Source organism: Haliotis asinina, chromosome 1 (genome assembly GCF_037392515.1).
Source record: "Haliotis asinina isolate JCU_RB_2024 chromosome 1, JCU_Hal_asi_v2, whole genome shotgun sequence".
NCBI classification, from domain to species: Eukaryota; Metazoa; Mollusca; class Gastropoda; order Lepetellida; family Haliotidae; genus Haliotis; species Haliotis asinina.
Window position 1 is genome coordinate 29,335,668 of NC_090280.1, and position 121,514 is coordinate 29,457,181.

The 121,514-nt window shown below is 39.2% G+C and overlaps 6 protein-coding genes and 1 pseudogene across 6 annotated transcripts in view; 5 read left to right on the forward strand and 2 right to left on the reverse strand.

Moving 5' to 3' along the window:
* The window catches only part of LOC137278256 (beta-porphyranase A-like), a 13,527-nt gene extending 10,820 nt beyond the window's left edge, over positions 1 to 2,707 (reverse strand). The window contains exons 1-2 of the mRNA XM_067810483.1: positions 2,474 to 2,707; positions 1,619 to 1,763 (exon numbers count right to left, since the gene is read on the reverse strand). Of these exons, the coding sequence (XP_067666584.1) occupies positions 1,619 to 1,763; positions 2,474 to 2,707 (379 nt within the window). The remainder of the gene's footprint in view (positions 1 to 1,618; positions 1,764 to 2,473) is intronic.
* A 25,967-nt stretch (positions 2,708 to 28,674) lies between these two features.
* On the forward strand, positions 28,675 to 34,446 carry LOC137278261 (beta-porphyranase A-like). The gene is made up of 3 exons (XM_067810498.1): positions 28,675 to 29,301; positions 30,438 to 30,582; positions 32,895 to 34,446. The coding sequence occupies exons 1-3, from the start codon at positions 29,068 to 29,070 to the stop codon at positions 34,349 to 34,351; spliced, it is 1,836 nt and encodes a 611-aa protein (XP_067666599.1). The 5' UTR covers positions 28,675 to 29,067; the 3' UTR covers positions 34,352 to 34,446.
* A 6,946-nt stretch (positions 34,447 to 41,392) lies between these two features.
* LOC137278266 (beta-porphyranase A-like) lies at positions 41,393 to 48,590 on the forward strand. The gene is made up of 3 exons (XM_067810510.1): positions 41,393 to 41,662; positions 42,772 to 42,916; positions 47,114 to 48,590. Exons 1-3 carry the CDS (start codon positions 41,435 to 41,437, stop codon positions 48,568 to 48,570), a joined length of 1,830 nt encoding a protein of 609 aa, XP_067666611.1. The 5' UTR covers positions 41,393 to 41,434; the 3' UTR covers positions 48,571 to 48,590.
* Positions 48,591 to 53,995: 5,405 nt separating this feature from the next.
* On the forward strand, positions 53,996 to 57,742 carry LOC137278275 (beta-porphyranase A-like; annotated as a pseudogene).
* An 11,584-nt stretch (positions 57,743 to 69,326) lies between these two features.
* On the forward strand, positions 69,327 to 70,025 carry LOC137271675 (uncharacterized). Its single transcript, XM_067804103.1, has one exon. The coding sequence runs from the start codon at positions 69,327 to 69,329 to the stop codon at positions 70,023 to 70,025; it is 699 nt and encodes a 232-aa protein (XP_067660204.1).
* Positions 70,026 to 75,805: 5,780 nt separating this feature from the next.
* On the forward strand, positions 75,806 to 77,257 carry LOC137271686 (beta-porphyranase A-like). The gene has a single exon (XM_067804113.1). The coding sequence runs from the start codon at positions 75,806 to 75,808 to the stop codon at positions 77,255 to 77,257; it is 1,452 nt and encodes a 483-aa protein (XP_067660214.1).
* A 19,053-nt stretch (positions 77,258 to 96,310) lies between these two features.
* On the reverse strand, positions 96,311 to 103,092 carry LOC137278284 (beta-porphyranase A-like). Its single transcript, XM_067810530.1, has 3 exons — positions 102,768 to 103,092; positions 101,909 to 102,053; positions 96,311 to 97,876 (listed from the first exon to the last, which is right to left on the reverse strand). The coding sequence occupies exons 1-3, from the start codon at positions 102,999 to 103,001 to the stop codon at positions 96,420 to 96,422; spliced, it is 1,836 nt and encodes a 611-aa protein (XP_067666631.1). The 5' UTR covers positions 103,002 to 103,092; the 3' UTR covers positions 96,311 to 96,419.
* Between the last annotated feature and the right edge of the window lie 18,422 nt (positions 103,093 to 121,514).

The window sequence follows — 121,514 nt, forward strand, 5'->3', positions numbered from 1 at the left end:
CAAGGAGAAGAAGAGAGAAGTCGTGAAGCAGCTGTTTTCCAGCTCAGTGCCAGCAGCAGCAATGGATATGAATGGCTTTATTCTGAGCCAAAGAGGTGGATCAAGAGATGGCATTGTGTGTTATACAAATCCACATAAAAGGATTGAAGACGCAGTTATATGCGGGGTTAGATTATTGATATGCGTATTTCTTAAATGACTAAATTTTCTTATTTTTTCTTTTTTTTCAGGTCAACTTGGGGCCTAAATAATAGCCAAGCTGGAGCAGAAAGAAGACAAGAAGGAGATATGTTGCCCAGCTCAGTGCCACTAGCAGCGATGAATGGCTTTATTCTGAGCCCAAGAGGTGGATCAAGAGACGGCATTTTTATGCAAGGTTAGATTTGGTAAAGTTTACTTTAGTAGTATACTGTAAAGATGATTTTAATGTGGAAGAAGTGGTTCATCTGCCTCAATGTCAGTGGGAGAAGTTCTTAAAGATCCAAGTCTTAGACATTGCTGATGGATAGAATCTAAAATTTTAAGGTTCTTTTACTTACTCCACTATATACAATGGAGCCATAATCACGTTTGGAGCGAGTGAGAGATCCGTATAACTAGGGTAGTTCGATCCCTTCCCCATGTTGAATTAGAGATATATAAAGTCAAATCGTGGGGGGCAAAAATAAGACCCAGAAACTTTCAACTTTGATAGTGCCACTTAGAAATATTTCAGGGACTTTATGTGGTTTGTATTTACGGCAGAAATGTATACAATTAGTTTCGGACTTTATGCTTCAATTTAAAAGCATTTTCTAAACACCATTTATATATTTTGTTTAGACACATCTGAATTTGCCGTTCACTACTGTGCACATTTTACCGCGACACGAAATGTTAAAATCATCCACAAAAAAGTGATCTATCAATTGAATTATTTATAATCTTGGATAAATTTTTGATCTTGACACTAAATAAAGTAACTTACGAAAATTACTGCCTTGTGGGACACTCTGATCCTGACTGTAATGATGGCACAGGGTAGAACCCACGCGGCCTTCAAATTGTCTGCGAAGTCGAGTAAATCTTTTCAAATGCCTTATTTCAACGTCGTGTCGTATGATTTTTCAAGATCAAAAAGGATAAACACAACGTGTTTTGTATTAATGAGAGCGTTCTAAATAAGCTATTCCAAACGCACTAGATGATTGACAGTACTTCTATTTTTATGGAAACCACATGTGTAACTGCGATAGGGTTATTTGTTTCCAAGTACAAAACAAGTCAATTATTTAGCATGCCTTCCATGGTTTTCAAACACAGCTAGTCAACGAAATTCGGTTGAAATTTCGACGGAATCGTACGGTCACGTCCAGGTTTTCTTACTGGTAATACCACAGCGTCACACCATGAGGAATTTCCGTGACATCCGAATATCTCACAAATATGTAAAAGTGTCTCTAAACATGATTCTGGTAAGTGCTTTAAAAGTTGATATTCTATATTAGCAGCTCCAGTAGCAAATCGAACTAATGTTGTGGAACTGTTATTCCTTATTTGTCTTTGATTTATATATCTCTGAAAAATGTTTAGTCCCCTGTTTAGACATTTCCTCAACCAGTTTAATGACTTTAGATACCTCTTATGTTCCAGACCATGTTGTCAACGGCACTCCCGTAGCCATTTAGTTGTCGCATATACGTCGCCCAAGTCTTCGACTGAAGTGCATGGTCCTGGAGATAGGTGGGGTCTGGGTACCCAGGGTGACTTCGACTTTCTGGCCACTGAAAATAAAATGATACATTACAGTATGGCTGTGTTAGGTCTTCCATGAATAACCTCGATAAGTGACTTCCATATTGTAATGAAGCCCATTTCGTGCGTTCCCCGTTATGATCTTGCAGGAATATTGCTAAAGGTTACATAAAACTCCACTCACTCCATCTTGGGGTAGAATGGATATACATTGTCCAAGGTGAGGTGAAATAGGGTTAAACGTGAGACTTAAGATTCTTTCGCTCATATGACGACGTGCATGCGCGTGTATGTGTGACTGCTTTGTACTCAAGCAGACCTAAGCTGGTTTCAAAGTGCTAGCTCACTTAGATGTCAAACCTCAGTTAATCATGAATACTCCTCTCAGTCACATTATACTGAGCCAACCCATTAATTCCAAGCGCCAGGCAGGGACCAACAAGTACAATATGTCAATGTTGTTTGGTATGACGCAGCCGGGGATCGAACCGTCTACCATGTGCTCTCCAGGCACTCTACCCACTACACCACAGAGGCGGTCAGTCCAAATGTATCACAAAATAGTTATAGGATTATATTCACCCAAACATATTTGACAATGTCAGTTAGAATAGTATGCTTCAGGCTGTTGAGAATAGAAATGGTAAGCCCTACAGTATCACATGAATAGCTCCTTGTCCACGGATATCATTCAATAATTAAACCATTCACCAGCATTTCTATTGCAGACCATACTTACATTAGGAAAGAGGTTGGCTCTCTGGTCTCTGTTCAGCCAACGACCAGCAGCTGTCCCGATAGATTTACATTTTGGTATTAGGTTTTCTTGCGTCAGTCCATTAAGTTTGCTCCATCTTTTAAATTCATAGTGGACATGCCCGCCCTGGGAGAGCCACTCGTTGTAGATTGTGACGGTTGTGTAAGAGAACACCGATCCCCACAGCAACAAAGTGCACAGAACCGGTAGGAACATTCTGCTTGAGTGCAATGCCAATTTCGTTCTCTAACACGAGAACGTTAAGTTTAGGCGAGCAATGTGCATGTGAAAATGACATGTGCAGAGTGTGGGAAAAACATTTAAGACAACAGACGACAGAAGAATTGACAACGAACGGTGCCTCAGATCCAGCAATATTCCAGCTATATGGTGCCGATCTGTATATAATCGAGTGTCGACCAGACAATCCATTGATCAACAAAATGAGCATCGATATACACAAATGGGAACCGATGATATGTGTTAAGTTAGTGTGACTTCCCGATCCCGTTAGTCGCCTCCTCCGACAATCATAGTCGCCATTTGTGGCAAGCATGGGTTGTTAAGACTTATCCTACCCATGACATTCACGGGTCATATCCTGCACCTTTAATTGGAAGGACAAAATATGTAATGGCTAAAGCATTCCGTTTTGCGTCAGACACTGGAACACCTGTTCGATATCGACTTTGTCCTAAGTGTCTTTCTAAAACTATATCACTCTTTTATTATGTTTCTAAAAGTGATAACAACATAGAATACCTTCTATGTTCGCGAAAAGGGTTAGACAATATGTAGGATCTAGGTAACCACATGGCGACTGTGCCTTTGGTGCGTCTGAAAAAATACATTGACATTAACTTACATGTCGTTTCATTCTGTCGAACAGCCCTTCATACAAACTACTTTAATGTCGCTGTTAATTCGACTGCATTGTATGAACATGTGCAAGAATATGTTCCAAGACCTTTTAGTAATGTCGTTCAACATATGCATGTTCAAGTTGAATGCTTCAACATCATTCCTCTGATATGGGTGAGTGAGTGAATTACGGTTTACTGTCACATCATCAGTGTTTCACACATATCGTGACAGAACGGGTCATAAGTAAATATTTTACATTGTGATGCTACAATATCTGTCAACAAAGTACAGAGATTTAGAACTGGATGGAACGCAAAAAGATATATTCATTAGGACATTACAACATAAAACTGACAGAGTGAATTAATATTTATTTAATATTGTGATGAAAAGGATGATACATTTTGAAGAGTGTTACAGTCAATAAAGTGCCGAGACAAATGTCATAAGAATCCCCTTTGAACCAGCAAAATATGACACAGATAACTCTAAGATATTTAATAACATACTGAGCAAACAATGAGTCAAGAAAGAAACGTCCTTCTTTCTTCAGTGCACTATAAAAGAACAAGAGATGGTAAGATGGTTAAGATGTTATTATTTCATTGCTGAGATCTGTGTGATGTACTCCATACACTGACAGTGCCACAATCAGTTCCATTAGGTTATACCGCCGTTCCAAAACACGGGTATACAAAATGTTAAGTCACAAGAATAAAAATTCGAAATTTCTCAGTTCAATATTGTGTATGGCCGCCCCGCGCATTCACCACTGCCAAACACCGTCTCCTCATCGACTACCTGATGCTTGTGAACACGTGGTTGGAGATTCTGTGCCATTGCTCTTGCAAGGCAGCTCCAAGTTCCTGCAAATTCTGAGGTTGGTTCTTCAGACCGCGAAGCCTTCTCCCAAGTGCATCCCAAACGTGCTCTATTAGTTTAAGGTCAGGAGGCCTCGATGGCCAGTCCATGATATTGGTTCCAGCGAAATTTCGTATCATGCTGGAACTGTAGTAAGTGAGTGAGTTAATATGTATCTTCACATCGCCAATGTTGCAGCCATATCGTGACGAGAGCAAGAAATAATGAGAAGTCGTTATAGAATGAATGAATATAAGAAACTACAACCCTGTTGACGAAGAACAGTAAAACCACTAGTATATATCACAGATGTCCATTTAAGACCAGTAATTAAATCTAAAACAATTTAACTATATAGATTGCCAACAACTGAAGTTAGATCACCATACTAGGGACCATGGGGACTTACAGTACCTTTGCTACCTGCATGGACCCTAGTTGGATTTACATCATCCCCTCAACCGTTAGCAATTTAGACACATCTACCAAAAAAATAAAAAATACACATATTCTACGATTAAAAGCGGTGGAAAGTTTAAATTTACTGTGAATGTTTTTGGACTTACGTACCCTCTCAGGGGGACATTAATTTTACAGTACTTTAATTGAGGATACAGTCACTAACAACAGTTACTAATTCAAACTTCCGATAATAAAATGCTTGTCTATCTAAAAATTCCGTCAACAAATCTAATTCTTTTAAAAATGAAATAATTAAATGAGGACTATTGTCGTTAAAAAGATCCTTCAAAGTTCGTGAGTTAAAATACTTATCCCTTGTGATGGAATATTCAACAGTCAAGCGTATCCTGCTTGACTGTCATTCTTTCAACACAAGGGGTACAAAACGGAGGATCTTCACCTTTCAATAAATATTCATGAGTATATCTTGTATGGCCAATGCGACATCGTCGTATAATGGCCTCTTCAAATCTGGACTGACACCCCAAGTAAGTATAACCAATATAAGGTTTTATTTCATGTTATTTATTTATACCCACTTGAGTGTCCCACTTCTTCTGCGTCAGATCTTATTGTAGGTTTATAATCTGAGTATGAAATATGGTGTGGTGTCACAGATTTGCTGAGAGCTGCCTTGACAGCAAGATCAGCCACTGTGTTCCAAGAAATGCCTACGTGGCTGGGTAACCAACAAAAGGCGATGTCGTATTGGCTAGTAGCAAGATCAATAATAAGAGTTCAATAATTTCAGTTAAAAGTGGATGTTTACAACACAAATTTTTAATAGCTTGAAGGCAAGAAAGAGAGTCGGAATAGATTATATACTCTTTATGTTTAGGGTGTCACTGAATATATTTAAGTGCCGTTAATATGGCGTTTGCTTCTGCAGTGAAAATATAACTGCTGTCTGTTAATCGAGAAGATATTATTCTGGATCCAATGACAGTGGATTGTATTCTTGTGTATATTGTGATTCATTGGTTTCTGATTTTTTAAATGATGTCAATGTTAGGTCGACTTGTGGCGTAACCAGTTGCCAAGGAGGATAAGAAAGAAGACGGGAAGGAGATATAATTTATAGTGCAATGCCAGCAGAAGAAATGAATGGCTTAATTCTGTGCCCAAGAGGCGGCACAAGAGAAGGAAACATTCAAAGTCAGTTTAATCTCTCTCGTCTTTTTTAATCGTAGAATACGTCCGTTTTAAGTTTATGGCTCTTTGTCTCTAGTCACCAGTCACATAACGGATGGTGTAAATCCAACTGGCGACCCTGTAGGTCCCCACGGTCCCTAGCATGGTGATCTGCCTTCAGTTGCTGGTGATTGCCTCTACATTTTATCTAATTTTCATTGGGACTTCCTAGTTTTCATTCTCTGTGTGATAATCTAGTTATATACTGTCCTTTGTCGACATGTTTTTTTATATAATTTAAGTGCGTGTATTGTTAATTCATAACATTTTTAGTCACAATATGGCTGAAATATTGTCGATGTCACTATATGTCAAAAAGTCCAAAAGGAAACTTCACATGTGATTTTGAAAAATAATGATTAAATTTCTGTGATGATAAATCTGTATATCCGAAATGTGATCCCCACCATTCGAATCTAGAAAAAACGTACTGTGTACGACTTGCGAGGTTGTCTACAACAGACTGGCACCACTTTCGATCGCCCAAGGTCGGGTCGTCCACGTGTGACGTCACGAGCAGAAGGCCGTCAAATCGTCCTACGATTTCTACCGGCTGCACGAAACAGGGCTGAGATGTTTAGAGTGAGTGAGTGAGTGAGTTAAAATTTAAAGTCACTTTGGCAATATTTCGTGACTAAAACAATATATAGATTAACAATAATGAATGATTGATTATATAACCGTGTCAACAAAGGACAGTAAAATGACTAGTTTTTATCGATGAATCCAGATTTACCCTCAGATTCGCGAACGGCAGGCATAGAGTCTAGAGATGACGCCGTGCCCAATGTTGTATACAGGAAGTCGACAGATTCGGGGACGGAAGCTGCATAGTGTGGTGTGCTTTCTGTGAGAACCAGCGTTCCCGACTTCTGGTCACCCGTTAAAACCTCACAGCTGCTGCTTACCGCGATCAGGTGCTCACCCGTGAACTCGTTCGTTTCATGGCGGCTCATGGCCCAGGTCTACAGTGCCAGCATGATAATGCTCGACTGCATACCACGATGCTGACACGAAATTTCCTTCACAACGCTGGAATCAGCGTCATGCACCGGCCATCGAGGTCTCCTGACGTTAGTCTAACAGAGCGTGTTTGGGATGCACTTGGGAGAAGGCTTCGTGGTCTGAGGAACCAACCTCAGCATTTGCAGGAACTTGGAGCTGCCTTGCAAGAGCAATGGCACAGAATCTCCAACCACGTGTTCACAAGCATCAGGTAGTCGATGAGGAGACGGTGTTTGGCAGTGGTGAATGCGCGGGGCGGCCATACAAAATATTGAACTCAGAAATTTCGAATTTTTGTATTCTTGTGACCTAACATTTGGTATACCCGTGTTTTGGAACGGCGGTATAAGCTAATGGAACTGGTTGTGGCACTGTATCGAGTACATCACACAGATCTCAGCAATGACATAATAACATGTTGACCATCTTATCATCTCGTGTTCTTTTTATATTGCCCTGAAGAAAGAATCAAAGTTTCTCTTTTGATTCAGTATATCATCAAAGTGACTTTAAATGTTAACTCACTAAGGGAATATATGGCTTTGATTATGACTGGATACGAAACATTGCTAAGTAGACTCTTTGTAGATCCAAGACGGGCACAATTTCTCTACTTATTATCAGACATTTTATCGTAGTCTTAATAATACAAACAGAAAAAACCAAAACAATAAAACCGATAATATAATAATTACATACAATTCCACCTTAAAACAAGGTCTAAAATAAAGCTTTGCGTGAACAGTCGTTTCAAAAAGCGGCACTCCAATCTCTTAAGGGTTTCAATAAATAGTTCTACACTACATTCTTGCCATTCCTTACACCGAGATAACGGTAAACATATACTTTGCCATAACCTACCTTATGTTTATCTCAACTAAGTACTAAATGCTTGACAAATTCCCATACGGTCTCATAGCAAATGTTTTTCACCAACGTTTAACAGAATTCACAAGTATCTAAGTCTTCACATCACAGACAATGAACCCTTTTTACTTTCCCAATCGGGAGGTGAATACTCATGTATTTTTTCTCTGACCATAAGGCTATATTTGCTAGAAATATGTAATGGGCAGGGCATATACTGACCTGATCATCTAATGTTAATCACAATAGGGCGAGTGTGCAGATCAAGGTACTGTCTTTGGTAAGTGTGTGTTTTCTCACGCACAGCAACCCTACCTTGTGGATATATAAGATGTTTCGGTTACAGTTACTGCATCCTCAGTTATCCAGCATTTCACATCTCGTCCATGTGAGTAATAAATATTCAGGACTATTCCAGCTTCACGTCTTCATTACTGATGTTATATTAGGGTCCTGTCACACCTTCACGATGTAGGCACAGTAGACCAATGCATGAAAACTTGGGGGCGTTCGGTGGCGTTATGAGCAATAAGTACAGCGGTTAAGTAGATAAAATGTGCATTTAGTGATAAACGCATGAACCTTTGCACATTTGTAGACTGATGTATAGTGAACATTTTAGGATATGGAGGCACTCAAATATTGTATTGCGTATGTGCAGTAGATAGTTGTTTATAATAATGGCTAAATTTCAGTATAATCTCCAATGGCTGAGGGGATGGTGTGAATCCATCTGGGGTCCATGCAGGTAGCAAAGGTACTGTAAACCCCCATGGTCCCTAGTATGGTGATCTACCTTCTGTTGTTGGAGATCTACTGCCCGTATTTTATATTGTATTGTCCAAATACTGGTATTTGTTTTAACTCTCCACACTAGGTTTAATTATAGCAGTGATATTCTAGTTGTTTTACTGTCCTTTGACGACAGGTTTTTATGATGTATACACATTTCATTTCAGTATCAAAATGTTCTCGTCATGATATGGCTGAAATGACCTTGTTTATTAATGACCCCCTCACATCACCGTTTACACTCATGTAATAATGAGGCTTGTCTGTATGACTATTTTGACCATTCGGGTACGCCATACATTCATTAATAATTTAAAGAATTCTACCATTTCTCTCAATAATAGATTTCCAACAGAAGTTGTGGAAGGTAGACGACATATCCAACCAATCAAGAACATGTTAAATTTGGAACGTCCTTATGACCAAAGGCCTCATGACCCAGGGCCATGTTATTCTACAAACAGAGATAGCCGAGTGATTTCATGTAAGTCACCTGAACTTCACATGGGCGTACTACATACTGTTTCTATTCTTTGTATATGTTTTTCCCACGCAGAAAGTAATGATTTCTTTACCTAGGCTTAAACGCCATCTCTATGTCAAAGGCACCCGTGGCGAGCCACCTCCTCGTGGTGGGTGCTGGGTAACGCGAAGAGCTCGCCGACACCCCCGTTGTGGACCCGGGGGGATATTTGGTCCACCAACCCGTTCGCCGTGGGTTGCGGCCCTGTGTCGGTGGAGGACGGGAGTCTGGGGGTTGAGGGCACTGGGAGCCTGTAACCGTGTTTCCTTTGCTCAACACACCCCTTCGACCCTTACTTCACCTAGACGGGTGGTTGAATGGGCCCGGTTCAACCAATCGGCTGGTCATGCTAAGCCCTGTACGTGTAAATTTGGCTGCACAAATTTGAGACATTTTTTACAAATTTTGTTCTAGCTTCATGATGATAGAATTTTATTTTGATTGTGATTTTGATATCCAACTTTGTAACTTGCCTAGAGTCCTATGTCCAGAAGGCAGTGGCTCATGGGCCAGTCTGGTGGAATTATTGATCTTTTTTAATTTTTCTGCTGGAGTATATCATCTGAGTATCCTTGGTGCTGCAAGTCGGAGATCCGCTTGTGTTTAGCATTGTCCTTGTGATACTCCGTGGTGGGTGGGGAGCTCAGATGATGAACGACTATACGCTTACAATGGACTACGAAACACCCTCTAAGAAAACAAAACGTCCCCATGACACTGATGACGAACAACGACCCTCCACATTAGTTGATTACTTGCCACGTTTCCTGATTATTGAGACTTTGGATAAGACTCCCTTGAAACTAAATCCTTTCGCGATTTCAAAAGGACTTTCTGGCATAGCAGGAGAAGTGAAGAATGTTCAGAGGTTGCGTTCAGGATCCCTGTTAATCGAATGTAACAGGAAACAGCAAGCAATGAACCTGCTATCAACAGATATGTTTGTTGGTGTTCCCGTTAAGATCTCTGCTCGTAGAACTTTGAATACTAGCAAAGGGATTGTAAGAGACAGAGATCGCCTCTTTGCTGACATGACAGAGATTGACATTGCTTCTGAGATGAAGGACCAAGGAGTGTTACTTGTCAGGAGATTTACAACCCGCAAGAATAATGAAACAGTTCCAACAAACACTTATCTCTTCTCGTTTTCAGCGCCAAACCTTCCTAAATCAATCAAGGCAGGTTACTGTAATGTGAACGTTGATGTGTACATCCCTAGTCCTCTGCGGTGCTTTAAATGTCAAAAGTACGGACATGGAGTGAATAATTGTACATTGTCTGTTACTTGTGCTCACTGTGCTGAGAATACACATGTAACAGAAGATTGTGACAGTAGTTATAAAAAATGCACCAACTGCCACGGAAGTCACTCATCTTTTTCTAAAGACTGTCCTGTTTGGAAAAAACAGATGGAAATAAATCGGGTTAAATATACCAGGAATGTCAGCTTTGCTGAAGCAAAAAAGCTTGTTCAGTCTAGAGAACACAGTGAAACCTATGCTTCTATCGCCAGTTCATCAACCGAAACAACTCATAAGGAAAGTCCTTCAGTTACAACTAAAAATACCTCCTCGCGCTCATGCCAAACAGACTTGACATGGGTAGACTCTGACACTCCTACACGATTGTCTCCTGATCAGTTCACTCAGACAGCAAAATCACTTTCACAGCTGAACCCCATGCAGGAACAATATTCTCTTCCACAAACTTGTTCTCAACCTGACAGAAATGAGAACCGACCTGGAAAGTCCAAAATCAAATCACGGATAGACACTTCAAAAACAAATCAGGCATCTAAAGGGTCAGATAAGATAAAAATATCTAACAAATTTGGATCACTAGAGGATATGGATGTTTCTGATAGCATCCATCAAAGGGCACATAGTTTATCGCCCTCAAAGAAAGTGCGGGGCAGATCCCCAATCAACCCTCCTAAAAGATAGTTCATTCTAAAAAACTAGTACAGTGGAATTGTACAGGCTTACGGTCCAATTTTAATGAGTTACAGCTTTTAGTCCAAGATTTTGCACCATCGGCTTTCTGTCTGCAGGAAACTTATTTGAAGCATTTTGATGCATATCATTATTTTTCACCTCTGGGTGACAGAGCCACTGGGGGATCTTCAATCCTTGTTAAACAGGATGTTATACATAGTCCTGTATCACTCGCAACTAACCTCCAAGCCGTTGCAGTTAGACTTACTCTTCATGTTACCTTTACACTGTGCTCTTTATATATTCCGCCTTCTTCAACACTCCAACTGTCAGATCTGCAAGCTCTCTATGACCAACTTCCTAAACCTTGTATTATAATGGGTGATCTCAATGGCCATAACCCGATATGGGGTGGCTCAAACACTAATTCAAAGGGTCAAATACTGGAAGATTTTATATCCAATAATGATTTGTGTATTTACAATGATGATTCTAGCACTTACCTGCACCCTGCAACTGGCACTTACTCTTCTCTAGACTTGTCTCTTTCAGATTCTAGGCTACTTAATGAATTTGAATGGTCGGTCCACAATGACCTCTGTGGAAGTGACCATTTTCCAACTATCTTATCAGAAATCAATCCGTCTGACTCTCCATCATATTCGAGATGGAATTTTTCCAAAGCAGACTGGTCTTTATTTCTTGCTTTATGCACATCTAACATACGGCCCTAAGTTTTTAGTGACATAGCTGATCCCATTCAGTGTTTTTCTGACGTTTTAAATGAAATTGCTGATGAGTGTATACCCAAGTCCTCTACGAATCCACATGTACGGAAACCATGGTTTAATACAGATTGTAGACAAGCCAGGAAAGCGAGGAAAAAAGCAGAAAAATATTTCCGCCATCACCCAACTGTCCACAACTTAAATAAATTTAAAATACTCAACGCGAAAGCACGTCGTACCTTCAAACAAAACAAACGACAATCCTGGAGAAATTATGTCTCCAAAATTAATTCACGTACGCCAATGCCCAAAGTATGGAACATGGTTCAAAGAATTAAAGGTAAAGGTTCAAAAGCTGCTGTTCACCATCTTAAAGATGGGGATAATTTAATTACTGACACATCTGAAATTGCAAATAAAATTGGCGAAACTCTTGCCGAAAATTCATCATCGGCGAATTATGTCCCTGAGTTTCAGAGATATCAGAAACAACAGGAAAAGACTAAACTTAATTTCGATTCAAATAACGGGGAAGATTACAATGAAGTGTTTTCTTTAGATGAGCTCCATACGGCTCTTGACCAAGCTCACGACACTGCAACAGGTGATGATAATATACATTACCAGCTACTGAAACACTTACCTGAATCATGTTTGATGACACTTTTGGATATATTTGACCAAATATGGACGTCTGGCAAATTTCCTTCTTCATGGCGAAATGCCATTGTAGTTCCAATACCAAAACCTGGTAAGGATCATACAGATCCGTCGAATTATAGACCAATATCGTTAACTAGCTGTGTCTGCAAAACCATGGAGCGTATGGTGAATAATAGATTAGTTTGGTATCTTGAAACCAATAACCTGATCACAAATATTCAGTGTGGTTTCAGGAAAAATCATAGTACCATTGATCATTTGGTACGTTTAGAATCCTTCGTTAAAAATGCTATAGTCTATAAACAACATGCTGTATCAATTTTCTTTGATCCTGAAAAGGCTTACGATACCACCTGGAAACATGGCATTTTGAAGGATCTACATGGTTTTGGTTTGAGAGGCCGTTTGCCTCTTTTTATATCACAATTTTTAAAAGACAGGCAATTTCAAGTCCGTGTGGGTTCAACCCTGTCTGATCATTATACACAGGATCAGGGTGTTCCCCAGGGCAGTATTTTGTCGGTGACCTTATTTAGCATTAAGATCAATAGTTTATCCAAGGTTTTAAACGATTCAATTGATGGATCACTTTTTGTGGACGATTTTAATATTTCCTGTCGTGGTAAAAATATGCATACTATTGAACGGCAACTGCAGTTATGTTTAAATAAAATAAATAAATGGTGTCTTGAAAATGGTTTTAAGTTCTCAAAGTCGAAAACTAACTGTCTACACTTTTGTAGGAAATATAAATCGCATAAAGACCCCGAACTATATTTAAATAGCACTCCCATTAAAGTTGTAAAGGAGGCCAAGTTTCTGGGCCTAGTTTTCGACTCCCATTTAACTTTTTTGCCGCATATTAAATCCCCCAAAGCCAAATGGCAGAAAGCACTCGATCTGTTGAAAGTTGTTTCCAACTCAAAGTGGGGAGGGGATCAAGCTACCCTCCTACACCTATATCGATCACTGATCCGTTCAAAACTCGATTATGGCTCCATCGTATATGGTGGAGCCTGTAAAAGCAACCTTAAACTATTAGATGCTGTCCACCACCAAGGTCTAAGACTTTGTCTTGGGTCTTTCAGAACTTCACCTATTGACAGTCTTTACGTTGAGGCTGATGAACCATCTCTTATACAACGTCGTATAAAATTATCCTTACAATACATTACTAAATTATATTCCAATGAATCTAACCCTGCATATAACTGTGTGTTTAATCCACTTTATGGGGATTTGTATGACAAGAAGTCTTCTCTGGTTCCACCTCTAGGGCACAGAATTAAACCCTTTCTTTCTTCGGCCGGCATTGAGCTGAAAAACATAGCTCCCTCTCGTCTTCTTTCTTCTCCTCCCTGGCAGTTGGTTAGGCCTCAAGTTGACCTAACATTAACTTCATTTAAAAAAGCAGAAACTAATGAATTACAGTATAAACAAGAATATAACCAATTAAAAACTAAATATAGCAATTACAAACCCTTATTTACAGACGGGTCCAAGGATGGTGGCGCAGTAGCTAGTGCCACTGTCATTGGATCCCGAACAATATCTTCTAGATTGCCAGACAACAGTTCTATTTTCACAGCTGAAGCAAACGCCATACTAACGGCTCTCAAATATATTCAAAGACACCCTAAACGTAAACAATATATAATCTATTCAGACTCTCTTTCTTGCCTTCAGGCTATTAAAAATATTTCTTGCAAACATCCACTTTTAATAGAAATTATTGAATTGCATAATGATCTTGCTACTGGCCAATACGACATCGTATTTTGTTGGTTACCCAGCCACGTGGGCATTTCTGGGAATACACTGGCTGACCTTGCTGCTAAGGCAGCACTCAAACAATCTGTGACACCACTTCTTATTCCCTACACTGACTATAAAGCTAACATTAGGTCTTACATCCGTGATCTGATGCAGAAGAAGTGGGACACTCAAGTAGGTATCAACAAACTACATGAAATAAAACCCTACATTGGTTACACTCACTTGGGTTGTCAGTCCAGATTTGAAGAGGTCATCATGCGACGATGTCGTATTGGCCACACTCGATATACACTTGAATATTTGTTTAAAGGTGAAGATCCTCCGTTTTGTATCCCTTGTGATGAAAGAATCACAGTCAAGCATGTCCTGCTTGACTGTGTGGAATATTCCATCACAAGGGATCAGTATTTTAAATCAAGAACTATGAAGGATCTTTTTAGTAATGTCAGTGCTCATTTAATCATTGCGTTTTTAAAAGAATTAGACTTGTTACATGACTTGTAAATAGATTAATATTTTATGATTGGAAGTTGAATTAGCAACTAAGATTGTTAGTGGCTGTATCCTCGAAGGGGGTTGAAGTACCGTAAAATTATTGTCCTCGAACGGTTTAAGTCAGATTTGATCTTCCACTTATTTAATCGTAGAATATGTGTCATTTTAATTTGAGGCTAATCTTGCATACAGTCACCAACAACTGAGGGGATGATGTAAATCCAGCCAGGGATCATGCAGGTAGCAGAGGTACTGTAAGTCCCCATGGTCCCTGGTATGGTGATCTACCCTCTGTTGTTGGCGATCTATGGCCTGTTTTTATAGTGTACTGTCCAAATATTGATACTATCATTTTTTAAGTTTCCACGCTAGTTTTAATACTAACTGTGATAGTCTAGTGGTTTTACTGTCCTTCGTCGACAGGGTCTTCATAATATACATATATATTCTTTTTGTCACGTATGTTCTCGTCACGATATGGCTGCAATATTGCCGATGTGACGTTAAATGTTAACTCACTCACTCACTCACTCCATGTCAAAGAGTATATGTCGCCAGGAATTAGCTCACAAATTATCTGTCGAGTCGGTAATTTACTGGACAAAATAAGTTAGGGATATTGATATTTTTATGACTGACATTTTATCGGTGTGTCAGTGAATGGATAGATTGTCATTCATAATTTCAAAATTTACATGTATCCCTGACTATTTTGTCCAGTATGCAACATGCAGATTGTATTAAGAAATGAGAAATATTTTCCCTTTTTTCCGTGCCATTTAAACAAATTAGTTAGTATTTTCCGACAATTTCAGCCATTTGTCAGCATCTAGACCTGGGACCATGATCAATCCTAGATGGCTATACGTGTGAGTGTTGTTTCACACTCGCGGTTTCATTGCAAAAGGACATCCAAAATGCGCTTCACACATTGTACCCACGTGGAAATCGAACGAGGTCTTCAGCGTGACCAGTGAACGTTTTATCCTCTTGGCTACGCTCCCGGACCTGACCTAAGTATAGCGCAGTGACCAACTTATCTCGCATTCATCATACATCAATGATGAAACGGCCCAATCTGTTGATTCGCCTCAGTTAGAGTATAATTTGCAAGCAACTTGGTCAGCTCACTATTATTAAATGTTTTATAACATCAAAGCAGAAATATTGCTGAGGTGTCGTTCACTCATAACGCACTTTGACACAGGTGTCGTTCTTCATTGACTGTAATAGTTGTGGGCAGAAGTATCACAACACACATGGTGATTTAATAAAGTATATTCCTTCAGTGACAGGTAGCTATCTACGTATACTGGAATTTCAGTCATAAGATCATCCATTTCCTGAGGGGAAGTGTTTTGCCCTATATTTTACCGACAATGAGGCCAACAGAAGACACATGACCACCCTCGCCTTGAAAGGTCATGTTGACCTTGTTTGTTGCAAGGATCTGTGATTCAGGGACCATGAACACCAATTCGTTCCATTTTGTTTTTTCCGTTGGTCTTCATAGAATCAAAGAGCATGTAACTTGATGACAACATCTGGCCATTGAACACAACTGTCTTGGGTTTTGCATCAGCATTCAAGTCTCTGCTAACTCCCACCCTGAGATGCGCAGAACTGTAGCCAGTGCTTGGAAGACGGGTGGTTGTCTCAGCATGCCCATAGCTGATAGGGATGTCAATGTCTTTGCCATAATATGTGCGTTGGTTGCACGTGGGCATTCTGTCAAAGTTGTAGTTGGTTTTGAACGTGTAGAAGCATGTTGATGATCCATGCAGACCCACGGAGCCACGATCCTTGAAATGGTACTTGGGATGAGTTGCTGGATTACCATTGTCTAAAAGAACGCATGTTTCTTCACCCGTGGAAGGACTGATCCAGCTGTTTAAGAAGTCAAGTTGTACGTTTTACCATTTTATATCATAGTTGAAGAAGAACTACCACGCCTTTAGTGACAGGGTTTGCAAGGGCCAGGGGTGCAGCTACTCTTTCTTGAAACACGAGGAAACTTGTCCTAAACGAAGTTTGTCCAAAACGTGAAATATTTCGTCATGTTAAGAGTTATTGGTAAATAAGGAATTTCTTAGGGTGGGCATATGACCACGGATGTTGAACATTTCCGTGAAGAAAAACTAGAACTATGTCGATAAACTCCCTCGAGTTCAGGAAAGTAAACATGAAACCGTTGGGTTGATAAATGGTCTCAAAGTCAATCATTTCATCTTCAAAACTGAGGGAACGTCGTAGCACATTTCCTCTACCAAATTCACTGACACCTAACGGAACATTTTTGCCTTTCTTGAGATGAGAGTAGTACTCCACTGTTTGGGAACTAACCTTGATGATGCGACTTATTCATCCAGTCGGCCAGTTGAGTCCTGAAAAGAAGAGCAAGAGAGAAAAGGGAAAGTCAAACATTAATATAACATTTTATGGCTGCCTTTACAGGCTTCATGTGAACCATATGCAATGGAGAAGCCATAATCACGTTTGGAGCGAATACATTATCTCTACAAGTAGGGTGCTTTGATCCTGTCCCCATTTTGAATTAGAAACAACTTTTAACAAGTCGAGTGCCTTCAGGCATATAGCCTTAAGAGATTTAATATGCGGCAAAAAGTCAAGTGGGAGTCAGAAAGAAGAACCAGAAACTTGGTCTCTTTTAGGTGTTTGATAGGTGTGTGATTTAAGAACAGTTCAGGGTCTTCATGTGGTTTATATTTACCGCTAAAATATATTCAGTTAGCTTTAGACTTTAAAATCTAAGACCATTTTCTAAACACCATTTATTTATTTTCTGTAGGCAGAGCTGTATTTGCCGTTCAATAGTATGCGTATTTTACCGCAACAACAAATGTTACAACGACGAAAGGTAATCCATCAACTGAATCATTTAAAACCTTTAATAAACAGTTGATCGTGATGATAAATAAAGTAACAGACAAAATACTGCCTCGTGGGACACCCTGATCCTGATTGTAATGATCACACACGGCACAACCCTCGCGGACTTCAAATGGTCTGTCATTTTAAAAGTTGGCTACATATTGCCATGTAAATCTTTTGTTATTCGTATGTCATCATCGTGTCATATGCTTTATCAAGGTCAAAACAGACAGACAATCAGAGCATTTTAACAAATGGTTCCAAACGCCTAAGATGATCGACAGTACTTCAGTGTTCAAGGAAACCACATTGTATATCGCCTATAAGGTTATTTGTTTCCAAGTACGAAACAAGTTGATTTCGTATCATGCCTTCCATGACTTTGTAACTAGTCAGTGAAATCGGTTGATGGTTTGACGGATCCGTGTGATCACGCTCAGGTTCAGGTAGTGATACTTACTACTGTACCGTCACGCCATGAGAAAGGAAATTTCTCTGACGTCCAAATATTGTCAAAAATGTGTAAGAGCGTCTCTAAACATGATACGCGTAATCGCTTAAAGACTTGATAATGGATGTTATCATCCCCTGTAGGAAATCGAACTAATGACATAGCTTTGGATGTTATCATCCCCTGTAGGAAGTCGAACTAAATACATAGCTTCTTGTGCAACTGCTGTTCCTTATATGGTTTTGGTTCAGTCATCTCTGAATTTTTTTAGGTCCCTGTGTAGATATTTCTTCCACCAATTTAATGACTTTAGACACCTCTTATGTTCCAGACCATGTTGTCGATGGCACTCCTGTAGCCATTTAGTTGTATCATGTATGATGCCCAAGTCTTTGAATGAAGTGCATGGTCCTGGAGATGGGTGGGGTCTGGGTACCCAGGGTGACTTGGACTTTCTGGCCACTGAAAATCAAATAATACATTACTGAAAGAGTATGTCAGTTCTTCCGTTAACGTTAACGTCCATAAGTGACTCCCATATTGTGATGAAGCTAATTTCTGGTGTTGCTCGTTGTGATATTGCTGGAATATTGCTAACAGTTGCGTAAAGCCCCACTCACTCCATATTGGGAAATGAATATACATATTCCAAGGTGAGGTGAAATGGGGTTAAAAGTCACACGTGAGAATATCTCGCTCATATGACGACGTGCACGTGTGTGTGGCTGCTTTATACTGGCTCAGTCCTAATCTGTTTTTATACTGCTAGCTCACTGAGATGTCATACCACAATACCCCACTTAGTCACATTATACTCCGAGCCAACCACTGATGGTCAGCACCAGGCAGGGACCAACTAGTATCATATTTTACTGTGCTTTGGGCGGTCTGTTCATGTCATGAAACAGTTATAAGATTATATTTAGCCAAACGTATTTGGCAATGTCAGCTAAAATGATATGCTTCAGGTTGTTGAGAATTGAAATGGTAAGCCCTGCAATATATTACATACAATGCATGGCTCTGACATTCTTCAGTGATCACATAACTGCTGCATTTCATACATACATTAGGGAAAAGTATGTCTCTCTCGTCTCTGTCCAGCCAACGTCTCTGCACCATCTTGCAAATTCATAGTGGACATGCCCACCCTGGGAAAGCCACTCGTTGTAGATTATGACAAAGAACGCCGATCTCCACAGCAACAAAGTGCACAGAACCACTAAGAACATTCTGCTCGAGTACAATTCCACATTCATTCTCTAACACGAGCTTTAAACCTTACGTTTAGGGCAGAAATGTACTTGTTGAAATGGCCTGTACAGAGTCTGGGAAAAAAACATGTGACTAAGAGACGACAGAAAAACTGATAACGAACGGTGTCTCAGACCCAACAAATATCCTCCCTCTGCTCTCGTCATAATCTATTTTCATCTTGTGGATATAACATGGGGTAAAGTTGACATGAACCATTGAAGCTCTATACTCAAGGTGCATGAGAAAATGACTTGTGCAGAGTCTTGTTATAACGTGTGAGATAAAAGAAGACAGAATAATTGATAACGAAAGGTGTATCAGACCAAACAAATAACCCTTCTCTGCTCTCGTCTTATTCATATGTAATCTATTTTCTGCTTGAGTATATCACGTGGTTTAATAAAGTTGACAGGAACCTCGGAAACTCTACACGGTAAGGGGACGGGGGGTAACAAAGTGGTAAATCAGTTAAAATAGATCGTTCGCACGAAATTTAAATGAGCATGGAACTATTGACTTTCACGTGCACAATCCGGTTTTTGTGATAATGGAGTATGGCTTTCAGTTACTTATAATGTTGTCGTGCGGCAAAGGGTGCTCGTGTTTCAGAAGAAAGGAAATGTTGTGTAAAAACACGTTAGTGTATTATTAAACAATGTTCTCGTTCTGTGACGGCGTGTCACTATGAAAATAATCTGAAATCAGGTAGGCCTCATGTGTTAACATCAACGTGTACACCCACGGGGTTTAGGGCAGACAAATCCTGAAAGCTAATAGGTTATTGTGTGCACATTTCGGCGGTTTTGAGCGTTATCTTCATGTGAAGATCCGAGAATTTGTCTAGAGCTCATGTTTGTCGTAAGAGGTGTGTATCGAGGCTCACTGACTTGACCGACACTTGCCATCGTATCCCAGTTGTGTACATCGATGCTTATGATGTTGATCACTGGGTTGTCTGGCCCTGACTCGTTTATTTACAGACTGCCGCCATACAGATGGAACGCTGCTGAGTGTGGCATTAAACAACGACAACCATTATCTCCTTGTATGTTGGACCTCTTGATTGACTGTTGTTAGGGGCCGCACTGGGCAATGACTAAATACCTACCACCAAAGAACGAGCAAAACAGTAAGCATCAGATATACGAGTGAGTTTTGTTGTACACCGCACTCAGCGACATTCCAGATATAAATGTTTGTTTGTTTATCGCCACAATCTGCAATAGTACAGCTATTAGGCCATCCCAATTAAAGTTACAGTTTGTCTATGTATGATATATGTACGGAAAAGCATTGAAAATGCAGCACCAGTATTGTGTATCTTTTTATCCAGACTTAAGGCATATGAAAAGGTATCGGCGAATGATGTAGACATGATGTTCTAGACAAAGCATTGTGAAGAACGACTCGCCAAACACACAAAACTAAACTCACTCACTCACTGACAGATGAGATACAAAGAGTGACAGCGGAGTAACGGTAACGTTCCTTGGGCATGCTTCAGTTTATAGTACCAAGTAAAGTTTTTGGGCAGCGGTTTCAACCGCGATTCAACCATCTTTAGACTAGGAAAATTCTGTAAACTTTGCATTTGCAACAAATACCCACACCTCTGTATTGACGTAGACATGACAAACTAATTGCACTGATGGCTACAGCAATTCTTTTAGTAAGAGTTCCGCCAATTACCCCCGCTTGACATGTAGTCTATATTACGATTATTTCTAGGGGTTAGGGTTTAGATTTAGCATTATGTTTAGGGAAGGGTAGGCTTTCTACAAAAAAATACACATCGGTTCTTAGGCATAGAATGGTAAAACACGGGTTTACCGGCGGAAATCTTTCCATATCTTTAAGAATCTGTTCATAAAGAATATTTTTGCGATTATAAGCTCGACAAAAGTTTGCTTTTTACATGTTATCTTAAAAGATAAACAGTTTATACAAACATAATGTGTCATCTGGTGCTCCGCCCGGTGTCTATGTGTCCTACCTGACCCCATTGCGGTACTTTTCCATGCTTCAAAACGGAGTCTGAGGATCTTAACCGGCGTATCTATCACGTGGCGTGTTGCATGTGTAGTCCGTGAAAATCATGCATAAGAGCAAATGTTATCGATTGACACAATGACGTGCGACAGTGACGGTTAGACATAGGGTATCTTGGAGAACAACTGATAATGGCAGTGTTCCTAAACTTCTACAGTTTGGCGAACCTGTGGATATGGAGACAATTCAAGTTATGGTGTTAAAAAGTATGAATGACTTGTTTCCTTTTATCGTAAGTGGCAAAACCACCGTCTACTGTTATCAATTTCTGCATACCTGACACTTTCAGGTCACTGTCTGACTATATATACGAGGGTTGGCTGAAAAGTTCTAAGCCTCACTGTGAAAAAAAGTTACAAAGTCCACGTTTGTAATTTATTTTTCTACATAGTCCCCTTCCAAGTTCACACACTTTTGCCAGCGATGCTGCAAGGCCCGAATCCCGGTCAGGAAGAAATCTTCTTCAGCTACCCTAAAAAAATCAGTCACAGCGGAAATGACGTCATCATTACTTGCAAAATGGCGACCGGCGAGTTCCTTTTTCATTTTGGGGAACAGGTGGAAGTCAGAAGGAGCCAAATCAGGTGAATAAGGAGGATGGTCAATGAGTTCAAAGCCACAATCGCGGATTGTTGACATGGCCACCACCGATTTGTGAATAGGCGCATTGTCTTGGTGGAAGAGGACACCTTTAGCGATCATCCCTCGTCGTTTGGCTTTGATTGCTTCTCGCAACTGGTTCAGTAGATCAGCATAGTATCTGCCGTTGATAGTTTGACCTTTTTCAAGATAATCAATGAGCAGAATACCCCTGGAATCCCAAAAGACTGATGCCATCACCTTGCCAGCTGAAGGAACAGACTTGGCTTTCTTCGGAGCTGGTGAATCAGGATGCTTCCACTGTTTTGACTGTAGTTTTGTTTCTGGTTGAAAGTGGTGTATCCAGGTCTCATCCATGGTTACAAATCGTGCCACAAAATCATCGGGATCTGCTTCAAAACGACGCAAATTGTCAAGGGACGTCTGGAACCTGACACGTTTCTGTTCTGCTGTCAAGAGCTTTGGCACCCATCTTGCAGAAACTTTAGTCATTCCTAATTCGTTGGTGATAATATGCGCAACCCTCTCGTGAGAGATGCCCACTACACTAGCAATATGTCGTGTAGTCAATCGTCGATCATCCATCAACATATCGAGCACTTGCGTGATGTTTTCTGGAGTGGTTGCCGTTGAAGGCCTTCCTGAGCGTGGGTCATCATCAAGGCTTTGTCTGCCACGCTTAAATTCTGCAGCCCACTTCTTTACTGTGGAAAATGAAGGAGCATCATCCCCTAGAGTGGAGACCATGTCCGCATGTATCTGTGTTGGGGACATCCCTTTCTTTTGCAAGTACTTGATGACTGCCCTGTATTCAGTTTTGTCCATTTCTGATGATTTATTTCAGAGGGTAGATTTACCAAAAGAGCTCTATTTGAGAAACTATTAGTACGTTTGTAGTTCTTGTGTCTATGATTCACTAAATGATTGTCCTCATTGGTGGCAAACACCTGTCTCTACCTGGTGGGGAAAAACCACTCAGGCTTGACTGTGGCTCTCTCATCACAAGGGATATAAAACGGAGGATCTTCACTTTGTAACAGGTATTAACGCATATGACCAATGCGACGTCGTTGTATAATGACCTCCTAAAATCTGGAGTGCTAACCACCTAGTAGGTGTAACCAATACAAGGTTTTATTTCATGTAATTTATTAATACCTGCTTCAGCGTCCCACCTCTTCTGCATCAGATATGGATGTGGGTTCTAATGTTAGATATGCAATCAGTATGGGATAAGAAGTGGCTCCACAGATTTGCTGAGTGCTGCCTTAGCATAAATGCCAACATGACTGGGGAACCAACAAAAGACGATGTTGCATTGGCCAGTCGCAAGTTCATTACACAATTCAACAATTATTTCGCGTAAAAGTGGATGTTTACAATAAGGATTTTTAACAGCCTGAAGTCACGAAAGAGAATTGGAAAAGATGTTTGGTTTATGTTTAGTGTGTCTTTGAATATATATAACACCTGTTACTAAGACGTTTGCATCTGTTGTAAAACCAGATCTGCTATCTGGTATTCTAGAGCACGCTGTGCTGAATCCAGTGACAGTGGCACATGTCCCCAGACCACCATCCTTAGACCCATCAGTAAATAAGAATTTTGTATGTATTATCTTTTAGTTTTAATTGATTTTATTCTTGTTAATGCTGCAGTTCCTCAGTATCTAAGGTCTTATGTCAACTTCAGGCCTCACCAGCTGCCGAGGAGGGGATAAAAAACGACAGGAAAGAGATATACTTGACAGCTCAATGCAGGCAGCAGAGAGGAATGGATTAGTTAGTATAGAGGTTTGTTATATACTGCAAGGATAATGGTTAAAGGATGACTCATCAGCTTCAACAGACGGGAGAGGTTCCAGAGGAGCCAAACCAAAGGAACCTATACAAAGTCGCAGAGCTTGATGATGACGAGTGTGTATTTTCTGTATATTTTTGTTATTAATTCAGTAATAATTATTACTGGGTCAGAACATTTAGTGTTTTGAATATTAAATATGATGGGTCACATTTCGTTTTAATAGCTGGTCAACACTTTTATCATTCTGGTTTTCCGGAATTTATCTGCTCCTACTTTTCGATGTGATTACTTCCGAGAGACCTATTCTAGGGCATTCTACAGTGTTGACGATGTTCGTTTGTGCCCGAACTTTCGGGAAATGACTTAGTAAATATATATAAAGGCTGGTTGCCGTGCAGAGGGTGACACTCACACTCATTCACATCACTGCCAACGCTTGAAAGCCCGTCAACGCCTGACCTACATTATCTGCTGTCGCACCGATCACTGTGTTGACATTCTGCCATAGTTGATTCTCTCTCACACCAAGACTTTAGTGAGTTTGCCGTACTGTCTTTTGTGACCCATTGACTTAGATTTTGTCTCTCTTGAATTGTACCTGAAATCAGCATTGTTATATTGACGTGTGAATTTGTATACCTTGCTCTCGTCCAATCAAGAGCATACTCTGCCGTTGTTACCTCCTCTAAACAAACAGTCGCGTGTCAGACAGCAATTTGCTGGGTCATAGACCAACAGACATTATATTCCACTAACAAGGAATCCACATCACCTACGTCTGCATCACAGACTGATGTACCATTAACCTGTCAGTTACCTGAAGTCGAAGCAGAACCAGACTCGCAATCCGAGTGACAGTCTCAACGTTCATCTCGAAAGGATAAGAAACATTCGCGAAAGAAAGAATCAAATGTCCTCAAACATCTGAGAGTGCCTTTGTCAAATCCTGTACCGGTTCATAATTCATATGAATCTTTGGATATGGATGTGTACCATCGCTGTCACTACTGCGTAAAGGACCCCAACCTCATGCTAGATCACCAAATGAACCTCCATGAGTTATACACCAAACATTCTTCAATGGAACTGTAGAGGATTTCGCAACAATTGTAATGACCTTCAGCTATTAATACAAGATCTAAAGCCATCAGCCTTTTGCTTCCAGGATACAGATAGTTTTGACTTAAAATATTATAATTCATAACATCACTTTTCTCCTCCAGGTGATAAAGCTACAGGAGGATCTTCTGTTATGGTGAGACAGGGCGTCACTCACAGTCCTGTTCCTCTCAATACCCCCCTCCAAGCTGTGGCTGTACCCCTGTACTCTTTATATATTCAACCTTCGTTTTATCTCCGACAGGTTGATCTTCAAGCATTATATGACCAGCTACCGACGCCTTGAGTCATCACGGGAGATTTCAATGGCCATAACCCACTTTGGGGTGGTACTAATCTCAATGCAAAGGGTAAAATCTTAGAGGAGTTTTTCTCAAACAATGATTTATACATTTTTAATGATGGTTCTCACACTTATCTTCATCCAGGAACTGGCACATACTCTTGTCTGGACTTGTCAGTTGTGGATTCCAATTTACTGAGTGAATTTGAGTGGTCAGTTCAGGATGACGTGCGCAGAAGTGACTCACTTCCCTAATGTACTAACATCTGTGTCTCCAACTGATGTCCCTCCATCATCCACATGGAATTTCACTATGGCTAACTGGCCTTCATATGCAACTCTATGTAGTAATAAACTCACACCTGATGTTTCACGAACACCGATGTCAAAGGTAAATTTCCTGCATCTTGGCGTGATGCCATAGTTGTTCCGATACCCAAATCTGGCCGTGATCATACTGATCCATCTAGTTACAGACCTATTTCTCTGATTAGCTGCGTTTGCAAAACCATGTAACGCATGGTCAATAACAGATGAACATGGTACTTTAATTTAATCACAGATATTCAATGTGGTTATCGTAAACATCGAAGTACTATTGGCCATTTGGTTGGACTGGAATCATTTGTAAAGAATGCTATTGTCAACAAACAATATGCAGTGTCAATCTTTTTTGATTTAGAAAAGGCTGATGACACTACATGAACGCATGGCATTTTAAAAGATTTACATAATTTTGGATTGCGAGGCCGCCTGCCTCAATTTATATCAGAATTTTTAACCGACAGGCAATTTCAAGTCCGAGTGAGTTCTACACTGTCTGATTATTATACTCAGGATCAGGGTGTCCCACAAGGCAGTATCCTGTCTGTCACTTTATTTAGCATTAAAATCAACAGTTTAGCAAAGGTTAAAATGATTCAATTGACGGGTCCCTTTTCGTGGATGATTTTAACATTTGTTGTCGTGGGAAACATATGCTTACAATTACAACTTTGTTTAAACAAGATTACTAAATGGTGTTTGGAAAATGGATTTAAATTTTCAAAATCAAAAACAAATTCTATCCATTTTTGCCGACAGTATAAACCTCACGCAGATCCGCAATTATAACACACCTATTGAAGTTGTAAAAGAAACGAGGGTTAGGGTTAATTTTTTATCACCATTTGACCTTTCGACCTCATATCAAATACCAAAGAAATATATGCCTGAAGGCCTTGATTTGCTGAGGGTTGTTTCCAATACGAAGTGGGAGGGGATCAGAAAACCTTCCTCCACCTGTACCGAACGTTTATATTATCCAAACTTGATTATGGCTCCATTGTATATGGTGGAGCCTGTAAAAGCAACCTAAAATTATTAGATTCTGTCCACCACCAAGGCTTAAGACTTTGTCTTGGGTCCTTTCGAACTTCCCCTATTGGCAGTATCTCACAAAACTATATTCTCATGCGTCTAACCCTACATTTAACTGTGTTTTCAATCCTCTTTATGAGGATCTCTACAATAAAAAATCTTCTCTTGTACCGCCTCTTGGGATGAGAATTAGACCATTCATTTCCGCCGCTGGCATTGAGCTGGAAAATATATCTCCTTCCCGTTTGCTTTCCGCTCCTCCTTGGCAGCTGGTGAGACCACGAGTTGACCTAACCCTAACAGTTTAAGAAGTCGGAAACTAATTAATTACAATATAGACAAAAATATACTTAACTAAAAAGTAACTATAATACATACAGACCTTTATTTACAGATGGATCCAAGGATGGTGACACAGTTGCTTGTGCCACTGTCATTGGATCCAGAACAATATCTTGTCGATTACCCAATAACACCTCTATTTCCACAGCAGAAGCTAACGCCATATTAACATCTCTTAAATATATCAATAAGCATCGTAAATATAAACCATTCATAATCTTTTCAGATTCTCTTTCATGCCTTCAGGCCATTAAAATAATTTCTTGTAAACATCCTCTTTTAATAGAGATTATCGAATTGTATAATTATCTTCCCACTGGCCAATGTGACATCGTCCTTTGTTGGTTACCCAGCCATGTTGGGATTTCTGGGAATTCAACGGCTGATCTTGCTGCCAAGGCAGCACTCAACAAATCTGTGACACCACTTCTTATTCCATACTCTGATTACAGAGCTAGCATTAGATCTTACATCCGTGATCTGATGCAGACGAAGTGGGACGCTCAAGTGGGTATCAACAAACGACATGAAATAATACCGTATATTGGTTACACCTGGGTTGTCAACTTGGACTGACACCTTGGGTTGTCATTATACGACGTTGTCGCAAGGGCCATACATGTTATACTCACACATATCTGTTAAAATGTGAAGATCCTCCGTTTTGAGTCCCTTATGATGAGAGAGTCACAGTCAAACATCTTCTGCTTGACTCTGTTGAATTCTCCATCATAAGGGATAAATATTTCCATGTTAAAACTGTTAAGGATCTTTTTAATACTCTTAATTATCATTTAATTCTTGGATTTTTAAAAGAAACTGATTTCATTAATGAAATTTGATAAATATGTTCTGTAAGTAGATGTGTTCTAATGACTGGTAGTTTTGATTAGTAACTTTGATTGTTTTTGGCTGTAACTTCAAAGTACCGTAAAATTATTGTCCCCGTGAAAGGGTATGTAAGACCCAAACCTTTCAAAGAAAAATTAATATATACCAAATTTGTAACTATAGCATTTGTGTTATTTTAATTTTCGGCTAGTTTTTCCTACAGTCGCCAGTAGCTGAGGTGATGGTGGAAATCCAGCTAGGGTCCATGCAGGTAGCAAAGGCACTGTAAGTCCCCATGGTCCCTGGTAAGGTGGTCTATCCTCAGCTGATGGAGACCAATAGTCCAATTTTACATTGTTTTGTCCAAACTGATTTTTCTCCTTTAAAGATATCTGCTAGATAGTTTTAACTCAGTCTGTGATAATCTAGTGTTTTACTGTCTTTCGTCGACAGGATTTTCTATATCATATGTCTATCGTATAAATTTAGAACTAGTTTTAGTCACGATACAGTTGAAATATTGCCGATATGACTTTAAATCTTAACTCACTCACTCACGTAAACCAAAAACACCAATGTGAGCAAGAAAACAGTTTGGTGATGGCGTGTTATTGGCCAGGCTGAAAACGTAATACAATCATGCGTATTCATATATTGTCAATACCACTTCAAAATACTTTCTGGAAGTTCAAATTGAAATTTTAGTTAGTTTGTGGGCACAACCGTTTTTGCCAGCTATGATTCGTACTATTTCGCCAAATAATGTACAAAAAACAAGAGAGAGTGTCAGTGTGCATGCATACTGTTCTATATTCTTTTGGTTTTACAACTGGTTTGCATACAAATACATGTATATGTATTTATGGTGAATTTGTGAATTTGCAACTGTTTTAGCCACGATATGGTTGAAATATTGCCGATGTGGCCCAACGTTTTAACACGCTCGCTCACTCATTTATCGTGTGGAGGCTCAGGGCATCCTGTCACCTTATACCACGTTATATACTCAAGCAGAAAATAGATTACATACATATACATATGCCAACGAGAGCGAGAGTGCGCAGGTGAAGGGGTGGGTTGGTCTGATACACCTCTGGTTATCAATTATTCTATCGTCGGTTATCTCACACGTTTTTTACTAAACAGCACTAGCCATTTTAACATGCACATTCCTGTATAGAGGTTCAAAGGGCCCTGCCAACTAAAAACCACGATCCATCCTGAAGCTGAAATGGATTAAGACAACGAGAGCAGAGGGAGGCTATTTGTTGGGTCTGAGGCACCGTTCGTTATCAGTTCTTCAGTCGTCTGTTAACTCACACGTTTTTACCAGACGCTGCACAAGTCGTTTTCACAAGCACATTTCTGCTCTAAACTTAAAGTCTAAAGCTCGTGTTAGAGAACGAAAGCGGGATTGCACTACAGCAGAATGTTCCTAGTGGTTCTGTGCACTTTGTTGCTGTGGGGATCGGCGTTTTCTGACACAACCGTCACAATCTACAACGAGTGGCTCTCCCAGGGTGGGCATGTTCACAATGAATTTGCAAGATGGAGCAAAATTAATGGGCTGACACAAGAAAACCTAATACCCAAATGTAAATCTATCGGGACAGCTGCTGGGCGTTGGCTGAAGAGAGACGAGAGTGACAACCTCTTTCCTAATGTATGTATGACATGCAAAAGATATGCTGGTAAATGATTTCATATTTTGATTATTGAATGATGTGTCTGGACAAAGAGCCATTCATGTAATATTGCAGCCAGCGCCGGTTGTTATTGTATAGGGCCGGCAGTTCCAAATATCAGCTAGCCCAAATGACTTTCAGTAAATGATCTACCCGTGAAGGTCCCGGGGTAGAATAGGCCTTCAGCAACCCATGCTTGCCATAAAAGGTGACTAACGGGATCGGGTGATCAGGCTCGCTGACTTGGTTGACACATGTCATTGGTTCCCAATTGCGCAGATCAATGCTCATGTTGTTGATCACTTGATTGTCTGGTCCAGACCCGATTATTTACAAACAGCCGCCATATAGCTGGAATATTGCTGAGTGCGGCGTAAAATTAAACTCACTCACTCATTCAGTAAATTATCTGTCTTTTTCAGCTGGAATATTTCCCCTATTTCTTTTCTTTATTAACGTACTACAGCGCAAGTTAGGACTATAAACAGTCCAGAATTTGTACACCAATTTATTCAACTGGATCTATAAATAATAATCAGTACTGTTTGATACATATAGTCACTTGCACATTGCAATACTGAGCTCCATCAAGTTCTTGCAAACGCCATGCAGTGTGCTCTGTCATAAAACGTGCTCTCACAAAAGGAAATCTAGAAATGCAGAAAACGAGATTCGGTCGCTAGAAATCTTTGACGGTCTCGTACGAACTTAATATTATATCCGTCACGTAGTTCGTTACAAAAAATACGCTTAATAAGCGCAAAAAACACAGTTGTAATCAGTGAGCCAGAGGAATTGTGACTTACTGTGCGACCTCTTCAAACAGGGTCAGTGGAAGTAGAATTTAATGTAACCAGAGATGTTTACATTGCCTCTTCACACGAGGACAGTCGCCTCGACCTGATGAGACTAAATTTTCGGTTTGCGTATATTTATTTCAACCCAGCATGGGGTGAGTGGGTGAGGTTAACGCAGCATTTATAATATTCTAGCAATATTCCAGCCTATCACGGCGGGAACAACAGAAATTAGCTTCATCACAACAAGTCATTTATCCACGTTGTCAACGGAAAAACTAACACACCCATACTGTAATGTATCATTTCATTTTCAGTGGCCAGAAAGTCCAAGTCAACCTGGATACCCAGACCCCACCTATCTCCAGGACCATGCACTTCAGTCGAAGACATGGGCATCGTATATGCAACAACTAAATGGCTATGGGAGTGCCATCGACAACATGGTCTGGAACATAAGAGGTGTCTAAAGTCATTAAATTTTCAGAGATAACTGAACCAAAACCAAATAAGGAACAGCAAGCTACAAATATCCCCCCTAATCTTGTACTACACCAACATACTGTCCCCCTGAGATGGTATGTATGTCCCGAAACATTAGAGTAATATTTCATCTTACCTCGATTTCAATCACAGACGACCGCCTCCGTGGTGTGGTGGGTTGAGCGTCCAACCGGAGAGCAGAAGGTCGAGGGTTCGATCCCTGCCGCGTCATACCTAACATGTTAAAGCGTACTTGTTGGTCCATGTCTGGCTCTGGTCATTAATGAATACAACAAGGACTGGTCGGCTCGTAGTCAGTCAGTATAATATGTCTGACGGTGGAACTCATGCTTAACTGTGACATGGTATCTCACTGAGCTGGCACAAGAAAACCAGTCTGGACCTGTGCAAGTAGCCACGCGTACACACACATGCACGTCGTCATATGAGCGAAATATTTATATTTTATGTGCGACGTGAAACCCCTATTTAACCTCACCTCACTTTAACCGCAGAATATGTACGCTTTTGTTTATGGTTAAACGTGTCCCAAAGCGCTAGCATCTAAAGGAATGGTTCCAACAGTACTGTACCTCCCCATGGTTCCAGATATGGTGATCTACCTTCAGTTGCTGGGCTTCTAGCTCTTCTTATATGTCTGCTTTACTATCCTTCGGCGACAGATTGTAACATACACCATAATTAACAAATGGCCTAGTCCAGTCACGATTTGGCTAAGATATTACCGATGTGACTTTATAATTACACACGCTAACTACTTCACCAACAGTCGTAAAAGTGTGTTATCTTTCGTCATGTTGAGAAATGGTTTTATAATGGTTCCGCTGTTGAAATGATTTCCTTTTACAGGTACACAGGATTAGTTTTCACAACTAAGCTTGTCAGGAGTAAAGCCAGGACATGTCTTGCACCTCAGGCCTCTAAATCTATGATGTCCTTAAATGAGGAAAATTAGTAACACAGTTTGAACTGATACATTTAATAGTTGTGATTCAATGGTTGTACCCTATTCTTTGTTATGGCTCTGACATTTGGGGAACATATCATTACAGCCAGTGAGTGAGTGAGTTAATATTTAAAGTCACTTTGGCAATATATCAGCCATATCGTGACTAAAACAATATACAGATTAACAACAATGAGCGTTAGATTATACAATTCTCTCAACGAAGGACATTAAAATAACTAGAATATTACAGATATACATGTAAAACTAGTTATGAAATCTAAAACATTTTAGCTATAAGGGACAACACAATATGAAAATAGACTATAGATCGTCAACAACTGATGGTAGATCACCAACATGGGGACCATGGGGACTTACAGTACGTTACTTACCTGCATGGGCCATATTTGGATTTACACCATCTCTTCAGCCGTTGGTGAATGTAAGAAATGTTGGCCTAAATTAAAATAACAAGAAAACTACGTTTGAAAATCCTGGTAAATTTACATTGTCTATGAACGTTTTGGGATTTACATTCCGTCTCCGGAGGACAATAATTTTACATTACTTCAACCCCCTTTAAGGGTACAGCCACTAAAAGTTCAAGTTCCTAATCTAAATTACCAATTATTAAAATACATATTACATATTACATACACAACATATTACCCAGAATTCAACAATTAAATCCATTTCCTTTAAAAACCAATAATTAAATGAGAACTGATTGTGTTAAAAAGATCCTTAACTGTTTTAACAGTAAAGCATGCATCCCTTGTGATGGGCATGTCATTACAAAATAATAGAGGCTCTGCAAATTTTGTAAGCAGTACCTTAGGGTGAAGCGAAGTAAGTTAACTTGTATGGTTCTTGGCGAGTGTGACAGACTCCCATTACAGGGAAGCAATGACATGTGTCAACCAAGTCAGCAAGCGTGACCACCCGATCCCGTTAGTCGCCTATTCCGACAAGCAAAGTCGCCTGTAATGGCAAGCATTGGTTGCTGAAGGCTTATTCCACCCCGGGATCTTTACGGGTCTAGTTATAGTGCCTAAATAACTACTTGCTCATTACTCTTCTGTAAACCTTTCGCAAAGTCAAATCGTGCTACTGCACACAATGCTGACCTATACTTATAACATGTACAGATCTTAAACTCCAGGACAAATAGCTGCAAAGTTGTTTTTTGCACTCACTAGACGTACAATCTGACTGTAAATATGTGTCAGCCTATCAACTCACAACAATGTACTTAGAACGTAGTTTAAGGCAAGCTGATAATGTTTGACTTTCCTTTTTTTTCTCACGTTCTTTTTTACAGGTCTGAACTGGCCCGACTGGATGGATAAGTCACATCATCAAGGTCAGTTCCCAAACAACGTTGACGCTGCATCAGAATTTGTGTCGCTAATGGTTCAGAGTGCTAATAACTACACAGGAGGACGCCTTCCTTACACATTTGAAGTCATCAATGAACCTGATTGGGTCGAAAAGATTATTGACCAACAAACAAATATAGATTTCCACAAGGTCGTTGCCCAAAAGCTGAAATCACGATTTGGAATGAAAGTTGCCGGACCAACATACACCAGTATGGCCATGCGACAAGCAGATGAAAATAACTTCAGCTATTGGAAAAGAACTGCGAAGTTTATGGACATGACGCTTGATCATTTGGACTTTTTCTCTTTCCATTCCTACAGTTATCTGCGGGTGTCAGGTGGAAACTTTTCACGTTTTGGCATCAACGAAGCTCGTCTGGTCGCTTCTATTGACATGGTGGAGAATTACTCCCATCTCAAGAAAGGCAAAAATGTTCCGTTAGTTGTCAGTGAATTTGGTAGAGGAAATGTTATCGGACTTCCCGACGGTTTCGAAAATGGAACGATTGACTTTGAGACCATTTATCAACCCAACGGTTTCATGTTTACTTTCCTGAACTTGAGGGAGTTTATCGAAATAGTTCTAGTTTTTCTTCACGGAAATGTTCAATATCCGGGTCATCCCACCCTAAGGAATTCCTTATTTACAAAAGATGGTCGTGCTCTTAACATGACGAAATATTTCACGTTTTGGACAAACTTCGTTTATGACCAAATGTTTATTCGTGTTTCAAGTCAATACAATGGACAAGAAAGAGTCGTTGCACCCCTGGCCCTAGCAAACCCTCTCACCAAAGAGGTGGTAGTTCTTCTTCACAACTATGACAGAAAATGGCAAAATGTACTACTGGACTTCTCCAACAGCTGGATCAATCCTTCCACGGGCGAACAAACATGCGTTCTTTTTGAAAATGGTAATCCGGCAATTCATTCTAACTATCATTTCAACATATCGAAAGATCATGGCTCCGTGGGTCTGCCTGGATCATCAACATGCTTCTACACGTTCAAAACCAACTACAACTTTGACAGAATGCCCACGTGCAACCAAAGCACATATTATGGCAAAGACATGGTCATCCCTATCAACAATGGGCATGCTCAGACAACCATCCGTCTTCCAAGTACTGGTTACAGTTCTGCGCATCTTAGGGTGGGAGTTAGCAGAGACTTGAATGCTGACGCACGGCCCAAGGCAGTTGTGTTCAATGGCCAGATGTTGTCATCAAGTTACATGCTCTTTGATTCTATGAAGACCGACGGGAAAACAAAATGGAACGTGTGGGTGTTCATGGTCCCTGAATCACAGGTCCGTGCAACAAACAACGTCAACATGACCTTTGATGGCGACGGTGGTCATGTGTCATCTGTTGGCCTCATTGTCGGCAAAATATAGAAGAAAACTCTCCCTCTCAGAAAATGGCCGTTCTTATGACTGAACTTCCAGTAGGAGGCTACCTGTCAATAAAGGAATAAAGTTTATTAAATGACCATGTGTGTTGGGATTTGGTATGCCTCTGCCCACAGCTATTACAGTCAAAGAAGAACGACACCTGTGTCAAAGTGCGTGATGAGTTAGCTAGTTAAAGTCTAATGTCACCTCTGCAGTATTTCAGCTACGACGTTTCAAAAAGGAAACAATAGTGTGCTTACAAAGATGCTTGCACATTGCACTCTGAGTTAAATCAGCAGATAGGGCTTTTACTTGTTATTGACGTATAATGAACTTGGAAGATGTTGCTCACTGCCCCACACTTGTGTTAAAGGCAGTGGAATGGTCTAGTGGTTAAAGCATTAACTCTTCACGCCAAAGACCCCAGTTCGATCCCCACATTGGTACAATGTATGAAGCTCATTTTGGATGTCCTCCACAGTGATACTGCGAGAAACAGCAGCAACCGTCAAACCATACCCACTCACTAACACTTATGGTAGCAAAACGTTTTGCAATCTATGATTGATCATGCCCCGACAAATGACCTTGGACCTTAACGAATGACCGAGACAGCGTAGTGGATGTTGTGGGCTGTGGCACAGGCACACTGTTTGTGGTATATTTTGGAACACGCCAGCAAATGAATGAATGAATAGTATTTTACGAAGCAATTTTCCAGCAATATCACGGCGGGTCCAGATAGGTCAATATTGGACAAGCTTAAAACAAATCATTCAAGTACCCAGTAATGTTAGCAGTAAAAACAGCAAACGTCAGATTTCAGACAAGTTAACCTGAACAACGTTGTGACGTCAGACAATTATGACGCCACTCTCCAAGTGTACGCTTTTGCGTGATATATATATATATATATATATGTGTGTGTGTGTGTGTGTGTGTGTGTGTGTGTGTGTGTGTGTGTGTGTGTGTGTGTGTGCAATGGGCGTATTGATCTTGCTTCGAATCGTTGTAAAATACTAAGTATTTGTTCAAGCGGGACGATGAAAACGGAAAAAAATCCTCGAGTCATGAGGAACAGACCAACTTGACATCAACATGAAACAGATATGAAAATGACGTCACTTATGATTGTGACTGAGTCTTCTTATTTCAATATCCAGCAATATCACGGTAGGGACACCATAGAAGAGTTTCAGCGTTAAAGCCTAACCACTACCCTCGTTAGTGAAATTTAGACTACTTCACATTGAGCCTCAAGGTCTTGATTAATTGGTTGTCACTTTGACCGCGTCTGTCATAACGTCAGTTAATTCAAGGCAATCTTATTGTTTCTTTATTTGTCCATTGTTGTCTCCTTCTCTGCGCATTGTTGTTTCACAATATGTCTGTTTACATCTGTAGTGTCAGACAGTCTGGTACTCCGAATGTATGGACGTTTTTACAGTTATTCACCTCCCTGGACAGAATTTTCAATAGCCACCACACCACATTGAAATGCAGACAAAGACTTCAGTTTTATCAATTTCTCATGTTTTGTACATTTTATGATACATACCAATATCAATCAAGTGATATTGGTTAAACTGGTACTGGATGCTGACACAGGAAAGAGATCGTCTAGATATATAGCTACGTACTTTGAATCACTTGTAGCTTTACAATACACTTAGTAAAGGGACATTCTCTTGACGTTGAATATCACAAGGGTCCACTTGAGAGGCCCTTCTTCATCTGTCCCCTGAGGGGGTACGTAAATCCCGAAACATTCGAAGTTAAATATAAGTTTATGTGATGTTTAAGCGTAGAATTTGTGTTCTGTTAAAATTCGGCTAAATTGTTTCTCCAACCGCCAGCGGCTGAAGGGATGATGTAAAGTCATCTAGGGATCACGCAGTTAGCAAAAGTACTGAAAGTCCCCATGGTCCCCTGTATGATGATCTACCTTCAATGGTGATTTATAGTCCGTTTCTATATTGCCTCATGGTATATATTTTTAGTTAAATGTTAGTTTTATATGTTTATATGTGATATATCCGTAGAACTACTATTCATCGTAAGCAGTTTTCTAGCTCTTAATAGTATTGATTTTCACTGATAATTAATCAACAAAAACTTCAGTGGCAGGTTTTTACGTTCTCAATATATTGCTTTTGATATTCATATAAATTCGATGTTCTGGTCTCGATATGGCAACAATGGTAACGATGTGACACTAAATATTTACTCGGTCATTAATTTATTTCCGTATCAAAAACAATAAATTGAGAAAAGCTGTCATCGAAGGACTGTAAAATACTAGATTATCACATATATGAACATAAAACTAGTGTATAAAAATGAAAAGTGTATTTGAAGAAGAAAACACAGTATAAAACAACAAGACAATTCAATATGAAACAACTGAAGGCAGAATGTGGGTCCCAGCTAGATCTACACCATCACTTCAGCTGTTAGACACATCTGGAATTTAGACACATCTGGCCGGAAATTAAAAATACACGTGTTCTACGCTTAAAATCAGTGGAAAGTTTAAATTTGCTGTGAATGCTTTAGGACTTGTGCACCTTCTCAGGAGGGCAATACTTTTACAAAACCTTAACCCCTCCCGATGATACAGTATTGGCATGTAATAAAGCTGTTCTTTTGTATGACTATTTTGACCCTTCTGGTATTCCATACATTCAATGTCAGGTAACAGTTTAAGGAATTCTACCATGCTCTCTAACAGAATTCCAACAGGAGTTGTGGAAGGTAGTTGACATATCCAACCAATCAAAAAACACGTAAAATTTGGAACATTTATTTAGACCGAAGGCCATGTCATTCCAAAGAGATAGCTGAGTGGTTTCATGTAAGTCACCTGTTGGAAAGCAGAACTTCACATGGGCTAAATACCTACTGTATCTATCCCTTGTATATGTGTGTTTCCAACGCAGAAAAAAGCAATAATTTCTTTACCTTACCTTAAAAGCCATCCCTGTGTCAAAGCGACTGTGTCGACGGTAACTAGCTCAAAATTGTTTCTTCTGCCCCAACCTCTTTGATCGGTAATGCAACACATCTGCGATGCCACTTCTTATTCCATACACTGATTACATAGTTAGCACAAAAACTTACATCCATGGTCCGATGCAGAGGAAGTGGGACACCCAAGTACGTATTAATAAGGTTTATACAATAAAGCCATTTGTTGGTTACATCTGCTTAGGTTGTCAATCCAGATTTGAAGAGGTCATGATGCGACGATGTCGTATTGACCATGTTAGATACAGTCACGATTATCTATTGAAAGGCGAAGATTTTCTTCTTTGTATCCCTTCTGCTGAAAGAATGACGGTCAAACATGTCCTGCCTGACTGTGTTGAGTTTTCCATTACAACGGATACCTATTTCAAAACACGATCTATGAATGATCTTTTTCACTGTCAGTTCTTATGTAATTATGACATTTTTTTGAAAAATACATTTGTTAAATGATTTGTAAATAGACAAATGTTTTAACATTAGCAGTTTAAATTAGTAACTTATATAGATTGTCAGTAGCTGTATCCTCAAAGGGGGTTAAACTACTGTAAAATTATTGCCCTCCTAAGAGGGTACGTAAGTCCCAAAACATCCCAAGTAAACTGAAACTTTCCATGTTCTTAATCGTAGCGTGTATGCCCTTTTATGAATCCATCTAGGGTCCATGCAGGAAGCAAATGTACCTTAAGTCACCATGGTCTCTGGCATGGTGGCCTACCTTCATTTGCTAGTAGTCTATAGCCTCACTTTACATTGTGTAGTCATTTCTGGTTAAATGTTTTAGATTTAGTTACTAGTTTAATATGGCTATCTGTGATACACTAGTGGTGTTACTGGTTGTCGTCAGCTGGGTGTTAGTTTCTAATTTTCGTGATGTAAAATATAATTACTATATGAAATATTGCCGAAGTGACCATGAATATTAACTCACTCACTCCAATAATATATACACACTGCCGGCAATGTTCTCAAGATATTAGCTATATCGTGATCATACTAAATCATACTCGAATTCCGTTTTCAAGTAAAACGGATATTTAGATATACTTTGTCTTAGTGCCTCCCGTCTCTTTTGGAATAGGGGTGGTGGGGTAGCCTAATGATTAGAAACGTAAAAGACACCGGTTCGATTCCACATATGATCACAATGTGTGAAGCCCATTTCCGGTGTCCCCCGCCGTGTTATCACCAGAATATCTTTACAATTGACATGAGAGCAAGCAAACTCACTCCCTCACTCAAATCAGATCATTGTTTTCCATAATTCATTTCAAACATTCATACCATCTCTCTAGACTCAGACTGCAGCCGGTTGAATCAATATCATCCCACACGCAGGTACTTTCACGAGAGGAATTATATGTTGTGAAATGAGAAATGAGATTAAGAAACAACATGGTGAAACATTAGGCAGTTACTAAAACTAGGTCCGAAACCCTGGACCTCCCGTGTGTGATCGATTTGCATGTAGCGACTTTATAACCTTGGAACCCAATACCTAAGATGAGCTTGGAAAATCTTGTAACAGTTTTCCAATAGGAGACATGCACATAGTAAATGCCCTGTCAAGCCTTCAAGGGTTATTCAGGTCCCGTCTCGTTAAGACGAAGAGTAGTGACGACGCCCTGGAACTCGCAGATCGCCTAACGATCCGTGGTCACACCATGTTAATTCTGTATCGTTCACTTTTCCTTCCCCTGACATAATTGACACAAAACTGGTACCGTGTCACAAGGATGAGGTCATGCTGATGTTGAAGGGCAGGTATTGTCGTCTCAGCCTTGTCGTATCCTCCATCTCGTGGATGACATGACCATCTGGTCAACGTGGAGTCTTCGGTAATAGTGATGGTTTAACCCAATTTCTATCCACGAGACCCGATAAACGCCATCATGCGGTAGTTGTAAGTTAGAAACATGTTCAGCAATTTCTGTAGCCGTCAAATGCGTCTATGTACGCCAGCATGCGTTGGAGATAAGTCGATCAAGGTTATACGGTCAAAGCACGTTTTACGTAGACTAGACATTATGTCCACTTCTGACCAACTTAGAAGTAACGTGTGACGACGATTGCATAATTTACTTACAACTTGTGGCCCCCGTATGAAGGATGTATACGTTGGCATGCGCCTACAATTTTGAGCATGCACTTTTCGACGTCCTCACCATACCACGATGCTTCAGCATGCGTTCAACTTTTACATCATGGTGCGACAGGGCCCAAACGTAACATCACTAATGAACCCATGAAGCTGGAGGAGGCCAGGACATTTGTTAAACCCATGGTGGAGATGCTGGATAATTGATGATGCATGAACTGTGACCGCCATACAGTATACATCCACAAGATTGCTGAGCGTGAGAAAACAGACACTTATCAAACAGGGTACCTTCCACTGATCTGCATACACGCCCTATTGTGGTCAACACAAGAGAATCAGGTTAGTATATGACCCTCCCATTACATATGTCTGGCAAATATAGCCAAATGGTCAGAGAAAACATCCATGAGTATTCACCTCCGGACCCGGAGAGCAAAAGGGTTTGTTGCCTGTGATGTGAAGACTTAGATACTTGTGAATTATGAATCCAACTCTGAAAAACGTTGGTGAAAAACATTTGCTATGAGACCGTATGGGAATTTGTCAAGTATTTAGTTCAGAAAAACGTAAAGTAGGTTATGGGAGAAAATATCTTTACCGTTATCTCCTTGTCAGGAATGGCAGGAACGTATGGAACTGTTTATAGTAACCCTTAAAAGATTGAAGTGCCTCTTTTTGAAACGCCTGTCCACACAAAGCTTCATTACTTACCTTGTTTCAACGTGGAATTATACGAGATATCGGAATTTATTGGGGGGCTTTTCAGGAACTTCTACTGAAGGCTGAATGTTTTACTTAAGATACCATCTAATGTGTAATACCTGATGTATAGGTCTCATATATTTAAGTATGTTTCCGAACAATAGTGAAATTGTCTCTTTGATTGTTCAGAGTGCCTGTGACCACAGCCTGACCTTTCGTATCTGAATCCAGGTTTGCTGTGTTGGTAAAACCATGAACAATTTGTAAATAATTGATACGTTTGGAATCTGGAAATTAATAACCTTATTACAAATATTCAATACGTTTGCCAGATAAACAGACATGCTATCGATCGTTGAAAACATTCAGAATCCTTATCCGAGCGTGCTGCCAGAACTACAAAACACATAAGTATCAGTTTTCTTCAATCTTGAAAAAAAGCATATGAGGCCGCCTGGAAGCACGGAAGTTTTAAGGATTAACATGAGAGGTCGTATACTTGAATCTATCTATCAGTAACATAGATCGTTTCATGCCTGTTGGAAACTACATATCAATTGGTTGCAGTGATATATCCACTGCATGCAACCCCTTCGATAGAGCATTATTCAAATAAGATACCTGACAGCAATTCATGAACATACACCTATGAAATGGTTGAAAACATACAATGATCTCTGAACTCCTAGTTTATAGACCCATATTTACTTGTGTATCGTAACATACAATGAGCTATTTTATCCTCCTGCAACTAGTTTTAACATCCTGTAATATACTAATAGTTTTTATATTGTCCCTCGATGGCAGATATTCAGGTATAACAAGAATAAACTAGTTCCAGTCACAACAAGGCTGAAATATTGCTGATGTGACTTTAAATGTTCACGCTCTCACTCGCCTGTCGATTGGAAATAATCGATTGTGGACCAGACACTCCAGTGATCAGCAGCTTCTGCATCTATTTACGCAACTGAAATACGATGACATGTCAGCGAGCCTGACCACCTGATCCAGTTAGTCGTCTCTTGCGACAAGTATGGGTTGCTGAAGACCAGTTCTAACCCTTTACAGATATGATGCTTGAGGGGATGACTCTGTTTAGACAGAGACACGTTTCCATACCACTTACTTTATCTACTCTTATCTCAAACATGTTTTGACTATTACCTGAGGACTGTCATGTGCTACTTTCCCACGTTGGCCACAACCCTGAAACAAACATTTAAAAGCAGAATTTCTTGATAGCAGCATGTGAAATGTTGCTACCGGTTCTGTACACCTTATTGCTGTGGGGAGCAGCGTCCTCTGACACAACTGTCACGATCTACAACGAGTGGCTGTCCCAGGGTGGACGTATGCACTATGAAGTTGAACGGTGGAACAAAGTTAATGGGCTCACCCAGTTGAACCTAATACCAAATATGAAATCCATCCGAGCAGCTGCCGGGCGCTGGGTGAACAGAGACATAAACCTTTTTCCAAATGTACGTATTAGGTAAAACATTATACAGAAAGAAAAGATTTTGGAAAATGTGTGATTTCGATGTACTGCTGTTCAAGCAGACGCCTCCCCACGGTGCTTAGTAAGGTGATCTACATTGACTTTCTCCATCTATATTGCCTTAATTCTTAAATACTTTTAAGTATACATCTGTAAGTGTTACGTTGTTAACCCAACCGTTGACAGGGATGCCTAGTTCAATTTTATTTTTTATGAATCTATGATTTGATTTACTCGCATGGCTGAAATACTGCCAATGTCACCTAACTCGCTCACACACTCCAACAAAGTCTATGCTTTGCCATGCGATGGAAATGAGGCAGTTAATGTGTAGGAAATAATACATACTTTAATGATCACGGGACAGGTCTCCTATCGGTATGTCTGGAACAGACTACATTGCTACACTGCTGAATCTCTGTTTCTGTAAGTCTCCTTGATCCCAAGTATCGTGATATACCTTCGACTGTTGGTAATCTATAGTCCGTTTGCATAAAGATAGAAATAGTGTTTTATGCTCACATGCTACTTTGCAGTATAATTCTGTGAAAAATAGGTTATTTCACTGTCCTTAGTAGACAGGTAAGTACACAAGTTTGTATGTAACATAATTTTCATTTATACATAAAACTTTGAAAGTCGCGATACCGTTGAAATACTGCCCATGTGATTGTAATTTTAACTCGCTCACTCAATCTGTTATTTGTTGAAAAGATTTATCTGTTTCAAACCCAGAGATATTCTGTTGAAAAGTGGTTTCAAACACAGATATTCATCGGTGTTTATTTCGTTAGTTGTTTCAAACATAGGATATTCTGCGATACTCAGTGGTTTCAAACAAAGATAAATTCAGTGATGCTAAGTGGTAAAGATATGGATGAGATATTGCCAGTGTGACTCACTCGCTCACTTTTTATGTTATAATTTCCTAAATATGATATCATTTTACGTTCCATGCTAGTTTCAATCTCTACTTTGGTGACAGATTTTGTAACATCACATTGTAAAGTATTTACGTTTGACATTATGTCATTGATGATGTCCCCAGAATGGAACGGCATCTAAGTTCTTGTCAATGTATTTTTTTTTCAGTGGCCTCAAAGCCACAGTCACCATGGCTACCCAGACCCTACATATCTCCAGGACCACGCGCTCCAGTCAAAAACGTGGTCATGGTATATGCAACAACTCAGTAACTATGGGAACAACATCGCTAACATTGTCTGGAACATAGAAGGTATGAGACGTTACTAAACTCTTTTAGAGAGAGCTTGTGCCACTGTCATTGGATATAGAAGAATATCTTCTCGACTACCCAAGTACAGCTGTATTTTCACAACAGAAAAGCTAACGCTATCTTACCAACTCTTAAATATATAAAAGATATCGTAAATATTTACAACACATAACATTTTCCGATTCTCTTTATGTCTTCAGACTATCACAAATCTTTCTTGTAAACATCCACTCTTAATAGAAAGTATTGAATTGTATAATTATCTTGCTATTGGCCAATGCGACATCGTGATCTGTTGGTTATCTTTTTGGAATCCCTGGTAATACGATGGGCGACTTCAATGCCAAATTAAATCTGTGACGCCACTTCTTATTTGATACACTAATTACAAAGCTAGCCGATGCAGAAGAAGTATGACACCCTAGCAGGTATCAATAAATAACATGCAATGAAACCATATCCGTTACACTCACTTGGGTTGTCAGTCCAGATTTGAAGACGTCGTTATGCAACCATGTCGCATTGGCCATATATGATATACGCACGAATATTTTATGAACGGCGAAGATCCTCCTTTTCCATCGCGTGTGAATCACTGTCTAGAACATCCCGATAGACTGTGTTTAGTATTCCATCACTAGGGATACCTATTTCAAATCAAGAACTACGAACGATCTTTTTAACAATATCAGTTCACATTTAATTATTGCATTGGTAAAAAAAAAAGAGAATTGTTATTATTATTAAATTGATTTGTAATTAGATAAATATTTTAGGATTGGATCTTTGAATTAGTAACTCAGATGGTTAGTGGCTGAATCATCGAGGAGGCTAAGGTACTGTGAAATTATTGTCCTCCTGACACGGTAAGTAAGTCGCAAAACATTACAATTACATTAAACTTTCCACTGTTTATAATCGTAGCATTTGTGTCTTTTTAATTTTGGGCTAGATGTGTCTAAATCGATAACAGCTGAAGTGTAAATCTAGCTAGACCCTATATAGGGTAAATGTACTGTAATTCCACATGGTCTCCAGTGTGGCACCAAGTTTGTCACGATATGGCTGAAATATTGACGCTGTGACTTTGAACTCACTCACTCACTCTCTCAGCGATGTATACAATCACCACCATAAGTAACGTGAATAGTGTGAAATGAAGGTATTGACAATGAATAAAACATGGCATTTTTTTGACTAACTTTACTTTCAAAAAAGTCAGCGATAACTCGAAAAAAGCACTTGGTATGTTTATTTTTCACATGACAGGAAAATCCAATAAATCAATTTGGAAACCTTAACGGGAAACACACGTTAACGTCAATAGTGAGTGAGTGAGTTAATATTTAACGTCACATCGGCAATCTTGCAGCCATATCGTGACGAGAACAGTCTTGAAAAGAGGAATCTATATATATATAGTAAACAACCTGTCAACGAAGGACAGTAAAACAACTAGAGTATCACAATAATAAATAAAACTAGCTTGGAAAGTTAAAACTAACATCATTATTCAGACAATACCATAAAAACAGGCTCTATAGATCGAGAACAACTGAAGGTAGATCACCATACGAGAGGCCATGGGGACTTTTGCTACCTGCATAGACCCTAGCTGGATTTACACCATCCCCTCAGCTGCTGGAGATTGTATGCAAGATTAGCCACAAATTAAAATGACAGAAATACTACAGCTACAAAAAAATGGAAGATTAAATTTGACCTCAAATGTTTTGGGACTTACGTACCCTCTCAGGAGGACAATTATTTTACGGTACTTCAACACCCTTCGAGGATACAGCCGCTAACGATCTCAGTTACTAATTCAACTTCCTATCATAAAATGTTTATATATTTACAAGTCAGATAACAAATCTAATTCTTTTAAATATGCAAAAATTAAATGAGAACTTAAGCTACTAAAAAGGTCCATCATAGTTCTTGATTTGAAATAATTGTCCCTTGTGATGGAGTTAACGTCAATAACGGCTGTGACCCCCATTGGCATCAGTAACATATCACCTCCCAATGCTGTTGAAGGGACGTCGAATGGACCTGTTGGGAATGTTGTTATAAGCGTCAACAACATTCCGTTGTAGTCGTTGCAAGTTATCTGTGCGTGCTTACTGTTGGTGAACTTGTCTTTCCATCTCATCCCAGAGGCGTTCGATGGGATTCAAATCAAAGCTGGCTAATCATTGTATGAATGTTGTTGATCTGGAAGAATGTCTGTGTCAGTCTTGCAGTGTGCACTCCCGCTTTATCGTGCTGAAAAACAAGATGACGTCTTCGAAAGAAAACTGGACGAATTACTAGTGTCAACACTTCGTCGATTCAGGGCTGCGCATTAACACCCCTACCAAGACCGTGCGAATTGGTCTGAAAGATTACATGTTGTACATGTCGCCCAAACTTATTTCACCCCAAAACATGAGGGAAGGCCTTGCTCAATGATCTCTCTCCAAAACACATGGTTCTGAGAATCTTTCACCTTGACGACGTCATATTTTCACTCTGCCTTCTGAGATGACGATGCAAAAGCGACTTTCATCTGAGACGACGATGTTCTGCCACTATCCATTGCACCATTTGCGATGGACTGCCGCCCAGTTCAGTCCAGCACGTCAAAAGTGCTCGAAGGCAAAGTAAACCAGAGTATGATGGCGACGTGTGGGTCTGCTGTGTCTTCCTACGGTCTTACGTGCTGTTGTGGTAGTTGGTATGAAGCAACTTGTCAAATGAGAGGTCACAATGGAGTGGTCTTGCCAGTGTGACGTTTACACGTGGACGTCCGCCACGAGGGTGGTCAGCAACAGTGTTTGTCTGCTGATAGTGGTCAGATGAACTGATGAGTTCCATAATGCCTGGCGACGCGTTGGAAGCTCCAACCTGCTGCCTCAATAGTCCCTACAGCTCTCTGACGTTCGGTAGCTCTTAAACGGGACTGTTAAACACGGTCACTGTTGTGAACATGCGAACACAGACGTTAAGCAGTAACATCTATCATCGGCATCATAAGAGCAAGAGCATCATGGAAATAATGTCATTCTATTTCAAGACCTGTCTCGGCACTACGTTCACATCAGCGATGTGTGACGTCACATACGCTGTGTCTGTAGTAAACAGGTTTTGCCTCGAAAAACAGCATTAACGGAATCAATTACATATCAGAAAGCCACTGTTGATTTACGTCACAGTAGATATTGAGGAATGTCGCGTTTCTTTTGGCGGTGAGTATAAAAAGAGTGATATAGCGTTAGAGAGAGATACCTTGGACAAAGCCAACCTCGAACAGGTGTCCCAGTGTCTAATGATAATCTGAATGCTTTACCTTTTACAGTTTTTGTCCTATCAGTCTATGGTGCAGGTACTGGTCCTTGAAGATCCGGGGTAGAATAGGTGTCCAGAAACTCATGCTTGCCACAAAAGGCGACTATCCTTGTTGTAAGAGGCGACTAATGTGATCAGTTGGTCAGTCGTCCTGACTTGGTTGATACGTCATCGGTTCCCCACTGCGCATATCAGTTTTCATGCTGTTGGTCACTGGTCTGATCCAAACGAGTGCGGCATAAACATAACTTTACTCACTCACTCTTGTGCGAGTTCTATTCAGCTAGTAAATGGGCATTGGGGACACAAAACCTGCAACTGGAAATTATTACGGCCCAGCAATTCACTTTCTTATTTACTCAGTCATTTTATTATCACGGACTTCTGGTGTCTGCCATTCATAAATCCCAAAACATTCGAGGCAAATGTTGTTCTCCATTTGTTGTTTATGATTATAACAAAAGATCAATACAATCGCCAGTGCCTGAAGGGATGGTGTAAATCCAGCAGTACTTAAGTCCTAATGGATCCAAGTATGGTGATCTACCTTCAGTTTTTGGCGTTACTATAGCCTCTTTTTATGTTCTAATGTATTGTATTTATTGTGCATGCAAAATATTTCTCATCAAAAATGTTGCGAGGATGACGTTAAATTTTTAACTCAGTCACTCGACCCTTACATTATCTCTTCTCACACATGTTTCTGTCACGTAGTGGTAAAGACTCACTTGTCATGCTGAAGACCCCTGTTCAGTTCCGTGTATGGGAATAATACGGGAATAATGCGTGAAGGCCAGTTTTTGCAATGATACTGATGGAAAATTCCTAAAAGTAGAATGAAAATGAACTCACTCGCTCATGTTCCAGGTAGACACTGGCCCGCCTGGATAGATAAGTCTCATCATCATGGCGGATTCCCAAACAATGTTGACGCTGCATCAGAGTTTGTATCGCTGATGGTTCAGAGTGCCAAGGACTACACAGGCGGTCGCCTTCCCCACATATTTGAGGTCATCAATGAACCTGACTGGTACGAAGATGTTATTGACCCACAAACGAATATAGACTTTCACAGAGCCGTGGCCGACAAGCTGAAATCACGATTTGGAATGAAAGTTGCCGGACCGTCGTACACTAGTATGGCATTACGACAAGCAGATGAAAATAACTTCAGCTCCTGGAAAAGAACTGCAAAGTTTCTGGACATGTCTCTTGATCACTTGGACTTTTTCTCGTTCCATTCCTACAACTATCTGCATATCTCAGGTGGAAGCCATACCAACTCTGGCATCAACGAAGCTCGTCTGGTTGCTTCTCTTGACATGGTGGAGAATTATTCCCATATCAAGAAAGGAAAGAACGTTCAGCTAATTAACACTGAATTTGGATTAGGCGTGTCAGGAGTTCCAGCCGGTTTTGAAAATGGACTAATAGACTTTCAGACCATTTATCAATCAAACGGCTTCATGTTTACTTTCCTTAACCTGAGAGAGTTTATCGACAGAGTTACCGTATTTCTCTTTTCGAATGAGCAATATCCAGGTCATCCTTCCCTTCGGAATTCCTTATTTACAATGCAAGGACAACCTCGTGAGATGACAAAATTCTTCACGTTTTGGAAAAATTTTATTTATGACCACAGATTCCTCCGTATCTCCAGTCAATACAATGGACAGGAGAGAGTAGTTGCATCACTCGCCCTTGCAAATCCTCACACAAAAGAGATGATGGTTCTACTCCACAACTATGGAAGTAAATTCGAGAATGTTAAACTGGACTTTCCCAACAACTGGCTTAACCCTTCCTCTGGTGAAGAAACATGCGTTCTGCTCGACAATGGCAATCCATCTATTCATGCCAATTACCATTTCGACAGGTCTAAGCTTCATGGCACCGTCGGTCTGCCTGGATCGTCAACCTGCTTCTACAAGTTTAAAACTAACTACAACTTTAATGGAATACGCACGGATAACGAGAACACATACTATGGCAAGAAAATGATCATCCCTATCAGCAACGGACATGCACAGACAACCATCGATCTACCCAGCTCCGGATACCATTCATCGTATCTTAGAGTAGGAATTAGCCGCGACAAGAATGCCAATGCAAAACCCAAGACCGTTGTCTTCAATGGCCACACGTTATCTTCGAGTTACATGTTGTTTGATGCCACAAAGGTTAACAGGAAAACAAAGTGGAACGTGTGGGTCTTCATGGTTCCGGCATCACAGGTCCACACGTCAAATACAGTGACCATGACATTTGATGGAAACGGTGGTCACGTGACATCCGTCGCACTGGTTGCTGGCAAGCTTCATTAGATAAAATCATTGTTCAGTTCTTTGTTCGTTGTGTATATATAAAAAGGGTGCCATTTACAAAAAGCAGACAAGTCTGAAATATACTGAGCAAACGATGAGCAAGCTACAATGAATCACAATGCAGATTTCTAGTACAGTGCAACTGAGTCAAAAGTCAGGTAACAGGACAAGAAAATTAACTCACCAGAATCTTGGTATTGCACAGAGAGAGCAGAAATACCAATTGAAGCTTGTTCAAAAAGTCAGCAGTCAGACTTTGTCAAACGATAGTGATGTAGATGATGTTGTTGACAAATAGGCGTTACAAAAGGCAGCGGCACACAACTCCAGTAATTCCGAGTGTAAATTCCTGTGTGTGTCCCTCAACACGACAACAAGCCTTGATATACACTGACACAATGTCTGGAACATTGGAGCAATGTGCGGCTATCGCCATTCACTTTGAAATTTCTCGAACAAGGATAGTTAACTCTGGTGTGTTATCTAAAGAGGCCTGCCGCTAAAAATACTGTTGCCAAATGTGACCCACAACTCAAAACGCCAAACATTGCGAACCATTAATAACCATCACCTAATCAATGATTATGCAAATTAGAAAAAAACGCTCGAAACATTGATGAGGTTTAACGTCGCTCTTTACATTACGCTCATATGACGGCGTGATGTCTCAAGCTGTCGTATAGTGCTGGCGGACAGAGATACTACAAAGAATGCCACATCATATGCATGTGTGTGCATGTATGCACTCAGACACATTATACTGACTCCGAGCCGACCAGTCCTTGTTGTACTCATTAATACCAAACACGGAACAACAAGTATCATGTTTTAACGTCTTTTAGCATGATGCAGCCGGGGATCGAACCCGCGACCTACCCCTCTTAGGGCGGACGCTCTTAACTGGTACACTGTGGAGGTGGTCTCTGTTAGATACATTCTGGTTTTGCGGATGTTATAAATCAACCCAATAGATTTAGAATTGTGATCCTAAAAATATGCACAAAAAGGTTATCAAGCAGGAGCCCCTATTAGTAACCTGTTTACATCGATAGAATGTTCATTTACACGGTATGCGAGACAGACAATGAAATGAATAATAGAAAATATACAGCGGAATGTAATAAATACTATGGTTGAACTGTTAATAATCATGCACATATCTTTCTTTACACAGTACAATATATGGGATATGATAAACATCATTAACACACAGCAACGTTTTGAAGGACGGTCAGTAGTATTGATTAAACTCTCAGTTGACTTTAATATGAGGAATTCAATATGTCTGTCATATGAAGCATGAGTGAAAATGAAGCAAATCAAGTGAAAAGAGCACTTACTTAATGCGCGCAAGCCACAACACACAGTACAAATAATAAAAACAGCAATAATAATGTATTCACTGTCATTCACCTGATGAAGGGGCAAGTATAAGGGAAATTAAAATAATACATGAACACTTGATTAAACGAGATCATAAATTGGCTTGCACCGGAAGTTAACACCAAGCAGAAATATGGCATCTTGCGACGTCGAACTGGACTATCTTAAATCAATCAACTCATAGATAAAACATGCCTGATCTTGTGAAGTGCAAGATATGTGTACTGGCAATAATCACGTTCTCCTCTCAATCCAAACATTGTGAATCCTCTCTATGAGGATTTGTATAACAAAACGTCTTCCCTTCTTCCGCCTCTTCGGCTCAGAATTAAGCCATTTCTTGCTGCTTCTAGCATTGAGCTGGAAAATATAGCTCCCTCCCGTCTTCTTTCTTCTCCTCCTTGGCAGTTGGTTAAGCCACAAGTTGACCTTACATTAACTACATTTAAAAAATCAGACGCCAATGAATTACAGTATAAACAACAATATAATCAATTGAAACATAAATATAACAATTATAAATCCTTATATACAGATGGATCCAAGGACGGTGGCGCAGTTGCTTGTGCTACTGTCATTGGATCCAGAACAATATCTTCTAGATTACCAGACAATAGTTCTATTTTTACAGCTGAAGCTAACGCCATATTAACAGCCCTTAAATATATTCAAAGACACCCGAAACGTAAACAGTATATAATATATTCCGACTCTCTTTCTTGCCTTCAGGCTATTAAAAATATTTCTTGTAAACATCCACTTTTAATTGACATTATTGAATTGTATAATGATCTTGCTACTGGCCAATACGGCATCGTCTTCTGTTGGTTACCCAGCCATGTAGGGATCTCTGGTAACACATTGGCTGACCTTGCGGCTAAAGCAGCACTCAACAAATCTGTGACCCCACTGCCTATTCCTTACAGTGATTACAAAGCCACCATTAGGTGTTATTTCCGTGACCTGATGCAGAAGAAGTGGGACACCCAAATAGGTATAAATAAATTACATGAGATAAAACCTTACATTGGTTATACCCACTTGGGTTGTCAGTCGAGATTTGAAGAGGTTATACGACGATGTCGTATTGGCCACACATACTCATGCGTACCTGTTAAAAAGTGAGGATCCTCCATTTTGTATCCATTGTGATGAGAGAGTCACGGTCAAGCATATCCTGTATTAGTATTTGAATGTCAAAACCATCAAGGATCTTTTTACCACTGTTGCTTCTCATTTAGTTACTGGTTTCTTAAAAGAAATTGATTTTTTGGTTGAAGTTTGAGTAATATGTTCTGTAAATATTTGTATTTTAAATATTGGTAGCTCAGATAAATAAGTTGAATTGTTGGTGGCTGTACCCTCAAAGGGGGTTGAAGTATAGTAAAATTATTGTCCTCCTGAGAGGGTACGTAAGTCCCAAAACATTTGATATAAATTTAAGCCTACCACGTTTTTAATCGTAGTATTCATGTTATTTAAATTTTGGCTAACGTTTCGTACACTCACCAGCAGCTGAAGGGATGGTGTAAATCCAACTGAGGTCCATGTAGGTAGCAAAGGTACTGTAAGTCCCCATGGTCCCTAGTGTGGTGATCTACCTTCTATTGTTGGCGATATATAGTCTGTTTTTATATTGTATTGTCTCAATAGTGATATTAGTGTTAACTTTCCATGCTTGTTTTAATTGAATTTGTGATATTCTAGTTGTTTTACTGTCCTTTGTCGACAGGTTTTCATGGTGCTCATATATTCCATTTCAATGTTATTGTCCCGTCACGATATGGTTGAAATATTGCCGATGTGACGTTAAATATCAACTCACTCACTCACTCACTCACTCACTCACTCACTCACTCACTCACTCACTCACTCACTCACTCACTCACTCACTCACTCACTCACTCACTCACTCACTCACTCACTCACTCACTCACTCACTCACTCACTCACTCACTCACTCACTCACTCACTCACAACAACCCAGTCAATAATATATCCAATCAGTGAAAGACCCTTGAAAATGGATTGCTCAGGGATTGGCATACCAGCCGTAATATTGAAGGCGTGTCTACGCAGCCCTTAGTTATTCGCACGAAGTAACACATTTGATTTGATGTAATGAAAACGATGTAAGAATCTACATCGATACGTCGCTCAATGTAATAAACAAGAAGTTGTCATCCATAAAGCTGCATGTCTCATTTTTGTTTTAGTAATGTTTATGGGGTTCACGGGTGATGATGATATGATAAACATAAGAGTGGCGACTAAACACAGCTCTTGGGTCGTTCAAGTTGACACCTCGTCTGTGAAGCACAGAGGGAGACACGGACGGCGAACAACGCTTCTTAAGAATTCACCAGCTTGTAACCATGCAATGGCCCTGCTTCTGACGTGGGCGCGTAACGATTTGTAGAAGACATTATGAGGCTTTAAAACTGTCTGTTGAGTTTTTTTAAAGTACATGTCAACTCAAGCTGCTTGGGAAGTCTGTCCTCCACATGCACCAGTCTGTTGTGCTTGAGCGTTTGAATCGAACATGGTGTGTTTCAACACATTTGAGTTTCACTGTTTTTGGCAATGTTTCATTTCACTCAAACTCAACGAATACTGTATCAGTTGCTTCACTTCAAGCCCTAAGATGTTAATTTAAGTGCTCATTCAGCACACAAAAAAAAGTTGCATTCACCTTTGAAGTATGAATGGCCAAACCATGTTTAAGTGTATATATGACGATCAGATTTTAGGGTGTTCCTTTTTGTTTGTGCTATATATAATATATTATTAATACATGCACTTAACTTGAATTATTAGAATGTTAGATGATACTTTGTACATATTGTAATGATTAAGATGGGCAGTGTAAACGACCAATGTACATATTTTAAGTGAAAGTATTATAAAGTGATACTATGATAGCATGTTAGATGATACTTTGTACATATTTTAAACATATGTTAATGATTAAGAAGGAAGTTAATATTAGAATTAAGAAGAGAAATATTTTGTAAATGCACATGTATGAATAGAATGAAAGTGAACGTCTTGTGGCTGTCGCCTTCCTTTGATTTTAGGGTCATTGTATAAACACCCGAACCCATTGTTGCAAACGTCCACACTTTTCGCACGAAGTCGAAAACGAAAAACAAATCACGTTTATACACGTCCAAAAGAGTCGCCTTCCTGCTAGTGAACCATTAAAGGTTTACTCTTCAGTGCCCATTTTTGTGTTGAAATATCAGAGAGATTAGGGTGAAGTCTGTATTAGGCTAGTAGGCAATGGTATATGGTATAGTCTACTTAACTTTTAAGTCATAAGCTACATACGTACATCATATACTAGTATGCACCTTACACTAACTAAGCAAGACGTATATAATGATTTTGAAATAATTATATAATGGTTTTAAGAATCATCAGTAGATTCTTCTTATTCTTACTGTTCTTAACCTTAAGCTTATAGTTGAAGTAAAGCAGATTGTGTCCACCCTGTACGTTTACAAAGAACAGACGCCACTATATGGCTGAAATATTGCCGATGTGACGTTAAACATCAACTCACTAACTCACTCACTCATTACAGTGAACTGACCGTCAACGTGACCATGATGAAGTGGGGGTTCATCATATATATATAACTGTGACATTTGTTATTGGTCACCAATTTCTTCAGTCTTGCGGTCACAGTGTCACCAAACTTACCTTGAAACAGACTATAAAGGACCCCCCCCCCAATACTTCTACTGGTGACTGCATTTTGTTGTTAGCATATTGGGAGTACACTATTTTGAATTGGGTCAGTTCTCCAACACGGTTGGTTTGCCACATTCAGGAATGTTCCAGCTAGATGGCGGTGGCCTGTAAATGCTAGTAATCGAGTCTGGACCAGAACATTCTTATCATCCACTTTTTCTATTTATCTGAAATAATGGGACTATCTAAAATTGTCACGTGTTGTTCTCCCATGTCTCCCATGTTTGAAAAAAAAAACATTTTAAAATTTCTGCTGTGAACAGAAGTATCATACTTTCACTGCAAAATGTTCCTGCTGCTCCTTTGGCCCTTGTTGTTGTGTGGAGCAGCGCTCGCTGACACAACTATCACAATCTCCAACCAGTGGCTCTCTGAAGGTGGACGTGTCCACTATGAACCTGAAAGATGGAATAAAATAAACGGCCTCACCCAATAGAATTTAATTCCAAACTGTAAATCTATCGGAACAGCTCCCGGACGGTGGGTGAACAGAGACCTGAGGTCTTTGAAGGGCATTTAGAGAGGGCATAGAGAGACCTGAGGGATGATCTTTTTGCCAATGGAAGTACTATGAAAAACGCCTTGTGCATATATAATGATAATTTTGTAAATGATATCTCCCATGCATGATTTTATGTACTTGTAGATAATGATATCTGACAAACTCTTACAGCAAAGTTGGTTGACCTTACCATCCAGTGATCATATGATCAGTTCTATCCCGGATCCTCACGAGCATTTACTACCTCATAGATTGGATTGTCTAGTTCTGCGTTAAACAAACAATTAAACAAGCAATACCCAAGTGAGCAAAAGTACAAACTGTAATGCTTAGAGCACTCATTAGGCGTGGGGCACCCGTGGTGAGAGGTGGGTAACGCTAACAGTTCTTCCCCGTGTAGATCTGTGGTAGAATAGTTCCGTCCCTAAAATATATTACATAAACACAGTGGTATTGAAGTACAGGTACCTGAGCAGGTTAAAATATCTTATTTTGGTAATTCGGATTGCGTCACCATTTCAAAGCTAATGGTTTATCTGTCCTGGGAAGATTTATCTGTATCTTGTCATCCCATGAAAGCTGTGCACAGTTAATCATCGTTTTTCCTTCAGTGGCCACAAAGTCCTAGTCGGCCGGAATACCCAGATCCAGCTTACCTCCAGGACCCTGGACGTCAGCAAGTGACATTTGCGACCTACATGAACCAACTGAATGGCTACGGGAATAACATCTCCAAGATGGTCTGGAACATACAAGGCAAGTCAATCAAACGTTTGAAGAAAGATATATAATAGGAACATATATTGTTGATGTGACAGTTGTTGGTGTTTTCCTCTGGACAACACCATTAACAATCTTTAACATGTCCTCGCTTGTTTCCTTGCACCTGTATTGTATATAGAAAATACTTATTCAAATATGTCACTCCCTCCATATTCATTGGTATTTTAACAGACATTTTACTGGTAATTATTGGAGATTGAGTGTGGCTTTACACCTTGAAACAACATTCCGGTGGTATAAAGTAGAAGACACAACGTATGGACTTTACACATTCTGCCTCTGAGGGAAACCCGCACCCCGGGCAGTATAACTGCTAGGCTAACTCGCCACCCATAGACGTGATTGATCATCCTTAAGTATACTGCATATATGTCCACTTATACCAGTGCCCACATGTTTATATGAATTTCTTGTTCAGTATATGTCTATTTCAACCAGCTGTTCATCCAGACCACACTCACGGTTTGTAGCCGTTCCAGCCCTTAGAGAGTGGGTAGTGAAGAATCCTTTACGGAATCCCCTGGCTCAGAGCCCTTGGACCACCCCGGACAGAAAGCGTCTCCTGTAGGGGCTATAGAGTACCCATGGTTAGGCTTAGGATACTTGAGTGGACGAAGGTAAAACTCATCACAGCCAACTGTCCTGGAATCAAGTTGTACATACATTCCATGTAAGCTGCAATGTAGCTGTCGTCATATCATATTAGCAAAAAAACCCCGAAGCACCCTACTTCCTTTTTTTCATTTTAAGATATCACATAAAGAATCTCATTCATCTGACATGGTTGAAAGTATCTGGTGAAATGGATGAGGTAAATTATTGTGGTATGTTTTTTATCCTTCCAACAGTCTGTCTCCTGCACAGAAGAGCGCGTCCATAGCGTCTGTATCATGCATCCTGTGCCACCTATAAAGGAACTCCCCCCCCCCCCCCCCCAATACTTCTACTGGTGACTGCATTTTTTTGTTAGCTTTATAGGTCGCCATTATTAATATTGCTGTGTTTGGGTGAAGTCTTGAGAAACCAGGGCGCCAGTATGTGTGATTTTAGGTTAAAGCACAATTAACTCGCAACCAGCTGCAGGAATATGTGTGAGTCTGAGCAGTTTGTTCCTTACTGAGGGCAGAGAACATTGGTTTTGATCCTGAATGGAACTCAGCAAAACGGTACTGTAGTTTACTGACAAAACTAAATTTTAAATATCCCTTATAGTACACAGAAGGTAGTTTAACATGGAATGAATGCTTGATTTGCTTGTCTCTGGAAATTATTTACAGGTTTAAACTGGCCAGATTGGATGAATAAGTCAAAACATCATGGCAAATTCCCCAATAATGTTGATGCAGCATCAGAGTTCGTGTCACTGATGGTCCAGGGTTGCAAGGACTTCACATTAGGACGAATTCCATATGTATTTGAAGTCATCAATGAACCTGATTGGGCGGAAAACATCATTGACCCACAAACGAATATAGAATTCAACAGGGCAGTTGCTGACAAACTCAGATCCAGATATGGAATGAAAGTTGCTGGACCCACATACACAAGTATGGCCTTACGTCAAGCAGACGAAGATAACTTCACATATTGGAAGAGAACTGCTGAGTTTCTGGATATGTCTCTTGACCACTTGGACTTTTTCGGTTTCCATTCCTATAACTATCTCCGTATATCAACTGCTGGAAACTATTCTTACTTTGGCATAAATGAAGCTCGTCTAGTTGCATCTCTGGACATGGTGGAAAATTACTCTTTCATCAAGAAAGGAAAAAATGTTCAATTAGTTAACACTGAATTTGGATGCGGTAACGTGTTCGGAGTCAGTCCTAATTTTGAAAATGGACTGATAGACTTTGAAACCATTTATCAACCAAACGGCTTCATGTTTACCTTCCTTAATATGAGAGAGTTTATAGACAGAGTTACCGTCTTCCTGTCGTCAAATGGACAATACCCTGGTCATCCTTCCCTGAGGTATTCCTTATTTACTCTTGATGGCCACCCCCTTCAACCAACCAAATTCTTCAGGTTTTGGCAAAACTTTACTAATGACCAAAAATTTCTTCGAGTCTCAAGTCAGTATAATGGGCAGGAGAGAATGGTTGCACCTCTTGTCCTTGCAAACCCTCTCACCAAGGAGATGGTAGTTCTTCTCCACAACTATGGTAGTAAATTTGAGAATGTTAAACTATACTTTCCAAACAACTGGCTCATCCCTTCCACGGGTGAAGAAACATGCGTTCTGCTCGAAAATGGTAATCCAGCTTTTCATGACAATTATCATTTTAACATATCGAAGCTTCATGGCACTGTTGGTCTGCCCGGATCTTCAACCTGCTTCTACAAGTTCAAAACCAACTACAACTTTGCTGGACTACGCACGAACAACGAGACCACATACTACGGCAAGGACATGATCATACCAATCAATAACGGACATGCACAGACAACCATACATCTACCCAGCTCTGAATACCATATCGCTCACCTTAGAGTAGGAGTGAGCAGAGACCTCAATGCGGATGCAAAACCGCATGCAGTTGAGTTCAATGGTCAGACTTTGTCTTCAGGTTACACCCTGTTTGACTCTATGAAGAATGATGATAGCTTGCGTAAAACAACATGGAACGTTTCGAATTCATGGTTCCAGAATCACAGGTCTACACAACCAACACCGTCAGCATGACCTTTAATGGAGATGGTGGTCACGTGACATCTGTCGCCCTCGTTGTTGGAAAACTTCAGTAGATAAATTTCACTTTGAGAATTTTTGTGCTTGTTTTTATTTCGTATCACACAAGATAAAAGGGGGAGTTGATATTTATAGGCTTAATGACAATATGTCAGCCATATCGTGACTTCAGAATTTATATATTCGTAATAAACTTATTGAAATTATTTTTCAAAATGAGAACAGAGGACAATAAAACCAAATAGAATATCACTGTATCATGAATTAAGAATTAAGAAAGCATTTCAAATTTGGACAATACAGTGTAAAGCTGGGCTATAAACACTAACTGAAGGTAGATCAACATAGAAGAGACCAAGCTGCCTTACAGTGCCTTTTCCACGTGGCAAAAGGCACCCTAAGAGTTGTGATCAATTTGATTCATATGCAGGTTTATTTTTTGTCACATCGGCAATATTTCAGCTATATCGTGACGCGAACAATGAATCACCATCAATAAACGTATAAATTAAAAAAAGCAAATATCACAGACAAGGTAAAACTACCAGGTAACCATAATGAGATACTGTACAAAGAACAAAACTAAATAAGAACTGGCTATAAATTACCAGGAACTGATGACTGACCGCCATCCCAGGGACCATGGAGATTACGAATGATGTATGAAGTGATGTTGATTTGGGTACAGAGAAGGGTCCTGATACTCAATACACTCCTGCTTCCAAACTAGACTGTAAAACTCCACACTAAAGACCACGGGGAAGTACAGTACAATATATTCTACGATTAAAAACATAGTAGCCTTAAATTTACTTTGAAAGGCAAAGTCTAACATACTCTCACTGGAAGACAATTGCATTTACAATTCTTTAAATACTTTTTAATCAATCACTAACAATCTCAGTTACTAATCTGAAAACAGCAGTTTTGCAACTCTGAGTCAATGAATTAATATTTAACGTCACATCGGCAATAATTGCAACCGTATCGTAACAAAAACAGTCCATATAATGAAAATGAAAACATTTTCAAGTGTAAAACTAGTCCACGACGGGCAATAAAAATATACTACAGTATCACAGATATGAACATAAAACTAGCATGAAAAACTACATTATTGTAATTTAAGAAGACAATACGATATAAAATATAGGTTATAGATTGCCAACAACTGAAGGTTAATCGCTATGCTTGGGTCTATTGGGGTTTACAGTACCTTTGCTACCTGCATGAACCCCAGCTGGATTTCCACCATCCCTTCAGACACTGGCGTTCATGCTGAAATTTAGCTCTACATTAAAGTGACAAAAGTACTTCGATTAAAAATCTGGTAGGCTTAAATGTACTTCAAATGTTTTGGGACTTGTGCATCTTCTTAGAAGGACAATCATCTTACGCTACGGCATCCCCCTTTGAAGGCGTGACCACTAAAATTGAAATCTCTAATTTAAATCACTAAAACTAAAAATATACTTCTTAACACAAGGTATGAATCACAATTCATCACTCTCACATCAAGACCTCTGTGAGTTGTTATTACTTTAGAATTGACTCAGTTGTATTGTATATGAGTGAGTGAGGGAGTTAATGTTTAACGTCACATCGGCAATATTTCAGCCATATTGTGACGAGAACATTTAACAAAGAAAAGGATTATATGTATATTATAAAATCTGTCGGCGAAGGACAGTAAAAGAACTAGAATATCACAATTTAAATTAAAACTAGCGTGGAAAGATAAAACTAATATCACTATTCGGACAATACAACATAAAATCCGGCTATAGATTGCCAACAACTGAAGGTAGATCACCATACTAGGGGCCATGGGGACTTACATTACCTTTGCTACCTGCATGGACCCTAGTTGGATTTACATCATCCCCTCAGCTGTTAGCAATTTAGTCCCATCTAGCCAAATATTAAAAATACACATATGCTACGATTACAAACACTGGAAGTTTAAACGTACAGGAAATGTGTAGGGACTTACGTACCCTCTCAGGAGGACAATACTTTTACGGTACTTCAACCCCCTTTGAGGGTACAGCCACTAACAATTCAAGTTGCAGCTTAAAATGCAGCTATGTACAGAATATAATAATCAAAATTCAGTGATGAAATCAATTTCTTTTAAAAAGCCAAGAATTAAATGAGAACTTACGGTGTTAAAAAGGTCCTTAATTGTTTTTACACTGAAATATTTGTCCCTTATGATGGAGAATTCAACACAGTCACAAGGGATGCAAAACGGAGGATCCTCACCTTTCAGTAGGTATGAATGAGTATATCTAGTGTGGCCAATGCGACATCGTCGTAAAATAACCTCTTCAAATCTGGACTGACAACCCAAGTAAGTATAACCAATGTAAGGTTTTATCTCATGTAATTTATTTATTCCCAATTGGGTGTCCCACTTCTTCTGCATCAGATCACGGATATAAGATCTAATGTTAGCTTTATAATCAGTGTATGGAATAAGAAGTGGTGTCACAGATTTGTTGAGTGCCGCCTTGGCAGCAAGATCGGCCATTGCGTTACCAGAAATGCCCACGTGGCTGGGTAACCAACAGAAGACGATGTCGTATTGGCCAGTAGCAAGAGTATTATACAATTCAATAATTTCAATTAAAAGTGGATGTTTACAAGAGATATTTTTAATCGCCTGAAGGCAAGAAAGAGAATCGGAATAGATTATATATTGTTTACGTTTAGGGTGTCTTTGAATATATTTAAGAGCTGTTAATATGGCGTTAGCTTCAGCTGTAAAAATAGAACTATTATCGGGTAATCTAGAAGATATTGTTCTGGATCCAATGACAGTGGCACAAGCCACTGCGCCACCGTCCTTGGATCCATCTGTAAATAAGGGTTTGCAATTGCTATATTTATGTTTTAATTGATGATATTCTTGTTTATATTGTAAGTCATTAGTTTCTGATATTTTAAATGTAGTTAATGTTAGGTCAACTTGTGGCCTAACTAATTGCCAAGGAGGAGAAGAAAGAAGACGGAAAGGTGATATACCTTCCAGCTCAATACCGGCAGAAGAAATAAATGGTTTAATTCGGTGCCCAAGAGGTGGAACAAGAGAAGATTTTTTGTTATACAAATCCTCATAAAGGGGATTGAACACACAGTTAAAGGCAGGGTTAGATTCATTAGAATATAATTTAGTAATATATTGTAAAGACAGTTTTATACGACGTTGAGTAAGAGATGGTTCATCGGCCTAAACGTAGAGACTATCAATAGGTGACGTTCTGAAAGACCCAAGACAAAGTCTTAAGCCTTGATGGTGGACGGAGTCAAGAAGTTTAAGATTGCTTTTGCAGGCTCCACCATATACGATGGAGCCATAATCAAGTTTCGAACGCACGAGTGATCGATATAGATGTAAGAGGGTTGCTTGATCCCCTCCCCACTTTGAGTTGGAAACAACTTTCAACAAGTCATCAACAAGCCTTCAGGCATTTAGGTTTAAGGGACTTAATATGAGGCAGAAATGTTAAGTGGGAGTCAAAGATTAGGCCCAAGAACTTGGCCTCCTTTACAACTTTGATGGGAGTGCCATCTAGAGATAGTTCAGGGTCTTTATGTGGCTTATATTTTCTGCAAAAATGTATACAATTAGTTTTCGATTTAGAAAATTTAAAGCCGTTTTCAAGACACCATTTATTCATTTTGTTTAAACACAACTGCAGTTGCCGTTCAATAGTATGCATGTTTTTCCCACGACAAGAAATATTAAAATCATCCACAAATAACGATCCATCTATTGAATCGTTTAAAACTTTTGATAAACTATTTATCTTTATGCTAAAAAGTGTGACAGACAGCATACTGCCTTGTGGAACACCCTGATCCTGAGTGTAATGATCAGACAGGGTAGAACCCACTCGAACTTGAAACTGTCTATCATTTAAAAAGTTGGCTATAAATTGAGGTAAACGACCTCGCAAGCCAAAGTCATGTAAATCTCTTAAAATACCATATTTCCATGTTGTGTCATATGCTTTTTCGAGATCAAAAAAGATAGACACAGCATATTGTTTATTAATTAGTACATTTTTAACAAATGATTCTAAACGCACTAGGTGATCAACAGTACTTCTGTTTTTGCGGAAACCACACTGTATATCTGTTATGAGATTATTTGTTTCCAAGTACCAAACAAGTCGATTATTTATCATGCGTTCCATGGTCTTGCAAACACAGCTAGTTAATGAAATCGGACGATAATTAGATGGATCCGTATGATCACGTCCAGGTTTAGGTATTGGTACTACTATGGCGTCACGCCATGAAGGAGGAAAGTTACCCGATGTCCAAATACCATCAAAAATATTTAGGAGAGTTTCCTGACAGGATTCTGGTAAATGTTTCAGGAGTTGATAATGTATGTTATCAGCTCCTGTAGCAGTATCATGAGCTTGATCAAATGCAGTATGGAGTTCATGAATAGAAAACGTTTCATTATAATCTTCCCCATTATCGGAATTGAAATTAATAGTTTTCTTTTCTTCTTGTTTTTGATATTGCCTGAATTTTGGTACATAATTTGAAGAGGAAGAATGTTTAGCAAGGGTTTCACCCAGTTTATTAGCAATATCTGATTTATCAGTAAGCAATTGATCTCCATGTTTAAGATGATGGACAGTAGATTTAGTACCTTTACCTTTAATTTTCTGGACCATGTTCCACACCTTGGACATGGGTGTCCGAGAGTTTATTTTAGATACATAATTTTGCCAAGATTGGCGTTTGTTCTGTTTAAAAGTACGCCGTGCTTTAGCATTTAAAATTTTAAATTTATTTAAATTATGCACCATAGGATGGCGACGGAAATAATGTTTTGCTTTTTTCCTTGCCTTCCTAGCTTGTTTGCACTCATCACTGAACCATGGTTTTCGAATATGGGGAACTGCAGAGGAATTTGGTATACACTCATCAGCTATAGAGTTCAATTCATCAGAAAAGCATTTAATAGCATCAAGAACGTCAATAAAACGTTCAGGTTTAAGTTTTTCAGCACACAGTGTTTCATATAAAGCCCAGTTAGCCTTTTTAAAATTCCGCCTTCATGATGGAGGAACATCAGTTGGAGTTACAGATTTTAGTACAGTAGGAAAATGGTCACTTCCACAGAGGTCATCGTGGACTGACCATTCAAATTCATTTATTAGTTCTGAATTTGTGAGTGGGAAGTCAAGAGCAGTATAAGTCCCTGTACCGGGGTGTAAATATGTGTTGGAACCATCATTATGAATACATAAATCATTGTCAGAACAAAAGTCCTCCAACAATTTACCATTAGTGTTTGTAGTTACACTACCCCAGAGTGGGTTGTGCCCATTTAAGTCTCCCATTATAATACAGGGCTTCGGGCGCTGATCATATAGAGCTTGAAGATCAGTTTTGGCAAACGTCGTCGACGGAGAAATATAAAGAGAGCATAGCGTAAACGCTACATGTAAAGTAATTCTCACTGCAACAGCCTGCATATTAGTATTAAGTGAAACAGGGCTTTGAATAACGTTTTGTTTGACTAGAATGGATGATCCGCCAGTGGCCCGATCACCCGGAGGTGCAAAACAGTGATATGCATTAAAATGACGAAGGTTAAATGTATCTGTTTGTTTTAAATATGTCTCTTGGAGACATATCGCTGAAGGTATAAAATCTTGGACTAATAGTTGTAATTCATGTAAATTAGTCCTTAATCCTCTGCAGTTCCACTGTACAATATTAGTGGAATAAACTATCTTTTGGGGGGATTTATTGGGGATCTACCCCGCACTCTTTTAGAGGGCGACAAGCTATGTGCCCTAGAATGGACGTTTTCAGAAACGTCTATGTCTTCAAGAGACCCGTATTTATTGAACAATTGAATTTTGTTCTGTGACCCTTCAGGAGCTCTTCCACTTTGTTGTTTGGAAGCATCGGGCTTTGGCTTCGATTTATTTTTCACAGTTTGTTGACTATCAGCTGTGGATTGAGACTTTGAGTGTGACTGAGATGATGATTTGTGATCAGAAGACGACTTTGAGGTACTAGGAAGTGATTCCTCAGTCTGAGATGACGTAGTAGGGGATAAAAGCTGTGGAGAATCGCAGTTGACCCAAGTCAAGGTAGTTTGGCAGCCTGTAGATGATTTTGTTATTTTAGATCTGGACTCAGATGGTGGTTTTGCGACTGTAGCGTAACTTTCTGTAAGGTCAGATCTTTTTTGCTTCAGAAAAAGAGATGTTTTGGGTATATTTTATTCTGTTTATTTCCATTTGCTCTTTCCATATTGGGCACTGTTTTGACGAAGATGAATGGTCGCCTGAGCAGTTGGTGCATTTTCTAAAGTCACTGTCACAATCTTCTGTTGTGTGTGTCTTCTCACCACAGTGAGCACACACAACAGACAATGTGTAGGTAGATACACCGTGTCCATATTTCTGGCATTTAAAACACCTGAGCGGGTTGGGGATGTATGTATCGACCTGAATATTACAGTAGCCTGCCTTCACTGATTTGGGTGCATTTGGAGAGGAAAACGTAAACAGATACGTATAGGTTTTGATGGTTTCGTTGTTTCTTCGGGTTGAAAAGCGCTTGACGTGGAGTACACCTTGATCCTTCATTTCTGATCCTATATCAAGTTCCGACATATCGTCAAACAATCGGTCTCGATCCCTAACGATACCTTTGCTTGTGTTCAGGGTTTTGTGAGCAGACACTGTGACGGGAATGCCCACGAAAGATTTGATGTTCATCAGGTTGGTGGATTGTTGTTTTTTACTACATTCAACTAATAGTGCACCCGAACGTAATCGTCTAATATTTTTCACATCTCCAGCAATACCTTGAATACCTTTGGAGACAGCAAAGGGGTTAAGCTTTAAAGGTGTTTTGTCAGGAGTCTCAATCACAACGAAACGCGGCCAATACTCAATCAATGCAGACGGTCTATGGTCAGTATCATAAGGGTCAGTTTCAAGTAAACGTTTTGTTTTCTTGGGTGGAATTTCATAAGCCATGGTTAGTTTAATTTGGTTCATCATCCGAACTCCCCACCCACCACGGAGTATCACAAGGACAATGCTAAAGCAAGCGGGCCTCCAGCCTGCAGCACCAAGGATACCCGGATGATATACTCTAGTAGAAGAATTATAGGAAATTAATCTACCAGATTGGCCCTTGAGCCATCGCCTTCTGGCACAAGACTCTAGGCAAAGTTCATATGATCATAATGCACAATACTTAAATGTACAGATTAACAATAGTGCCAAGACCAAACTTCAAAATAATTCCAAATGAGATTTCTGCAATGACACACATGTAGTCTATGCACAGGGCTTGGCATGACCAGCCGATTGGTTGAATCGGGCCCATTCAACCACCCGTCTAGGTGAAGTAAGGGCCGAAGTGGTGTGTTGGGCAAATGGAACACAGTTAAAAGCCCAACTGCCCTCAACCACCAGGATCCCGTCCTCCACCGACACGGGACGCAACCCACGGCAAACAGGTTGCCCAATTTAGTCGCCTCTTACGACAAGCAATGGGGTGCTGTGGACGGGAGAAGAGCACTTAGCGTTACCCAGCACCCACCACGAGGAGGTGGCTCTTCATGGGTGCCCTATTGTATATGAAAACTCCTGAACGTTCAAGAGTGTCGTCGAAGGCATCTATTGAAGAATTCAACTGGAGTGTGAAAATTAAATTTAATTCCTCGCCATTTGCACAAGTCAAAGTAAATTGCAATGCACAAAATGTAATAGGAATTGACGTAAATTGACTCGTAATTCCGCATGTTTTGAGGGGTGTTTTGTTGCATTTCATACATCATATAAGCTTGTTAAAGTGATAACTCAAGAAAGTTACTTATTGGTACCAACTTTGAGGGAAATCCATCATTTCTTGATTTATCCCCGTAACAAGCTTATATGATGCATGAAATACAAGGAAACAAAGACATACGTATTTATGAATGATTAAACTGTTTTCACAATTTACGTAAATTTTTATTACAATTTACCTCAACTAAAATTGTTACAATGTTCGTCAGTGTACGTACAATTTACGTGTTTATTAATATTTACGTCAAGTGTATTACAGTTGCCTGCAAGTATTACAATTTGTTTGGGGTTTTTTAATTACAATTTACGTCATAACAGGCTGTGTTAAAACAACTAGTGTATAGTCTGCATTAGGCTAGTGGGCAGTGGAATATCTACTTAACCCATAAGTCATAAATTACTTAATTCATAAAGTACTATGTAACTTGCAAAGGGCATAAGTGTAATGAGTTTGAAATAATCAGTAGACTTTATTATCATTTCGGTTCGTAACCCTAAACTTTCAGTTGCAATAAATCAGATTGTGTCCACCCTGAACATTTGCACTGAACTGAACGTCAACTTGAACATTAGCCACGGTGCTGAATGACGAAGTGGGGTTTCTTTCTAACATATGTATAAATAACTGTGACATGTGTTCACCAATTCAGACGTGTGGTCACGCGTCACCACACTTACCTTGACACAGACTAACTAAGCTGCTCCTATTGCTCTAAGGGTCATTGCATTTTGTTGTTTTAAGAAACGTGGGCACGGTGGGGGTACACTATGTTGAAGTGGGCCCAGTCTGCAATATGGTTGCTTTGCAGCACTCAGGAATATTCCAGCTAGATGGCCGCGGTCTGCAGTCTTATCATCCGTTTTTTCTACTTATCTCTAATAATGTGTCTATCTAAAACTGTCACGTGCTGTTCTCCCATGTGTCAAAAAACATTTAACAGTTTCTGCTGGTGAACAGAAGTATCATACTTTCACTGCAAAATGTTCCCCCTGGTCCTTTTCCCTTTGTTGTTGTGTAGAGCAGCGCTAGCTGACACAACTATCACAATCTACAACGAATGGCTCTCTCAAGGTGGACGTGTCCACTATGAACCTGAAAGATGGAAAAAAATAAACGGCCTCACCCAACAGAACCTAATTCCAAAGTGTAAATCTATCGCGACGGAGACCGGACGGTGGTTGAACAGAGACGTGAACGACGGCCTTTTTGCAAATGTAAGTACTATGTAAAAGGCCTTGTGCATATATGATTGTATTTTCTATTGGGAAATATCTCCCATGCATGGTGTTATGTACTTGTAGATGATAATATCTGACAAACTCTTACAACAATATTGGTTGGTTGGGTGGTTAACGCCGCATTCAACGATATTATACCAGTATGGCGGTGGTCTGTAATTAATCGAGTCTGGACCTTACCATCCAGTGATCAACAACATGATCAGGACCATGGACGTCAGCAAGCGATATTTGCGACCTACATGAACCAACTGAATGGCTACGGGAATAACATCTCTAACATGGTCTGGACCTTACACGGCAAGTGAATCAAACGTTTGAAGAGGGATATAATATAGGAGCATATATGGATAGAAAGAAGACAGAGCAGTCAGTGTCCTAGACGGAATGAATGTTTAGTTTTTTCTTACTTTTCTAATACCTTCATCAATTTTCTAATACCTTCATCAATCATATATGCATTTGTTTCAAGGACCGTTCTTGTATCCTAACGCATGGTGATATGCCTTCAGTTCCAGGTGATCACATGACCTCTAGTATGGTGATCTACCTTTAGCTGTTGGTGATCTATAGTCTGTTTTTACGTTGTATTGTCTGAATAGTGATATCGGTTTTGACGTTTCATGCTAGTTTTATTTCTTATTGTGATATTCTAGTTGTTTTACTGTCCTTTGTCGACAGGTTTTTACCATATACATAAATACTTTTTTCAAGAATGTTCTCGTCACGATATGGCTGCAATACTGCCGATGTTGAATATTAACTCACTCACTCACTCACTCCAGGTGATCAATAGCCTGCTTTTATGTTACGTGTTGCCCCAATAATAGTTTTACTAGTTTTAACTGTACATGTTGGTTTTTATTCACATGGTGATGGTCCATGCTAGCCATTCTCGAAACGTCCGTAGCCCTACGAACTTCTTAAGCCCATTCTTACCACATAGGCTATCATCAAAGTTAAGAATAGACCGATCCAGTCTGTCAATCAAAACTGGCGCATGCGTCGATTTCGGCCAATCAGCAGGCCGGGTGTGCATCGTGAATTTGTTAGACTAATTTCCGGGGTTAATCGAAGCCTCCGAAGCGATGTGCTTCGAATTATGCCATTCACACTCGTAGTATCTGTTATACATTACTGCAATTTAATGAGTGCCTTCAACAAAACCATTTTGGTGAAGACAAACAAAATTTAGGTGGATCAAGGAATGCGATAGGCCTCACGATCAGTTAATTGTCGGCACCATCGTTCTCGAAACCTACGTCTGCTCGAAGTTGAGAATTTGCATGAATTTCCACACTTTCGAACGTTTGCAAAACCATTACCATTTGTATGACAACAACTAGCAGCTTTAGGCTTCGCAAGTGTTATAACACGGATAAATTTTGTAAGTACAAAATTGTTTTTGCATAACGTTGTAGTCAATACTGGGCATTGTTTTGGTAGAATTTTGGCACAATTTGTTACATTAAAGAACAATGTGATGTATATGGTTGCCTTCGATCTTACATATTCTTAAATTTGTCACACATTTTATGATGTTGTCAAGTTTCAAGAGCACAATCTGAAGGGCTTCTCTGCAGTATACTATCCGTCAATAGCTCAAAATATTTGAGGAGTAATATTTTTAATTCAAAGGGACAGTGTAAGCAGATGCCTATCACGCAATATCCAAAATATGAAAAGCATTGAGTGTCTATAAGACCATGCCTTAAATATTTCGGAATTTCCAAAAGGAGATGTGGATCGAGACGAAAGCTATGCCAGAAGAATAGTGACTTTCTGGAATATTGGAGGGAATTAAATACAATTGTATTTCTTAACGAAGAGAATATTGTTTAATTTTTGTTACAACATAAATTTGTTCATGCAGGAGAGGTACATTGGTACACTTTAGGAATAATACAGTCATTAAAACTGATAGCAATATATCTTTTAAGGATCTTACATCCTTTAGTAAACGTACATAGAAAGGTAGTAAAATAAATAATAATATAACCGGTTATAAACAATAATTCCTAACTGACTGACATATTAGATTCGTGTGGTTTGGAAGCAGAACCAGGCATAATTAGACAACACTATAGACATGTCATGGCAGAGCAATAGCTTGGCACTAACTTGGCAAATGCTCCGTTTTGGCCACACCCTGGTCAGGCACATATGTGTGATTACACAAATGTCAGTTTGTGATCAAATCCATATGTAGTTCAGTATATGGGTATTTCAAATGCAATATTCCCATACTTTGATAAGACGGTAGGATTCTTTATGGATAACAACTGCTTTATTACATATGACGCGACGTTTCGGTATGGATCCTTATACCGTTGTGAAGCAAGGGTGGAGTAATACATCACAGAACAGACTTAAAAACATGGACAGGGATAAAGCAATAACAAAATGTAGGTATGAATAAAAGGCGGGGGATTAACAACAACAACAATTGGTGGTAGTAATGATGTGACTATGAGAGGAAGCCAAAAGTAGCTGTAGCCAAATCCACGGCCTGTCCATGGGCTCCCCTCTGTCCCCATTACTCACAGAAATCTATATGACCTCCTTTGAAAAGCAAGCCCTCAACACCGCGACCATCAAGCCTACTTGCTGGTACAGAAAGGTTGACGACACCTTTGTCATCCTACGTCAAGACCAAGACCCAGCTACCCTCCTGCAACACCTCAACCAACAGCACCCCCGTGTCCAGTTCACCTTAGAAACAGAAACAAATGGTCAGCTTCCCTTTCTAGATGTCCTTGTAACCAGAGCCCCAGACAACAAGATAGAAACCAGTGTCTACAGGAAGCCAACCCACTCTGACCAATACATTCATTTCGACTCCAACCATCCTCTGAAAACCCAAACTGGAATCATCTCTACCCTCACCAGACGGGCCATAAACCTCTCCCCCATAAGTCCCAGTGGAGAAATAGAACACCTCCGACGTGTTTTCACCAAGTTCAACCACTACCCACCAAAGCTAGTTGATAAAATGATCAGATCCACGCTCCACCCAACAAGAAAAGAGGCCACCAACAAACCTGAACCAGCACCTATCCGCATCGCTTTGCCCTTCATTGGAAAAACCTCCAACCACATCAGCCGTCTCCTAAAGCAACAAGCCGGCATTGAAACCTACTTTACCAGCTCTACATCACTGAAAACCCTGCTCAAAGCGAATGGCAGGAACATCTCTAAACAACATCAGCTACCGAAAGGTGTCGTCTACAAAATCAACTGCGACTATGGGTGAATATGTAGGTGAAACCTCACGGCCCATAAACATCAGAATCAAAGAACACTTATCATCCACAACCAAATCAGATCGGAAATCTGCTAAATCCGACCACATCATCAAATGTCCCAATCACTGCATAATTTGGGACAATGTAGAGATATTATCCAAAAAACCACAAGGATTTCACTAAAAAAAACTGGCAGAAGCAGTTCAAATCAGCAGACACAAGCCCTCAATCAACAGAGATCAGGGATATCTCATCCCAACTGCATAACATGAACTGATAAAAATAACAGATTAGAGCTCACCAGCCATCATTACTAATTACCCTATCAGCCAAGTATACTTTGTTACAGCTACAGCTACTATTGGCTTCCTCTCATTGTCACATCATTACTACCACCAATTGTTGTTGTTGTTAATCCCCCGCCCTTCATTCATACCTACATGTTGTTATTGCTTTATCCCTGTCCATGTATATAAGTCTGTTCTGTGATGTATTACTCCACCCTTGCTTGACCATACGGATCCATACCGCAACGTCGCATCATATGTAATAAAGAAGTTGTTATCCATAAAGAATCATACCCTCTTATCACTCACCAGCTTCTAATAATGCCAATCAAACAAATCCCATACTTTGACACGAATTTCTGTCGCCCTGGCACCTGTTCTTTCAGCAGTCCACCTAAACCGCTCTCGCACACACATGTGGGCGTTGTAGGTCTTAGAGGTTATTATAGAATCCTTCAAATCCGGTCCTGGCACACAGCCTTTGAACCACCCAAGCCAGAATGTGTCTCCCTATAAGAGCTGTACCAATTGATAGGCTTAGGATACTTGAGTGGAGGAAGGTAAAAATTATCATAACCCACTGTCCTGCAATCAGGTTGTATATGCATTGCATGCAAACACTTTAGCCGCCGTTATGTGTAATTAAAAAAACCCTATTTTTTAAAACGATGTTAATTTCTTTCTCTTTTTTTATTTTAAGTCAGAGAGTTAATATTTAGGATGTAGGACTCCAATGTTTTAGTTTTAATCAATCTTTATTCCGTACTAACGAGGCAAACAGCCTATAGTACATTTGTATACACGACATTTACAACTGAGCAGCAGTAAAGCACGTGTGGGATATTTAGAAATTACAAATTTAAATTAGATTTTCTTTGTATGAATGCAATATAGATATACACTGACAGGTTCTGTAATTCAATAATGCTTTCACTTTTCATAACATTGTCATTTCTATTTCATTTGGATGTTAGATATTTCTTTCTAAGGTTTCCATAGGCGGAAAATATGAAAAGAAAATGGTATTCATCTTCTACAACATTATCGTTACAGAGGTTACAAAGTCTATGGTTACGAGGAATATTAATATAACGACCAGTTTCAACAAATAACTCGTGCGATGAGCAGCGAAAACGAGATAAAGGCACACGGAATTTCTTTACAGTGATGTTTGATGAATGCTATTCTTTGCATAGTTCAGATTTCCAATGTTTATAGTACAGACATTTCGAGGAAAGATAGATTGATTCCAGACATTTTTGTTGACAGATGTCTTTCATTCTCTGGGTCAATGACGTAACGAAATAGTTTTCTGGCTGGGTGTTTTGATTATTCCAAACATAACCATATCCCGTTTTGAATAAAAATTCCCTTACATTAGTCACCCAGTTTCTTTTCCCATTTTTGTCATATATCATCATCATATTATAACATTTCTTAGGAAATCTATGACTTGTTAACAAACGTAACCAGTACTTTATAACTCTGATAGAAGAATATATGCATCACAGAAATCTGCCACACTCGCCGTACACCATGTGTTAGATTTCAAGCCGAGGTAATTTTTGCATGCAAGCCGAGGTATTTTTTGCATGCATATAAATGGATATTTTCTATAGATTCATAATTTTTCAGTCCCCATATTTCTGATCCATGTAGCAGTATTGGGCTTACTTAAGTATCAAATAATTTGAAGAATGTTTTGTATGATAATTCCCCCAAAATGTTGAGATTTATAATTATGTTTATCCAAATCTTAAGGGCTTGCACAGATGCCTGTTTTGTGTGGTTAGTCCACGAAAGATGGTTGGAAAATAGACGTCAACATATTTATATAAGTTTTTAGTTTCTATTTTGTCGCCTTTTGTAAGTTTATTTCTCCCTTTTTGAATGTTTTCCACCATTGCCATTCTCCTATTAACTGCAAAATTCCATTCATCAGATTAGATTTCAAGTTGATCAATTTGTTTCTGTAGGTCACTTATGGTGCTAGAAAATAAGACAATGTCATCAGCGAAGAGTAACAGGAATAATTGGATTAAGTCGGGATGTAACTGGATCCGATTGTACAGTTATCACATAATTGCACAGCTAAATCATTGATAATAAATGTAAGCAGAAAGGTTCTTAAATTACAGCCTTGTCTGACACCTAAATGGCAAATAACAGTTTCTTAGACTTCGTTATTGTTTCTCGCACACACTTTGACATTTTGATATATACTACTTAGAAGTTTATTAATTTTTTGGCTAAGTCCACGAGTTTGTAAAAGGCCCCATAACTTATTTCTCTTTCTAGAATCGAATGACTTAGGAAAATAAAAAAAAGGGCATAGCATTTTCCACCTCTTGGATTCAAATATTTTTGGACAATGGATTGAAGTATGAATATATTAGCAGTTGTGATGTAGCCCTGTCTATGATATATGTAAAAAGGTTTCCGAACATACTAAGGAGTGTAATTCCACAATAAGCATTTGGATTGTTTACATCACCATGTTTATGTATGGGAACAATAATACCAGTTGGCCCAGATGAAGGAAAACAACCAGTTTCTAGTATAACATAATATATCAGACGAATGTTTAAAAAAATCAGGGAGAACATTGTCCATCCCTGATGGTTTTTAGCACTTGTGGTTCTGTATACTTTCTATTATATTTCCTGTCTATCTATGTGTGCATCTAAAATGTCACAGGCATAATCCAGGTTTGCGTCAGTATTTCCAAAGTGTGTTGGTGTCTTACTATTTGCAAGAGTATCGTTTATTTCCGGCTTAAGAAAAAAAGATTTTCAAAATATGTATACCAATTTTCAATTCCTATTGTATTGTTTGGGTTGTTTTTCAAGTTAAGTTGTTTTAATTCCGAACAGAATATTTTCGAATCGTTTATATTTGTTTCTAAGTATACCCTTTTCTGATCAAAACATTCTTTCTCCTTCCGTTTACAGATGTTAGTGTACATAGTGTATTGACATACATACAGACAGACATATAGTTTATTTGTATATGTGGCCCTTAGGCCAATAGTACATCTGTGAAAAATCTTAACATTGCATATATGCGCTACCTGTAATTTCGTATGTTGCTGTCACATGATAAATCTATAGACACTCATTTGTAATTTACATTACTTTCTCTGACCCTAAGTATGTGGTACAACACAAGAGCTATCTTAAACAACAGGACCGTATCTTCTGTGCGGATCAGCATAGAGAATTTTTGTCTCGATGGTTGGTTATGAAAGAATTGAGGCTGATATTTTTCTCTTAATTTCTGAATATTGCGGGCATATAAGTAGTACATGGTGCTCGTCCTCTTGCGATAGATTACAGAATGGACACTGTACTATTGTATTTACAGTTTTGGCTAATCGCACGGCTTGGACATTAAAATTGTGGGCATTACATCTACATTTAGTGCGCGCAAGCTTAAGTTGATTTAATCTTTGAAAAGTAAATTTCTGTATTAATACAATATTTATATGTTGTATAAAAGTTTACAGACGTAGTTATTTCATGAAGTTATTTCATTGTACCAGTATTGTTGATAAATATCTTTGCATCTCGGCTTGAATAGTTCGATGAAATATTCTGCATTGCTTACATTTTGAGCAAGCCATACATTTCCAAAGCCATGACTGAAAAGAATAGTTCTGACGAAAGAAACCCAATTAGTATCTCCTGTATCAGCTTATGTTTTAAGCATTTCATAACTACGTCGTGAATATCGTGAAATTGGTTCTCTCATCAATCTAGGCAAGATGATGTAACCCGACAGCGGGCGTTAATAAACAGTGGAAAACGTCCACATTCAGCTAAAATAACTTTGTACGCGGTTCTGTAACCAACACGTAACAGGGAACTTACAGAACTTTGAATGTACCTTTTCAATATTCATATGTATCCTAGTGTCCCATATTTCAGAACCGTACAGCAAAATTGGTTGACTTTTCCCATCAAACAGTTTAAAACTTGCGTTTAAAACTTGCGGTAGTTCTTTGCATTTACATACGAATTTCTTTATGACATGTAGGGCTCGTTCGGCTTGCATAGATAATGTTTCACAGGCTCTGGAAAATATATTTCTACAAATATGATACCTAAATATTTATCATATGATACCATCTCCAATGTTTGGCCGTTGAGGTACCATTTTTCACTATTGGACATTTTGCCTCCATTTATGAAAACCATTACTTTAGTTTTACCCATATTTATGTCGAGGCCCAATTTCAGACAATATTCATTTAGAGTATCTATCTTACATTGTAACTGGACAACAGAATCAGCAAGGATCACGACATCATCTGCAAATAGCAGCACTACAAGATCTCTGATATGTTTGTTAATAAGTACACCTCTCGTATCATTTGATAACAGTTCCTTGACAAGTTCCTCGACATGTAACAAGAAAAGAACCGGTGATAGAATGCAACCTTGCCTGACTCCCGCATATGTATCAAATACGTCACTCATTGGAAGTTTACTAATTCTGACAGATGCTCTTAAGTTGGTGTACACATTACGTAGAAGACTTTGGAGTTTACCATGTATTCCTGACTTTAGTAGAACATATAACAGTTTCGTTCTATTAACAGAATCAAACGCTTTCTTAAAATCTACGAAAAGGTAATACATTTCCCCCCTTTCTTCTGTAGGTGTTTATGGATAATACTATTAAGAGTCAATAAGTGGTCCATAGTTGAATATTCTTCTCGAAATCCTGCTTGGCTCTCTAACAGAAGTTCGCGTGTAGACACCCAAAACTTAATGCGATTATCTAATACAGTGGTAAATATCTTATTTAGTGTATTCAGTAGTGCAATGCCTCTATAACTGTTTGGGTCACTACTTTCTCCCGACTTATGCAGAGGTACTATCAGTCCTACATTCCAGGCATCTAGGAAAACACTGGGATCTTGAACTCGATTAAACAGACTATTCATAAGAGGAAGCAGTAAAGACATACATTCTGTAAAGAAAGTCGACTGGAAAACCATTTCTAGATCTGTGATAGCTTTCGAGGGATTCAGTTGTTTTCTGTTTTCAAAAAGCCTTTCATAATTTGCATCGTTTCTTTTTCATATAGTCACATTCACTATCAAACCATTTATTTCTATTACTATTGTTTAAATGTTTATATTGCTGTGTTCGCGTGCAAGGGTTACGAAACCAGGGCGTAAATATCTATGCTTTTAGGTTTTAGCGATATAAACTCCTCAGACTCGCCAATATTCGCGCTGCTGCTTTGGTTCTCGGCCTAACGGCCATCAAATCAACCAGCCACGCGAATGTTGGTGAGATTGAGCAGGTTATTAGTTACAAAGTGCAAAGAATAGGCTTGGTTTGGACCCGGAATGGGACTCAACAAAGCGGTGCAGTAGTTTACTGAGAAAGTGAAATTTTAAATATGCCTTATAGTACACAGAAGGTAGTTTGATGTTTGATATGCCTCTCTTAATCTCATAATTATTTACAGGTTTAAACTGGCCAGATTGGATGAATAAGTCAAAACATCATGACAAATTCCCCAACAATGTTGATGCAGCATCAGAGTTCGTGTCACTGATGGTCCAGGGTTGCAAGGCCTTCACATTAGGACGAATTCCATATGTATTTGAAGTCATCAATGAACCTAATTGGGCGGAAAACATCATTGACCCACAAACGAATATAGAATTCAACAGGGCAGTTGCTGACAAACTCAGATCCAGATATGGAATGAAAGTTGCTGGACCCACATACACAAGTATGGCCTTACGTCAAGCAGACGAAGATAACTTCACATATTGGAAGAGAACTGCTGAGTTTCTGGATATGTCTCTTGACCACTTGGACTTTTTCGGTTTCCATTCCTATAACTATCTCCGTATATCAACTGCTGGAAACTATTCTTACTTTGGCATAAATGAAGCTCGTCTAGTTGCATCTCTGGACATGGTGGAAAATTACTCTTTCATCAAGAAAGGAAAAAATGTTCAATTAGTTAACACTGAATTTGGATGCGGTAACGTGTTCGGAGTCAGTCCTAATTTTGAAAATGGACTGATAGACTTTGAAACCATTTATCAACCAAACGGCTTCATGTTTACCTTCCTTAATATGAGAGAGTTTATAGACAGAGTTACCGTCTTCCTGTCGTCAAATGGACAATACCCTGGTCATCCTTCCCTGAGGTATTCCTTATTTACTCTTGATGGCCACCCCCTTCAACCAACCAAATTCTTCAGGTTTTGGCAAAACTTTGCTAATGACCAAAAATTTCTTCGAGTCTCAAGTCAGTATAATGGGCAGGAGAGAATGGTTGCACCTCTTGTCCTTGCAAACCCTCTCACCAAGGAGATGGTAGTTCTTCTCCACAACTATGGTAGTAAATTTGAGAATGTTAAACTATACTTTCCAAACAACTGGCTCATCCCTTCCACGGGTGAAGAAACATGCGTTCTGCTCGAAAATGGTAATCCAGCTTTTCATGACAATTATCATTTTAACATATCGAAGCTTCATGGCACTGTTGGTCTGCCCGGATCTTCAACCTGTTTCTACAAGTTCAAAACCAACTACAACTTTGCTGGACTACGCACGAACAACGAGACCACATACTACGGCAAGGACATGATCATACCAATCAATAACGGACATGCACAGACAACCATACATCTACCCAGCTCTGAATACCATACCGCTCACCTTAGAGTGGGAGTGAGCAGAGACCTCAATGCAGATGCAAAACCGCATGCAATTGAGTTCAATGGTCAGACTTTGTCTTCAGGTTACACCCTGTTTGACTCTATGAAGAATGATGATAGCTTGCGTAAAACAACATGGAACGTTTGGGAATTCATGGTCCCAGAACCACAGGTTCACACAACCAACACCGTCAACATGACCTTTAATGGAGATGGTGGTCACGTGACATCTGTCGCACTCGCTGTTGGAAAACTTCAGTAGATAAATTTCACTTTGAGAATATTTGACTTGTTTTAATTTATATCACACGTGATATAAATGGTATTATTAAAATAGTTTGTGATTGAAGGACAACAAAACCAACTAGTATATAAGAGCATCAAGAATTAAAACTAGCATATCTCTCTCAAATCGGATTTCAAATTAGGACAATACAGTATAAAGGTGGACTTTAGATCAGCAACATCTGATGGTAGATCACAATACTATGGACCATGGAACCTTACAGTGCCTTTGCCACATGAGAAAAGAGTAGAGTTGTGATTAATTTGATTCATAAACAATACGAATGCTGTATTAAGTGATGCCGAAAAGAGTCCGGGTCCTGAAACACAATGCACGCTTAATCATGCTTCCAGAACGGACTGTAGAACACCAAATTTATTCTATTTACATACTTTCACTGGAAGGCAAAAACATTTTCAATACTTCAAATACTTTTGAACCAACTACTAACAATCTTTGTTACTAATCTGAAAACAATAGTTTTGCAACTCTGAGTCAGTGAAATAATACGTAACGTCACATCGGCACTATTGCAACCATATCGTGACGAAATCAATTCATATAATAAAAATGAAAACATTCTGAAGTGTAAAACTAATCTGATCTAAAGAAAACAACAGATATCCTTTTATAAAACATATCAAAAACAACCAACAATTAACTGAAAACTAATTACCCATATTTTAAAGATCCCTCTGGATAAAATTTTGAAATAAAACTTTGAAAGAGATGATAAACAATGCATGGGAAGGGATACAAAATGTAGGATGCTCAAATTTTAAAAGATATTCTTAAGCGTTCACATGTGGACAACCCAAGGGGTGTAACCGATATTTGGTCTAATTTTGTGTATTTAACACTATCATTGCATCGTTTGCATTGGATTTTGGGTGTATGATCTAACCACGGTTTTAAAATGGAAGTATGTTATGACAACTGTCACAGATTTGTTCACTGCCGTAGAATAGGCATTGTATTACCAGAAATTCAATGGTTTTCTTTAAAATAGATTTCTTGCAAACAAACCACGGGTAGTTCATAACACGTGTAGTTCATAAACTTGCAAAAGTAACCGTAAATCATCATTTTTTATGCCGCATCAGCCATATTACAGCTCTGTGCTGAGAAAACTCGTTAATGATAATTCTAACATAGTTAAAACAAACAAGTGGATAAAACTTACTCATACCAGAAAAGGATAACAACTCAGAAATTATGATTTAAAATCCATGCCTTGTCACAAAATGGTTTCTCTCAATTATTTTATTCTCCTACTAATGAAATTGTGTAAAAACACTGCCATTGTAGAAACACTGCCATATTATTGAGAAATTACCATTTTGTCCACACAGTCAAAAAGAATAGCTTTCAGTTACCTGACGTCGACAAGGAAGGGACTATAAAATGTTAGAAGGGCACCATAAGTGTTAGTGGGAATGACCTGTTTGGCACTGACGTAACACATTATCATCTCTTCAGCAGACAACACTGATATTGGTATGGCTGATCATTGGCTGAATGTTATTCAGCTTGATTGTCGTTTGTTTATTCCAATTTGAACACCAACATAATTCCTTAATGACGGGACTTCAATTGGTATGAGGACGACTGCTATTTGATCCTGATTTCTCCCGGGCATCGGCTTTACTGTTACCTTTTTATTCCGATATGGCTTAATGCCCAAGAAAAGAATTTCTCTGTGTTTGCAACAGACAAACCTTTGCACCAAATCACAAATTGAGTTAGCAAGTTAAAATTAAAATTACACTGGCAGTATTTCGGTGAACGTTTTCTGTATAAATGAAACTTAAGTTACTTACAGTCTTTCTACTGGCCTGTCTACAAAAGACAATAAGTAACTTGTCTATCACAGAATTATACTGCAAACTAAAGTGAGAGCATAAACACTATTTTTTTTTATTTGAACAGCGTAATGTTAATCTAGCTTGGCCATATTTTTTGATGGACAAAAAGTACTCATTGCGTAGCAGAACATATCTATCACAGATAAAGAAAATGTGGTATTCGTTTTCCACAACATTCATATCACAGTGCAAGCAAATCGATTCTATGTCGGATTTATCACTGGCTTTTTTATGTTCTTGGTTAACCCTGAAATCATGAAGAGATATACGAAATTAACATATCGATTTAGTTAAGTTTCTATTTTCAAGTTTATGTATATATGTTTCACATTGGACTAAGTTTTTAATACTAAAATAGTGTGATAAATATGATGATGATTCAAAATTCTGCTGCCAGGATTGGATGTACATATCGATCATAACGTGAAACATTCATTCTTAACAAGTAAGCTTCAAGCTTCTACACCAGTCTCAGTCTCAACCTCAGCCCATGCCGCTGCCCCGGGCAACAACCCGACATCTCCCCCGTCTTCTGACCTAGACTCCTAGTCTCCTAACTCGGCCAGGCCCACAACTACACAAGACAGCAAACATCAGGTGCAGAATATTCCAGTTCTTCTTTATACAATTTAAAGATTTTAACATGGAATATTGACGGTTTGCTCCCAAAACTTAACGATATCGATTTCATGGAGTATATACGAAGCTATGATATTATTTGTTTAGTAGAAACGTTTCTAGACAATGTCATTTCCATACCTGAGCTCTCATCCTATGTTATGTATATTTCTAAAGCACACAGGGTAGCTAAGTATGGCCGATTATCAGGTGGGGTTGTAATGTTGGTTAAACGCACCATTGCGTCTCACTGCCAACAAGTTTTCACTGACGTAAACAATGTTGTATGCCTCAAAATAGAGAAAAACATTGTCACTGCGCACAAAAAAATCATCTGTACTTGTTCAATGGAAGAACAAATGGAGATTTGGATGGCAACTTTACATATATTTCTAATCAAGGATGTAGTGTAATTGATTATTTCATTAGTTCTGTTGATGTACATCAGATCTGTAAATATATGCATATAGATACTCGTGTAGAGTCGAAACATATGCCAGTGAGTTTACACTTGAAGTGCACTACCAAAGTGACAGACAATGAGGCTGAATGTTAACATGAACAATCACGAGGTGAGTGTAGATATAGGTGGGAGGATAGCAAGATTGATGTGTATTTACAATCTCTAAGCTATCTGTGGGGGAATGAAGACCTCAACGATTGTATAGAGATCGATGTTAATCGTGCAGTTGATGAATTTGTATCTGTCATTCTTAGAGCCGCTGATTGCATGAAAAAGCCTCTTAGAAACAAAAATAACCCCAATACTTCATTTTATAATCACCATTGTAAATCTCCTAAAAGAGAAGCAAGACGTTCGTTAAGAAGATTTAGAACACAAAAATCAAACGAAACAAGAAGCATGTATTGCAAACTAAGGAATGACTATAAAAATATATGTAGAAAATCAAGGGCCATGTTTAAACTCAAAAGTAGAAATAGATTAAATGCAACATTATCAGATCCAAAAGCATTTTGGAAAGAGCTCCGATCCATTTCTGGAGGAAATAAGCCACAACCTCCGATCGACAAAGATATATGGCTCGATCATTTTAATACAGTTTTTAATGGAACTGTTAATAAGTGATACAGTACCTTTCGAATGTCAAGATGCTAAGGATTGTACTGATGATATAGATGCTACTATTCTTGAATGTGATTTCACTGATTCTGAAATTACATTAGCCTAAGATCATCTAAAAAGAGGAAAATCTCCAGGTAATGACGGTATAATTGTTGAAATGCTTACATGTTGTACACATATTATTCTACCTTTTCTTAGAAAGCTTTTTAATACCTTGTTTCATAAAGGTGTTTTCCCAGACAATTGGACTAAAGCAATTATAATCCCTATACATAAAAAAGGTGAACGAGACAATCCCGATAATTACAGAGGTATATCCCTTCTCAGTGCACTCAGCAAAATATACACACGGATTCTTCATACCAGACTTACAACATGGGCAACGATAAGAGATAAAATACCCGAATTCCAAGCCGGCTTTAGAAAACAGTATTCTACAACTGATCACATTTTCACCCTAAACGCAATAATTCAGAAATGCTTATCAAGAAAAAGGAAAAAAAGTATATGTTGCTTTCGTAGATTTTAAGAAAGCGTTCGATTCTGTCTCGCGATGTAAACTTTGGTACTGTCTTCAAAACTCTGGATTAAATGGTACAATGTTAAAGGCGATAAAAAGTATATATGCATCTGTTAAAGCATGTGTAAGATGCAACGATAACGTTCACACAGACTACTTTGACTGCCCGGTCGGTCTAAGACAAGGGTGTATTTTAAGTCCACTTCTTTTTTCCTTCTTTATTGGTGAATTGCGCACGGATATTGTAGAGAATGGTAAATTTGGTGTACAGCTGTTTCCTGACTTTTTAGAGATATTGCTATTACTTTTTGCAGATGATGTCATTCTCATATCCGACGTTGTCTCAGGACTACAGAAACAATTGAATATTTTAGAATCATATTCTGATAAATGGGGACTTGAAGTTAACCTGAATAAAACCAATATTGTTGTTTTTAGAAGAGGTGGGCGATGGTCAGCTAATGACAAATGGTATTATAAAGAATCCGTTATTGATGTTGTGAATTCATATAGATATCTTGGTACTATATTTTCATCCACATTTAAAATGAATAAATGTACAAACGATCTAGCACTAAGAGGAAAAAGGGCATTATTGCAAATTTTATACAACTTAAGAAAGATTGATGTGGTTGATCCGAAGGTATTCTTTAAAATATTTGACTCACAGATTCAACCAATATTACTTTATGGAGCCTAGATATGGGGGGTTAGCCGCATTGAAAACAGGAAAAATCCATGTCCTCGCATGTCAGAGATATTTAAATGTAGGATAACAAACGCCTAACGTTATAATATATGGTGAATGCGGACGATATCCTTTATACATAAATGCCTTATGTCGATTTATTAAATATTGGTTAAAACTTACAATATATGCTTCTCATATTCGTAATATACTTTTTTCACATGGATTTGGCTTTGTATGGTTGGCACAAGGTGTAGGTAATAAAGTCGATTTCCTTAGATGTTTTAAAGATGTATGTATATATATGTTTTACCAATCGTGGCATTGTACTCTTCACAGCAGTTCACGCTACGATTTGTATACAGAGTGTAAAAGTCTGCTGGTTACTGAGAAATATCTAAGTGTTATACATGAATTTAAATGTCGTAATGTTCTCATTAAATTCCGAGCAGGCTTACTACGATTGAAACAAAATGAAGGAAGATGGCTAAATATTGATGTATCTTTACGCACATGTCCTCTTTGTAAACTCGGTATAGAGGATGAATTCCATTTTCTTTTAGTATGCAAGTATTATTCTGAAGAAAGACTGCGTTATTTTCCACATGTCTATAACCGAATTCCAAATATATTTATATTCAAAAGCTTGTTATCCTCAGCGTCCAGGGAATCATTGTTAAATGTATGCAAATATATATATACTGCTTACAAAAAGAGACAGACTTTGTTAAACGCCTATAATTGTTCTACGTCATGTTCCAATATATTCTGATATATGTGTTATATGTATATGGGCCGGTGGCCTTCATGCATAATAAAGATTTCTCTCTCCAACAACTTAATTCAATATTTTATAACTTTTATCCGTGTTGTTATGAATAAACAGTATTGTTCGGTTTCTCCAAAAATAGCTTTGTTTGCTGCATATATTTACCCACCCCTGGAAATCTTTTGAAGAAGCTTGTTTGTACTTTTTCTATAACTTCCTGGTATTTTACACCCCAGATTTCTAACCCATATGTGAGAATAGGAGATGTTTTGGAATCAAATATTTTACAGGCAGTTTGAAAATCAATATGTTTGTTGCAAGTATGTTTATTGCAATGATAAGACTGGTCCCATTGCTTTCCGTCCCTGAATTGCCAAAGTTTCACATGCCTTTGTCCATATCAATCTTCAGGAAAACATAATGCCCAGGTAATTGTAATAAGTCACAGTTTCGAGATTTATATTATTATAAGACCATTGTTCATGCCTGGAAAGTATTTCTGATGACAACGATTTGTCTATGTTTACACTTAGTCCCCATTTCGAGCAATACTTAGGTAAGACATCCAATTGCCTTTGCAGACCAACAGTGGAGAAGGAAAACAACAACATCATCTGCAAATAACAACAACATTAAATCGTCAATACTCTGGTTAACAAATACACCATAATTGCAGGCTTCACACATTTCGTGCACAAGTTCATTGATAAAGAATATAAATTATACAGGACTTTTTTACATTTTTACAAGGAGATATAACAATTTTCTTCTGTCAACGAGGTCAAAGACCTTTTTAAAATATATAAATGCACCATAAAATCTACCTTTGTGCTTATTCAGATATTTAGTATATAAGGCCTGTAAAGTAAATATTTGGTCTGCAGTGGAATACTCTGGGCGAAACCCAGCTTGAGATTCAGCAATGAGTTTATTAATATGTAACCAGATTCTTAAACTTTTTTCTATAATTAATGTTCCACAACAGGTCAAGAGATATATGCCTCTGTAGTTGTTTGGATTATTTCTTGGCCATGATTTAAATAACAGGATTATCATACCAGTATTCCAGCTATCTGGAAATACACCACTATCCAAGACTTTATTGAACAATAAGAGTAGAAAAGGTAAGAAATACGAAGTACTCAGCTTTAAAAAATCAGGAGGTATACCATCATCACCAGGGACCTGGTTTCAAGTCCCGAACATTGTTAAGTAACTCTTTTTCTGTGATTACACTATTCAGTATGTCATTAGTAAGGTCTGTTGGGAAATTATCACAGGATTCACAAAGTTCACAAGTGTGGTTATCAACAAAACTATACACTGCATCATCGAACGAATTATTCTGGGGATTTTTTTTATTTGGGTTCATACGTCTGGTGTGATGTTACCCGTTCCTTTTCTGATAAAAATCGACGTTTTACTGTTCTCCAGAAGAGTCTACAATCACCCTCCAGAGGTGGCATTTGAGATCTCATCTGCAAGTATTTTAGCGTATTGGTCTTTCCTCAGCTTGCAGTAACGTTTAAAGTTTGCTTTAGCTTGCAAATAATTTGTTAGGTCATTTTTGCAATGATACTTTCTAAGTTTAGTGAGATATTTATACTTCTCTGATTTCAGAAACTTGCACTCATTGTCAAACCATGGTGATTGGTTACTACATTTTTCGTTAAAATTGTTTGCATTATGGCTCACATTAGAGCAGAGTAGTTGGAAAATATCTGTTAATTTGGAAACAGCGACATTAACATCAGTGTCTAGGGATCAAACAAATTCCTCCTTACATGTATCTATAATATCATCAGAAACCACCGCCTGAAATTGTTCATAGCTAGTATCATTCATTCATAGCTAGTACCATTCATTCTAAAGCGAGGTACTCGTACCATCGGTATGTCATTATGGACATTTGTACATTGCTGTATAGAGAAAATATTAGTAAAGGTACATACAAGTGGTAGGTGATCTGATTCTGTCCTTGTGAGGACTGACATATCCTCCATATTAGGAAATAAACAAGGACTGATGATAAAATAGTCTACTATACTGGTTCCAGTGTTAGAAATATATGTCCAGTTAGCCCATTGACGATATGCATGTGCATGGTTTTACAAAGAGTGAGCATCTCAAGACCATTGGCTGGAGGGGGTCCACATGCGCCCCTCCCCCACCCCCCCCCCCCCCCCCGGTTGTCAGAGGGTATGTCATGAGCTGACTAAGGTTCAGTGTTTTACCTTCAAGTGTCTGAGATTTGACAGTTTGAAAACCTATTTTACGGTTTGAGATTTATCCCTTTATTTCACATTCAGCAGAAGTGAAAATTGGTTAAATAATGGAACATTAGCCTTTCTGTTTTGTTACAACATCATCATAGTTCACTTCCTGGGGTGTTATAACGGTACAATTCCCTATTTGGAACCAGAACATTGACATATAGGAGCAAGAGTAAGATTTTGTGATTTTGCTAAATTGTGTGACCTTTTGACCTCTGGTGACCTACTTGTCTGCCTGATTTGCATATATTATGTACCATGTGAAAGAGAATTCAAATACCAACATTTTGAGTGGTGGTTTGTAACGGTGAATTCACAGGGCAAAAAGATATTGTTGCATTTGTTTCCCCTCCCCCCTAAAAAATGACGTATGAAAAACATGTGGGGTAGCACTTAAAATGCTCTCCATAGGTACCTCGGGAACCAGTTTATTAAATGTTAACATGCATTTTTCTGATGGAGAGACCCATGGCTACTAGAAAATACACAAGAAGTAGAACTGTGGGAGGGCCGCATGTGGACCCCCTCCAGCCAATGGACTATATCTACAGGTGTGTAATTGGCATTACCGTCAAAAATAAAATCGTCGTCAGTTGCTGTTCTCGCATTAAAGTCTCCACATATAATGAAAGCTGAATTCACACCAAATTCTGTTTTCAGTTGGTGAAGGTTGTTCTCCAGCAAGTCGATCCCACTATCGTCTAGTCTCATGTTACTCCGGCGCCCCAGCCGTGTGCACGTATGTACCTATATGTACATGGAAGACGGGTTAAGGGAAATCAACATTAACTAACTGAAGGACAATACGGTTGTCCCATGTATCTTTAATTCTATAAAATACATCTTTTAACTGATCTCTAACACATACAGCGACCCCACCGGAGTATCTGCCACAGTTGTGGCGACGTTTTGCTTCGCTTGCAAAGCAGAAATAATTAGGCAATGTAGTGCTAAGCAGGGCTTGTGTATTATTACACAGAGTTTCTGTAAAGCCTATTACGTCAAACACGTTAACAAAGGACACAATCTTGAAAGATTAGAGCTGATCGCAACTCATTTACGTTCCAAGCACTGAAGGAAACAGTTTCATCCGGAGAGTCAAGGGACGGGTATCACTGGGGCCACGGCCAAGCTCCTATGCAGAATCCGGTCCCCCTGGACTGGACGTCTCTAACATCACACTGTAGGAGTTGTCGCCCTTTGGATTGTCGGCCTTGTCCTTACGTTGTGTAGATGAGAGTCTCTGAGTCCAGTTACGTCGCTGACCGATCTGCTTTAGATCGTGCTTAAGTTCATCAAAAATATAGACACTGCCGTTGATAACAAGTTTGTCACCTCTAGAAGGCAGTACAACCCTCACTTTGTGCATTGTCTATGAAAGGGAAGATCTAAGCCATCTCTCCCTCTCCGTGAAATCTTCTGAAATGCGAAAATTTATATCATCTTTCAGGAGAGATTTTCCAGCTTTTAGGATGTTACTTTCATCCTTGTAAGAGGCAAACTTTACAATGACAGGGCGATTGGCTGTTTTTGCTTTCAGTCGATGTGTCCGCTATATCGGTACAGTATCGGCGTTTTCTAGTTTAAGGATATCGTGAAAGAAGTTTCTCACTTTGGCTTCACTATCCTCCCACGAAAATATCAGATTTGATCGACGTGACTGTGCCTCGATGTTGTCAGTTTTAATTTCTAAATCAAACAGTTTCTGTTTCAAATCCTACTTTTCTGCCTTCAGGTCAACTAATTTATCCCCAAAGTCTTTAGAAAGTCTATCAAACTTTGTGTTCATAGATGATATCTCATCCTGAACTGTTATCAACGTCTTTGCAATGGCAGCCATATTATTCCGGTCGGACTGTGCCTGTTCACTCCCACCCGATAAACATTCGCCCGCCACGTTTTAGTTGACGATGTTGTTTGTAATCCGTTCTTATTGGAGTCACTTTTATAGTACCCACCACCAGTTCTGGGTCCAGGGTTGCTTTCAAAGTCACCCGACAAGACAACAAGCATACACAAGTCCACAAACAATCTTGTACCTATCTCGATAGCGTAATAACGGGGGTCTTCCATCCACTTTTTTTCAATCTTTGACAAAAGGTTCCAATGGTGGCCATCCAAACATCAGTTGAAACTCCCATGGTACTCACTCATATACCTGATACGTCCTGACGCCAAATATGTGGCAGTATGTTCCCTATTTCTTGACTTATACCAATTTTATCTCGGACACAACACACCCAGCTGACAACACTGCTGGTCACGTGACAAACAGAAAAAGGAGGATAAAATATCTGGTTATCAGTTTATGACACACATGTAGGAATCGGGCTATAGATCACCAGGAAATAAGGCGGTGTTCAGTATTCATTCACTGTACGTTTTTCAAACATTTCATAGGCGTATGTTCATGGACTGCAGTGGGATATGTTATTTGAATAGTGCTTCTGTTGAAGGGGTTGCAAGCAAAGGATATATATAACTATAGCAAACTGATACGTGGTTTCCACCAAACATGAAAGAATCGCGAGTCTTGCTTAATTGTGTGCCACTGACCTTCAACTGAAATACAACATTGCATCGACTTTGTTTCAGCTTGGTATTCAACTGACCAAGTGTATGCATGTTCACGATATACCACAATATCCAAATACAAATTTGTTATACAGATTCAAATAGGTCATTGTTTACGTTATGATTACACAATGATATAAATAACACAACAGCATGTGTCTGACTGTTTGAACTATTGGCCACCATTGACTATAGATGGCCGACTCGCAGGGAATGGAAAGGTTATGTTAGAGGTCACATGCAACCAAACATAATTAATACACAGTTATCATTTGTTCATGATATATAAAATGCATCATATACCTGATACGTCCTGACGCCAAATATGTGGCAGTATGTTCCCTATTTCTTGACTTATACCAATTTTATCTCGGACACAACACACCCAGCTGACAACACTGCTGGTCACGTGACAAACAGAAAAAGGAGGATAAAATATCTGGTTATCAGTTTATGACACACATGTAGGAATCGGGCTATAGATCACCAGGAAATAAGGCGGTGTTCAGTATTCATTCACTGTACGTTTTTCAAACATTTCATAGGCGTATGTTCATGGACTGCAGTGGGATATGTTATTTGAATAGTGCTTCTGTTGAAGGGGTTGCAAGCAAAGGATATATATAACTATAGCAAACTGATACGTGGTTTCCACCAAACATGAAAGAATCGCGAGTCTTGCTTAATTGTGTGCCACTGACCTTCAACTGAAATACAACATTGCATCGACTTTGTTTCAGCTTGGTATTCAACTGACCAAGTGTATGCATGTTCACGATATACCACAATATCCAAATACAAATTTGTTATACAGATTCAAATAGGTCATTGTTTACGTTATGATTACACAATGATATAAATAACACAACAGCATGTGTCTGACTGTTTGAACTATTGGCCACCATTGACTATAGATGGCCGACTCGCAGGGAATGGAAAGGTTATGTTAGAGGTCACATGCAACCAAACATAATTAATACACAGTTATCATTTGTTCATGATATATAAAATGCATTGGTGATTGTGAAAACATACCAAATAAACAAAGCTATAAGCATATAATCACCAATCAAAAGTGGAATATTTTGTTCCTGACTTAAACCTCTCTGGAAATGAAGCAGCCGCGATACCGAACCCAGTCAGGGCCTTACTTCACCTAGACGGATGGTTGAATGGGCCCGGTTCAATAAGTCGGGTGGTCATGCCAATCCCTGTGCATGGATTATAAATATATTTATCATTGCACAAATGTAATTTGGAATTGGTGTAATCTTGGGCTTGGTTTTCTTGTCTAAAACATGTTTGATTTTGAACTATGTTGTTTTGAACTTTGCCTAGAGTCTTATGAACAGAAGGCGATGGCTTATGGGCCAGTCTGGTGGATTAATTATTCATAATTCTTCTATGTCATCCGAGTATCCTTGGTGCTGCAAGCTGGCGACCCACTTATTTTTAGCATTGTCCTTGTGATACTCCGTGGTGGCTGGGGAGCTCGGATGATGAACCATATGAGACCAACCATAGCTTATGAAATTCCCCTAAAAACAACAAAACGTCCTGTTGAAATTGATCCTGTCGATACTGACCACAGAGCGTCTCTATCGATTGAGAATCGGCCACGTGTCCTTGTTATTGAGACTCCTGACAAGACACCATTAAAGCTGAACCCTTTCGCAGTATATAAGGATATTGAAGGTATTGCTGGGGATGTTGAGAACATTAGACGCTTACGTTCGGGTGCACTGCCAGTTGAGTGCGGCAAGAAACAACAAGCAACCAATACTCAATCTCATGAGTATTGAATCTTTTGTGGGCATTTCGGTCACGGTCTCTGCCCACAAAAACGTGAACACAAGTAAAGGTATCGTTGGAGATCGTGATCGATTGTTTACTGATATATCCGAACTTGACATAGTATCATACATGAAAGATCAAGGTGTGCTGTATGTACATCGACAAATGCTCCCAAATCGGTGAAGGCATGTTACTGTAACATCCAAGTTGAGACCCACATTATCAACCCGCTCAGGCATAAAAACAATATGTTAATGGTAAATTTACTAACATCTCAAAATCCTCTTCCTATACATTCAGTTGCAACTTTGTTAAACCATATATTTACTGCTAGATAATTATTTTAATTTGTGTTCACGTGACATTATAAACGCAGTATATCTCAACTGTAAATTGGTCCATAAGCCCGTATATTACCGAATAAAACTGTCTGTCTGCCAAAATGGACACAGTGTATCTACCTGCACAATGTCTGTTATGTGTGCTCATTGTGGTGAGAAGACACACGCAACAGAAGATTGCGACAGTGATTTTAAAGAATGCACGAAACGCTCAGGCGACCATTCATCTTCTTCGAAACAATGACCAATTTGGAAAGAGCAAATGGCGATAAACAAGATAAAGTTTTCCCAAAATATCTCTTTTTCTGAGGCAACAAATACTGGTGAAGAGATCTGACCTTCCAGAACGTTATGTTACAGTACTGTAGCAAAATCATCACCTGAATCCAGCTCGAAAATAACAAAATCATCCACAGGATGCCACACTACCTTGACTTGGGTTAGTTCCGACTGTCCACAGCTTCTGTACCCTCCTATATCATCCCAGACTGAGGAATCACTTACTTCATCAAAGTCCTTTTCTGGTCATAAATCCCCTTCTTCTTCACAGTCACGCTCTGAGTCCCATTCAACAGCTGACAGACACCAAATTGCTAAAATAAGCCCAAAGCTAAGTCTGACGCTTCCAAACAACAAAGTGGTAGAGCACCAAAGGGTCACAAAATAGAATTCAGTTGTTCAACAAATATGGATCTCTTGAAGACAAGGACGTGTCTCAAATGGTCCATTCTAGGACACATAGCTTATCGCCCTCCAAAAGAGTGCGGGGTAGATCCCCAATAAATCCACCCAAAAGATACTTTATTCCATTAATATTGTACAGTGGAACTGCAGAGGACTGAGGACTAACTTTCATGATTCGCAGGTATTAGTCCAGAATTTTACACCTTCAGCGATCTGTTTGCAGGAGACGTATTTAAAACAGACAGACACTTTTGACCTTCATCATTACAAAGCATGTCATTGCTTTTCACCTCCAGGTGAGAAGGCCACGAGAGGATCTTCCATTCTAGTCAACGAGAACATTATCCATAGCCCCGTTTCACTTAATACCAATTCCTTGCCGTACGACTAACTTTGCACGTTGTGTTTACATTATGTTCTCTCTATACCTCTCCGTCTTTGACGTTTCGCAAAACCGATCTTCGAGCTCTCTATGACCGACTCCCGAAGCCCTGTATTATAATGGGAGATCTGAATGGGCACAACCCACTCTGGGGAGGTGTTACTACAAACGCTAAAGGTAAATTACTGGAGGACTTTTGTTCTGATAATGATTTATATATTCATAATGATGGCTCCAACTTATATTTACACCCTGGTACTGGAACCTATTCTGCTCTCTACATGTAACTCACAATTTCAGAACTACTAAATGAATTCGAATGGTCAATACACGATGACCTCTGTGCAAGACTATACTAAAACCTGTAACTCCATCTGATGTACCTTCATAAGGCGGAATTTTACAAAAGGTTAACTGGGCTTTATATGAAACACTGTGTGCTGCGAAACTTAAACCTGAACGTTTTATTGACTTTCCTGATGCTATTAAATGCTTTCCTGATGAACTGAATTCCATTGCTGATGAGTGTATACCAAATTCCTCTGCAGTTCCACATATCCGGAAATCATGGTTCAGTGATGAATGCAAACAAGCTAGGAAGGCAAGGAAAAAAGCAGAACATTATTTCCGTCGCCATCCTATGGTGTATATTATTAATTTAAATACATTTTAAATTTTAAATGCTAAAACGCAGCGTACGTTTAAACAGAACAAACGCCAACCTTGGCCAAATTATGTATCCAAAATAAATTCTTGGACACTCATGTCCAAGGTATGGAACATGGTCCAGAACATTAATGGTGAAGATACTAAATCTGGTGTCCATCATCTTAAACATGGAGATCAATTACAGATAAATCAGATATTGCAAATAAACTGGGTGAAACCGTCTCAATACACTCTTTCTTTTCTAATTATGTGACTGAATTCCAACAGTACAAAAAAACAAGAAGAAAGGAAAACTAGTAACTTCAGTTCTGATAATGGGGAAGACTATAATGAACTATTTTCTGTTTACGAGCTCTATACGGCTCTTGTGCAAACCCACGATGCTGCTACAGAAGCTGATAACATACATTATCAACTCCTGAAGCACTTACCAGAATCCTGTCTTCAAACTCTGTTGATTATTTTTGATTGTATTTGGACATCGGTTAACTTTCCTCCCTCATGGCGTGACGCTATAGTAGTACCAATACCTAAACCTGCATACGAATCCGTCAAATTATCGAACAATTTCAGTAACTAGCTGTGTTTGCAAAACCATGAAACGCATGATAAATAATCGACTTGTTTGATACTTCGAAACAAAAGACCATATAACAGATATGCAGTGTGGTTTCCGTAAAAATAGAGGTACTGTCGATCATTTAGTGCGTTTCGAATCATTTGTTAAAAACACTTTAATCTATAAACAACACGATGTGTATATCTTTTTTGGATCTTGAGAAGGCATATGATACAACCTGGAAATATAGCATTTTAAGAGATTTACATGACTTCGGTTTGCCAGGTCGTTTGCCTGATTTGTGGCCAACTTTTTAAATGACAGACAATTCCAGGTCCGCGTGGGTTCTACAATCAGTATCGGGTTGTTCCACAAGGCAATATTTTGTCTGTTCATGTCTCTTTTTAGCATAAAGATCAACAGTTATTCTAAAGTTTTAATAGATTTAATAGATGGATCGTTATTTGTGGATGATTTTAATATTTCTTGTCGTGGGAAAAATACGCACACTATTGAACGGCAACTACAGTTGTGTTTAAAAAATAGATAAATGGTGTCTTGAAAACGGCTTCAATTTTTCTAAATCAAAAACCAGTTTATACACTTCTGTCTTAAATACAAACCCCATAAAGACCCAGAACTATTTCTAAGCGGTACCCCAATCAAAGTGGTCAAGGAGGCCAAGACGTATTTTCGATTCACATTTGACCTTTTTGCCGCACATTACATCCCTTAAAGCCAAATGCCTGAAGGCACTCGATTTATTAAAGGTTGTTTCTAATTCAAAATGGGGAGGGGATCAAACTACCCTTCTTCACTTATATAGATCACCGGTGCGATCTAAACTTGATTACGACTCCATCGTATATGGTGGAGCTTGTCAAAGCAACCTACAACTACTTGATTCTGTGTTCCACCAAGGCCTACGACTTTGTCTTGGTTCTTTTAGAACCTCTCCTATCGACAGTCTATACGTCGAGGCTGATGACCCTTCTCTCAACCAACGCCGTATAAAACTATTTTTACAATACATTACAAACTTAGCTTCTAATGAGTCTAACCCCGCATTTAATTGTGTCTTTAATCCTCTTTATGAGGATTTGTATAACAAAACGTCTTCCCTTGTTCCGCCTCTTGGGCTCAGAATCAAGCCATTTCTTGCTGCTTCTAGCATTGAGCTGGAAAATATAGTTCTTCTCCTTCTGAGCAATTGGTTTGATCCCAAGTGGACCTAACATTAACTACATTTAAAAATGAGAGAAGAATATAATCAATTAAAACATAAATATAGTAATTAAAAATCATTATTTACAGATGGATCCAAGGACGGTGGCACAGTGGCTTCTGCCACTGTCATTGGATCCAAAACAATATTTTCTTGATTACCGGATAACAGCTCGATTTTTACAGCTGAAGCCATATCAACGGCTCTTAAATACATTCAAAGGCACAATAAACACTAACAGTATATAATCGTTTCAGACTTTCTTTCTTGATTTCAGGCTATTAAAATATTTCTTGCCAACGTCCACTTGTAATGGAAATTATTGAATTGTATAATAATCTTGCGACTGTTGGTTACCCAGCCACGTAGGCGTTTCTGGTAACACAATGTGCGATCTTGCTGCTGGGGCAGCACTCAACAAATCTGACACCATTTCTTATTCCATACTCTGATTACAAAGCTAGCATTAGAACTTACATCCGTGATCTGATGCAGAAGACGTGATACACCCAAGTAGGTATGAATAAATTACATGAAATAAAACCGCATGTTGGTTACACTTACTTGGCATTACATTTGGGCTGTCAGTCCAGATTTAAAGAGGTTATTTTACGACGATGTCGATAGACCTATGGATACCTATTGAAAGGTGAGGATCTTCCGTTTTGTATCCCTTGTGATGAGAGAGTAACGGTCAAGCATATCCTGCTTGACTGTGTTGAATTCTCCATCATAAGGGATAAGTATTTTACAGGTAAAACAATGAAGGACTTTTTAACACATTTAGCTCTCATTTAATTATTGTTTTTGATTTTAAAAGAAATTGATTTTACGACTGAATTTGATTATTATGTTTTGTAGATAGTTGCATTTTAATTATTGGTAGTTTAGATTAGTAACTTGAATTGTTAGTGGCTGTACCCTCACAGGGGGTTGAAGTATTGTAAAATTATTGTCCTCCTGTGAGGGTACGTAAGTCCCAAAACATTGCATGTACTTTTAGATTTTCCACTGTTTTTAATCGTAGTATATGTGTATATTTAATTCTTGGGTAGATGTGAATAAATTGCTAACATCTGAAAGGATGGTGTAAATCCAGCTAGGGTCCATGCAGGAAGGAAAGGTACTGTATGTCCCCATGGTCCCTAGTATGGTGACATAGGAACCCGATATCGCACCGTAGGTTAAACATAGACCATAGATATACACTCACGTCATATATATTAATAGAGTAAAGGAGCAGCAGCTGCTATATTGGATTATCGTGCCGACATCGACTCGCTCCGATTTCAAGCTGAAATGTACGCTAAGAATTCGGTGACATTCAAAACTATGCACACGTAGCTCTCAATTATACACGTCCCCACACATCCTGCCTGATTTCCACGACATAACACCCATTTTATTAACTTTAATACGTCCTCAAAATAGAAAATCAAACCAAAACACCTCTAGGGTGAACGTTATCCCGCGATATCTGGTTCCTGTGTATGGTGATCTACCTTTAGTTGTCGGCAATCTATATCCTGTTTTTATATTGTATTGTCCGAATCGTGATATTCGTTTTAACTTTTCACGCTAGTTTTAATTCCATTTGTGATATTTTACTGTCCTTTGTTGACAGTTTTTATGACATACATATATCCCATTTCAGTGGTAAATATTCTTGTGACGATATGGCTGAAATATTGCCGAAGTGACGTTAAATATTACTCACTCACTCACTCACTCGTCCACATTGCATTCAGACCACCCAGCTGTTTAACATGGGTACCTGAAAAGTGTTAATCTTTGTCTTAACGTAGGGGGCTGACACGTTAAAAGAACAGCGCGTCAGTTAGCCCTGTGCGAGTATTCTTAATTTAGGTCACAGACACCGTCGTTTGTTTTCTGCCATAGATTAATCGAAATTAGGCTTAGAAGTTATTGAATATGGCATCTTAGAAAAGAAATACAGTTCGCTCTATCACCATGTATAGTGTAATAAAGCACACTTTCGCCCTGAACTATTATAACGTTAAAGCACTCGGACGCAAGTATAATAGTTCAGGGCGAAATAGTGCTTTATTACACTATACATGGTGGTAGAACGAACTGTATTTCTTAACTAGGGTCCGTGTAGATAACTTAAGTAATGGAAGTTCCTATGGTCCCTAGTATCGCGTTCTATCATTAGTTGTGGTGATCTATAGCCCATTTATATTTTTGTCTTGGTCTCATTTAATGATATCGTTTTATGATTACCTGGAAGTTTTTCCCTTCTCTCTGATACTATATTTTCACTGTTCTTCGTCAACATTTGTTTGGTAAATATTAAGTTATTGTATTATAAATGATTGTGTTCATCACTGTATGGCTGAAACATTGCCGATGTGACAATACATATAAGTTCTCTCTCTCACTCATTATTTAAACTAGCACAGTAATTGATTCTTAAGAATTATGTCAAGATTATGTAACACTATCCGCCATGATATTGCTGGGATATTCTTAAAGCGGCGTAAAAGACTACTCATTCATTCACTGAGGTATCTGCAGAGTGTTCTGAAACAGAATCGCAATCACTGTGCCAGTGCCACAGCCCATAACACCCACAATGTTGTCTTGCCCATAACACCCACTATGTTGTCTGGGCCAGTCGTTAAGATCCAAAGATTGTCGACGGCTTCTTGACAAAGGCATGATCAATCCTAGATACTTGTCGCTATATTCTCGCATGATCGTTGCAGAGGACACCCCAACTGCGCTTCACACATAGTACCCTTTGTACCGAAACTTCTCCCACGCTCATCATTCGGCGACAATAAGTGAAGACCCAATCTGTTGATATAATGTATGTAGCTTTATAAGCACACTATTACTAGTTTTATATAACGTCAAAGATGAAATATTGCCCACGTTAGACTTTAACTATCTCACTCAACGTGAAAGCACATGTGTCTTTCTTCTTTGACTTCAATAAATCTGGACAGAAACATACCGAATCACAACCCACATGGAGATTTAATAATCTTTATTCCATCAATGACAGGCAGCCATCTACGAGAATTTCAGTCCTAAGATCACCCATGTTCTGAGGATAAGTGTTTTCTCCTATATTTTACCGACAATGAGGCCAACAGATGATACATGACCACCGTCGCCTTGAAAGGTCATGTTGACGTTGTTTGTTGCACGGACTTGTGATTCGGGGACCATGAACACCCACACGTTCCATTTTGTTTTTCCGTCGGTCTTCATAGAATCAAAGAGCATGTAGCTTGATGACAGCGTGTGGCCATTGAACACAACTGCCTTCGGTTTTGCGTCAGCATTCAAATTTCTGCTAACTCCCACCCTAAGATGCGCAGAACTGTAACCAGAGCTTGGAAGACGGATGGTTGTCTGAGCATGACCATGGCTGATAGGGATGACCATGTCTTTGCCATAGTATGTGCGTTGGTTGCACGTGGGCATTCTGCCAAAGTTGTAGTTGGTTTTAAAAGTGTAGAAGCATGTTGATGATCCAGGTAGACCCACGGAGCCATGATCCTTAGATATGTTGAAATGGTAGTTGAGATGAATTGCTGGATTACTGTTTTCGAAAAGAACGCATGTTCGTTCGCCTGTGGGAGGATTCATCCAGCTTTTGGAGAAGTCAAGTTGTACATTTTGCCAATTTCTATCATAGTTGTGAAGAAGAACTACCACCTCTTTGGTGAGAGGGTTTGCCAGAGCCAGGGGTGCAATTACTCTTTCTTGTCCATTGTATTGACTTGAAACACGGAGAAACTTGTGGTTATAAACGAAGTTTGTCCAAAACGTGAAATATTTCGTCATGGTAAGAGCATGACCGTCTTTGGTAAATAAGGAATTCCTTAGGGTGGGATGACCCGGATATTGAACATTTCCGTGAAGAAAAACTAGAACTATTTCGATAAACTCCCTCAAGTTCAGGAAAGTAAACATGAAACCGTTGGGTTGATAAATGGTCTCAAAGTCAATGATTCCATTTTCGAAACCGTCTGGAAGTCCGAAAACATTTCCTCTACCAAATTCACTGACAACTAACGGAACATTTTTGCCTTTCTTGAGATGGGAGTAATTCTCCACCATGTCAATAGAGGCGACCAGACGAGCTTCGTTGATGCCAAAACGTGAATAGTTTCCACCTGACACCCGCAGATAATTGTAGGAATGGAAAGAGAAAAAGTCCAAATGATCAAGCGTCATGTCCATAAACTTCGCAGTTCTTTTCCAATAGCTGAAGTTATTTTCATCTGCTTGTCGTAAGGCCATACTGGTGTATGTTGGTCCGGCAACTTTCATTCCAAATCGTGATTTCAGCTTCTTGGCAACAGAGTTGTGAAAATCTATATTTGTTTGTTGGTCAATAATCTTTTCGACCCAATCAGGTTCATTGATGACTTCAAATGTGTAAGGAAGGCGTCCTCCTGTGTAGTCCTTAGCACTCTGAACCATTAGCGACACAAATTCTGATGCAGCATCAACGTTGTTTGGGAACTGACCTTGATGACGTGATTTATTCATCCAGTCGGGCCAGTTCAGTCCTGTACAGAAGAGCGTGAGAGAAAAGGAAAGTCAAACATTAGTCAAACGGAGAGACAGACACTCCTGGAGTTCCTCAAGCTCTGTACATGATGAAAGTATAGGTCAGCATTGTATATAACAGCTGTGCAAAACGTTTACAAAAGAGAAATGAGAAAGTGATTCTTTAGTGAATTTTGTTGTATATTTAGTTGTGTGCATATGATAGGCATTACAAATATCTAGTACATGATGTTCATGGTCTATATAATGCTGATATAGAGCATAGTCTTTCGTCATATTCAGTTCCATCATACCTGCCACAATCAACCGCATATTTGATATCACTCCATTTGAACCTTGATATAGCAATTCTTAAATGCACAGGATATCCCAACACAAATATCTTTCAAAATTGAACAAAGTTTCATACTCGTTATATAATATGTATTTAAGAGATTCACTAATTGATGAGTACCAAGATTGTTGTAAGCTATCACCTAGCCTGTTTTTGAATAGATAACAAAATATTTAACATTTCCAATTTCTTGTATTTTTCCAAGCATAGCCAAACCCATATTGGAATAGTAAATGTCCGTTTTGAGACCCATGTATCACAGCCAAAGCTATCTTATGCGCCCAAATTACATATATGTGGGAGACTTTTGTATCATATCAGCCGCAGTATTAAAAACATTGAATGTAAACCTTGATATAGCAATCTAAAATGCATAGGATATCACAACGCAATGATCTTTCAACATTTAAAAAAAGTTTGATACTACTTATATAATAACCATTCCAGAGATTCGACCCGTGAAGGTCCCGGATAGAATAGGCCTTCAGCAACCCATGCTTGCCAAAAAAGGCGACTAAAGTTGTCGTAAGAGGCGACTAACGGGATCGGGTGGTCAGGATTGATGACTTGGTTGACACATGTCATTGGTTCCCAAGTGCGCAGTTTATGCTGTTGATCACTGGATTGTCTGGTCCAGACTCGACTATTTACAGCTGAATAGTGCTGATTGCGGCGTAAAACTAAACTCACTCCCTTCACGAGATTCACTAACTGGTGATTGTGCAAAGTTATCGCCTAGTAAAATTACTAAACTGTCACAAAACTTTTGTACCATACAATGTGAAAATGGGCTATAGATCGCCAACAACTGAAGGTAGATCACCACACTAGGGACCATGAGAACTTAGGGGACATTGGCTTCCTGCAAGGACCCCATCCTCGTTTACTCCATCCCTTGAGCTGCAAGCAGTTTTGGAAAATCTACCCAGACACCCAGACATTAAAAAGACACATATTCTACGATTGAAAAAGGAAGAAGAATCTACTTTGAATGCTTTTGGACTTCTGTGTTTGTCAAGAGAACAATAATTTTACAGGACTTCAACTCCTATGTAAAACGTTGGATCCTCACCTTTCAATTGATATGTAGTACATCGTGTGGCCAATACGGCATTGTCGCATGATGACTTCTCCACATCTGGACTGACAACCCACGTAGGTACAATCAGTACAGTGAGTGAGTGAGTGAGTGTAGTTTTACGCCGCACTGAGCAATATTCCAGCTATATGGCGGAGGTCTCTAAATAATCGAGTCTAGACCAGACAATCCAGTGATCAACAACATGAGCATCGATCTGCGCAATCGGGAACCGATGACATGTTTCAACCAAGTCAGCGAGCCTGACCACCCGATCCCGTTAGTCGCCTCTTACGACAAGCTGAGTCGCCTTTTATGGCAAGCATGGGTTGCTGAAAGCCTATTCTACCCCGGGCCCTTTACGGGTATAACCAGTACAGGTTTTTACTGCATGTTAATTAGTAATACCTACTTGGGTGTCTTGCACTTCCGCATGAGATCACGGATGTAGGTTTTGATGCTGGCTTTGTAATCAGAGTATAGGCCAGTACAAGGTGTCACAGGTTGAGTGTTACCTGAGCAGCAAGGTCGTTATTTTGTTCCCAGAAATGCCAACGTGGCTTGATAACTAACGGATGACGATGTCGTATTGGTCAGGAGAGGGGGGTCATTATACAATTAAATAATTTCTATTAAAAGTGGGTGTTTTCACTCACGATATATTTTAATCGCGTTAAGGCAAGAAAGATACTCAGAAAAGATTATTACTGTTTACACTTTGGATGTGTATTGGTCTATTTTAAGATTGTTGATATGGCGTTAACTTCAACAGTGGAAATAGAGCTGCTATCAGGCTATCGAGAAGATGTTTTCCGGATCAAATGGCAATGGCACAAGCTGCAGCGCCACCATCCTTGGACCCGTATGTAAATATGTAAATAATTGCTATATCTATTTTTTAAATGATAATATTCTTGTTTATATTGTGATTCGTTAGTTTCTGATTTCTTAAAATGTACACAACGTTAGGTCAACTTGTAACCTAACCAAATGCCAAGGAGAAGAAGAGAGAAGTCGTGAAGCAGCTGTTTTCCAGCTCAGTGCCAGCAGCAGCAATGGATATGAATGGCTTTATTCTGAGCCAAAGAGGTGGATCAAGAGATGGCATTGTGTGTTATACAAATCCACATAAAAGGATTGAAGACGCAGTTATATGCGGGGTTAGATTATTGATATGCGTATTTCTAAATTGACTAAATGTTCTTATTTTTTTTATTTTTTCCAGGTCAACTTGGGGCCTAAATAATAGCCAAGCTGGAGCAGAAAGAAGACAAGAAGGAGATATGTTGCCCAGCTCAGTGCCACTAGCAGCGATGAATGGCTTTATTCTGAGCCCAAGAGGTGGATCAAGAGACGGCATTTTTATGCAAGGTTAGATTTGGTAACGTTTACTTTAGTAGTATACTGTAAAGATGATTTTAATGTGGAAGAAGTGGTTCATCTGCCTCAATGTCATTGGGAGAAGTTCTTAAAGATCCAAGACAAAGTCTTAGACCTTGCTGATGGATAGAATCTAAAATTTTAAGGTTCTTTTACTGACTCCACAATATACAATGGAGCCATAATCACGTTTGGAGCGAGTGAGAGATCCGTATAAGTAGGGTAGTTCGATCCCCTCCCCATGTTGAATTAGAGATATATAAAGTCAAATGGTGGGGGGCAAAAATACGACCCAGAAACTTACAACTTTGATAGTGTCATTTAGAAATATTTCAGGGACTTTATGTGGTTTGTATTTACGGCAGAAATGTATACAATTAGTTTCGGACTTTATGCTTCAATTTAAAACCATTTTCTAAACACCATTTATATATTTTGTTTAGACACATCTGAATTTGCCGTTCACTACTGTGCACATTTTACCGCGACACGAAATGTTAAAATCATCCACAAAAAAGTGATCTATCAATTGCTTTATTTATAATCTTGGATAAACTTTAGATCTTGACACTAAATAAAGTAACTTACGAAAAATACTGCCTTGTGGGACACTCTGATCCTGACTGTAATGATGGCACAGGGTAGAACCCACGCGGCCTTTAAATTGTCTGCGAAGTCGAGTAAATCTTTTCAAATGCCTTATTTCAACGTCGTGTCGTATGATTTTTCAAGATCAAAAAGGATAAACACAACGTGTTTTGTATTAATGAGAGCGTTCTAAATAAGCTATTCCAAACGCACTAGATGATTGACAGTACTTCTATTTTAATGGAAACCACATGTGTAACTGCTATAAGGTTATTTGTTTCCAAGTACAAAACAAGTCAATTATTTAGCATGCCTTCCATGGTTTTCAAACACAGCTAGTCAACGAAATTCGGTTGAAAATTCGACGGAATCGTACGGCCACGTCCAGGTTTTCTTACTGGTAATACCACAGCATCACACCATGAGGAATTTCCGTGACATCCGAATATCTCACAAATATGTAAAAGTGTCTCTCAACATGATTCTGGTAAGTGCTTTAAAAGTTGATATTCTATATTAGCAGCTCCAGTAGCAAATCGAACTAATGTTGTGGAACTGTTATTCCTTATTTGTCTTTGATTTAGACATCTCTGAAAAATGTTTAGTCCCCTGTTTAGACATTTCCTCAACCAGTTTAATGACTTTAGATACCTCTTATGTTCCAGACCATGTTGTCAACAGCACTCCCGTAGCCATTTAATTGTCGCATATACGTCGCCCAAGTCTTCGACTGAAGTGCATGGTCCTGGAGATAGGTGGGGTCTGGGTACCCAGGGTGACTTCGACTTTCTGGCCACTGAAAATAAAATGATACATTACAGTATGGCTGTGTTAGGTCTTCCATGAATAACCTCGATAAGTGACTTCCATATTGTAATGAAGCCCATTTCGTGCGTTCCCCGTTATGATCTTGCAGGAATATTGCTAAAGGTTACATAAAACTCCACTCACTCCATGTTGGGGTAGAATGGATATACATTGTCCAAGGTGAGGTGAAATAGGGTTAAACGTGAGACTTAAGATTCTTTCGCTCATATGACGACGTGCATGCGTGTGTATGTGTGGCTGCTTTGCACTCAAGCAGACCTAAGCTGGTTTCAAAGTGCTAGCTCACTTAGATGTCATACCTCAGTTAAGCATGAATACTCCTCACAGTCACATTATACTGAGCCAACCCATTAATTCCAAGCGCCAGGCAGGGACCAACAAGTACAATATGTCAATGTTGTTTGGTATGACGCAGCCGGGGATCGAACCGGCTACCATGTGCTCTCCAGGCAGACGCTCTACCCACTACACCACAGAGGCGGTCAGTCCAAATGTATCACAAAATAGTTATAGGATTATATTCACCCAAACATATTTGACAATGTCAGTTAGAATAGTATGCTTCAGGCTGTTGAGAATAGAAATGGTAAGCCCTACAGTATCACATGAATAGCTCCTTGTCCACGGATATCATTCAATAATTAAACCATTCACCAGCATTTCTATTGCAGACCATACTTACATTAGGAAAGAGGTTGGCTCTCTGGTCTCTGTTCAGCCAACGACCAGCAGCTGTCCCGATAGATTTACATTTTGGTATTAGGTTTTCTTGCGTCAGTCCATTAAGTTTGCTCCATCTTTTAAATTCATAGTGGACATGCCCGCCCTGGGAGAGCCACTCGTTGTAGATTGTGACGGTTGTGTAAGAGAACACCGATCCCCACAGCAACAAAGTGCACAGAACCGGTAGGAACATTCTGCTTGAGTGCAATGCCAATTTCGTTCTCTAACACGAGAACGTTAAGTTTAGGCGAGCAATGTGCATGTGAAAATGACATGTGCAGAGTGTGGGAAAAACATGTAAGATAACAGACGACAGAAGAATTGATAACGAACGGTGCCTCAGATCCAGCAATATTCCAGCTATATGGTGCCGATTTGTAAATAATCGAGTGTCGACCAGACAATCCATTGATGAACAAAATGAGCATCGATATACACAAATGGGAACCGATGACATGTGTTAAGTTAGTGTGACCTCCCGATCCCGTTAGTCGCCTCCTCCAACAAGCATAGTCGCCATTTGTGGCAAGCATGGGTTGTTAAGACTTATCCAACCGATGATCTTAACGGGTCATATCCTGCACCTTTAATTTGAAGGACAAAAGATGTAATGGCTAAAGCATTCCGTTTTACGTCAGACACTGGAACACCTGTCCGATATCGACTTTGTCCTAAGTGTCTTTCTAAAACTATATCACCTTTTATTATGTTTCTAAAAGAGATAACAACATCTAATACCTTCTATGTTCGAGAAAAAGGGTTAGACAATATGTAGGATCTGGGTAACCACATGGCGACTGTGCCTTTGGTGCGTCTGAAAAAATATATTGACATTAACTTAAATGTCGTTTCATTCTGTCGAACAGCCCTTCATACAAACTACTTTAATGTTGCTGTTAATTCGACTGCATTGTATGAACATGTGCAAGAATATGTTCCAAGACCGTTTAGTAATGTCGTTCAACATATGCATGTTCAAGTGGAATGCTTCAACATCATTCCTCTGATATGGGTGAGTGAGTCAATTAAGGTTTACAGTCACATCATCAGTGTTTCACACATATCGTGACAGAACGGGTCATAAGTAAATATTTTACATTGTGATGCTACAATATCTGTCAACAAAGTACAGAGATTTAGAACTGGATGGAACGCACTAAGATATATTCATTAGGACATTACAACATAAAACTGACAGAGTGAATTAATATTTATTTAATATTGTGATGAAACGGATGATACATTTTGAATAGTGTTACAGTCAATAAAGTGCCGAGACAAATGTCATAAGAATCCCCTTTGAACCAGCAAAATATGACACAGATAACTCTAAGATATTTAATAACATACTGAGCAAACAATGAGTCAAGAAAGAAACGTCCTTCTTTCTACAGTGCGCTATAAAAGAACAAGAGATGGTAAGATGGTTAAGATGTTATTATTTCATTGCTGAGATCTGTGTGATGTACTTGATACACTCACAGTGCCACAATCAGTTCCATTAGGTTATACCGCCGTTCCAAAACACGGATATACAAAATGTTAAGTCACAAGAATAAAAATTCGAAATTTCTCAGTTCAATATTTTGTATGGCCGTCTTGCCTCTCGTCACGATATGGCTGCAACATTGGCGATGTGAAGATACATATTAACTCACTCACTTACTACAGTTCCAGCATGATACGAAATTTCGCTGGAACCAATATCATGGACTGGCCATCGAGGTCTCCTGACCTTAAACTAATAGAGCACGTTTGGGATGCACTTGGGAGAAGGCTTCGTGGTCTGAGGAACCAACCTCAGCATTTGCAGGAACTTGGAGCTGCCTTGCAAGAGCAATGGCACAGAATCTCCAACCACGTGTTCACAAGCATCAGGTAGTCGATGAGGAGACGGTGTTTGGCAGTGGTGAATGCGCGGGGCGGCCATACAAAATATTGAACTCAGAAATTTCGAATTTTTGTATTCTTGTGACCTAACATTTGGTATACCCGTGTTTTGGAACGGCGGTATAACCTAATGGAACTGGTTGTGGCACTGTATCGAGTACATCACACAGATCTCAGCAATGAAATAATAACATTTTGACCATCTTATCATCTTATGTTCTTTTTATATTGCCCTGAAGAAAGAATCAAAGTTTCTCTTTTGATTCAGTATATCATCAAAGTGACTTTAAATGTTAACTCACTAAGGTAATATATGGCTTTGATTATGACTGGATACGAAACATTGCTAAGTAGACTCTTTGTAGATCCAAGACGGGCACAATTTCTCTACTTATTATCAGACATTTTATCGTAGTCTTAATAATACAAACAGAAAAAACCAAAACAATAAGACCGATAATATAAAAATTACATACAATTCCACCATAAAACAAGGTCTAAAATAAAGTTTCAAAAAGCGGCACTCCAATCTCTTAAGGGTTTCAATAAATAGTTCTACACTACATTCTTGCCATTCCTTACACCGAGATAACGGTAAACATATACTTTGCCATAACCTACTTTATGTTTATCTTAACTAAGTACTAAATGCTTGACAAATTCCCATACGGTCTCATAGCAAATGTTTTTCACCAACGTTTAACAGAATTCACAAGTATCTAAGTCTTCACATCACAGACAATGAACCCTTTTTACTTTCCCAATCGGGAGGTGAATACTCATGTATTTTTTCTCTGACCATAAGGCTATATTTGCTAGAAATATGTAATGGGCAGGGCATATACTGACCTGATCATCTAATGTTAATCACAATAGGGCGAGTATGCAGATCAAGGTACTGTCTTTGGTAAGTGTGTGTTTTCTCACGCACAGCAACCCTACCTTGTGGATATATAAGATGTTTCGGTTACAGATACTGCATCCTCACTTATCCAGCATTTCACATCTCGTCCATGTGAGTAATAAATATTCAGGACTATTCCAGCTTCACGTCTTCATTACTGATGTTATATTAGGGTCCTGTCACACCTTGACGATGTAGGCACAGTAGGCCAATGCATGAAAACTTGGGGGCGTTCGGTGGCGTTATGAGCAATTAGTACAGCGGTTAAGTAGATAAAATGTGCATTTAGTGATAAACGCATGAACCTTTGCACATTTGTAGACTGATGTATGGTGAACATTTTAGGATATGGAGGCACTCAAATATTGTATTGCGTATGTGCAGTAGATAGTTGTTTATGATAATGGCTAAATTTCAGTATAATCTCCAATGGCTGAGGGGATGGTGTGAATCCATCTGGGGTCCATGCAGGTAGCAAAGGTACTGTAAACCCCCATGGTCCCTAGTATGGTGATCTACCTTCTGTTGTTGGAGATCTATAGCCCGTATTTTATATTGTATTGTCCAAATAGTGGTATTTGTTTTAACTCTCCACACTAGGTTTAATTGTAGCAGTGATATTCTAGTTGTTTTACTGTCCTTTGACGACAGGTTTTTATGATGTATACACATTTCATTTCAGTATCAAAATGTTCTCGTCATGATATGGCTGAAATGACCTTGTTTATTAATGACTCCCTCACATCACCGTTTACACTCATGTAATAAGGAGGCTTGTCTGTATGACTATTTTGTCCATTCGGGTACGCCATACATTCATTAAGAATTTAAAGAATTCTACCATTTCTCTCAATAATAGATTTCCAACAGAAGTTGTGGAAGGTAGACGACATATCCAACCAATCAAGAACATGTTAAATTTGGAACGTCCTTATGACCAAAGGCCTCATGACCCAAGGCCATGTTATTCTTCAAACAGAGATAGCCGAGTGATTTCATGTAAGTCACCTGAACTTCACATGGGCGTACTACATGCTGTCTCTATTCTTTGTATATGTTGTTTCCCACGCAGAAAGTAATGATTTCTTTACCTAGGCTTAAACGCCATCTCTATGTCAAAGAGTATATGTCGCCAGGAACTAGCTCACAAATCGAGTCGGTAATTTACTGGACAAAATAAGTTAGGGATATTGATATTTTTATGACTGACATTTTATCAGTCTGTCAGTGAATGGATGGATTGTCATTCATAATTTCAAAATTTACATGTATCCCTGACTATTTTGTCCAGTATGCAACATGCAGATTGTATTAAGAAATGAGAAATATTTTCCCTTTTTTCGTGCCATTTAAACACGTTAGTTAGTATTTTCCGACAATTTGATGCAAGATCAAATACGCCACCATTCAAAAGAATACATTCCAGCCATTTGTCAGCATCTAGACCTGGGACCATGATCATTCCTAGATGGCTATACGTGTGAGTGTTGTTTCACACTCGCGGTATCATTGCAAAGGACATCCAAAATGCGCTTCACACATTGTACCCACGTGGAAATCGAACGAGGTCTTCAGCGTGACCAGTGAACGTTTTATCCTCTTGGCTACGCTCCCGCACAGAACTGTAGCCAGTGCTTGGAAGACGGTTGGTTGTCTCAGCATGCCCATAGCTGATAGGGATATCAATGTCTTTGCCATAATATGTGCGTTGGTTGCACGTGGGCATTCTGTCAAAGTTGTAGTTGGTTTTGAACGTGTAGAAGCATGTTGATGATCCATGCAGACCCACGGAGCCACGATCCTTGAAATAGTACTTGGGATGAGTTGCTGGATTACCATTGTCTAAAAGAACGCATGTTTCTTCACCCGTGGAAGGACTGATCCAGCTGAAGTCCAGTTGTACATTTTACCATTTTATATCATAGTTGAAGAAGAACTACCACGTCTTTAGTGACAGGGTTTGCAAGGGCCAGGGGTGCAACTACTCTTTCTTGTCCATTGTATTGACTTGAAACACGAAGAAACTTGTCCTAAACGAAGTTTGTCCAAAACGTGAAATATTTCGTCATGTTAAGAGTTAGTGGTAAATAAGGAATTCCTTAGGGTGGGAATATGACCACGGATGTTGAACAATTCCGTGAAGAAAAGCTAGAACTATGTCGATAAACTCCCTCGAGTTCAGGAAAGTAAACATGAAACCGTTGGGTTGATAAATGGTCTCAAAGTCAATCATTTCATCTTCAAAACTGAGGGAACGTCGTAGCACATTTCCTCTACCAAATTCACTGACAACTAACGGAACATTTTTGCCTTTCTTGAGATGAGAGTAGTTCTCCACTGTTTGGGAACTAACCTTGATGATGCAACTTATTCATCCAGTCGGCCAGTTGAGTCCTGAAAAGAAGAGCAAGAGAGAAAAGCGAAAGTCAAACATTAATCTAACATTTTATGGCTGCCTTTACAGGCTTCATGTGAACCATATGCAATGGAGAAGCCATAATCACGTTTGGAGCGAATACATTATCTGTACAAGTAGGGTGCTTTGATCCTCTCCCCATTTTGAATTAGAAACAACTTTCAACAAGTCGAGTGCCTTCAGTCATTTAGCCTTAAGAGATTTAATATGCGGCAAAAAGTCAAGTGGGAGTCAGAAAGAAGAACCAGAAACCAGTCTCTTTTACAAGTTTGATAGGTGTGTGATTTAAGAATAGTTCAGGGTCTTCATGTGGTTTATATTTACCGCTAAAATATATTCAGTTAGCTTTAGACTTTAAAATCTAAGACCAATTTCTAAACACCATTTATTTATTTTCTGTAGGCAGAGCTGCATTTGCCGTTCAATAGTATGCGTATTTCACCGCAACAACAAATGTTACAACGACGAAAGGTAATCCATCAACTGAATCATTTAAAACCTTTAATAAACAGTTGATCTTGATGTTAAATAAAGTAACAGACAAAAAATACTGCCTTGTGGGACACCCTGATCCTGATTGTAATGATCACACACGGCACAACCCTCGCGGACTTCAAATGGTCTGTCATTTTAAAAGTTAGCTACATATTGCCATGTAAATCTTTTATTATTCGTATGTCATCATCGTGTCATATGCTTTATCAAGGTCAAAACAGACAGACAATCAGAGCATTTTAACAAATGGTTCCAAACGCCTAAGATGATCGACAGTACTTCAATGTTCAAGGAAACCACATTGTATATCGCCTATAAGGTTATTTGTTTCCAAGTACGAAACAAGTTGATTTCGTATCATGCCTTCCATGACTTTATAACTAGTCAGTGAAATCGGTCGATGGTTTGACGGATCCGTGTGATCACGCTCAGGTTCAGGTAGTGATACTTACTACTGTACCGTCACGCCATGAGAAAGGAAATTTCTCTGACGTCCAAATATTGTCAAAAATGTGTAAGAGCGTCTCTAAACATGATACGCGTAATCGCTTAAAGACTTGATAATGGATGTTATCATCCCCTGTAGGAAATCGAACTAATGACATAACTTCTTGTGCAACTGCTGTTCCTTATATGGTTTTGGTTCAGTCATCTCTATGTAGATATTTCTTCCACCAATTTAATGACTTTAGACACCTCTTATGTTCCAGACCATGTTGTCGATGGCACTCCTGTAGCCATTTAGTTGTATCATGTATGATGCCCAAGTCTTTGAATGAAGTGCATGGTCCTGGAGATGGGTGGGGTCTGGGTACCCAGGGTGACTTGGACTTTCTGGCCACTGAAAATCAAATAATACATTACTGAAAGAGAATGTGAGTTCTTCCGTTAACAACGTCCATAAGTGACTCCCATATTGTGATGAAGCTAATTTCTGATCTTGCTCGTTGTGATATTGCTGGAATATTGCTAACAGTTGCGTAAAGCCCCACTCACTCCATATTGGGAAATGAATATACATATTCCCAGGTGAGGTGAAATGGGGTTAAAGGTCACACGGGAGAATATCTCGCTCATATGACGACGTGCACGTGTGTGTGGCTGCTTTATACTGGCTCAGTCCTAATCTGTTTTTATACTGCTAGCTCACTGAGATGGCATACCACAATACCCCACTTAGTCACATTATACTCCGAGCCAACCACTGATGGTCAGCACCAGGCAGGGACCAACTAGTATCATATTTTACTGTCCTTTGGGCGGTCTGTTCATGTCATGAAACAGTTATAATATTATATTTACCCAAACATATTTGGCAATGTCAGCTAAAATGATATGCTTCAGGTTGTTGAGAATTGAAATGGTAAGCCCTGCAATGTTACATACAATGCATGGCTCTGACATTCTTCAGTGATCACACAACTGCTGCATGTCATACATACATTAGGGAAAAGTATGTCTCTCTCGTCTCTGTCTAGCCAACGTCTCTGCTCCATCTTGCAAATTCATTGTGGATTGCCCACCCTGGGAGAGCCACTCGTTGTAGATTATGACAGAGAACGCCGATCTCCACAGCAACAAAGTGCACAGAACCACTAAGAACGAGTACAATTCCACATTCATTCTCTAACACGAGCTTTAAACTTTACGTTTAGGGCAGAAATGTACTTGTGAAAATGGCCTGTACAGAGTCTGGGGGAAAACATGTGACTAAGAGACGACAGAAGAACTGATAACAAACGGTGTCTCAGACCCAACAAATATCCTCCCTCTGCTCTCGTCATAATCTATTTTCATCTTGTGGATATAACATGGGGTAAAGTTGACATGAACCATTGAAGCTCTATACTCATGGTGCATCAGAAAATGACTTGTGCAGAGTCTTGTTATAACGTGTGAGATAAGAGAAGACAGAATAATTGTTAACGAAAGGTGTATCAGACCCAACAAATAACCCTTCTCTGCTCTCGTTGTCTTATTCATATGTAATCTATTTTCTGCTTGAGTATATCACGTGTTTCAATAAAGTTGACAGGAACCTCGGAAACTCTACACGGTAAGGGGACGGGGGGTAACAAAGTGATAAATCAGTTAAAATAGATCGTTCGCACGAAATCTAAATGAGCATGGAACTATTGACTTTCACGTGCACAATCCGGTTTTTGTGATCATAGAGTATGGCTTTCAGTTACTTATAATGTTGTCGTGCGGCAAAGGGTGCTCGTGTTTCAGAAGAAAGGAAATGTTGTGTAAAAACACGTTAGTGTATTATTAAACAATGTCCTCGTTCTGTGACGGCGTGTCACTATGAAAATAATCTGAAATCAGGTAGGCCTCATGTGTTAACATCAACGTGTACACCCACGGGGTTTAGGGCAGACAAATCCTGAAAGCTAATAGGTGTGCAAATTTCGGCGGTTTTGAGCGTTATCTTCATGTGAAGATCCGAGTTAGAATTTGTCTAGAGCTCATGTTTGTCGTAAGAGGTGTGTATCGAGGCTCGCTGACTTGACCGACACTTGCCATCGTATCCCAGTTGTGTACATCGATGCTTATGATGTTGAGCACTGGGTTGTCTGGCCCTGACTCAGTTATTTACAGACTGCCGCCATACAGATGGAACGCTGCTGAGTGTGGCATTAAACAACGACAACCATTATCTCCTTGTATGTTGGACCTCTTGATTGACTGTTGTTTGGGGCCGCACTGGGCAATGACTAAATACCTACCACCAAAGAACGAGTAAAACAGTAAGCATCAGATATACGAGTGAGTTTTGTTGTACACCGCACTCAGCGACATTCCAGATATAAATGTTTGTTTGTTTATCGCCACAATCTGCAATAGTACAGCTATTAGGCCATCCCAATTAAAGTTACAGTTTGTCTATGTATGATATATGTACGGAAAAGCATTGAAAATGCCAGTATTGTGTATCTTTTTATCCAGACTTAAGGTATATGAAAAGGTATCGGCGAATGATGTAGACATGATGCTCTAGACAAAGCATTGTGAAGAACGACTCGCCAAACACACAAAACTAAACTCACTCACTCACTGACAGATGAGATACGAAGAGTGACAGCGGAGTAACGGTAACGTTCCTTGGGCATGCTTCAGTTTATAGTACCCAGTAAAGTTTTTGGGCAGCGGTTTCAACCATCTTTAGACTATATATCAGATACCACCAGAGGTCAATGTCGTGCAACAACACCTCGCCAAGATCGCCATCTTTTAGATACAGAAACAGGTCTTGGTGCTCCGCCTACTTTTTATGTGTCCTACCAGACCCCCCTGCGGTATTTCTTTCTGCTCCAAAACCGAGTCTCTGCTTACAGACTGAGATAAAATGTCATATAAAGGAAAATTCTGTAAACTTTGCATTTGCAACAAATACCCACACCTCTGTATTGACGTAGACATGACAAACTAATTTCACTGATGGCTACAGCAATTCTTTTAGTAAGAGTTCCGCCAATTACCCACGCTTGACATGTAGGCTATATTACGATTATTTCTAGGGGTTAGGGTTTAGATTTAGCATTATGTTTAGGGAAGGGTAGGCTTTCTACAAAAAAATACACATCGATTCTTAGGCATAGAATGGTAAAACACGGGTTTACCGGCGGAAATCTTTCCATATCTTTAAGGATCTGTTCATAAAGAATATTTTTTTGCGATTATAAGCTCGACAAAGATAAACAGTTCATACAAACATAATGTGTCATCTGGTGCTCCGCCCGGTGTCTATGTGTCCTACCTGACCCCATTGCGGTATTTTTCCATGCTTCAAAACGGAGTCTGAGGATCTTAACCGGCGTATCTATCACGTGGCGTGTTGCATGTGTAGTCCGTGAAAATCATGCATAAGAGCAAATGTTATCGATTGACACAATGACGTGCGACAGTGACGGTTAGACATAGGGTATCTTGGAGAACAACTGATAATGGCAGTGTTCCTAAACTTCTACAGTTTGGCGAACCTGTGGATATGGAGACAATTCAAGTTAGGGTGTTTAAAAGTATGAATGACTTGTTTCCTTTTATCGTAAGTGGCAAAACCACCGTCTACTTTTATCAATTTCTGCATACCTGACACTTTCAGGACACTGCCTGACTATATATACGAGGGTTGGCTGAAAAGTTCTAAGCCTCAATGTGAAAAAAAGTTACAAAGTCCACGTTTGTAATTTATTTTTCTACATAGTCCCCTTCCAAGTTCACACACTTTTGCCAGCGATGCTGCAAGGCCCGAATCCCGGTCAGGAAGAAATCTTCTTCAGCTACCCTAAAAAAAATCAGTCACAGCGGAAATGACGTCATCATTACTTGCAAAATGGCGACCGGCGAGTTCCTTTTTCATTTTGGGGAACAGGTGGAAGTCAGAAGGAGCCAAATCAGGTGAATAAGGAGGATGGTCAATGAGTTCAAAGCCACAATCGCGGATTGTTGACATGGCCACCACCGATTTGTGAATAGGCGCATTGTCTTGGTGGAAGAGGACACCTTTAGCGATCATCCCTCGTCGTTTGGCTTTGATTGCTTCACGCAATTGGTTCAGTAGATCAGCATAGTATCTGCCGTTGATAGTTTGACCTTTTTCAAGATAATCAATGAGCAGAATACCCCTGGAATCTCAAAAGACTGATGCCATCACCTTTCCAGCTGAAGGAACAGACTTGGCTTTCTTCGGAGCTGGTGAATCAGGATGCTTCCACTGTTTTGACTGTAGTTTTGTTTCTGGTTGAAAGTGATGTATCCAGGTCTCATCCATGGTTACAAATCGTGCCACAAAATCATCGGGATCTGCTTCAAAACGACGCAAATTGTCAAGGGACGTCTGGAACCTGACACGCTTCTGTTCTGCTGTCAAGAGCTTTGGCACCCATCTTGCAGAAACTTTAGTCATTCCTAATTCGTTGGTGATAATATGCTCAACCCTCTCGTGAGAGATGCCCACTACACTAGCAATATGTCGAGTAGTCAATCGTCGATCATCCATCAACATATCGAGCACTCGCGTGATGTTTTCTGGAGTGGTTGCCGTTGAAGGCCTTCCTGAGCGTGGGTCATCATCAAGGTTTTGTCTGCCACGCTTAAATTCTTCAGCACACTTCTTTACTGTGGAAAATGAAGGAGCATCATCCCCTAGAGTGGAGACCATGTCAGCATGTATCTGTGTTGGGGACATCCCTTTCTTTTGCAAGTACTTGATGACTGCCCTGTATTCAGTTTTGTCCATTTCTGATGATTTCAGAGGGTAGATTTACCAAAAGAGCTGTATTTGAGATAAAACTATTAGTACGTTTGTAGTTCTTGTGTCTATGATTCACTAAATGATTGTCCTCATTGGTGGCAAACACCTGTCTCTACCTGGTGGGGAAAAAACACTCAGGCTGAGAACTTTTCAGCCAACCCTCGTACAAGCATGTTATGCTTGACTGTGGCTCTCTCATCACAAGGGATATAAAACGGAGGATCTTCACTTTGTAACAGGTATTAACGCATATGACCAATGCGACGTCGTTGTATAATGACCTAAAATCTGGAGTGCTAACCACCTAGTAGGTGTAACCAATACAAGGTTTTATTTCATGTAATTTATTAATACCTGCTTCAGCGTCCCACCTCTTCTGCATCAGATATGGATGTGGGTTCTAATGTTAGATATGCAATCAGTGTGGGATAAGAAGTGGCTCCACAGATTTGCTGAGTGCTGCCTTAGCATAAATGCCAACATGACTGGGGAACCAACAAAAGACGATGTTGCATTGGCCAGTCGCAAGTTCATTACACAACTCAACAATTATTTCGCGTAAAAGTGGATGTTTACAATAAGGATTTTTAACAGCCTGAAGACATGAAAGAGAATTGGAAAAGATATGTTTGTTTATGTTTAGTGTGTCTTTGAATATATATAACACCTGAGGCGTTTGCATCTGTTGTAAAACCAGATCTGCTATCTGGTATTCTAGAGCATACTGTGCTGAATCCAGTGACAGTGGCACATGCCCCCAGACCACCATCCTTTGACCCATCAGTAAATAAGAATTTTGTATGTATTATCTTTTAGTTTTAATTGATTTTATTCTTGTTAATGCTGCAGTTTCTCAGTATCTAAGGTCTTATGTCAACTTCAGGCCTCACCAGCTGCCGAGGAGGGGATAAAAAACGACAGGAAAGAGATATACTCAATGCAGGCAGCAGAGAGGAATGGATTAGTTAGTATAGAGGTTTGTTATATACTGCAAGGATAATGGTTAAAGGATGACTCATCAGCTTCAACAGACGGGAGAGGTTCCAAAGGAGCCAAACCAAAGGAACCTATACAAAGTCGCAGAGCTTGATGATGACGAGTGTGTATTTTCTGTATATTTTTGTTATTAATTCAGTAATAATTATTATTGGGTCACAACATTTAGTGTTTTGAATATTAAATATGATGGGTCACATTTCGTTTTAATAGCTGGTCAACACTTTTATCATTCTGGTTTTCCGGAATTTTCTGCTCCTAGTTTTCGATGTGATTACTTCCGAGAGACCTATTCTAGGGCATTCTACAGTGTTGACGATGTTCGTTTGTGCCCGAACTTTCGGGAAATGACTTAGTAAATATATATAAAGGCTGGTTGCCGTGCAGAGGGTGACACTCACACTCATTCACATCACTGCCAACGCTTGAAAGCCCGTCAACGCCTGACCTACATTATCTGCTGTCGCACCGATCACTGTGTTGACATTCTGCCATAGTTGATTCTCTCTCACACCAAGACTTTAGTGAGTTTGCCATACTGTCTTTTGTGACCCATTGAATTAGGTTTTGTCTCTCTTGAATTGTACCTGAAATCAGCATTGTTATATTGACGTGTGAATTTGTATACCTTGCTCTCGTCCAATCAAGAGCATACTCTGCCGTTGTTACCTCCTCTAAACAAACAGTCGCGTGTCAGACAGCAATTTGCTGGGTCATAGACCAACAGACATTATATTCCACTAACAAGGAATCCACATCACCTACGTCTGCATCACAGACTGATGTACCATTAACCTGTCAGTTACCTGAAGTCGAAGCAGAACCAGAATCGCAGTCCGAGTGACAGTCTCAACGTTCATCTCGAAAGGATAAGAAACATTCGCGAAAGAAAGAATCAAAGGCCCTCAAACATCTGAAAGTGCCTTCGTCAAATCCTGTACCGGTTCATAATTCATATGAATCTTTGGATATGGATGTGTACCAACCTCATGCTAGATCACCAATTGAACCTCCATGAGTTATACACCAAACAATCTTCAATGGAACTGTAGAGGATTTCGCAACAATTTTAATGACCTTCAGCTATTAATACAAGATATAAAGCCATCAGCCTTTTGCTTACAGGAAACTTTCCTTAAAGCTACAGATAATTTTGACTTAAAATATTGTAATTCATAACCATCACTTTTCTCCTCCAGGTGATAAAGCTACAGGAGGATCTTCTGTTACGGTGAGGCAGGGCGTCACTCACAGTCCTGTTCCTCTCAATACCCCCCTCCAAGCTGTGGCTGTACCCCTGTACTCTTTATATATTCAGCCTTCGTTTTATCTCCGACAGGTTGATCTTCAAGCATCATATGATCAGCTACCGACGCCTTGAGTCATCATGGGGGATTTGAATGGCCATAACCCACTTTGGGGTGGTACTAATCTCAATGCAAAGGGTAAAATCTTAGAGGAGTTTTTCTCAAACAATGATTTATACATTTTTAATGATGGTTCTCACACTTATCTTCATCCGGGAACTGGCACATACTCTTGTCTGGACTTGTCAGTTGTGGATTCCAATTTACTGAGTGAATTTGAGTGGTCAGTTCAGGATGACTTGTGCGGAAGTGACCACTTCCCTAATGTACTAACATCTGTGTCTCCAACAGATGTCCCTCCATCATCCACATGGAATTTCACTATGGCTAACTGGCCTTCATATGCAACTCTATGTAGTAATTAACTCACACCTGATGTTTTTATTGATACAACTGATCCCATAGAATGTTTCTCTGCTGATCTTCTAAAAATAGCTGAAGATTGTATTCCGAAGTGCTCTACAAATCCTCACGTCCGTAAACCATGGTTTACAGCTGATTGCAAACAAGCTAAGAAGGCAGAAGGAAGGAAGGCAGAACAATATTTCCGTCACCATCCACTGGTCCATAATCTAAATAGCTACAAAATTCTAAATGCTAAAGCCCAGCATACCTTTAAACAAAATAAACATCGGTTTTGGCTAAATTATGTTTCACAGATAAATTCACGAACACCGATGTCAAAGGTATGGAACATGATCCAGAAAATTAAAGGTAAGCGAAACAAATCAAGCATACACCATCTCAACTCTAGAGATCAATTGGTAACTGATCACTCTGATATCGCAAATAAACAGCAAAACGTGCAAAACATTCTTCCTCATCCAACCATGCACCTGAATTTCATAAATACAAAAACTGCAGGGGAAGAATTGCATACATTTTCATTCGGACAATAGGGAAGAATAACGAACTCTTCTCTCCATGAGCTTTTTAAGGCTCTTGAACAAGCTCATAATACTGCTACAGGAGCCGATGGTGTACATTATCAACTCCTGAAGCACTTACCCGAATCATGTTTAGAGACACTGTTGAATATCTTTGATGAAATTTGGACATCTGGTAAATTTCCTGCGTCTTGGCGTGATGCCATAGTTGTTCCCATACCCAAATCTGGCCGTGATCATACTGATCCATCTAGTTATAGACCTATTTCTCTGACTAGTTGCTTTTGCAAAACCATGTAACGCATGGTCAATAACAGATTAACATGGTACTTTAATTTAATCAGAGGTATTCAATGTGGTTTTCGTAAAAATCGAAGTACTATTGACCATTTGGTTGGACTGGAATCATTTGTAAAGAATGCTATTGTCAACAAACAATATGCAGTGTCAGTCTTTTTTTATTTAGAAAAGGGTTATGACACTACATGAAAGCATGGCATTTTAAAAGATTTACATAATTTTGGATTGCGAGGCCGCCTGCCTCAATTTATATCAGAATTTTTAACCGACAGGCAATTTCAAGTCCGAGTGGGTTCTACACTGTCTGATTATTGTACTCAGGATCAGCGTGTACCACAAGGCAGTATCCTGTCTGTCACTTTATTTAGCATTAAAATCAACACTTTAGCAAAGGTTTTAAATGATTCAATTGACGGATCCCTTTTCGTGGATGATTTTAACATTTGTTGTCGTGGGAAACATATGCTTACTATGGAACGACAATTACAAATTTCTTTAAACAAGATTACTAAATGGTGTTTGGAAAATGGATTTAAATTTTCAAATTCAAAAATTCTATCCATTTTTGCCGACAGTATAAACCTCACGCAGATCCGCAAATATATTTAGATAACACACCTATTGAAGTTGTAAAAGAAGCGAAATTCTTCGGGTTAATTTTTTATCACCATTTGACCTTTAGACTTCATATCAAATACCTAAGAAATATATGCCTGAAGGCCTTGATTTGCTGAGGGTTGTTTCCAACTCGAAGTGGGAGGGGGTCAGAAAGCCCTCCTCCACCTGTACCGAGCGTTTATATTATCCAAACTTGATTATGGCTCCATTGTATATGGTGGAGCCTGTAAAAGCAACCTAAAATTATTGGATTCTGTCCACCACCAAGGCTTAAGACTTTGTCTTGGGTCCTTTCGAACTTCCCCTATTGACGGTCTGTATGTCGAGGCCGATGAACCTTCTCTTACCCAACGGCGTATAAAATTATCTTTACAGTATCTCACAAATCTATATTCTCATGCGTCTAACCCTACATTTAAAAGTGTTTTTTCAATCCTCTTTATGAGGATCTCTACAATAAAAAGTCTTCTCTTGTTCCACCTCTTGGGGTAAGAATTAGACCATTCATTTCCGCCGCTGGCATTGAGCTGGAAAATAAATCTCCCTCCCGTTTGCTTTCCGCTTCTCCTTGGCAGCTGGTGAGGCCACCTCTATTTCCACAGCAGAAGCTAACGCCATATTAACATCTCTTAACCCTAACCCTAACACAGTTTAAGAAGTCGGAAACTAATGAATTACAATATAGACAAGAATATACTTAACTAAAAAGTAACTATAATACATACAGACCCTTATTTACAGATGGATCCAAGGATGGTGACACAGTTGCTTGTGCCACTGTCATTGGATCCAGAACAATATCTTGTCGATTGCCCAAGAACACCTCTATTTCCACAGCAGAAGCTAACGCCATATTAACATCTCTTAAATATATCAATAAACATCGTAAATATAAACCATTCATAATCTTTTCAGATTCTCTTTCATGCCTTCAGGCCATTAAAAAAATTCTTGTAAACATCCAGTTTTAATAGAGATTATCGAATTGTATAATTATCTTCCCACTGGCCAATGTGACATCGTCATTTGTTGGTTACCCAGCCATGTTGGGATTTCTGGGAATTCAACGGCTGATCTTGATGCCAAGGCAGCACTCAACAAATCTGTGACACCACTTCTTATTCCATACTCTGATTACAGAGCTAGCATTTGATCTTACATCCGTGATCTAATGCAGACGAGGACGATGGCGCAGTGGCTTGTGCCATTGTCATTGGATCCAGAACAATATCTTCTAGATTACCAGATAATAGTTCTATTTTTACAGCAGAAGCTAACGCGATACTCACGGCTCTTAAATATATTGAAAGACACCCTAAACATAAACAGTATATAATCTATTCCGACTCTCTTTCTTGCCTTCGGGCTATTAAAAATATTTCTTGTAAACATCCACTTCTAATTGAAATTATTGAATTGTATAATAATCTTGCTACTGGCCAGAGCGACATCGCCCTTGTTGGTTACCCAAGGCAGCACTCAACAAATCTGTGACACCACTCCTTATTCCATACTCAGATTATAAATCCACAATAAGATCTTTTATCCGTGATCTGATGCAGAAGAAGTGGGATACCCAGGTAGGTATAAATAAATTACATGCAATAAACCCTTATATCGGTTATAGTTATTTGGGTTGAAAGAACTTTTTAATAATGTTAGCTCTCATGTAATTATTGCATTTTTAAAAGAATTAGATTTGTTAAATGAATTGTAAATAGATAAATATTTTATTCTTGGAAGTTTGAATTAGTAACTTAGAGTGTTAGTGGCAGTATCCTCGAGGGGGATTAAAGCACTGTAAAATCATTGTCCTCCTGAGAGGGTTCGTAAGTCCCAAAACGTTTAAAGTACGTCAAAACGTTCCACTGTTTCTAATCGTAGAATACCCGTCCTTTTAATTTATGGCTAGATTTTTTGAATTGCTAACGGCTGAAGGGATGATGTAAATCCAGCTAGGGTCCATGCAGGAACCAAATGTATTGTAAGTCCCCATGGTCCCAAGTATGGTGATCTACCTTCTGTCGTTGGTGATATATAGCCCGTATTTTATATTGTGTTGTCCTAATAGTGATCTTAGTTTTAACTTTCCAGACTAGTTTTAAATTGTAACTATGATATTCTAGTTGTTTTACTGTCCTTTGTTGACATGTTTATTTATGAAATATATTTAATCCATTTCAGTGTTAAATGTTCTCGTCACGATATGGCTAAATATTGCCGATGTGAAGTTAAATATTAACTCACTCACTCACTCACTCACTCACTAATGCAGACGAAGTGGGACGCTCAAGTGGGTGTCAGCAAACTAGGTGAAATAATACCGTATGTTGGTTACACCTGGGTTGTCAACTTGTCCTCCGTTTTGTGTCCCTTGTGAGAGAGTCACAGTCAAACAACTCCTGCTTGACTGTTGAATTCTCCATCATAAGGGATAAATATTTCCATGTTAAAACTGTTAAGGATCTTTTTGATACTCTTAATTATCATTTAATTCTTTGATTTTGAAAAGAAATTGATTTCATTAATGAAATTTGATAAATATGTTCTGTAAGTAGATGTGTTTTAATGACTGGTAGTTTTGATTAGTAACTTTGATTGTTTTCGGCTGTACCTTCAAAGGGGTTAAAGTACCGTAAAATTATTGTCCCCATGAAAGGGTATGTAAGACCCAAACCTTTCAAAGAAAAATTGAAACATACCAAATTTGTAACTATAGCATTTTTGTTATTTTAATTTTCGGCTAGTTTTTCCTACAGTCGCCAGTAGCTGAGGTGATGCAACGGCACTGTAAGTCCCCGTGGTCCCTGGTAAGGTGGTCTATCCTCAGCTGATGGCGACCAATAGACCAATTTTACATTGTTTTGTCCAAACTCATTTTTCTCCTTTAAAGATATCTGCTAGATAGTTTTAACTCAGTCTGTGATAATCTAGTGTTTTACTGTCTTTCGTCGACCGGATTTTCTATATCTTATGTCTATCGTATAAATTTAGAACTAGTTTTAGTCACGATATGGTTGAAATATTGCCGATATGACTTTAAATCTTAACTCACTCACTCACTCACGTAAACCAAAAACACCAATGTCAGCAAGATAACAGTTTGGTGATGGCGTGTTATTGGCCAGGCTGAAAACGTAATACAATCATGCGTATTCATATATTGTCAATACCACTTCAAAATACTTTCTGGAAGTTCAAATTGAAATTTTAGTTTGTGGGCACATCCGTCTTTGCCAGCTATAATTCGTACTATTTCGCCAAATAATGTACAAAAAACAAGAGAGAGTGTCAATGTGCACGCATACAAGCATACTGTTCTATATTCTTTTGGTTTTACAACTGGTTTGCATACACATACATGAACATGTATTTATGGTGAATTTACAACTGATTTAGCCACGATATGGTTGACATATTGCCAATGTGGCCCAACGTTTTAACACGCTCGCTCACTCATTTATCGTGTGGAGGCTCAGGGCATCCTGTCAACTGATACCACGTTATATACTCAAGCAGAAAATAGATTACATACATATATATATGACAACGAGAGCGAGAGTGCGCAGGTGAAGG

Excerpts from the sequence above, each read along its gene's own strand:
- LOC137278284 (XM_067810530.1), bottom strand. The coding sequence starts at position 103,001 with ATGTTCCTACCGGTTCTGTGCACTTTGTTGCTGTGGGGATCGGTGTTC. Across the intron at positions 102,054-102,767 it reads GAGCCAACCTCTTTCCTAAT|TGGCCAGAAAGTCGAAGTCA; the intron begins GTAAGTATGGTC and ends TTTTATTTTCAG. Across the intron at positions 97,877-101,908 it reads CATGGTCTGGAACATAAGAG|GACTGAACTGGCCCGACTGG; the intron begins GTATCTAAAGTC and ends TCTTCTGTACAG.
- LOC137271686 (XM_067804113.1), top strand. The coding sequence starts at position 75,806 with ATGAATAAGTCAAAACATCATGACAAATTCCCCAACAATGTTGATGCA.
- LOC137278261 (XM_067810498.1), top strand. The coding sequence starts at position 29,068 with ATGTTCCTAGTGGTTCTGTGCACTTTGTTGCTGTGGGGATCGGCGTTT. Across the intron at positions 29,302-30,437 it reads GTGACAACCTCTTTCCTAAT|TGGCCAGAAAGTCCAAGTCA; the intron begins GTATGTATGACA and ends TTTCATTTTCAG. Across the intron at positions 30,583-32,894 it reads CATGGTCTGGAACATAAGAG|GTCTGAACTGGCCCGACTGG; the intron begins GTGTCTAAAGTC and ends TCTTTTTTACAG.
- LOC137271675 (XM_067804103.1), top strand. The coding sequence starts at position 69,327 with ATGACCTCCTTTGAAAAGCAAGCCCTCAACACCGCGACCATCAAGCCT.
- LOC137278266 (XM_067810510.1), top strand. The coding sequence starts at position 41,435 with ATGTTGCTACCGGTTCTGTACACCTTATTGCTGTGGGGAGCAGCGTCC. Across the intron at positions 41,663-42,771 it reads ACATAAACCTTTTTCCAAAT|TGGCCTCAAAGCCACAGTCA; the intron begins GTACGTATTAGG and ends TTTTTTTTTCAG. Across the intron at positions 42,917-47,113 it reads CATTGTCTGGAACATAGAAG|GTAGACACTGGCCCGCCTGG; the intron begins GTATGAGACGTT and ends CTCATGTTCCAG.